Below are 144,179 nucleotides of genomic sequence, written 5' to 3' on the forward strand. Positions count from 1 at the left end.
ATTATTAGCTAGGAACATGAAGGTGCATGTGGAAAGTAAATTGCCCACAGACACACAATAAAGTAGTAGGAATTGAATTCATATCCAAATCTATCTCACACTAACACCCACATTTTTACAGATGTGAAAATTGATTCTTTATTCACAATTATCAATATTATTTTACTATCTATATCTATATGTATGTAGATTATTTTTCAGAGGTTGCATGCTAATATCTAATGAAGAACTATACTTTTTCAATTACTCACTCATCAGTTAATTCATTTAAAGCCTATTTTATGTCAGACATCACGTTTGGTGCTAAAGGTTTAATATATGCTTAGATGTAAATAAGTATTTGAATAATTATGAAGATTTTTCCTCCTAACATTTTATTAGCTTTTCTCAAGTTACATATTTATTAAAATAGATAAAATACTATTAATGCAATAATAAATTTTGAAAATATTTTTCTAAGCTGTTTGAGATATTTTCCCCCTTGGAATCCTTGCCAGTTCCTCATTTAAATTTTTTCCTCCAAAATCTCTGGAATAATGAGAATGCAGCTTTGCCTGACCTGTAAATGGACTCACTTTCCCAATTATATTGAACATATTTTCTTAGCTTTTTTGACTGTCCATAACATAATGGTTCATACTCATACAGTATTCATCTTTAAGCAACAAAATCTAGGACAGGATTTTGATAAGAAGGCTATCAAAAGCCTTTTGGAAGGCTTAGGAAGGATATCAAAAAGGATAGGAAGGCTTTTGATAGGAAGGCTCACCCTAATTGGAAATATGTCAGCATTTTTTCTAGGTTACATGTAATGATGGACTTGATTGCATAAGAGTAGGGACATACCTGACCTAGCAGCATGTAAAGCATTCGCATAACACAGATGATTTAACTCTATGAATATACAATACTCCCAACAAAAATCTTTTTTCTTCTCAAACTAAACCTGCCATTTTTAAAGTTTAAAACATGTATTAAAATCCAGATTTGACTTTAATAATCTAACAAGGATGAACTAAATGATATAAACCTGTTCCAAAATCTAATATGACTTCAATCTAATTTGGTGGAAGATAGAAGATCAAGAGCAACAGGCACCTTCTTGGACATACTTTAATTTGTACCTAAACTAGGAGATTTCAGAGAAATTCTTGGTTTTGGGAATGGTCTAGACCTATACAAGGGAATCCATATTGGCCTATGCACCTACTTCTATTTCAAGGACAAGATGATGTAAGGTATTATCTGAGACATGTGAGAGAAAGGGAGAATACAAAATCCTTATAAGGATAATTCTAACATACCTTGAAACACTAATGTCACCACTTTATTGTATGTATGGAAAAAGAAGAGTTGTTTCACCTCTATCCCTGGGTGACCCACTATATACTCATCCTCAGTGTCTCTAACTCTGTGGTAAGCTACTACCCATGTTCTTTCTTGTCATCTTCCAGAATTCTTTCAAAGAATGCTGCTCCTTCCTCTTAAGTGGCAAGAAAGGGGACTGGCCTTACTTGCATTTTCCTGCCCTGAACCTTTATCCTCCTGTGTATATGTCAATCATCACTGGAGGCTGGGAGAGATTAGAGACAAACATAGCCTGGACACAGGTCATTGCCAAAGATTAAGCCCATCTTCAAGTCTACCCTTCTCTAGGAGTGCCTATTTCTTCATAGTGCCGATTCTGTAACACTCATTATCCAACTCTGCCTGCCATGTTGGTCAAGCTGTACAATATATGTGTTCCCATATTTCCAAAGTGAAGTGGGACACAGATTCCCCAGGATTTTCCAAAGTCTGTTTAACACTGTGGGGAGACTACATCAGGATTGCCTAGGTTTTAACCTGAGATGGATCAGGCAAATTAGTTTATGCTTGTGGCTTCAGAAATAGGAAATAGGAAAAAAAAATTCAGAAAAAACTTGTATTTATATCTTTAAAAAGAAAAACATTGAAATATCCTAATTCAAAACTCAGAACTTTGTTAGAATTTCTTTCATTTATAGAAAATTTAGAATTTTGTTTCTTTTTAAAAATTATTATTACAAAAGAGTGTGGATTCCAAATGGTTTCAGTAGTTAGTGACTCTAAAAGTTTGAAACTAGCACTGGCTTTGGCATCTGAGTGACCATTGATATTTAGAAATGAATGTGAAATGAAAAGTAAAGTTTCTTTTATTTTTTCTAGGAGATATCTATTATGAAAGTCTGTCTCTCTGTCTCTCTCTCTCTCTATGTTATAGATATTATGCCTTGATTTCCAAATTTATAAGATTATAATTTAGTACTATAATGCATCCCTCATATATGCACATTTTCTGTTTCCCATCTTCCCCATATGGTTTTATTAATTAAATCCAAATTTACTGTTGTTAATATTATGTCTATGTAAACATTTTTCATTCTGAGCCAAGCATTATGACATTTTATTTCCTTTCTTAGACAAGAGTTTTTACTTTTCTAAAAGTTATTTATTTTTTTTATTTGCTTGGCATTCTTCAAATATCTACTTATGTCTTCCCAAACTTCCAACAACTCTCTAAAATGTTTTTCAATAAAATGATTCACGAGGTCAAACCCTTCAACTTTATTTTATTTTATTTTTCTAAAAAGACCTTTCTCAACAAATTCCACCAATGAACTAACCTCATATTTACTGGTTTCTCCATAGCCTGCTGGAGCCCTAATCTCCTGGGACTTTTTTTGTTATTATATTGAGAATTCACTTAGCCTCTCTTCTGTATAGGATTCTATTTCAGAAATCTTAATTTCCTCTTTCTGGGTTTAATTCCTCCTTTCTGTGAAAAAAGGTATATGGGAGTTAGATATTTTTAGGTTTTTGCATGTGATAAGTATCTATTCTCCCCCACAAATCATGGCTGATGGTATGGCTGGCTACAAAATTCTAAGTTGGAAATCATTTTCCTCAGGATTTTAAAGAATTTTTCTACTGTGCTCAAGCTTTCAGGGTTACTGTTAGTAAGTTTTCTAAAGTAGCTAACATTAATTTAGGAATTCCTATATACCATGTTCTATATTAGCCTATTTATTCCTCATAACAAAGTTATGAAAAAGTAATATTATCCATAATGATAGTTGAGGAAATTGAGGTCGAAAGAAATTGAAAAGCTTGTCTCAGGTTACTTAGCAAATAAATTTTACAGTCAAAATCTGAATCTACACTCTATTGACTCTCTTGTACTGGCAGTCTGGTGCTAATCTAATTTTGATCCACCATATGTAAACATAGTCGTTCTCCTTCTCTGGAAGTTTTTAGCATCACTTTTTCCCCTTTGATTTTCTGAAATATTACAATATGCATTGCTTTTAACATTTCCAATTTTAATCTGTATACTCATATCCTTGATCTCATAATTGCCTCTTTCCTGTTTTCCATATAGTCTCTTCAAAAAATCTTTATAATTTGATGTTTAAATTCTGGGAATAATCCTCTAATTTTTTAACCTATTCTATTTTATTTTTTGTCTCTTGCCATTTTCCTCTATTTTCTGGAAGGTTTCCTCAATTTTACATTTCAACTTTTCTATTGAATATTTATTGCAGTTAGCACATTTTATTTTCAGGAATCCAATTCATGTGTATAAATCTATTTCCATTCTTTTTTATGTGTCCTATAACATTCTAGAATTTTTATAGTATCAATTTCCACCTTTGTTAGGTTTATTCTTAGGTACCTTATAGTTTTGCTGTTGTTGTAAATTATGTTTTTTTTTTTTTTTTTTTTTTGCGGTACGCGGGCCTCTCACTGTTGTGGACTCTCCCATTGCCGAGCACAGGCTCCGGACGCGCAGGCTCAGCGGCCATGGCTCACGGGCTCAGCCGCTCTGCGGCATGTGGGATCTTCCCGGACCGGGGCACGAACCCGTGTCCCCTGCATCGGCAGGCGGACTCTCAACCACTGCGCCACAAGGGAAGCCCGTAAATTATGTTTTTTAAATTACTTTTTCTAATTATGTTTGGTTTTCAAGAATGCCATTGATTTTCTACTGCTGTTTTTTATTTATCTTCATTTTCTTCTTTTACAATTACTTAGCATGGGCCATATATAGTTTCCTTCTTGATTATTAATCATTTTATTATTAATAAGTCTCTTAATCCAACAAAAGTTTGTATGTCTATGCTGGGGTTTGGTGGCTGTGTGAATTGGGACAGCTTCATTTTGTGTATATTGTCTCAGAACATTTTTTCATCAATCCATCTGCTCTAAGATCATTTATTTTCTTTGTAGTACCTTTGTCTGTTTCTCAACGTCTTTTCAGAATGAGCAAAAAATCTATATGGCTCCTTATGAAACTTATTATGTTATAGATTTCCTTTATGGTATTAGAGAGTGTATTTTATTCCCCCAAGCTAACACTTAGAATTGGATTATCAAATCAGACAAAAGTGAATCAGAGATCCTATTCCAGCATCAAACTTTTATAATAATTTCAAGGATATAGTCAATTAAGATGTTCAGACAAAACAGAGAAAGGCCTGAGATATCAACAGCAGCTCCTCAGGTCCCAATTTCCTGCATTGGTCATTAGTATCTGGCTCAGAACAATAGATCAGGTTTCTAAATAAGGTTAATGGGGTTACCTCAGAAAACAAGAGCAGTTAAGGTATAAAACATTTCCATTTATGTCTCAGAGAATTGTATAACTTACAAGAAATACACCATACCGCATAGATTCTAGGTTATATTTATTATAGGTAAGCCTGAGCCAGGAACACTCTATAAAGGGCATTTCAGAGATAAAATTTGTTCCCCCAGCAAATATCAGTAGTCCCTTTTCCCAGAAGTCCAGCTGACAAGGAGATTAGACCAGGTAACCTACCTTCTATTCTTTCTCTCAGGGCATCTGATAGTAAACAGAGTGAATAGATTGCAGGTTAACTGCTTTAGTTACTTCTTTACACTCCCAAAAGGATTCTGTACAACTATCAAGCTGATCATCAAATATGTTCCTTGCTAATACTTGCAACTCTTACTAACTTCTTCCAGAAAGTATTGGTTTTCATTGTGACTTTTAGAGTTTGTGTATAGTTCCAAGGCTCACCACATCCTGGTAGCTCTCTGTTCAAAGATCTTTGATTAGATCTTTAAGGTCAGAGACCTCTGTATTTCTAAGAGGTTTGGCCATGCTCAAAGTCTGTTGGTATTATTTCCTCTCTAGAAGAGTCCAAATTCCACTCTGTTGAATTTTCATGCTGGTCCTTATTGTTTATTATTTGGGCTGACAATCTCACAGTTTTATTAGAGACGAAGGGGATTATTCCCTATAGTTTTTGTTCTTGTTATTTTCTCTTTTCATTAAGGAGGAGGTTGGAATGGAGATAACTTTGCTGTGTAATCTTCAAACATAAGAAAATGAAACTTTTTTTAAAGACCTTCTTCTGCTATAACTAAAATGTCTGTGATTTGAAGAAGTTTCCTAAAACAAGATTTACTTCAAACTCATGTGCTTGATTTTTTTGTGAAAGAATCAGTTTTATAAATTCTAGAATTAACGAGGATCCTATATAAACTTTAAAAATACACAAAAAGTTTTTGAAAAGCAAATGGTTAAATTTTGTGATAATTGCTTTTGGATTCTGAAAGTATATAATTGATACTGGTGAATATAAGAGTAAATAAAAGAAAAACAGAACTAAAATTTAGACTCACTTTCAACTACTTTAAATCAGTACCTAGAGTGTCAAATTTTATCTGCAGCAATAAAGAATTTAATTAATTTAAAGAATACATTGAAATTATACTCTATGGTGCTTCTTTTTCCTATATTTTGGATTAGCCTTTTATATTTTGAATTAATAAGAGAATCAGATGCAAAATTCCTGACAGTATAGGGAATTATTGACCAGTTTCCACTAAATGATAGGTCAAAAGAGTAAAGGCCACACCTTATCTTTTTACCTCTCATACTTTAGCATTTTATCTTGCTCATAATAGTTAGTTTTCAAGTGGGTGTGCCCTTTACTTCTATCAATAATGTGATGAAAATATTTAAACAATATTCTTTTATTGCCACTTTTCCAATTAATTAGTATATGTCAATAAAAATGTTGGCACTTTTTTCATAAGCACCATCTCATTTATTTCTAACATCTCTAAAGATTCTTTTCAATGAGTTAAAAGAGCACAAAATATTCTCTACTGGAAGGGGAATAGCAAATCTTCAGCAAAATAACACTTGTCAAAAAAAAAAGATATATCTCTCATCAAAAAATCTACAAACAATAAATGCTAGAGAGGGTGTGGAGAAAAGGGAACCCTCTTGCACTGTGGGTGGGAATGTAAATTGATACAGCCACTGTGGAGAACAGTACGGAGGTTCCTTAAAAAACTAAAATTTGAACTAACATATGAGCCAGCAATCCCACTACTGGGCATATACGCTGACAAAACCATCATTCAAAAAGAGTCATGTACCACAATGTTCATTTCAGCTCTGTTTACAATAGCCAGGACATGGAAGCAACCTAAGTGTCCATCAACAGATGAATGGATAAAGATGTGGCACATATATACAATGGAATATTACTCAGACATAAAAAGAAATGAAACTGAACTATTTGTAGTGAGGTGGATGGACCTAGAGTCTGTCATATAGAGTGAAGTAAGTCAGAAAGAGAAAAACAAATACCATATGCTAACACATATACATGGAATCTAAAAAAAAAAAAAAAGGTTCTGAAGAACCTAGGGGCAGGACAGGAATAAAGATGCAGATGTAGAGAATGGACTTGAGGACATGGGGAGGAGGAAGGGTAAACTGGGATGAAGTGAGAGAGTAGCATTGACATATATACACTACTAAATGTAAAACAGATAACTAGTAGGAAGCAGCTGCATAGCACAGGGAGATCAGCTCAGTGCTTTGTGACCACCTAGAGGGGTGGGATAGGGAGGTTGGGAGGGAGTCACAAGAGGGAGGGGATATGGGGATATATGTATACATGTGGCTGATTCACTTTGTTGTTCAGCGGAGACTGGAACAACATTGTGGGGCAATTATACTCCAATAAAGATGTTTAAAAAAAAAAGATATGTCTCAGTCAAATTAAATTACAGAGAGTATTGACATTGATAGAATAAAAATTCCTAAGATAGAACTGGGTAGAATTCCTAAAGTAACACCCAATTCTTACAAAATCTACCACTAGGAAACAGAGGTTTCATTTTATATCGCGTTGTAACTGCACCAAGGAATCTTCTTTAGCAAAGTCCCAACATCCCTCTTCAATTTCAGTATGACATTTTATTCTGAAGTTAATAGATAATAATATGTACAACCACAGAATATCAGCTAAATCAAGACACTAAATATAGACAGGGTAATACTGTAGCTTCTGTTCTATTAGGACATAAGAACAGGACCCAAATCTGACCAGGTATAAGATCTTTAGACTCATTCAGTCCAGTACTGCATGGCAGAGCATAGAGCAAGCCTCTCAGAGACAGTGTTGTACCAGAACAACCTTCCTGACTTAGTTTTCCTCCCTCTCAGAATCAATTTGGTTAAGAGAGGAAACCAAAGCCATACAACATCATCATGTGAAAGCCATTGGAAAGAGAATGAAAAAAAGAATATTTAGAATGTAGGAGAAGATTCCTGTGAGCTCCAGATAATTAATTATTATAGACTGCATAATTTGTTTCTTTTAGATTTTAACTTATTAAACATGAAAGGGCCTTTATATTGTGAAAAGCACCCAAGTGTTATGACTTTGTATGGGAATCATCATTAAATCAGCTACTCCTAACTGTTAGAAACACCCTATGTAAGAAATACATACATGTATTAGAGATACATAGCCGGGCAAGTGGTGTTAATGGCAACAAACATGTTTTTCAATATGCTTTTCTGAGTTCTTAGAAATGCCTTTGACAAAAAGGTTAATGAAAATCTTCTAAAACACAACAAAATGTTGATTGTAATGATATTATTATTAGTTAAGTATATGTGTTTTTTTATGCCTTTCTGAGTTTTTCAAGTTGATTACTTATAAGAGCTTTAACCAAAAATTAATGAATTATGAGAAGTTATAGATTACATATATATAAGAACAGAAACACCTTTTATTTCTCTGTGTGTATATATTTAATTCAAACTTTATAATTTAGATTCAGCATGAATCGCAATAAATGGATCTTCAGCAGAGTTACTAATAGAAAAGTTAGCATTGCCATCACCGGAAACATAGATTTTAATTCCTGTACAATAGTTACCAATTTTATCTCCAGAAATGACATCACAATATGTACCAGCAGGAAGACCAGTTTGCAAAGTTGAAGATAATGCCCTGTAAAATAAAATTTAAGATTTCACCACAATTAAAAGCAAGAATACAGACTATCTCTAAAACAAAGAGTTTAACTTTGTGCTGTAGAACTCTAAGCAGTCAAGGTCTCAATGAAAATAAAATCCAAATACAAAGGCCTCTCCAGTGGCTGTAAGTAGTTTTCTTAGGGCCAACAATATTCATATACAAGAGAAGACTTAGGCGTAACCTAGTCAAGAGTAAATATTATTAAAAAAATAATAATAAGGTTGAAGAGTATCAGTGAAGATTTGGTTGAATTGGCTCCTTTAGAGAAAATTGATTCCTGTGGTAAACACACCCATTTAAAATTTGTCTTCATCTGAACTTAAGAAAATACTGATTACTGTCAAGAATTTAAATATGATTATTTCTTCAAAAACCTCTTTTTTTTCAAGAGGGTCAAATAAATTTGGGCTGGAGATAAAAATAATCTCGCATTTCTATGAAGAAGTATATGGTTTTAAAATACAAATCTGTCCCATAAATTTATTTTGATTCTCCCATCTACAAAGGACAGAAATTAAAGGACTGGCAATGGAGTCTTGGGGAAGAAAGAGATACACTTGATTTATTTTTTGTCAGTAAAATATAATTTGTGCTAGAGTGAGCTAAGCATGAGTGGAAGTTAGCCTTTGGCAAAGGCATTTCAACTGCTTGCAAAGAGGTCTTCTCAGCTATAGTTCTCTGTGTGAGGGAATCAGTATACTTGAGACAGAGAATATAAGTGTCACAAATGAAAAGCCAGTAATGAGATGTTTCAGAACTAAAACTAAAAAATCTCCTGACGTCAATCAATGACCATAACATATATATTCTTCATATATATATATGCTTTAAAAAGTATTATTTGCCACAGAAAGACAGGACAGTGAAAAAAGAAGACCAAAGAACTAGATACCAGGGTAGGTGAAAAAAAAAGAGACAGAAAAAAAGATATTTCCGTCCTGAGGCAGTATTTTTCCATTATTTATTTTAAAAGTCCTAGAAGACAGTCTTCTAGGGATTTCACAACCTTTATATTATGTGAATTTTATGTGAGATGTATATGTTAGCATATATATGTGCATAGCTTCCCATGATATGCACAAGTATACAAAAAATAACTCTACTTAGAAGAGAAAGCCCTTATAAAGAGAGGAGATCAAAATAATAAGAGTCATAATCATTTTTCTGCTGATCACTAAGTTTTCTTAATCTGCTGACTAAAGGATTTTTCAGATATGAAAGAAGTAAATGAACAGGAAAAGAATAAATCAAGAACATGTTGGTACAAAATATTATTTCTAATTGATGTCTACTTACCAGTCATCATTGTTAAAGACAATGAATCCTCTGTTTCCTCTTCCAAAAGCTACTTGGTTGCTACCATTATCCCACCAGTTTGTAAAAGGTTGGCCATCAACTACATTGCGGAACACAACCATGTTCCTAAACACAAAATAGCATAGGAAATGCTGATGAATATGTCAACAGTTTAAAACAAAATGTTAAGAAACTGTATTATTAGAGGATATCTCTAAATAAGTATTCCTACCTTATTTGACGCCATCGATGTTCACAGACCCAGTCATTGCCACAAGTAGTATCTGGATTAATAGTAACTTCTTTAATGACTCCATTATTATTTGGTGGCCCAATCCAATTATTAACATCCTCAATTAACAAAAAAATATTAATACATTTTAAAAGCTCACATTATTAACATTACATGTGCCCTTATTCAGTCCACCAAACCCAATCTGTCCCTTATGTGTCTCTGTAGTGTCTTCATTGAGAATTCAACTTGTTCCGTATTTTTACTGAATTTATCTTCCCCCTAACTTCCCATTCTCTAGTGCCATATTTCAAACAAGGCTATGATTCTCTTACCCTCTCATTTTCTTTGCAAGGAATTGCAATGACGTCTTAATATCACTCTAGGTAGTGCAATGTCACTGAAATGGCAAGGCCTTTAGTGTCAGAAACAGCAGGACTAAAAGATAGGCTCTATTAGTACTAGCTACAAAAAACTTAGTTAATATACAAAACTTCGGTGCCTGATTTTCCTCTTCAGTAAAGTGAAGATATTACTTAGTGGCTATAAAAATTAAATGAGGTATGTAAAAATGCTTTCCACATGATAATTGATAAATAAATATTAGTTTCTTTCATTCTTCTTTGTTAAATAAATGTACTAATCAAAGCATCACAATATCCCTTAATAAATTGACCAAATTTTTAATATTGTGGTTTCTGATTGGTACTTTCAAAGATAATCATAGGATAAAACAGATTATGTCTAGGAAGTTTATCAAGGTCTGTCTTAAATCCTGTTGTATGATGAATAGTGGACAAAACTAAGAGTTGTTAGCATGCACAAGTCCTGGAGAAGTCTTGGAAATGTTATGGGAAAAGGGGAAATGGACATACACCATGACTCCAGCCATCAGAAATAAGACCAGTTAGTGGGAATTACAAGAAACTGACTCAATATAAAGGGACATCTTCTAAATATTAAGCCTATCTAACAATAGAATGAGTTGCTGTACAAAGTAGTGGACTTCTCAATTTGAAAATAATCTACTACAAACTAGATAAATATCTATCTGGTTTGCAGTGAAGAGAATTTTCTACTTCAGGTATGAAGTTGCTATATGATGTTGCATTTGAAATCTTCAGTTTGAAAACTGTCCACTAACTTTCTAAATATATTCTTTAATAATCTTATTTCTCAGTCTTTTTTAAATTATTACTCAGATTATTGTCTTTACCATACCACCCAAATATTTTTCATTTTTAACATTCCCAGCAGAGTCAGCAAATGTCTCTTCTTTAACACATATACTTTCCTTCCTGTTATACCATACTTTCCCTATTGAACCTAGGTCTAATTGGATCATCTCTTTGCTTTCCAAAAAACTTCTTTAAAAGTATTTAACAAATATCTATATTGCTCGTACTGTAGTGCATGTACTGTTTTAATTTTTTTGAAGTGTTAATTTGTAATCATATCAACTCTATGAAGTAGGTACTTATGAGAAGTACATATTTTACTCACTGTATCCTATTTTTAAGTGTGTTTTGTTTTCTTTGGTGAGGGGCTACCTTTGTCATATTTTGAAATAGCTTACATACTCTTTGTCCATAGAGATCATTATTTTTTTTAATATTCACTGCATTTTTAAAAGAGTTCTGCATCAGGTCTACACTTAATAAATATTTGATACAAAAAATACCAAATGTAATAGCATCATGTGAAATTAAAACAAAATTAACCTCTTTTTCTTGAGGAAAAGACATTTTGGAAAATACCAAAACTTACTTTTCCGTTTTCAAAATGTCTTGGCCAACGGTAGCTTGACATTACTCGTGTAAATCCATAGGGATGAGCGAGCATAAATCCAACTCCCATTTTGTACAGTCTATAATATTATAGAAGAAAATATTTTTTTTAATATCATTAAAATGTAGGTTTAAAAATAGGGAACTTGGGCTTCCCTGGTGGCACAGTGTTTGAGAGTCCGCCTGCCGATGCAGGGGACACAGGTTCGTGCCCCGGTCCAGGAAGATCCCACATGCAGCGGAGCGGCTGGGCCCGTGAGCCATGTCCGCTGAGCCTGCGCGTCTGGAGCCTGTGCTCCGCAACAGGAGAAGCCACAACAGTGAGAGGCCCGCGTACCACAAAAACAAAACAACAACAAAAAAAAATGGGGAACTTTGTTTCTTACCTAGGGTCCCAGAATGTAAGAATAGATGCTCCCCCAGCTCCACTCCCTCGCTGATTGTCATGGTTATCAACAAAGACAAGTGCTCTGTCAGAAGGCATGAAACCCCAGCCTTCTCCCCAGTTCCTATTTAAAAAGAAAAAAAAATCTTAAAAGCACCTATATGTATTCTTTTACAATAGCTTTAGAGTAACCTACATGTGTATTTCGTTCAGAATATAACCCTCTAATGAAATTCTCTCTCTAATTAAATGAGTATTCTGTAGGGCTTTCAAAATAGAAACTATATAGATATATTATCTACAAATTCATTTCATGCATGTATATATGTAGGAATTACTTGACTTACATTCATGTTACAGGTATAAGATTTTTGTTATAAAAGTTATTTTAGAAGTTTCACTAAATTATAATTTAGATGGACTGTAGAAGGTTCAACATTCTTATCATTTTATACACAATGGCAAACTGTTTTTAAATAAGGCTTCAATATTATATTGTTATAATATAAATATTTTAATATTTGAAATTAATTAATTGATTAATAATTCTACAGGACGACCACATTGTAGGGACTTCATAAAGTACAGAATCATTTTAACAATAACCTGGCCTGCACAAATTATGTGCAAACATTAGTCAAATCTAATAGAGACGTATAATACCAGGATTAAAATTTCTATGTGATGTTTTGGATCTCTAAAATTACTTCCTCATGATTGACGTTCTAAATAATGATGATCAATTGGTGTTTGGGGAACTCTGACACTTGCTATTAGTAAATGAATCCTTGGATGTTGTCTAAATAAAAAAGCTTAAAGAGGAAAATTCATGTTGGGTAATATCACAAATAAATCTGTGAAATACTTCAAAGGATCAATTGTATTTCACTTACTTTAAGTAAGACATCTTCTCTCCATTCCACTTGCGCAGAACTGTGCCTAGTTTTGCACCATATTTAAATTCTGTCACACGGCCATTTCCAAAGTACTCACTGCTTTTAATTGGCTCACCACCCAGATCAATTACCTAGTAGAAATCAAGAAGAAAATATCATTTTAAATAAGAGTTGAAAAGAATTTTAATTAACGAGTTACTATTATATAGAAAATAACTTTATGCTATTTATGTTATGTGAAATGACCCAAATCCTTTTGCTTATGTTAAGATTCTTATTTTCCTTTGTTAAAATCTATGCTACAATACTAAAAGTAACATGACAAAATAACCTGTTGTCCTGTGAGAATGCTGACCTCATTTACTCTTGCACATAAATGATAAGAATAGCTCACACTTATAGAGCACTTAATATCCAGCTGGCAATATTTCTAAGTGCTTGCTAAATATTACCTCTTTAGTTCTCCAAAGAAAACAAAGACATAACCATTATCATTATTCCTTTCGATAAACTTTGAAAAAATTGTTGCTCAGAGAGGTTAATCAATTTGCCTAAACAGACACAGCTAACAGCACTACAGCCAAGAATTTAAGTCACATAGCCTGGCTCAAGACAGCAACTATATTCTTATCTGTGTTCTATAATGGTCTCTGAGGAGATTATACATGACACAGAGACTTTTGGCAGCCTAAAAAATTCTCGGCACTTGCATAAAAAAGCTCCTGTGATAGAGTCAGACGTGCTGTCTCTGAATCAAAGGAGTTTAAGGAACATTCCTCCGTATACATGAGTCAGCCATTAACCTACAGAAATTGCACTTTTAATGAAATCTGCCATTTATTTTCTGATGAATCTTTGTTTTATCTGCACATATGTGTATTGATGTACCTCCTGGTAAATGAAAGGTTTACTTCCTGCAGGGAACCATCTTTTGTTTAGATTATGCAGTTTATCCAAAATTGCCTTCATGTCTCCAGGCCACATGTGCTTAGCGGCATCAATTCTGAACCCTGCTACACCAATGTCAATGAGATGGTTCAGATATTCAGCAATTGTGGAGCGCACATAATCTTTCTCCAGTGCAAGATCAAGAAGACCAACCAGACGACAATCTCGGACCTATTGAGGTAAAAAATGTTGTGATTGGTACATAAAGCATCCCCTTTGCCTGAGAATCCATTTGATTATTCATTCATTTATTCATTAATGGATATTTCTATAGTGTCTTCTTTGCATTGGTCTCTGGGGATACTGACGTTCTAGTATGGACATACCTTTGAAACATTTTCTAGTATAAAAATGGAGAATGTAGGAAATACAGTGGATGAGCTTTTTCATTGTGAAAACTTTAATTGGGAAAAATGTTTTAAATATCAATTTGAGATTCTTTGTTTGAACAGTCAGGCTTAGAATCCTGTTCTAAGGAATCTCAACTAATATTTAAAATGAGATCAATAAGCTACATGTGGATAATAAAAGACATAGACAGCTCTTTTTGCTAATTACCTGAGAGGCATCATTATAGCTCTCAATTTCTCCACTTCTAGTTTTACATTTACCATCATTAAAATCCCAACCAGAGTACGGGACTGCTGGAAAATCCTCAGTTCCGGGGTTGAAGTAACTCCCACAAGTACTGCTCGTTCCTGCAGCCACACCATTTCCACACATATGATTAATTATAGCATCCACATAAATACGGACCTGAAAGGCCAAATTTCTATTTCAATGAGACTTAGAGAGAGGTAGAAATTTATAATGGTATTAATTTGAGTTTACAGCACATTAATATCACTCCAAAATATCTCTTTGTTATTTTATAACTTACCTTCCTAGAAGAGCCAACAGTCAAATGTGAAAGGAAATAATTGGGAACTAAAGCCCTACATGCATTCTAGCCACTTGGTCGAATATTTACATATATGATAAATTAAGAGAACCCAAAACTACCATAACTGTGAAAAAATGCAAAGACCCTTTTTTTTTGGCGGGGAGGGGCAGGAGAAAAGAATCAGATGAGGCAGGAGAGATGATTGGTTTTTGTAATTTCCATGGGTCATCCTAAGAAATAAAAAGCCAGTCTCTACTATCTATTTAGGATCAGTAAGTATTGTCTCTTGTTATGCTCCTCATCAAAGAGAAAATAATTATTTACCATCAAAGAACCTATAGGAAGAAAGACCCGGGACTTATGGGTGGAGACACAAGTCACATAAAAGTAACAGCCAATACAGTAACTGGAATTTCCGATTCCTAACTGGAAAAGTGTTCCTCAGAAACGTATGCAGCCAGGAGGATTAAAAGGTGATATTTTGCTGTATGAGTAAGTTCGTGGCCTTAAACTTTTTCTTACATCTTCTTTAGTACATAAATAAATATTTACAAAAGCTGAACATAAGGCAACAATCACATTTTAATTTATGGCTAAAGCATGAAGTAAAATTTTAAAATATATGAAAATCGTTCTGCTTGAAAGGAACAGGAGGCAAGAGAGAGAAATCCTTTCTCTATATAATACTTTTAAAGGGAACTTTAATTCACTTACACCAACGTTGTTACATCTAGTCACCATGTCTTTGAATTCATTCTCATTTCCTGATCTTGTACATAACTTGTAGCTAACTGGTTGGTACCTTTCCCACCAAGGTCTTGAAGGATTATTAATTACCGCATTTTCATTGGGTGAGGAAACCTACAAATAAAACAACAGTAGTAAGTATCAAATTACAGCTTACTTTGTGTCACTGAATGTTCTAGAAATGACTCAAGAGTCTAAAATTGTTTCTGAATCTTTGTATTTGCAGCCACATTCCTTAACAACCATTAGAAAATATTAACTTCACATTGGAAATGTCCTGCTGAAAAAAATATTGTATTAGAAATAAAACATGAAGTTGCCAACAATTTCAAATTTTTTTCTTCCTCAGAAAACTGTACACAGAGCATAATACCATTTACTCTAAGCACAGCGAAGTCTGCAATTTATACTGTGAACAATACCCACCTGAACCCCTCCAAATCCTTTGGGAGCTAAGTATCGCTCACATTCAAGAGCAATATCAACCCAGCGCCACTCAAACAGATGGACAATAGATGTCCGTCCAGATTCGGTATTTGGGGTATACTGAGCCCAGCAGAATCCAATGGCTGAAAGCAATAGAAAGAGCTTCATTTTGCTTTCAAGCTGTCAGTGTTCTTTCCAGCAACTATTTATATTCCTGTAAGAAGCATATTTTACAATGTAAATGTTACCATGAATAAACAGAGCACAAGCCATTTATTCATAATCTGAAAAGAACTATCGATAATAATGTTAAACAGGTGAAGAACAGCCATAAAATCTCCCAGGAATAACACCTAAATGACCTTTTAGAACAATGTTTTCCTTTTTAAGGGAATATTAACCATTTTTAAACATCTGGCATTTTATATATCTCATTTATTGTGTTGTTCATCGTTGTTTGTTTCATCTTTAGTTCTTCTAGGTCCTTGTTAAATGTTTTTTGCATTTTGTCTATTCTATTTCCAAGATTTTGGATCATCTTTACTATCATTATTCTGAATTCTTTTTCAGGTAGACTGCCTATTTCCTCTTAATTTGTTAGGTCTGGTGGGTTTTTATCTTGCTCTTTCATCTGCTGTGTGTTTTTCTGACTTCTCATTTTCCTTATCTTACTGTGTTTGGGGTCTCCTTTTTGGAGGCTGCACGTTCGTAGTTCCTGTTGTTTTTGGTGTCTGTCCACAGTGGCTAAGGTTGGTTCAGTGGGTTGTGTAGGCTTCCTGGTGGAGGGGACTAGTGCCTGTGTTGTGGTGGATGAGGCTGGATCTTGTCTTTCTGGTGGGCAGGTCCACGTCTGTTGGTGTGTTTTGGGGTGTCTGTGGACTTATTATGATTTTAGGCAGCCTCTCTGCTAATGGGTGGGGTTGTGTTCCTGTCTTGCTAGTTGTTTGGCATAGGATGTCCAGCACTGTAGCTTGCTGGTCGTTGAGTGAAGCTGGGTGCTGGTGTTGAGATGGAGATCTCTGGGAGATTTTCGCCTTTTGATATTATGTGGAGCTGGGAGGTCTCTTGTTGACCAGTGTCCTGAAGTTGGCTCTCCCACCTCAGAGGCATAACACTGACTCCTGGCTGCAGCACCAAAAGCCTTTCATCCACACGGCTCAGAATAAAAGGGAGAAAAAGTAGAAAGAAAGAATTAGTAGAAGGAAAGAAAGAAGAAAAAAAGAAAGAAAGAAAAGAAAAGAAAAGAAAGAAAGAAAGGAGGGAGGGAAGGAGGGAGGAAGGAAGGAAGGAAGGAGGGAAGTAAGGAAAAAATGAAAGAAAAAAGATAAAGTAAAATAAAATAAAGATAAAATATAATAAAATTATTAAAATAAAAAAATAATTGAGAGAAAAAAAAAGGACGGATAGAACCCTAGGACAAATGGTGGAAGCAAAGCTATACAGACAAAATCTCACACAGAAGCATACAGATACACACTCACAAAAAGAGGAAAAGGGGAAAAAATCATAAATCTTGCTCTCAAAGTCCACCTCCTCAATTTGGGATGACTCGTTGTCTATTCATGTATTCCACAGATGCAGGGTACATCAAGTTGATTGTGGCGCTTTAATCCGCTCTTCTGAGGCTGCTGGGAGAGATTTCCCTTTCTCTTCTTTGTTCTCACAGCTCCCAGGGGCTCAGCTTTGGATTTGGCCCCGCCTCTGTGTGTAGGTCGCCGGAGGGCGTCTGTTCTTCGCTCAGACAGGACGGGGTTAAAGGAGCCGCTGATTCGGGGGCCTGGCTCACTCAGGCCGGGGGGAGGGAGGGGCACGGAGTGCAGGGCGAGCCTGCGGCGGCAGAGGCCGGCGTGACATTGCACCAGCCTGAAGCGCGCCGCGTGTTCTCCCGGGGGAGTTGTCCCTGGATCCCGGGACCCTGGCAGTGACGGGCTGCACAGGCTCCCCGGAATGGGGGTGTGGATAGTGACCTGTGCTTGCACACAGGCTTCTTGGTGGCGGCAGCAGCAACCTTAGCGTCTCATGCCTGTCTCTGGGGTCCGCGCTTTTAGCCGCAGCTCGCGCCCGTCTCTGGAGCTCCTTTAAGCAGCGTTCTTAATTCCCTCTCCTCGCGCACCAGGAAACAAAGAGGGAAGTAAAAGTCTCTTACCTCTTCGGCAGGTCCAGACTTTTACCCGGACTCCTTCCCAGCCAGCCGTGGCCCACTAACCCCCTGCAGGCTGTGTTCACGCCGCCAACACCAGTCCTCTCCCGGCGCTCCGAACGAAGCCCGAGCCTCAGCTCCCAGCCCCGCCCGCCCCGGCGGGGGAGCAGACAAGCCTCTGGGGCTGGTGAGTGCCGGTCGGCACCGATCCTCTGTGCGGGAATCTCTCCGCTTTGCCCCCCGCACCCCTGTTGCTGCGCTCTCCTCCGCGGCCCCGAAGCTTTCCCCCTCCGCCAGCCGCAGTCTCCGCCCGCGAAGGGGCTTCCTAGTGTGTGGAAACCTTTCCTCCTTCACAGCTCCCTCTCACTGGTGCAGGTCCCGTCCCTATCCTTTTGTCTCTGTTTATTCTTTTTTCTTTTGCCCTACCCAGGTACGTGGGGGGGGGGGGGCGTTTCTTGCCTTTTGGGAGGTCTGAGGTCTTCTGCCAGCGTTCAGTAGGTGTTCTGTAGGAGTTGTTCCACGTGTAGATGTATTTCTAGTGTATCTGTGAGGAGGAAGGTGATCTCCGCGTCTTACTCCTATATATCTTCCCGGAAGCTCCTATATATCTATATGTATATAAAACGTCTGTAATCATGTATTATTTAACTAGGATTCGATCATATTTCTTAAGTCCTTCACTAAACGAAGGAGATTAACAATTACGGCCAACTGAATTCACAGTGAAAATTTTGCCTGAACTATCTATTGCAAACATTTGTAATGTTTCAATTTCAAGAAGAAACAGAATATTCAATTCAGTTCTGGTTTCACCTTCAAAGAAAATTTGTAGTTATTTCAATTTCTGGATTAAGATTTAAGAAACTATTTGGAAGATGGATGCCCATGCATTGAGGCAACAGACCTTTCCCCTCCCCCCTCCCCCCTCCACCGAATCCTGTGCTTAATGCATTGGCTATAGCAGTCGAGTGTGGCTTTTTTTTTTCTCTCTCTCTCTCTCTTATTTCTTATAACCAAATATCTCTTCTACCTGATCAAACACTACATTAATAAATTTGCATCCATTTTCCTTCTTAATGTACACGAAATCCTGTACATTAATATAGAGAATATAGTACAGGCGGGAAGAAGTCCATTCATTCAACAAGCATTAACTGAGTGCCTGCTTTTTGCTAAGCACATGGATGATACTCAGGATACAATGATGTAGAAGATGGACAAGATTTTATTCTTGAGCAGCTTACATTCTAGTGGAAAAACAGAAAATACATGAGTTAATAATAATAATAAAACTTCAAGATGGCAATAAGAACTAATATGAAATAACAGTGTAATGAAATAGAAAATGACTTCACCATCAGGGTATTTTAGACTGAATAATCTGGGAAGGTATCTTCAAGAAAGTGATTTTCAACTAGAATTTGGAGGTCTAGAAGGAGCTAGTTATTCGAAGATCAGAGAAAGAGAAATCTAGATAGAACAAAGTGCAATAGTAAAAGCCCAAGGTAGGAAAAAGCTTAGAATACTCAAGTCTCTCTCTCTCTCTCTCTCTCTCTCTCTCTCTCTCTCACACACACACACACACACACAGTCAGCACAGCTAAAGAGTGTGTGATAAAAGGGAGAGTAAAGTAAAACTGTATTCCTGTAAGAAGCATATTTTACAAAGTAAATGTTAACATGAATACATACTTAGAGCACAAACTATTTATTTGTAATCTGAAAAGAATTATCAGTAAAAATGTTAAACAGGTGAAGAACATCCATAAAATCTCCCAGCAATACCATCTAAGTGACCTTTTATAACAATGTTTTCCTTATTGAGGGAATATTAACCTTTTTAAACATCTGGCATTATATATATCTACAAAGTCTGTAATCATATGTTATTTAACTAGGATTAGATCTTTTTTAAAAGTCCTTCACTAATAGAAGGAAAATAACAATTAGGGCCAACTGATTTCACAGTCAAAATATTGTCTTAACTATCTAGTGCAAGCATTTGTAATGTTTCGATTTCAAACAGAAACGGAATATTCAATTCAGTTCTGGTTTCAGTCCCAACCAAAGTTTTTAGTTAGTTAAGTTTCTGCCTTAAGAAATTTCAATATGAGGATTTCCCTGCTGGCACAGTGGTTAAGAATCCGCCTGCCAATGCAGAGGACACGGGTTCGAGCCCTGGTCTGGGAAGATCCCACATGCCGCGGAGCAACTAAGCCCATGAGCCACAACTACTGAGCCTGTGCTCTACAGCCCGTGAGCTACAACTACTGAGTCCACGTGCCACAACTGCTGAAGCCCGTGCGCCTAGACCCCGTGCTCTGCAAGCAGAGAAGCCAGTGCAATGAGAAGCCCATGCACATCAAGGAAGAGTAGCCCCTGCTCGCAACAACTAGAGAAAGCTCACGCACAGCAACAAAGACCCAATGCAGCCAAACACGAATAAATAAATAAATAAATAGATAGATAAATCAATAAAGAGTAGCTCCCGTTCGCCGTAACTAGAGAAAGCCCAGGTGCAGCAACGAAGACTCAATGCAGCCAAAAAAGAATAAATAAGTAAACAAACAAATAAATAAATAAAATTTTAAAATGAAAAAATAATAAAAGAAATTTCAGTATGACATTTTATTCTGAGGTGGATAGATATTAATAAAACGTACAACCATAAAATATTAGCTACATCAAGACATTAAGTTTAGAGAAGGTAATTCTGTGGCTTCTCTTCCATTAGGACATAATCACAGGACCCAAATCTGACCAGACATAAGATCTTTAGACTAATTCAGTCCACCACTGCACCACAGAACACCTGAGCAAACCCCTAGGTGATGGTGTTGTACCAGAACATCTTTCCTGATGTCCTGGATGTTTTGGAAACTGTGGGTTTTACCATCAAAAGCAGTGTCACTGTGAAAGACTTTGAGTTCAGATATGATACGGTAAGGTCTTAAGTGCTAATGATCACAGTACTGAGATCAGGCATATTTCAAAATATAAGCACTCATGCATTTAAGTTGTGTTGCTAATCTTGTAAATACATTAGGTTAACTAAGCAAAGCAACAAGTCTATTCTCAGTAGAATGATTTATAGATAGGTTGGGCAGGAGGTTTTCAGCAGGGTTAGGTGCCAAAGTGAGTCCAGAGTGACAATTCCAGATAATCAAAAAAGGAAACAAAGAATACATCTGATGATTGAAATAATTCTAACAGCGCTCTAATTTCTAACAGTGAATGATGGAACCATTGAGAATTCTAAAGTGTTTCTGCTTTTCTGCCTGGCTACAGGGTATGCTCCATTCTATTTAAGTGTTGAGGTTCTGTGATCTTAATTTACAGTGATATATTTGTTTGTTGTTTTTCTAAGGATAAGAGGAGATAATGGAGTGGTATCGTAGAAGGCAAACTGTAAATTTAATGTCCATAAAAATCCATGAGCGCAGTGTATCCAGTCAGAAATGTTTAGTGGAGGGATTCTCAACATGATCAGAAGCTGTAATAATGATACAATTCAACCAATAAAAAAGGACTGAGAGAGACAAGACCTCTCTCTTTCCCAAGAAATCAGGAAATCTTGAAGAAATAACTCATAAAGAAATAAAGGCAAAACCTGATCAAACGGTTAAGGGAAAGGAGGGAGGAGTCTGAGTCCTCTAATGCCTCTGTCTCTCAGATGGATTGTGGTCAAATTCCCACAGACTGATTGCTAAAGTCTGGAGAAGGAACAAACGCATATATACTGAAATTCTTTGTGATACATTTGAATTAAAAGGCAACACTGATCTGAGACTTATGCAACATAGTGTTGCAGGAAAGAGATTCTTCCCAAACAGAAAAAGACTTTGGCACTAAAGAGCTCTAATAGCGGCTTTGGCGTGGAAGTGTGGCCTCAACAGCATGGTCTCTGCACAAGGAGAAATTGCATCAGCAGGGAAGGGGCTGGTGGTCTATATTAGTCAAAAGACAGTTTCACATGGTAGCTTAGCAGGCATCAAGGAAGCCACAATATAAAGGAGGATGATGGCTGGTGCCACACGGTTCAGGAGAATACAATCACGTCTGAAATATGGCATCACATCTTCCAGATAGAGAATCTGGAAGACTTTGAGGGCAAGCTGTCAGTGCCACAGGAAATGAGTGGAGTCGGAGTTTGAGACATACAATGAAACATGTGAATCTTCAGACACATCTTCACTGAGACCAGAGAGTTGATATGAAACCTAACTGAGGAAACAAAGTTATTGGCTAAAGAACCCCTTTTATTTAGCAAATCTGCACTTTCAGGAGAAATAACAAATGAATTAAGTGTGAGTCCAGGATATAGTGAAACATTAAGATGACATGGAGTACATGACCCTTGAAATGAGGGGTCATGTGTGTGCTAGCAAAGTGATATGACAAGTGAGTCCAGAAAAAGAAAATTTTGGAGAGAGACCACAGAGCAAAAAGAAGCATAGGTTTTAGTATGAATGCTTTGGATTTCAAGTGGGAAAAACAATCAAGAACAATTTGTTAGCTTTGTCACTGGGAAGTTAAGGGATACAGATGGCTTCAGACTGGAATTAAAAGCTCAAAGAAACCTCAAGACATTTTCTGTCTCCATCTCTTGGCTCTGCTTTCCAGTGTCTTGGCTTCATTCTCAGGCAGCATTTTCCCACACCATGGCAAAACTGGTCAAACGCAGTGTCAAGCTTACTTCCAAGCAGACTGGCAAACTCAGAGAAAAAAGTAAGCACCTCTTTCCCAACAGTGTAAGCCAAAGACTCAAGACTGACTCTTAATTGGTCTGGCTCGGCATATAAACCCACCCCTGAATCAAACACTGCAACAAGGGAATGGAATGTCCTGATTGTTCCAGCATAGATCACATGCCTACCCCTGCAGGTGAGAAATAAGGCTAACTGTGCCTTAACAGAATGGGTGAAATATGGTCTCTGTGTGGCTTCTTACCAGGAAACTTATGTACTGTTACCACTAAAGGAGGTGGGGATGCTTGACAGGGATGAACAATAAATACTCATCACACGCACATGTTCGAATCTTCTGGCTCATGTGGATAATACCCTGGAAGGAATTATCACTAAAAGTTATTGCTAACTATAATAATTAACTATAAAAGGAAACTACATAATCTTAGAATTATGGTAGTGGAAAGTGTGCATGTACTTGTAAGTATGTTGTCTAATAAGTACATTGTGGATTTAGTATACCCTATTTGTCTTGAAGTGTCCATGATAAATGTTGAGTTTGGTTTTTGTCTGTACTTGCCTTTGATAATTTTGGTCTGGATTATTATTCCAAATTCTGTAGTTTGTCAATGCTAAAGAAATATACATGCAAATCTTTTGCCATATGGCTTTGCAATTCTTCCTATTAAAGTATACAGAGTATATCTGCTTACTCAAATGGCATTACTTCTTACTCAAAGCCACTAATAGAGCTCTTAGGCTTGTCCATGTGTCTTGCTTTAATCAATGGAATATTTTCACACTGAGGCAAGCAAAGGCTTTAAATGTTCTTTCATGACAAGACTTGGTCCCTGTATTTCTGTTTGCATCATGAAAAGAACATACCTTGAGCGGCCACTGACTGAAGAAAATGGATCAGACATGACTTTAACTCACAGCCTGAAGTCAAGCCCAGGTAAACGACATCATGAAGCCGAGCTGTCTCAAACAACCTGCAGACCTCAGAGCAGGAAAATTCAGCATTTGTTGTTTTAAGCTCCCAAGATTTTGAGTTTCTTGATTATGTAGCATTATTGCAGCTAAAAACTATTCAGCTTTTCACACTCCCTGTGAGTTACATTCCACTTATTTTCAACATAATATATTGTATAAAAATGCTGTTGTTAAAAATAGAACATTTTGACATATTACAGATTATTTCATAATATTCTTTCGAACACTGTAACTTTTAAAGGTCTCAAAAACATTTTCCACAGAAGGTATTGAATTTAAAAATCAAAAATATAGCATTTACAAAATTTCTTCCTGTACTTAAGTTTAAAAGCAACATATCATGCCCCTATAGATGCTTTCAAGTGTTCCTGGACAAGGAGGGAGGAGGTGAGGGCAGGGAATCCAGCTCCCAAATATCCCACCACAATTCCAAAGAGAGGAGCCTCGTTATTAGAGTTTTATACATTGATTTTCCACAGGAGGTTTTGATTTTAAAAGGGGCAGGGGGAGGGGATTGTCCTGATAAGTTAAAAAACACATTTGTAACCTATGTGACTACACAGTTATCCTACCTAGAAAATTACAAATTTTCTCCTTACTCCTAAAAGTAATTTGTTTCTGTATACCCAAATGACATCCACATATAAATAGCTAAAAAATAATCAATAATTATGCTAAATGATGCATCATAGAGGAAATATCCCTTTCCTCCACAACCTAAATAATCACATTATAAAAAGTAAGTGTTCTTCTTATCACTCCTTTAGCCATGCCTTTACCAGAATATGTCCCATGTTAAACGTCGCCAATTGAAAAGATCTTAGCTCCTTGTTAAGTGTACCCTTGAGAGAGAAAATGAAACATTCTCTCATTTGCACTCATGAGTACATCTGTGGAATACGTATGTTACTGCTAAATAGAAAACAAACATACTTCCACGCAGCTTTTCAGCTGATGTGTAAGTAGATTATGGCAGATTCTGACAGTCGGAGCATTCTTTACCCTCTAGTGGGAAGTGACGTGGTAGTCAGTGACTGACATTTGGCAGTTGGAAGACTGCTCAGAGTCTACCTACATATCCTCCCTGTTAGATATTCCTACCACTGCAGTCACACCTCTGAGTTAAGACATTATCTCCAGGAGATATTTTTAAAATAATCATTAAAATTTAATTCAGTTAATATAAACTATCAATATATTAAGCCATTAACACCTACTAAGATTTTGAGGCAGTAAGAAGGGATAAATTTTATTTTCTTTGAGGACTCATTTCCTCTTTTCTTTTGATAGGTTACTAAGAAGGTTGACTCCACAGGTCTGAGTGAGCTCAATGGAAGAACAGGGAATACCAGAGGCTAGACTCAGAAGCCATATTTTCTAACAAAGCTACTTATTGGCTGCTCCCTCCCATATTTATATTGCATTGGGGAAGTGGGGGTCTCTGTCTGCTGAGCACTTTCTGTGGTCACCCAGTCCAGATGTGCCAGCCAAAGCATCACTCTTTGTGGATTAATGAAACTGTGAAGCATTATATGTGTTGTGTTTGTAACATTCCCCAGTAAACCCTCTTTCACGTTTACTGTAATGAAGTTAGTATGTCCTTCGAGAGACAAACATGTTACTAGTTGAGATGAGTTAACAAAAAGAAAAAAAGTTTATTTATTTATTTGCGGTATGCGGGCCTTTCACTGTTGTGGCCTCTCCTGTTGCAGAGCACAGGCTCCGGACGCGCAGGCTCAGAGGCCATGGTTCACGAGCCTAGCCGCTCCGCGGCATGTGGGATCTTCCCGGACTGGGGCACGAACCCATGTCCCCTGCCTCGGCAGGTGGACTCTCAACCACTGCGCCACCAGGGAAGCCCCAACAAAAAGAAAAAAAAGTTTTAATGGAAGAACTTGTGAGAGTAAAATTGTAAAATTGTGGGATGCTATTCTTGTGAGTTTTCCATGACCAAATGTTGCATAAGGGTAGGAAGGCTCCAAATGGGGGAGAAAAATCAAAGACAATCATGGGGCATAGATAGGAATTCCAGAGCAAATGAACTGTTAGAGAGAGCTCTGAATATTTATTACTGAGTCACTAGCAAGGAACAGTGAAAATATATAGAAACTATAATTGAGGTTCTTTATTTTTTCATATTTTTTTTTCTTCTTTAAAACTACTGACTTTAACACAACACACTTATTGTACTTTCAAAACACCAAAACGTATGAAGGAGATTATTTTTCTCTATTCATCTTCTTCTTCTATTTTGAGGAATAGCTACATGTACCGAACACTCTGGCATCTCTCTGCCACTTCACTCGCTAGAGGAAGTGGGTAAAGTCTTTTTTGATGAGTTTGGAAGGAAATACTGCACACATGTAGCCCGGCTCCTTCTCTTTCTCTTGTCGGTTGATAAAGGTATTCTGCTTTTTTCTTCTAGAGAGGCTCTGCTCTGTCCAGGGGAGCCCTGCTCCAGTTCAGGCTCTTGAGTGTAAACGCTGATCTAATTCTTAGGTTCACAATTAAGAATGACGCTCGTCTGCTGATAAAAACTAGTCTCTTACATTATTAGCTTTTAAATAAAGGTAATCGTTTTGATTTGTATCTTCCTTACATTTTTGTTTGCTTTTTCAGTAAGTTTCACCCCAGGACCTGGGAAGATGGACTCTTATGTAGTGACACCTCTAAGCCTGCACACTGGAAATGTTTCCATATAGTACCTCTAAAATTAAACCTCTATAACATGAAACTGTATTTACACAAAATATTTTCTTTTACTCAGAAAAATTTCTGTGTAGATATTAGTCCTTTTTATTTTTCTTCCCTTTGTTGTTTTTTTTAACAACAACAAAAAATGGATACCAATTTCTTCTTTAATTTGGTATCATTAGACTATAAAGCAGAAAATCCTTTATACCAAATAATGCCTTTCCTTCTCAAATGAAAAAAAAATTAAGTTTATTCTCATTGGAGGAGGATTTTGCTGGATGTAAGTCTCTATTCTAATTTTTTTTAATGTATTAATACTCATTTTGGTACAGGAAAACATTTCGTAGCTAAACTTTCATCTTCTACAAAGCCAGCAATATTACTAAAACCATCCATTTCTGGCAGATTGAGGGGCTTTATAAAATGTTATAGTATGCTTGAGGTGTCACTGGACTGACAGTTAAATCAAGGGATAGTTCTGTTATTTCCATCCCCAGTGATATAAAAATAGTAAGCAGGAAGTAGGTTGTCATTCAAAATCAGTGATTTCAACACATGACAATAGTAGCCTGGAGTGAGGATTGACAGACGTAGGTTTACACAAATCTGAAAGGATTCAAAGATTGGCAGACCTATGTGCAAGTGGACTACAAGTGTTGAATTCAGTTTCATTTAAACTACACAGCTTGGGGCTAGTAGGAGGAGTGAAGCAGACCACAAAATTAATGTAACCTAAAACTTAATAAATTAACTCTGTATTACTATCAGTTTAAGGAATGATAGTTCCTAGAATTTCCCCACGGAAACATTTAAAGGTCTTGCATAGAAAGTGATCTTCTACATAGTCAGAAATGCCATTGCTGGTATTGATATACCAAATCTATTAGGAAAGCCTTGACAGGAAATGTGTTTTTCTGATATTAGTCTCTTTCTACCTATCCAACTTATTTTCCCCTCGTATCCCATAAATCTCCCTCTCCAGCCTCATTAATCAACTAATCTATTTAGTACCACCACACAGTCTCTTTCATTCCTCTGTGCCTCTGTCACTACCTTTCTTCTTGGAATACTCCTCCCTCTTTTCTCCTCCTTACAAATCCTCATCTATATATCAAGCCCTTCCTTTTCCACAAAGCTTTCTCAACCATTTCAGAACAGGCATCATTTTCCTCCTTTGAAGTCAAACAACCTACTACCTATACTTCATTATGCACAGTTACAATATTTTCCTCTATTTTTATTAATGTATCACATAGTTTTCTTTCGCTCTCACAACTAGACTCCTACTTAAACATGGGTTACATGTTTCAAAGTACCTAAAAGAGTCCTATGCACTTAATAAACATATGTTGGATTGATTGATATGTGCTTTCATTGTAAGCTACAGAATTTACTTAATCTTTACTTGCGGCCCTATAGCACATGGAAGATAATATACAAAGCTAAGCTGACGTTTCTGATAGAGGCATTCCTACAGATGCTATGACCTAGAACTGAATCAGAAGTACTAAACTCAAGACAGAGAGGTTTTCTGTCAACTGACTTTTACAGGTAAGCACTCACAGACTGACCCTGGCAAGAGTTCAAGTTAGAGTTGAATGTTACTTTCTGCTCCAGTTCCAATGTTCTGTGATTTTCTTTCTTCCTTGAGTTAGATTTTAGGCGAGTATTAGGCTGACAGACCTCAGCACTAAGAATAAGAAACAGGGCTTCCCTGGTGGTGCAGTGGTTGAGAATCTGCCTGCCAATGCAGGGGACACGGGTTCGAGCCCTGGTCTGGGAAGATCCCACATGCCGCGGAGCAACGGAGCCCGTGAGCCACAATTACTGAGCCTGCGCGTCTGGAGCCTGTGCTCCGCAGAGAACAAGAGAGGCAGCGATAGTGAGAGGCCCTCGCACCGCGATGAAGAGTGGCCCCCACTTGCCACAACTAGAGAAAGCCCTTGCACAGAAACGAAGATCCAACACAGCCATAAATAAATAAATTTTAAAATAAATATAATAAATAAATAAAGTTAAAAGATAAGAAACACATCTTTATTGAGGACATGAAGAAATATGCGTTTAGGCAGAAATAATGATTAGTATATTATATACAATTTCTCATTTGATACATCAGACTAAAACAGTAGATATTCCTTTCATTTTACAGGTGAGGAAACTGAGCTTCAAAGAAGTGTTTCCAAAATGTCCATTCATTGAACTGATGCACATATAATCATTTTATAACACATAAGACCTTGAAAAGTATCCCAAAATATCAGTTGTATTTTGCAGATTTGCTATCATAGGGAAATAATACATATTTTACCTTTTATTCTAGTGTAAATCGTGCTCTTTGTACCTAAACCCTTTCAAGACACCCATTTCTACCTAAAAACAAATTATGTGAGTGGCTCTTACCCACACTTTTTTTTCCCCAGAGTCTATGTTTAAGGACAAAAAGAGCAAACAGACTGCACATCTGCATCTGATCTGTTCAATTTCTTGTGAAAGACCTTTAAAGGTCTTTTAATCTATCACTTTCCATTCTGGTTTTTTTTTGGAAGTATTGTTTTTATTGGAGCCCTTGAATGATTTCTTCTAAAACTTTATAATTTTCTGCAACAAATTCTAAGCTACATCTGAGGGATCTAGATGTTTTTTCCTTTATCTCTAGACTTATTATTTTTTTTAAGAGGCTTGCAGTGGGAAACAAAAGAGAAGAAAAATTAAGTCAATTGAACTAGCCCTGAATAAAGACCCTGAACTTTTTCCATATTTTTCACACTTTCATATTGGAAGGAAGGAAACTGCTTTGACAGCCATAAGAACAAAATGCAAATGTTCTAAAAACTTTGGTTTAAATACGTGAAGACTTTTCTATCCTTTGCAAAAACCATCTGACTTATCTCTACATACCACAGAAAGTAATCTCTTTAGAGATTTGGTTTATTGAACATAAGTGCCTTTTTGGAAGCTTATATCACATATTGGTTCAGCATCTAGGGGCACTCTATTTGGAAGCTGAATGATAATAAAAAATGATTCTGATCATCATAATATTGAGATTACTCTGCAAAGGCATGAGCTAATATTCCAATCATTCTGTTATCCGTCATACTCTATGATGGTGTTTGTTGGCTCAGTTTTGAGTTACAAATGGAAGTCTAATCACAAATAATAATTCTTCAACACAAATAGGTACTTTCCCTTCCATGAGAAGAGAAATAACTCAGTATTCATAGGCAGAATTACTTCTGTAGATAAAATGAAACATCTAAAGGAAGAAACTGTTAACAAGTTATTACACATGAGAAAAGGATTAGAAAATACTGTGAACAAAGAAAAAACAGATTTCAAATGTATTATACCCAGACCATGTGGCATCATTTTGCCTGTTTGGGAGTACTTGGTTGACATAATAAGGGTATAGTGTACCAAAGAGTTGACAGCTCTTATGGTTTGAAAATCCTAGAAACGTGATGGGGTTTTGTCAAGGTATTTGACTTCCCCATGATTTTTTTCTAGTTTTATTGAAGAATAATTGACAAATAAAACTTTATATATTTAAAATGTACAATGTGATGATCAGATATAACATTAGCACTATGAAGTGATTGCCAAGAGCAATTTAATTCACACATCCATCACCTCACATAGTTAACTCCCTTTTTTAAAAAAAATTTTTGGTAAGCACTATTAAAATCTATTCTAAACGAATTTCAAGTGTACAATCCCATATTATCAACTATAGTGACCTCACTGTACAGTAGATCCTCATTCACCTTATAACTGAAGGTTTGTACCCTGTGGACTACATCTCTCCATTTGCCCCCCCACCCCACCCCCAGGCCCTGACAGCTACCATTTCTACTCTCTTTCTATGAGTTCAATTCTAATTTTTTAATGCACCACACATAAGTAATACAATACAAGATTTGTCTTTCTCTGCCTGGCTTATTTCACTCAGCACAATGCCCTTCAAGTTGACATATAACATTATCTTTATCCATTCACTGCTGATAGACATTTAGGTTTTCTCCATGTTTTGGTTATTGTGAGTAATACTGCACTGAACATGAGGGTGCATATATCAATTCGAGATATTGATTTCATTTATTTCGAATCTATATGCAGGAGTGGGATTGCTTGGTCATATGGTAGTACTACGTTTAATTTTTTGAGGAACTTCATACTGTTTTCCATAATAGTTGTATCAATTTACATTTCTACCAACAGTATACCTGGGTTACCTTTTTCCACATCTTTGCCAACACTTGGTATCTCTTGTCTTTTCGATAATAGACATCCTAACACGTGTGAGGTGATATCTTGTGGTTTTGATTTGCTAGTTCCCTGATGATGAGTGATGTTGAGCACCTTTTCATGTACCTCTGGCCAGTTGTATGTCTTCTTTGAAAAATGTCCACTCAGTCCTTTGCCTATTTTAAAATTGGGTTATTTGGGTTTTTTCTACTGAGTTGTAAGAGTTCCTTATCTATTTTGAATATTAACTCCTTAACAGATACACCGTGTGCAAATATTTTCTCCCATTCCATAGATTGCCTTGTTTATTTTACTGACTGTTTTCTTTGCTATGCAGATACTCTTTAGTTTGATCTTGTCCTCCTTGTTTATTTTTGGGGTTCCTTTGTCTGTGATTTTTGGTGTCATATACATGAAATCACTGCTGAGACCAATATCCTGAAGCGTTTTCCTGTTCTTTTCTAGGAGTTTTATGCTGTCAGGTTCTACATTTAATCTTTCATTTCAAATAAAATTGTTTCAGTGATGTAAGACAGGTGACCAGTTCCATTATTTTGAATGTGGATATCCAGATTTTCCAACACCATTTATTGAACAGACTATCTTTTCCCCATTGATGGGTATTGGCACCCCTGTCAAACATCTTTTGACCACATATGTGAGGGTTTATTTCTGGGCTCTGTTGCCTAGTTTTGGGCCAATACCATACTATTTTGATTATTGTAGTTTTGAAATTTAGTTTGAAATAAGGAGGTGTGATGCCTCCAGCTTTCTTTGTCATTCTCAAGATGACTTTGGATATTCAAGCTCTTCGGTGATTCCATATGGGAATTTTAAGATTGAATTTTATTTCTGTGAAAAATGCTATTGGAATATTGACAGGGATTGCACTGTTCATAATAGATCACTTTGGGTGGTATGGACATTTTAACAATATTAATTCTTCCAATCCAAGAACATAGGACATCTTTCCACTGGTTTACGTCTTCTTCAGTTTCTTTCCTCAATGTCTTACAGTTTTCAGCATACAGATCTTTCACTCCCTTGGTTAAATTATTCCTAAGTATTTTATTATTTTTGGTGCGGTTGTAAATGGGATTGCTTTTTTACATTCTCTGATAGCTTGTTGTTATTGTATTAATTTTTTCATGTTGATCTTGTCCTCTGTAAATTTACTGAATTTTTTGACTAATTCTAAAAGATTTTTGCTGGAGCCTTTAAGAGTTTTCATATATAAAATAATGTCATCTGCAAACAGAGACAAGTTTATTCTTCCTTTCTCATTTGTATGTCTTTTATGTCTTTGTCTTGCCCAATTGTTCTGGCTAGAAGTTCCCATACTATTTTGAATAGAAATGAGGAGAGGTGAGGTTCCTGATATTAAAGGAAAATTTTTCAGCTTTTCACCTTTCAGTATGATGTTGTCCATAGGCTTGTCCTGTACGACTTTTATTATGTTCAGGTACATTCCTTCTATACTTCATTTGTTGACAGAAGAATGTTGAATTTTTTTCAAATACAGGCATATCTTGTTCCTTGTTTTGTTGTGCTTTGCAGATATTGCACTTTTTACAAATTGAAGGTCTGTGGCAACCATGTACAGAGGAAGTTTAAAGCCATCATTTTCCAACAGCATCTGCTCACTTTGTTACTTTGTCATACATTTGGCAATTCTCGCAATATTTCAAACTTTCTCATTATGATTATATTTATTACAGTGATCTGTGATCAGTGATATTAGATGCTATTACTGTAAAACTATTGTGCCTCACTAAAGCCTCAGATGAGAGCCTCTTTTAGCAATAAAGTATTTTTTCAAACAGGCACGTACATTTTGAAAGATATAATGCTATTGTACACTTAACAGATTACACTATAAATATAACTTTCACATGCACTGGTGAAGCCAAAAAAATTCTGTGAATGGTTTTATTAAGATACTCACATTATTATGGTGATCTGGAACTGAACCTACGATATCTCTGAGGTATGTCTATACTTCTTCTGCTTCTATTGAGATCCCAGGACATTTATGACCTGAGAAATCAAGGTAATCAGGAATTGGTGAAATGTGGGAAGAATTAGACTGAGGATGAGGAGAATAACTCTATTCCAAGGCCTTATATTTACTAAGTTTCTACTTCTCAAAAATTGACATGTTTTTCTTTTCTTCTTCTCTTTCATTATGTCACTTTATCTTACAAATAATTATTGAGTTCTTAAATAATATCTGCCAGACCCTGTCCTGCGACTGAGGATTCAATAAAGACCAAAATAGACACTGTCCTATGGATTTATGGTGAGTGGTAAGAATGAAAGTACAGAAAGTCATGACAATAGTAGGGGAATTTGACCTAATCCTGGATAAATGACTTTATAGGAGTGGCCTTTGAACTAAGAATTGAATGATGAATAGCAGTTAATTAGGGAAAGAGGTGAGAAAAGATCCTTCCAAGAAGAAGAGGCAGAATCTCCCAGAGTTGAACTTGAAGAGATAAAAGGAGCTCAGTGAATCTGAGTAACTAAAAGATTAGTATGGCTATAGGAAAAAAAAAAAAAGTTGAAGAGGAGAGTTTGGGAGATGAGGCTTCAGATGCAGAAAAGTCTAATAGCCCTGCTAAGAATTTTGGCCTTTTATTCTAACGTAAGTGGTAATCCATTGACAGGGTTTGGGAAAGGTGTTGGTGTTGGTGGTGGTTTTCTGATTTGAGAAGACCATTCTGGATGCACAGTAGACAAAGGAATGATTAGAGGAAGGGCTAAGGTAGATGCTGATGCTGAAGCGAGCCCCGCCATAGTCAACAGAATGTGAAGTTCTATCAGTTTGATATGCTAATAGTAACAATTTCAATAGATGTCCTTGATGTTTTATTCTCCTGGACAAGCTCTTTAACCTCTATACACATATGCTCCCTGTACAAATACTGCTATCCCATCATAGAATCCCTTTCAAATATCCTTTTTGAAGTTTGCAGCCTTAAGTCCATAATGTTCATCTTCCCTTCCCGGATGTACATACCTGATTACCATGGTTACCCTACTCCCCTGCTAACGACCAGGAAATTCTTAAAAGGGTTCTCTGTGTACAATCTTACCTAAAAGAAAGCATGTAATTCTGATGTGTTACAAAACTGCTGTGAGGTGTTCCCAGGCCGTGGCTTGTGTTTGGACTCCCTGCATCCATCCTGCAATGCATTTGTTACAAACAATAAAGTCTGGTTTTAAATTGTGAGTCTGTGGTGTTTTCTTCGTAATAATGTTGGTAAAATAAGAGTTTTAGTCATTTAACAAAAACATGGCTAGATAGTGGCAGTGGAGAGAGAAAAGAACTCAGTCGAGAAATATTTAGAAGGGAAATTAGGAATGTGATTCTGAATGCATGATGGTCTGAGTGACATATGAGAAGAGGGTTTCAACGATGAGACCAGATTTCTTGCTTGCAGAACTGAATGACTGGTGATGCCAGTCACTGAGTTATGGGACCACTTATAAAGAACAGGAGCCAGCCATACTAAAACCTAGGTTAGGAGCATTCCAAAATAAGTGGGGGTAAACATCCCCAAAAATCTCCAAGGTGAAAAATAACATGGCCCATTCAAGTAAATGAAGAAAGGCCATCATGACTGAGGGTATGGGATTGCCAAGGGAAAGAGCAAAGCTGAGGTTCGAGGGCTGGGTTCATGCCAGATAATGTGTAGTATTGTAGGTTATCATGAGGAGTTGAGATTTTAGTCTAAATGCAATAAAAATGTAATAGTGTTAGGCATGTGAGTTTGTAATTTGACTTAAATACTATGAATATTATTTTGTGGTTTGTAGTAAAATCAATTGAGGAAGTAAAACAGTACAAACAGGAGAAAAGTTGTTTTGGAACACAGGCAAGACATAATGATGACCTGGATGAAGAGGTGGAAGAGGATACAAGAAAAAAAGTGCAAGGAATTAAGAGATAGTTTGAAGATAAAAATTCATAGATCATGCTAAGGTTTATATGAAGAAGTAGGGCAAGTTGTTAAGAGAAGGGGGAAAAAAATCAAGGAAATACCTCAGTTATCTTAGTAAGTGGTGAAACAGAGCAGTGGGGAATACCAAAAGGCTTCTTGAAGAAACAAATTAAAGGTCACATTTTGGATATGTTAAGTAGGAGATGTCTGTGAAACAGTGAAGTAGAGATGTGAAGCATCTCCTGTAAATGTGAGGCTGAAGTCCAAGATAAGATCTGCTTTCAAGATGCAGGCCTCCATGCCAAAGTTTGTGTTTTAAATCCGTGGAAATGATGGCAAACACTTCAAAGAGAGGATTGAAAAGAAAGAAAATTAGATCCAAATGAGTTCTTAGGTCAAAGGGAAAGTAAGACAATAAAAAAAATCTGAAAAAGAGCAATTAGTGAGAGAGAAGGAAAACAAGGAGAGAGTACAATCACAGAGGCCAAAGGAAGAGAGGAAGTGAGAGTGTCTTTCCATATTGAATCCTATTGTGAAGTAGAGCAAGATGAGGATAAAAAAGGTACACTGTATGAGTAACAAATATTTTATGTTGACAAGAGCAGATTAAATAAAGTGATGATGGAAACTGAACAGTAAGGAGAGGAAAAATAACTAGTGTTGAGGATGTTGAGACTGTGTGATGAAAACGCAGCAGTTTGACTAAGTAGGGAAAAACTGAGGGTCACGGATATTTTAGTTGAAAGATTCTAATGTGATATATGTAATCTGAGGGGACTAATCTGCCAGAAAAAGAAAGACTGTTAAATCAGAAGAGAAAGGATAATTTAAGAAATAAAGTCCTCACAAAGGTAAAAATGGAGGGAATGGACTTTGGTAAAATGAAGTGCACTTTGTTCATCAAAACAGGAGGATAGAAGAAAATGACAGGGGCAAATATAGATAGATTTGTGGGTAAAAAGAAGAGAGAGCTTCCAAGTTATGGCTTCTATTTTCTTATTCAATCATTAAAATAAAACAACTGAAAATTATAAGAAGACCTAGATGAAAGCGTTAATAAATTCCACATTTACAGTCAAGGTGAAGGAGAATAGCTAGAGGATCAGGAAGAAAACTCAGAGTAAATGGTGTCATGAGAGCCCTACATAAACATCCATTTGTATTAGGGGTTAAGAGAGGAAACCAAAGACATAAAACATCATCATGTGAAAGCCATTGGAAAGAGAATGAAAAAAAGAATATAGAGAATGTAGGAGAAGATTCCTGTGAGCTCCAGATAATTAATTATTATAGACTGCATAATTTGTGTCTTTTAGTTTTTAACTTATTAAACATGAAAGGGCATTTATATTGTAAAAAGCACCCAAGTGTTATGACTTTGTATGGGAATCATCATTAAATCAGCTACCCCTAACTAATTGTTAGAAACACCCTATGTAAGAAATACAGACATATATTAGAGATGCATAGCTGGGCAAATGGTGTTAATGGCAACAAACATGTTTTTCAATATGCTTTTCTGAGTTCTTAGAAATGCCTTTGACAAAAAGGTTAATGAGAATCTTCTAAAACATAAAAAAATGTTGATTGTAATGATATTATAATTATTTAAGTATACGTGTTTTTTTATGCCTTTCTGAGTTTTTCAAGTTGGTTACTTATTAGAGCTGATCTAAATGACATTTTATAACAATGTTTTCCTTATTGAGGGAATATTAACCTTTTTAAACATCTTGCATTATATATATATATACACACATCTATATATATACATATAAAAAGTCTGTAAGCAATTATTATTTAACAGGATTAGATCTTATTTCTAAAGTGCTACACTAATAGAAGGAAAATAACAATTAGAGCCAACTGAATTCACAGTCAAAATATTGCCTTAAGTACCTACTGCAAACATTTGCAATTGTTTCAATTTCAAAAAGAAACAGAATATTCAATTCAGTTCTGGTATCACAACCAATATTTTTAGTTACTGAACTTTCTACATTAAGATTTAAGAAACTATTTGGAAGATGAATGACCATGAATTGAGGAAACAGACCTTTCCCCCTGCACCCTCTATCAAATCCTTTGCTTAATTCATTGGCTATAGCAGTAGAGTGTGGCTTTTTTTTCCCCTCTTATCTCTTATAACCAAATATCTCTTATACCTGATAAAACACTAGATTAATACATTCACATCTATTTTCCTTCTTAATACATGAAATCCTACTAGAGAGAATATAGTACATGTGGGGAAAAAGATCCATTCATTCAACAAGCATTAACTGAGTGTCTGCCTTTTGCTAAAGCACAAGGATGATATTCAGGATACGATGATGAACAAGACAGACAAGATTTTCTCCTCGAGCAGCTTATATTTTAATGGAAAGGAAAGAAAATACATGAGTAAATAATGATAATAATAAAACAATTTAAGATGTCAGTAAGAACTAGTATGAAATAACAGTGTAATAAAATAGAAAATGACTTCACCATCAGGGTATTTTAGCCTGAATAGTCAGGGAAGGTATCTCGGAGAAAGTGATTTTTAGGTAGAATTTGAAGGATTAGAAGGAGCCCGTTATTTGAAGATAGGAGAAAGAGCAACCTAGATAGAAGAAAGTGCAATAGTAAAAGCCCAGGTAGAAAAAAGCTTAGAATACTCAGTGACACTAAAATAAAATAAAGGCAGTGCATCTAAAAAATGTGTGATCAAGGGGAGAGTAAAACAAGATTAGGTCAGAGAGGTAGGCCAGATCATGTAGCACCCTTTGGAACATAATGAAAGAGAAAGCCATTGGGGCTCAAAGAAGGCGAGCTAAGAGATTCTGATTTACTTTAAAAAAATCATTCTTCCTCTTCTGTGAAGAAACTGGATTACAGGAAGACAACAGTGGAGGCAAGGAGATCAGTTAGGCTTTTTCAGTGGTCTAGGAAAGTAGTAAGTGGCTTGGAGTGCTGCACTGACAGAATACATCTCAGAGGTAGAAAGGCAATAGGTTTATACATAGATTCAATCTGAAGAATGAGGGAAAGAGAAATATTAAAGAAATAGGTATTTGGTGATACCATTTATTAAGATGATGAAAAATGAGGAAGTACTAGCTTTTTGGAGAGGGTACCAAGAGCACTCTATGAATCCTAATGCTCTCCTTTGGTCCTTTCTAGGACCCAAAGTGGGTCCATATTCACCCACTTTATGAATATACTCTGTGTCCTACTTTATGAATATATTCTGTGCCCTATTTTCTTATTCAGTTCAAGCTGCTATAACAAGAATACCATAGACTGGATGGCTTATAATTAAATATTTATTTCTCACATTTCTGGAGTCTGGGAAACCCAAGACCAAAATATCAGAAGATCCAATGTCTGGTGAGAACCCCCTTCCACGTTCACAGATGGCCACCTTCTTCTTGTATCCTCACATGGTGTAGAGTAAAGAAAATCTCAGTCTCTTTCCCTTCTTACAAGAACACTAATCCCATCGGGGGGCTTCACTCTCATGACTTCACCTTAATGTATTTACTTCTCAAAGGCCCCATAGACTAATACCATTCCATTGGGAGTTGGGGTATCAACATTTGAATTTTTGGTGGGGTGGAACACAAACATGAAGTCCCTAACACCTATCCATTGCAAAACTAAAATTTCTTCATATTTTACAAGGAATTTTATTCCTCCATGACTTTCATGCACTTTATTTAATTTTCTATGGTTCCCTTCCATCACCCCTGAATATCTGGTAACTTTTCTTCCTTTCAGATGCAGTTAAAAAAGCATCTGTATGAAGCTTACCTTGATATTTCCAGAATAGTTAATGACTCCTCTGTAAGACAGCTTTTTAACTTATATGATATTATTAAGTGATATTTGATTTATATTGTAAAAAATAAGTATTTATATGGCCATCGTTCTGGGACCAATCTTCTTAAAGGTAGACTTCATATTTAATATTCCTTGCAAAAAAAATAGTATAATGGCTTATGTGATCAATAAATGGTTACAATATACAGACTCTAAAATCCAGGTATTTTGCAAGACATTGGTGTAGGTTGGGTCATGTCCACATTGGTTTTTTTTAAGTAAATGAACACCATGTCAGAAACTGTGTAATACAGTCAACTCTAATCCTTGCAAAAACTTTGTATACATAAAGGAACTAAGGCTAAGAGAGACTGAATAAATTGTTCAGGCTCATATAATAAGTAACAAGGCCAAAATCTGATAATCATCCTACCACGAGTCAACATTCTCTGTACTACACCAATGTTTCTCATAGAATTCTCAGGTTGTAATGTCCAATATGGTAGCCAAAAGCAACACTTTGCTATTGAACCCTTGAAATATGATTTATCTGGACAGAAATATGATATGTATGTAAAATACACTCCAGATTTTGAAGTTAGCATGAAAAACAATGTAAAAAATTAATTAGTATGTTGTTTACATGCTGAGATAATATTTTGTGATACATTAGGCTAGATAAAGTTTATTATTAACATTAAATTTCCTAGTTTCTTTTTATCTCTTTTAATATGGCTACTAAATTTTTTAAAATTACATATGTGGTTTTCATTATATTTCTATTGGACAACACTGTTGTAGCACCTTTCTCATACTAAGTCTGAGAAAGGACACGTCCATGCGCAAATACAAATAACAATAATAAAATGAAGGATATGATCACTATCTTAAGAGAGAGATGAGTAGAGTGCTTTAGGATTTCACTAATAGGAAAATCCTTTGTAACTGATGGGAATACGGGAAGGTAAAATTGACTTGAAGAATAGATTCGATTTTAATGAAAAGAGATAAGGTGAAATGGCTTTTAAGCAAGAAAAAATATAGCAATTGTAGGAATTAGGCAAGGACAATAGCAAGAAATTAATATAGTTTTGTAGAACATTGAGTTAGAAGTAGGGGAGCCATAGGACTTAGGAAAGTTATATTGGGGGCTCTCAAAGTTAGGGAGAAGAAAGCAGACTTTCTTCTGATAGCTAGGAGAAGTTATAGGTTTTTATTCATTTGTTTATTTTTAAAAAGGAAAGTAACATGACTGGAGCTTTTGGAGTATAGCAGATGGATTGGCAGGCAAAGAGAACTGAGATAGAAACAATCGAAACCTTGTGCAGTAGTAAAACAGAGTAGTGATGAAAATCTGAACTATGATTTCAGCAGTAAAAATGAAAATTAGGAGACTGTGGTAAACTGTAACAATAAGTGCCACCCAATGAATGACACTTGACAGTATCCATATTTTCGTGGAATCTCTTCCTACATAGATTATGGAATTGGTTTATAATTTGTTTTGTCCAGAGGGATGTCAGCAAACAAGCCACAAACAGAAGTTTGATTAGCATCTGCACATCTCTTGAAAATCTGAGACCACTGTGTTGTGATGATAACTGGGAAGGCCACATGGAGATATCTAATTGGCCCTAGCCATTCTAACCATGTGAGTTGACCTACCAGCTAACTGTTAGTTGAATGATTGTTCCAGAGCTAAATCAGCAGAAGAACTACTTAGTCAACCATAGACATATGAGACATAATAAATTATTGTTATTCAGCAATAATGAATTGATATAGAGAGGAGAGATGCAATAGATTTGGTGGAGATAATTCTACGGAAATGGTAGCTAATCAGATGTAGGGGAATAGAGAAAAGGAAGAATCAAAGAGAACTCTATGATTTAAAGTTTAGTTAGTGGAACAATGACAATGGCATTATCATGCATAGTGCAACCTAGAGGCAGATTGATTTAGGGAAACTGAAGAGCTAATATGGAATATACTGAGTTTGGGCTATAAAAAAATTAGATATGAAGAAAGAAGAAGAGAGACTTGGAAGCTTTCAACAAAGAAATGATAGCTTCAGAAATGGCACACAAAAGATTTAACAACTAATTTAGCACAGACACCAACCAGTCGGAACAGATACCATTCATAAGCAACTAGTATGTGTAGGCCATTTCACTCTGGTGGGATTATCAGGCCTAGAGAGCTGGACCCTTGAAAGTTGACAAGGTACCAATAGACATATTGAATCCAATGTTATAACTCTGCAGTCTATATGATAGGGCAGGTAGTAGGGAACATATAAAGAGTTACCTTCAACATAGGGAGAGGAGTTTAATTACCAAAGAAAGGTATTCAAAAACAAATAGGAAGGAAAATTTGCAAGGAGGACAAGAGACTAACTGAATGTACATGAATATTAGAAACAGAATAGGAGAGAAGACTGACTAAATAGTGGATGACATATGGCTGATGGTGATAAAGAGTTGAGAGTTAGAGAAGAGAACATTTGAACTTCATATTTGACCCAAGGTTCCAAATGTTAAAATGTAATGGTTAAGACTACGACCTTAGGAGTTAGACTAAGCATTGTTTAAATCCTGACCTTACCATTTATCTGCTGTGTGATCCTGGAAAGTAACCTCTCTAAATTTATCTGTAAACTAGAAAAAGTAGTATGTACCTCATAGAGCTGTTATGATGATTAAATGGATTAACACATATAAAGCTGTTATCCCAGTGCATGGATACAGTAAAAGCTCAATGTATTTGGTTGCTGTAATATTGTTATTATTTTATTGCTATTTTTACTTCTGGTACTATTCAAACTGCTAGAAACTCATGTTCTCTTCCCACTTTCACTTATCATTACTTGGACATTCTGTCTTTCCATTCCACTATTCCCAAATTCTAATAATACTTTCTACATCTCAGACATATTTTTATCCCCCAGAGGAACAGACAGTGATAAGAAAGAACCAGCAATGTTTTCTACCTGCAATTTTTTCCCCATTCTCTTCTCATTTTTAAAAACTCTTTAGAGCTTCTGGCAATCTACATGTTAGTTTTGAAACAACTTTTCCTCATTGCCTCATCAGTTATCTCTGAACTGTTCTTTAAGTAACAAGTAAGTGTTTTTCACAAAGCATTTAAAAATATTATTAAAATAAAGGATAACTTGCAAACACAATTTGGGGGACTTTATTAGCATCCTAGCATAGGTGGAGATATGCAAACATATAATAAGCTTCTACCAAGGATCAGCCATTGTCATATGTTTTCTCATTTAATCTTAATTTTCATCTCAGTCAATCTAAAGAGTTATAAACTTCACAGCAGAGTAATTAAAACAACTAAAGTATATTTATATCATGGGAAATAAACAATGCAAACAAATTCTTGGCATCTTTGGCATCAACAACAAAACAAAAAAATAAGAACTTGAAATAGTTATGTCTACTTCCCACTATAGTTTTCCTAAAATGGTTCTCCTCAGAGAAGCTATTCATAATTAGTGATACTGGTATCAATGCTCTGTTGCCCACACCTCATTTTTTCTGGATTGCTCTAAATAGAGGAAATTTCTTTTTATTTTAAAGCTCTTATGGTTACTATAATGTGCTAAATAAGATGTCTTGGGAATTCCTAAATATTAAATAGGATATTTGGTAATAGCTTAACAACAAAGCAGTACTTTTTAGGGAGTATTTATATTTGAAAATTTATATTTGAAGTTTCAATAAAACATATCCAATGTTAAGAAAAAAAAATTATTAGCTCAGACTTACCCATAAGGTTTATTCTCAGGATAATAAGTCACATGTGAAAGTTAGAGAAATGAAGGCAAAGATAATGAAGTTTGCATACCACATTTCTGAAATGAGAGAAACATTTTGAGCCAAGCCTCAGACGCATTTCAAACACAAACAGTATACGCTGCTGGAAACTGAAACTTGAGTTGTCAACAAACCTAAAACAGATTGTGAGACTCTGAACTATATCAAAGCATATGACAGAAACCACCTATTTCAAGAAAAAAGGGAGGGGGGAACTATATGATACACAAAAGCCATTAAAATAACTTACCACATTGACTTCCCTAAAGTCAGCAGTCTCTCAAATCCACAGTTTAGTCATTTCAATTATAAAACAACGAAGTCACACAGTTCTGGTTTTGCTTTCTCTTCAGTTAGGAAAAAAATGCTGAATTTAGGACTTTATAGATTTCCTATAATACTCTTCCTTTCAGTAGGTGGTCTTACAATCCTGCTCTAATTCTCCAAATCCAATTTGTACAAAAAGTCTAATCTGAGCTCCACAACGGCACCAGATTGGCCACTATCACTCCTGCTTCCCGAGCAAACCACTGACTTCCGTCCACCAGCTCAGTTGGCTGCCCTGCCACCTATTCTAATTACACTGTACCTTTTCAGTTGCTTGCTTTCTCTTTGTCTTCCTTTCTTATTCTCAATATCCTCTCCCAATCTCAGGCAGTTTTTTTTTCCTGAACCATTTATATCAATCCATAGGAAAAAAACAAACAACCTTTTGCTAAAATAACCTTAAAGACACAGATTAGAATATGATTGTGTCAAATTAGTTAAATAAGTGTGACTAGAATGTAAACAAAATCTCTAAACCAAAAATCTAATTTTGAATCCAAGCTTTGCCATCTACTGTGTGAACCTTAGAGAAACATTAAAGTCTATAGATTGCATTTAGGTTTTCATTTAGAAAATGGGAATCATAGTACTGTTGATAAATGATAAAAATACAAAAAATAATTAACAACTAGCAATATGCATTGAGTGTTACTATGTGCCATTTCCATGTGTTATCACTTTGACTCCTCACAGATATATAAATTCAGGATAGAATTACGATTATATTCAGTCCTAAAAGAAGGAAACTGAGGCACTGAGAAAGTAAGCAATGCAATTTGTCCATGAACATATTTTAGTAAATGTTGAGACTGAAATTCAAAACCAAACAATCTAACTCTGTAGTGAGACTTTAGCCACAATTCAGTCTTTTTAATCTCCCTCACTGGGTTGTTCTAAAAAATCAAAAAAAAAAAATATACGTGAAGATATTTTGATATCTGGAAATTTCTGTTTAGCTAATATTAATATGTTCAGAAGATTGGAGAAGTAGTAAGAGTTATTCTCAAATTTCCTGTTTTTCTAATTTTCATTTTAAATAAATTCATTTTTCTGTTAGTTTTTATTCCTAATATCATACTCACCCACAGAATATATTGTTGTTTATAAATATTCAGTGCTCCTCCCTGCAGGTGAAATATATATCCCTGTCCTATTGAATTCAGGAGTGCTCATGTGATTTGCTTTGGCAATGAGATGCAAACAGAAGTAATGCTTTACTTTGGGGCTTCTATATGGTAAAAAATGTGTCAATATGTTTCTGTGACAGAATGTAAAGTGACTGATACGAAGAATCCCTTGTTGATCTGAGATGAACAAGAGAAATAAACTTTGCTATTGTAAGGCACTGAGAATTTTTAGTTCTTTGTTACTGCAGCATAACTTATTCTACCCTGATTGATACAACCATTAAGTTCCCTTAAGATATTTGATTCATAAAACATTCTTATATGACATTTTCTTTCTCTTGGGATGTAGGAAGTCAAGGGAAGAATAAACCGTAAGATCAGAGAATGTTAACCTTGAGAGAGACTATTGGAATAAACTAGTCCAGTGGTTTCCAGATTTTAAATAATAACTAAAATTTCAAAACATTGTATAAAAACATATTTTAATATATAGTCATGAAATTGTAGATTTATAAAAAATATGCGATTAATTGTAATGTCCCTTTTTCTGGTAATTTGAAAACACATATCTAAATATAATCATCTTGTTTTATTGATATAGAAAATAAGACCAAAGAACAAGACAATTAGCATTTACATTAGAGAAATAACCACTCTAAAAAGTAACAAAACTAACATGACATCAGCATCATGGTGGTATGCATTGTTCCTTTTTTCTCTCCCCTTTGATTTACAACTAATTGGACAACCATAACCAAACAAAAGTCCTCTGCATTTTATACCAGGATACCTAGGAGATTTCTACCCACCTGTGCATTCAAAGTAGGTAGATAGGACCTCAGATGGGGCTGCAGTTCCAAGGAAGTAGATGAGTCTGCTTTACTCTCACTTGCTCCAATTGGGAGAAAGGGAACCTGGAGAACACACAACTGGGTGGATCCTCACAGGAGACAGAGAATTTGTGGAGGTCCAGCCAGCCTGATGGGGGAAACCAGCATGCCACTAGAGCAGGACTGAGACAAGTTTGGAGACAGAGGAGAGGCAGGAACCTGCTGAGGCAGCCCCCCTCTCCAAGGTGACCCTAAACAACACTGGACTTTTAGCAATGGAAGTAGCTACCTCTGTGTTAGAGGAGGAGGAAGGCAAAAGTGGTGAGTGACAAACTGCCCAGATGCAGGTGGGTTGCAGCTGGAGGGTCCCAATTCTCTCCAGCAGACCTGGAGTTCTGAGGAGGGAACCTCCATGACTGGGGGGTTGGGGAGGAAGAGGAAAGGAAAGAGGGCAGATAAGACTATCAAAGGGCATTGAAGGAACATGTTTCCTGCTATCTGCTTCAGGACTCTGGGAGACGCCACTCTAGGACCCCCCTACCAGGCCATGGCACCCCCAAAGTCTCAGTTCCTAAGCCCAAGCCTCCTCCCATTCTGATGCCAGCTCTTTTAAAACTCCCAAGCACAGCCCCAAGAGCCAGCTTCTACAGGAGAAACCTAAAACTTGAGCTACAGTGCCACCTTTTGGAAAACAAAAGAAAGTTTTCTAATTGCCAGCCTGATGAGCTGTAACAGCCAAAGCAAACAAATCCTTAACTAAGAAAAGTGCTTGCTACTTCAACTGCGAAAGTAGAGGCACATATCGTCAAACACTGTGAAAAATCAAGGGATATGGTATCACAAAAAGAAAATGATAACTCCCCAGGAACTCAAAGACACAGTATACTGAGATCTGATAAAGAATTCAAAGTAGATGTTATGAAGAAATTCAATAAACTATAAGAAAACTCAGAAAGGCAAGTCAATGAACTCAGGAACAAAATTAATGACCATAAAGGATTCTTTACAAAAGAAACTAATTTTTTAGGAACCAAACAGAAATTCTGAAGCTGAATAAATCAATGAATGAAATAAAGAACTCATCAGAGAGCAAAGGTAACAGAACAGATCAGATGGAAGAAAGAATAAGTGACTGGGAGGATAAGAATTTAGAAATGATTCAGTTAGGAGAAGAGAACTATTTTTTTAAAATGAAAAAGCCCTGTGAACCCTAAGGACTTGATCAGAAAAGCAAATATAAGAATAACTGGTGTACCAGATGGAGAAAAGAGGGAATAGGGGAGTTTATTTAAAAAATTATAGCTGAGAACTTTCCAAACCTGGGTAAGGAATTAGACATAAAAGTCCATGAAACTAATAGAACACGATGTTATCTCAATACAAAAAGTCTGTTTATAAGACACATTATAATGGAACTGTCAAAAAAAATCAATGACAAAGAAAGAATCCAAAAGGCAGCCAGGGAAAAAAAAATGAAAGTAATCTACAAAGGAATCCCCATTAGGCTATCAGTGGATTTCTCAGAAGAAGCTCTACAGGGCAGGAGAGAGTGACATGACATATTCAAAGTGTTGAAAGATTGAAAATTACCAGCCAAGAATACTTTACCTGGCGAAGTTATCCTTCAGACGTAAAGGAGATACAAACAAAAGGTGAAGGAGTTCACCACCACTAGACCTGACTTATAAGAAATGTTAAAAAAAAACTCTTCAAGCTGACATGGAAGGATGCTAATTAGTGACACAAAAACATATGAAAATACATAACAATTTAGTAAAGGTGAAAAATAGACAATCACAATTAGAAAACTGTAACTCTATATTAGAATGGTGTGTTAGCCATTTAATTATAGTACAAATGTTAAAGGAAAGAATAATTTAAAATAACTATAACCACTACAATTTTGTAATGAATTCACAGTACAACAATAGGAAAATTTGGCATCAAAAATATAAAAGAAGTAAAAGGATGGAAACTTTATAGATGAAAAAAGAGAAGTTGTTATCAGGATAAAAAGGACTATTTTGTTCCTATGAGATGTTATGTGTAAGCCTCATGGTAACCCAAAAGCAAAAATCTACCATAGGGACACAAAACATAAAAAGGGGGACTGAAAAAATCAATAGGGAAAACCACCAATTTACAAAGGTAGGCAGAAACAGAAGGAAAAAGAAACAATTGAGATGAAAAACAAGCAGAAGATGAATAATAAGATGACAGTAGTTAAGTCCTTATATACCAATAATCATTGTAAATGTAAACATACTGAATTCACCAATCAAAAGGCACAGAGAGGGCTGGGAAAACCAAGACCCAACTATATGCTGCCCACAGGAGACTTATTTCAGGTCAAAGTGACATACATAGGCTCAAAGGATAGAAGAAAATATTCCAAATAAGTGAAAACCAAAAGAAAGTGGGGTTAGCTATACTTATATCAGACAAAATAGACTTAAAGCCCAAAACAGTAACAAGAGACAAAGAAGGTTATTAGATAATGACAAAGGGGTCAATACTTCAAGAAGATATAACAATTGTAAATATACGTGCACCCAACATGAGAGCACTGAAATATATTAAGCAAATACTAAAAGATCTAAAGTGAGAAACAGACAACACTACAATAATAGGGGACTTCAATATGCTACTGTCAGCAATGGATAGGTCATCCAGACAGAAAACCAATAAGAAAACATTGGATTGAACCACACTTTAGAACAAATGGACCTAACAGACATTTATAAAACATTCCACCCAACAGCAGCAGAATACACATTCTTCTCAAGTGTACATGGACAGTCTCCAGGATAGATCATATAATAGGACATAAAACAAATCTTAGCAAATTTCAAAACACTGAAATCATACCAACTATCTTTTTTGACCACGATGGTATGAAACTAGAAATCAACAAGAGGAAAGCTGTAAATCTACAAATATGTGGAAACTAAACAACACATTTCTGAACAACCAGTGAGCTGAAGAAGAAATCAAAAGGGAAATAAAAAATTATCTTGAAACAAATGAAAATGAAAATACAACATATCCAAATGTATGGTATGCAGCAAAAGCAGTTCTGAGAGCAAAGTTCATTGTGATAAATGCAGATATTAAGAAATTAGAAAAATCACAAATAAAAAAATCTAACTTTAATATCTCAAGGAACTAGGAAAAAAGAACAAAGTAAGCCCAAAGTTAGCATAAGGAAGGAAATAATAAAGATCAGAGAGAAAATAAAGGAAACAGATAAAGATCAGAAAAACAGTAGACAGGATCACTGAAACTACGAGATGGGTCTTCAAAAAGATTCTTTTTAAATGACAAATCGTTAGCTGGACTAGCTAAGATGGAAATAAATGCAAATAAATAAAATTAGAAAGTAAAAAGGAGATGTTAAATATAATACTACAGAAATACATAGGCTCATAAGAGACTATTAAGAACAATCATGTGCCAACAAATTAGATAACCTAGAAGGAATGGAAATATTTCTAGAAACACACAACCTATCAACACTGAATCAGGAAGAAATAGAAAATCTGAACAGACCAATAACAAATAAAGAGATTGAATCAGGAATCAAACCCTTCCAACACAGAAAACCCCAGGACAAGAGAGTTTCACTGGCAAACTCTACTGAACATTTTCAGAAGAATTAACACCAATCCTTCCCAAACTCTTCCAGAAAATTAAGCAGAAGGGAATACTTCCAAACTCATTCCATGAGGTCAGCATTATCCTGACATCAAAGCCAGATAAGGACACACAAAAAAGAAAACTGTAGGCCAATATCCCTGGTGAATATAGACGTAAAAATTCTCAACAAAATATTAGCAAACTGAATTCAAGAACACATTAAAATGATTATACCTCATGACCAAGTGGGATTTATCCCTGGGATGCAAGAATGGTTCAACATATACAAATCAATAAATGTAACATATCACACTAATAAAATGAAAGATAAATATCACAGTCATCTCAATAGATGCAGAAAAAGCATTTGACAAAATACAACATCCTTTCACGATAAAAATACTCTACAGATTGGGCACAGAAGGAACATACCTCAACATAATAAAGGTCATATAGAAGAAACACACAACTAACATAATCAATGGAGAAAAATTGAAAGCTTTTCCTTTAAGATCAAGAACAAGACAAAGATGTCCACTCTTATCACTCTTATTCAAATAGTAGAAGTTCTAACTAGAGCAATTAGATAAGACAAAGAAATAAAAGACATAAAATCTGAAAAGAAAAAGCGAAACTGTAGCGATTAGCAAGTGATGTGAGCTTGTATATTGAAAATCCCAGAGACTCAGCCAAAAAAAAATTGGAACTAGTCAATTGCAGTAAAGTTGCAGGATACAAAATTAACATACAGAAATCAGCTGTATTTCTATACACTAATGATGAACCATCTAACAAAGAAAGAAATCTATCCCATTCAAAATAGCATGAAAAACAACAAAATATTTAGGAGTTAATTTTAACCAAGACAGTGAAAGATCTGTACAACAAAAACTATAAGAATTTGCTGAAAGAAACTGAAGAAGACACAACAAATGGAAAAATATCCTGTGTTCATGGATCAAAAGAATTAATATTGTTAAAATATCCATACTACCCAAAGCCATCTATAGATTCAACACAATTCCCATCAAATACCAATGGCATTCTTCACAGAAATAGAAAAAAAATCCTAAAATTTGTGTGGAACCACAAAAGACCCTAAATAGCAAAAACAATACTGAGGAAATAGAACAAAGCTAGAGATATCACACATCCTGATTTTAAACTATACTATAAAGCTATAGTAATAAAAACAGTATGGGACTGGAACAAAAATAGACACTTGGACCAATGGAACAGAATAGAAAGCCCAGAATTAAAACCCCTGAATATACAGTCAACTACTATTCCAGAGGAGAGCAAAGAACACCCAGGGGGAAAGGAGAGTCTCTTCAATAACTGGTGTTGGGAAAACTGGATAAACACATTCAGAACAATAAAATTATACCCCTATGTTACACCCCATGGGAGCTCAATAAAGACTTATTGAATTTTTAAAAAGATTACAATATGCAATATTTCTATCACATCTCAGAATCTCTTTGTAGTCAATTCATCTACCCAGACCTGGTCCCTTGGGGCTCATTCATCAGGTAGTTGTCTTACAGTTTTGTTTTTATATTACTTTATAAATATGTAGTCACAAAGTATGTGACTTTCTGAGTCTGGCTTCTTTTACTGAACATGATACATCTGAGATAAAGCCATACTGTTCCATGTATCAGTCATCACTATTTTGTATACAGGTACTACAAAAGTTGAAGAACATTCGAGTTGTTTCCATTCTGGAGGATGATGAATAAAGCCACTGTAAATGTTTACATGCAGGTTTTTTTGTTCAAATTTTTGTACTGTTACACATACATCAAAATCTACCATCTTAATTTTCTAAGCATACAGTTCACTTGTATTAAATACAAACATAATATTGTACAACCATCATCACCATTGATCTCCATAGCTCTTTTTGTCTTGCAAAAGTGAAATTCTGTTCCAGTTAAACTCCCCATTCCTCCCTCCACTCAGTCCCTGGCAATCACTGTTCTATTTTATGTCTCTATGATTTTTATTACTACAGGTACCTCATGTAAATGGAATCATATGGCACTTGCCTTTTTGTGACTGGCTTGTTTCATTTAGCATAATGTTTACCCTGCAAGGTTTATCTCTGTTGTAGTATATCACAGAATTTCCTCTCTTTTTAAGGCTGAATAATATTCCATTGTATGTATATACCATATGATTCTTATTCATTCATCTGTCAATTGACACTTGTGTTTCTGCCACCTTTTTTTTTTTTTTTTTTTTTTTGTGGTATGCGGGCCTCTCACTGTTGTGGCCTCTCCCGTTGAGGAGCACAGGCTCTGGACACGCAGGCTCAGCGGCCATAACTCACAGACCCAGCCACTCTGCGGCATGTGGGATCCTCCCAGACCGGGGCACGAACCCGTGTCCCCTGCATCGGCAGGCGGACTCTCAACCACTGCACCACCAGGGAAGCCCTCTTCCACCTTTTGGCTGTTGTGAATATTGCTGCTATGAACATGGGTGTACAAATATCACTTTGAGATCCTGCTTTCAATTTTTTGGATATTCACCCAGAAATGGAATTGCTGGATGGTATGATAATTCTACTTATAATTTTTTTAGGAACTGCCATACTGTTTTCCACAATGGCTATACCATTTTAGATTCCCACCAGCAGAGCACAAGGTTCAATTTCTTCACATCCTTATCGACACTTGCTGTTTTCTGTTTTTTTGATAGTAGCCATCTTAGTGTGAGGTGGTATCTCATTCTTGTTTTGATTTGCATTTTCCTAATGATTAGTGATGTTAAGCATCATTTCACATGCATAAATTATGGGCTGTCTTCTTTGGAGAAAAGTCTATTTAATCCTTTACCCATCTTTCAATTGGGTTGCTGTTTGTTGTTGAGTTTTAGTAGTTCTCTATGTACTTTGGATATTAATCCTTTATTAGATACATGACTTGCAAATATTTTCTCCCATTATGTAGATGGATTTTTCCTCTATTGATAGTATCTTTTGATGTACAAATTTCAAACATTTTCATGAAGTCCAATTTGCCTGTTTTTTGTTACCTGTGTCTTTGGTGTCACATCTAAGAAATCATTGCCAAAAAAAACATTGTGAAGTTTTTTTTTTGTTTTTTTTGTTTTTTTTTTTGTACATGGGCCTCTCACCGCTGTGGCCTCTCCCGTTGCAGAGCAGGCTCAGCAGCCATGGCCCACGGGCCCAGCAGCTCCATGGCACGTGGGATCTTACCGGACCGGGGCACGGACCATGTCCCCTGCATCAGCAGGCAGACTCATCAACCACTGCACCATCAGGAGAGCCCCCATTGTGAAGTTTTTGTCCTATATTTTCTTCTAAGGTTTCATTGTTTTAGCTCTTAAATTTAGGTCTTTGATCCATTTGGAGATAATTTTTGTATATAGTGTTAGGTAGGTGTCCAAATTCATTCTTTTATGTGTGGCTATCCAGTTTTTCCAGCACCATTTGTTAAAAAGAATCTTTGCCCATTGAATGGTCTTGGCAACCTTGTCAAAAACTATTTAACCATATATGTAACATGTTCATTTCTGGGCTCCCTATTTTATTTCATTGGTTTATATGTCTGTTTGTATGACATTATCACACTGTTTTGATTACTGTAGGTTTGTAGTAGGTTTTGAAATCAGGAAGTGTGGGTACTCCAGTTTTGTTCTTCTTTCAAAAGATTGTTTTGGCTATTTGAGACCCCTTAAGATTCCATATGAATTTTAGGATGGGTTTTTCTATTTCTCAAAAAAAGTCATTGGGATTTTGATAGGAATTGCATTGAGTCTGTAGATCACTTTCCATAGAATTTACATTTCAACACCATTAAATCTTCCAATCCATGAACATGTGATGTGTTTCAATTTATTTGTCTTCTTTAATTTCTTTCAGCAATGTTTTGTAGTTATCATTGTACAAGTCTCTCATCTCCTTTGTTAATTCCTAAGTATTTTATTCTTTTCATGCTACTGTAAATTAAATTGTTTTCATAATTTCCTTTTCAGATTGTTCGTTATTAGTGTATAGAAATGCAACTGAGCTGGTTCACTTTGTTGTACAGCAGAAACTAACACAACATTGTAAAGCAATTATTCTCCAATAAAGATGTAAAAAAAAATGCCACTGATTTTTGTATGTTGATTATTTTATCCTGCTACTTTGCTAAATTTATTACTTCTGACAGTTTTGTGTGTGTGTGTGTGTGTGTGTGTGTGTGAAATCTTTAGGGTTTTCTAAGTAAGATCATATCTACAACTTAATAGAAAAAAAAACAAATAACCCAATTTCAAAATAGGCAAAGGACCTGAAGAGACATTTTTTCAAAGAAGACATACAAATGGGCAACAGGTACATGAAAAGGTGCTCAATATCACTAATCACCAGAAAAATGCAAATCAAAACCACAATGAGATCACCCACTTTACACCTGTTAGAATGGCTATCATTAAAAAGACAAGAGATAATAAATGCTAGCAAGAATGTGAAGAAAAGAGAAGGCTCATACACTGTAGGTAGAAATGTAAACTGGTAGTCACTATGAAGAACAGTATGAAAGTTCCTCAAAAGATTAAATACATCTACTATATGGTCTACTAATCCCACTTCTGGCTATGTATTCAAAGTAAACAAAACCATTATCTAGAAGAGGTATCTGTACTCCTATGTTGATTGCAGTAGAACCAAAATGGCCATTAAAAAATCAATGGATCAAGAAAATGTGATATATGTATATATGTGCATAAACACCCACACACATACATACACATACATAATATTCCATGGTGTGTGAATGAGCTTGGGGGTATTAAAGAAACCAGACAGAAAAAGACCAAATACTGCATTGTATCACTGTATCATTTCTATATCAAACAAAAAAAAGTTGAACTCATATGCAGAAAGTAGGAAAAGTGGTTGCAGGGGCTGGATGGAGGGGGGGAAATAGAGAAGCACTGGTAAAAAAAAGTACAGACTTTCAGTTATAAAATGAATAAGGACTGAGGACATAATGTATAACATGATGACTATAGTTGGCAACACTGTATTGTATAATTGAAATTTGTTGAGAGTAGTATGTAAATGTTCTCACCAAAACAAGATAAAACAAAAAAATGTGATATGATGGATGTTAATTAAATCAATGTGGAAATTCCCTTCACAGTGTATACATATATCAAATCACCATGTTGTATACATTATCTTAGAATTTTGTCAATTATATCTCAATAAAGCTGAAAAAAAATCATATTATCTGTGAACAGAGATACTTTTACTTCTTCTTTTTCAATTTGAATGCTTTTTATTTTTTTATTGCCTGATTGCTCTGGTTAGAACTTCCAGCACTGTGTTGAACAGAAGTGGCAAAAGTGGACATCCTTGAGTTGTTTCTGATCTTAGAGGAAATGCTTTCAGCCTTTCAGTATGGAGTATGATGTTCACTATGAGTTTTTCATATAAGGATATTATTATATTGAGCTAGTTTCCTTCTGTTCCCAGTTTGTTGAATGTTTTTATCATGAAAAGATGTTGAATTATGTCAAATGCTTTTCTGTGTCAATTAAGATGATTGTGTAGTCTTTGTCCTTCATTTAGATTCGATAGATTTTCATATGTCGAACCATCGTTGCATTCCCATATAGATCTCTCATAGTCATGATGTATAATCCTTTTAATATGCTCCTGAATTTGATTTGCTAGTGTTTTGTTGAGGAGTTTTGTATCAGTGTTGAACATAAGGGATATTGGCTTGTAGTCTTCTTTTCTTGCAGTGTTTTTGTCTGGCTTTGATATCAGGGTAATATTGGCCCCAAGAAATCAGTCAGGAAGTTTTCCTTCCTCTTCAACTTCTGTGAAAAGTTTAAGAAAAACTGGTTTTAATTCTTCCTTAAATGTTTGCTAGAAATCAATAGTGAAGCTATCGGGTTCAGGACTTGTCTTTATTCTGATCACTGATTCAATCTCCCTACTAGTTACAGGTCTATTCAGAATGTCTATTTCTTTGTAGTTTAGTTTTTAGTAGGTTTGTATTTCTAGGAATTTGTCCATTTTATCTCGTTATACAATTTGTTAATGGAGAACTGTTATAGTACTCTTATAATCCTTTTTATTTCTGTAAAGTCTGTAGTTTGTCCCCACCTTCATTTCTGATTTTAGTAATTTAAGTCTTTTTCTTAGTCCCTGGAGTTATAGGTTTGTCAGTTTTGTTGGTCTTTCTGAGCAATCAACTTTTGATTTTATTGATTTTCTCTATTTTTTTATTCTCTGTTTCATTTATCTCTAATCTTCTTCCTCTGCTACCTTTGGGTTTAGTTTGCTCTTCTTCTTTGAGTCCTTTAAAAGTTGTAAACCTAGCTTGCTGATTTGAAATCTTTGTTAATGTTAGTGATTGTAACTATAAATCCTCCTCTTAGACCACATTTGATGCATCCCATAGTTTTGGTATGTTGTGTTTTTGTTTTTATTTTTATTTTTTTTAAGTATTTTTTTTCTAATTTCCCATGTAACTTCTTTGACCCACCGGTTGTTCAAGCGTGTGTCATTTAATTTTAACAATAGTGTGAATTTTCCACTTTTCCTTCTGTTATTCATTTCTAACAATCCCATTGTGGTTGGAGAAGATACTTTGTATATCTCTTTTCACTGAAACTTAATTTGTGGCCTGACATAGGGTCCATTCTGGAAAATGTTTCTCGTGCACTTGAGATAAATATGTATGCCATTGTTGGCTACAGTGTTCTGTATATGTCTGTTAGACAGTTATTAAGTCCTCTATTTCCTTACTTCTGTTTGACTGAACTATCCATTATCATTATTAGGGTCCTGAAGTTTCCAACTATTATTGTAGAATTGTCTATTTCTCCCTTGAACTCTGTCAGTTTTTGCTTCATATATTTTGATGATGTGTCATTAGGTTTGTAAATGTTTATAACTATTATATCATTTTGCTGTATTGAAACTTTCATTAATATGTTTTGCTTTGTCTCTTTTAACCTTTTTTTGATTTAGTGTATTATTTTATCTGATATTAGTATAGCCACCCCTGCTCTCTTTTGGTTATTATTTGCACTGAATATCTTTTTCAACACTTTCAATCTATTTGGTCTTTGGATCCAAAGTGACTCTTGCAGATAGCATACAGTTGGATCAAGTGTTTTAATCCATTTTCTCAATCTTGGTGTTTGGCCTGGAGGTTTAATTCATCTATACTCAAAGTAATTACTGAAAAGGAGGACTTACTTCTGTCATTTTGCTTGTTTTTTATATGCCTTATAGGTTTTTGTTTTTGTTTATTTTTGGTCTCTCATTTCCACCTTAACTGTCTTTTATGTTTAGTTGATTCTTTTGGTAGTAAAATGTTTAAAATACTTTCTCACTTTCTTTTGTGTATATTCTGTAGCTCTTTTCCTTGTGGTTACCATGGGGTTTACATTTACCATCCTAAAGTTATAACATTCTAATTTGAATTCATACTAGCTTAACTTCAGTAACATACAAGAAGTGCCTTTACAGTTCTGTCTTCAGTCCTTTCTCCCCCAAATTACATCTTTATACATTGTATGCCCCTAAACATAACTATTTTTAAATGTATTAGTCCCTTAAATTATGTTGAAAACATGTAGAATTAGACCACAGTTACAATAATATCAATACTAGCTTATAGGCTAACAATTGTCTATTCAATGTATTAGTCTGTTAAATCATGTAGATAACAAGTGTAGTAACAAACCACTGTTACAATAATACTAGCTTTTATAATTGTTCATGTATTTCCCTTTGTTAAGATCCGTATTTCTCCATATGGCTTTGAGTTATGGTCTAGTGTCCTTTCATTTGATTCTTGAAAGAGTCCCTTGAGCATTTCTCACAGGCAGGTCTAGTGGTAACAAACTCTACTGCTTTATTTAGGAATGTCAATTTCTCCCTCATTGTTGAAAAATGGTTTTGCCAGATATAGGATTCCTGGTTGAATTTTTCTTCCTTTAGCACTTTGTATATGTCAGTCCACTCCTTCTGGCCTCCAAAGATTCTAATGAAAAATCTGCTGATAATCTTATTGAGAATCCCTTGTATGTGAAAATTCACTTCTCTGTCTTTGTTTTTATAAGTTTTATTATGTCTTGATGTGGATCTTTGAGTCAATCTTACTTGGAATTTGTTGAACTTCTTGGATATTTATATTCATGACTTTCATCAGACATGGGAAGTTGTCAGCTATTATTTCTTCAAATATTCTGTCTCTTTCCTCCTCTCTTCTGGTACTCCCACAGGGTGCATGTTGGTCTGCTTGATGGTTTCCCATAGGACTCTTATGCTATGTTCATTTTTGTTCAATCTTTTGTCTGTTCCTCAAACTTGATAATTTCCATTGTCCTATTTTCATTGTCCTATGTTCACTGATTCCTTCTGCATACTCAAATCTTCCTTGGAGCTCCTCTAGTGTATTTCTCATTTCAGTTATTGTACTTTCCCAGCTCCAGAAATTTTTGGTTTTATTTTAGATTTCCTATCAATTGATATTTCCATTTTATTCATAAGTTGTTTTGCTTTTACTTTCTCCACATCTTCTATTAGTCCCTCGAGCATCTTTAGAACAGTTATTTTAGTCTTTGTCTAAGTATAGCTGCCATCAGGTCTTCTTCAGGGATAGTTTCTGTCCATTTAGTTACTTCTCTTTGAACCACCCATATTTTCCTGTTCCTTTGTATGTCTTGTAAGTTTTTTCTTTGAAAACTAGACTTTTTTTTTTTTTTTTTTTTTTTGGGATGCGGGCCTCTCACTGTTGTGGCCTCTCCCGTTGCGGAGCACAGGCTCCGGAGCGCAGGCTCAGCGGCCATGGCTCATGGGCCCAGCCGCTCTGTGGCATGTGGGATCCTCTTGGACCGGGGCACGAATCTGTGTCCCCTGCATCGGCAGGCAGACTCTCAACCACTGCGCCACCAGGAAAGCCTGAAAACTAGACATTTGAATTTAACATTACGGTAACTGAAATCCATATTCTCCCTCTTCCACATGGTTTGCTCTTTTTTTTATTGTTTTTGGTTTTTTGATTATTGTATGGTGTATCTGTGTTAAGGACCAGCCTGATGTGTAAAACCCAAGGTCTTCTCAGACTTTTGAGCCTTTCCCTGGGATTAGTGGGCAATTTCTAATTTTCCCCGTATGTGCAGTTGTTTTTGAATATCCTAGTTTTTAAGCATGTCTGGCTCCCCAAAGGGGAAAAGGAAAAATAAAGAGGGAGGGGAAAAGGGGGTGCCTGCTTTACTATTCCCCTGTAAGCCACTTCAATGGGGCAGCAGATAGAAGGGACAACTTACAAAAATGGGAGGAGGTACAACAACCATGGCTGCCAACCTCTTTGTACCTCTGTGATCAAAAGCAGCAATTAACAATTAGAGCATAGATTCCCCAGTATTTAGAGTTCAGGGTCCTTTTGCCCACCCTGACTCCTACCAGCTGCATGCAAGGTGTTCCAGGATACATACATGGCTGCCTGCCACATGGTTGGGGTTGGGGGATTGGTAGCTGCTACTATGAGCTGAAATTAACCTAAATTAACTGCAATTTATTGTCCAAGGCTTCCCCTGGAAGTTGCAAGCTTTTAATAGACTCCAGAGTTCCAAAATAGTGACATCAGGCAGATTCTGCTGGTGCAGCTGTCTACGTGGGGAGATGGAATCCTGGTACTTCCTACTCCACCATCTTCCCAGAAACCTCTTAGGTATAGATTTTCATGTGAACATAGTTTTTTTTTTTTTGTTCTTCTTGGGTAAATACTTAGAAGTGTTGTGGATAGGTCACATGTAAGTGTATGTTAACTTTATTACAAACTTCCCCAAACTGTTTTGCAAAGCAGGTGTACCATTTTATACTTCCACCAGCAATGTATGCGAGCTGTAGTTGCTTCACATTCTTGACTACTCTTAGTACTATCAGAATTTATCTTAAGCCTTTCTAATAGGTGTGTGGTCCCATCTTATTATGGTTGTATTTTGCATTTGTCTAATGGCTAATCATGTTTAGCATCATTTCATGTGCTTGCCATCTGCAAATCTTTGGTGAAGTGTCTTCAAATTTATTGTTCATTTTTGTTTTTGTTTTGTTCTTACTGAGCTTTTAAAGTTCTTTATATATTCTGGATACACTCCTTTGTCAAATATGTTTCCCAAAGACTTTTCCTAGTCTGTGCCTGCCTTTTCATTCTTCATAGTGTCTTCTAAACAAACAAGATTTTTATTGGACAAAGTCCTATTTAGTTTTTTAATGGATCAAACTTCTGGTGTTGTATTTAAGAACTCCTTGTGTAAGCAAAGTCACACAGATGATTTTGCTAGAAGTTTTATAGTTTTACATTTTGGTCTATGATTTATTTTGAATAAATTTTTGTGTGAAAGAAATTAAGGTTCATCTTTTTTCGGGGTGGGGGCACATACAGGTGTCCAATTATTCTAGCATCTTATATTTAAATGACTACCTTTCTCCACTGAATTGTCTTCTCATTTTTGTCTAAAATTAATTTACTATACATGTGGGTCTATTTCTGGACTTTTCTGTTCCAGTGATCTAGGTGTCTATCCTTCTGCCAAATACTATGTTACTTATTCTAGCTTTATAATAAGTCTTAGAAGTATGTAATCTAAGTCATACAACTGTTTTTCAAAATTGTGCTGGCTATTCTAGTTGTTGCTTTTCCAAAGAAATTTGAAAGTCAGCTTAGCAATATCAACACAAATATCCTGCTAGAATTTTCAATCTGAAATGAATCTATGTATCTGAGAAGAGGTGACAAAATAATCATGAGTCTTACAAAACATGTACACAGTGTATCTCTCCGTTTATTTAGGTCTTCTTTATTTTTTTATCAAAATTTGGTGGAGGGTCTTCAACATACAGGTCTAGTACACATTTTGGTAGATTTATACCTAATTATTTCATTCTGAAACTACTGCAAATGGTAATTGTAGAAAAAAATTTCAATGTCTAACTACTCATTGCTAATGTACAGAAGTATAACTGATTTCTACATATTTACTTTTAATCTTACAATCTTGTTTAACTTGACTACAGGAGCTTTTTGATTCTTTGGGATTTTCTACATAAACAATCATATCATCTCTGTATAGGAATAGTTTAATTTCCAATCTGCTTAGCTCTTCTCTTTCTCATTTTAAGCACTGGCTGCCAGTGAGATTTTGAATAGGAGTAGTGAGGGTGCCCTTCCTTGCCTTGCTTGCCCTTTCCTTAGGGAAAAAACATTTAGCCTTTAACCATGGAGTATCAGGATAGCTGGAGGCTGTGCAAACACTTTTCAGCTTAAGGAAGCTCTTTTCCTAGTTTACTGAGTTTTTATTAAGAATGGATATTTAATTTTGTCAAATGCTTTTCTTTCACTTATTAAGATGATCATATGCTTTTTCTTCTTTAGTCTATTGATAGGATAAATTATATTTACTGATTTCCAAAGATTCAATAGCCTGCATTTTCTAAGATAAACTTCTCTTGGTCATGATTTAAATCCTTTTAATGTATATCTTGATTCAACTTGCTCATATTTTGTTGAGGACTTGTGCATCTATATGAGAAATAGGAATATGTAGTTTTCCTGTAACTTTTTTTTACCACCAGGATAATGCAGGCCTCTTAATATGAATTTGGAAGTGTTCTGTTGTATAGTATTGTTGTTTTTTTCATTTAACGTTTGGCAGAATTCACCAGTGAAGCTATTCAGCCCTCCAGGGAGATTTTTAACTACAAAGTAAATTTATTAGATATAGAATTGTTCAGGCTACCTACTTAAAAAAGGTTTGGTAGTTTAACACTTTCATTGGCCCATTTCATCAAAGTTGTCAAATTTATGGAAATAAATTTGCTAAAAATACTCCAATATCATCTTCTTACAATTTGAGGGGGAGGAGGGGTTGTTTTCCTTGGCAGCAATGCTAGAACTTTTTCCACTTTATTCATCTTCTCAGGAACTAGTTCTGTTTCCAATGATATTTTCAACGGTTTTCTGTCTATAAGTTCATTGATTTATGATTACTTTTATTATTTCCTTGCTCTGCATGCTATGTGCTTAATTTACTTTTTTCTAGTTCCTTAAGGTAGAAGGTTAAACCTATTATTTTTCTTCTTTTCTAATATATCTAATATAGCCAAATTCTCTTTAAACCCTCCTCTTAGCTGTATCCCCCAAATTCTGATGTTGTATTTTCATTTACATTCAAATATTTCCTAATTTTTCTTATAAAAAAGTCTGCTTTGATCCATATATAATTTAGAAATGTTATTTAATATCTAGGAACTTGAACATTTTTTCAGATATTTCTTTTACCAATATCTGGTTTTAATCAGCTAAAATCAGAGAATGTACATTGTATGATTTAAAGTTCTGAACTTACTAATGTTTAATGTTTTGTGATACTGAATCATTTGTCTTCTAAAGTATTCACTGTTGTTTAGTTCTTGGGGTTGGGTAGGAAGAAAAATCTTACTCTTTTTAAACAAAAGGATGGATACACACAGTTCAAAAAGAGACATAACATCATATTGTGGTATTACAATTTCATAAATGATGATTAGGAAAAAAAAAAAGTCTAAAAATCCTCCTGGATGGGGGGTGGGGGCAAAAAATGGCTAAGAAACACTAGATTAGAGGTGTTTGACTATTTTATTTTTCATTTAAGATGTGATATATTTGTCATACAGAAAAGTGTAAAAAAAATATAACAGACCCCATATCCCAAGCCCCAGATTTAACAGATGTTAACATTTAGACAAAATAGTCTTCAGATATCTTTTTTAAAGAAAAATCCAATATATACAGAACTACCCAAACTTCAATCTCTTTCCCTTCCACCTTTTTCTTCCATAGCAAGATAGTCAGTCTTCATAAATAATATATAATATTTTGTGTACCTTATTAAGCTCTGAAAAGGTTTAAACAATAAAGAAATTAATCAGTTGCTCAGATTTTCTTCTGGAATTCTTAGATTTTCAAAGATCCTGGTATATAAGTAGTATAAAAGTGGTATATTGATACTATACCATAACTTAAAAAAATAAAATTTCCTGTGTAGTCAAATACCTTTTACTCATTTCTGATATGTATAAATATACACATATATTTTTAAAAGAATATAATCCCTTTAAATCTTTGTATATTAAATCATAGATACCTCATTTGATCTCCCAGTTTTTCCCCATGGCATTAAAGCTTATGCTTACTATGTAAAGGATCTCTCTTTCCTGGTACTTTTTCCATATTCGGTGAGTCTTTGTTGTTTATTTTAGATTCCCTATACTGGCCTTTGTGTGACTGCTGTATCTCTACTACAGTTTGCTTTCAGGAAATGCCAGAGTAGAATATATAGTAGTTTAAGTTCTTGGGGTGGGAATTCTATTTCTGAGAATCATCAGTTCTATCTTTTACGTGCCTAACACATGTAGTTAGCTCTCATCTACTGAACAGTCCTACTGAAGTCTCTATTTTTCATTTTACATGCATTAGTAAAGGAAATTAAATGTAACAAAGTATCTTACTAATTTTATTAAACTTCTCCATTACTCACAAAGGCAAGTGTTCTCTTCTTACAGGGTGGTAAAGATCAAATTACTATACCTAAGCACTCAGTACTATGCTTTTTGAATTTTGGATACTTAATAGGTATTGATTCCTTTCCTTTACTTCCTTTCAAAAACTTAATCTCTCTCAACATTGATTTTTGAAGGAGTCTCATTTGAACAGAAAATACCTTCCAAATCCTCTAAAACAGCAACTTGTATGCTACTACTTTTTATTTGGTGATTTACCTAATCAGGATTATGCTGATGCTGTTCATGACTAGGGTGAAGTTACTCTGAGAGCATATGCCTCCTTAAATTTTACACCCTAGGAGCCTCCCTCCCTATACACTAGTCCCTGCCCTTGTAAAAGGCATAAATGGAAAACAACCACACGGCAGTAAGAGTTTTATATACTGGATATTGTAGTAAAACATTTGCTTTTGCCTGCCTAATACCTAAGTTTCTCTTTTGATTTCACAGTGCTTTGCTTTTCCTTTAGAGAACAAGTCCATTCCCAACTCTCCTTTCATGTGGTTTATATGAAACTTCACTTCTCACCTCAGAGGTGACATATTTGACCCACACTTGACCAGTGTGCCAAATCCCTCCAGCAAAAAGAAAAAGGTACTTACTGTTTAAAGTAACTGAAAAATTCAATGACAGACTAGCTATTAGGGCTTTTGCTGTGGGATCAAATTATAAGTAATTCTCCAATTCCATGACAACTTTTTAAAAAACTCATGGGTTGGGGGCAGTTTCTGTACAAGTCCTAGAAATCTTTCTAATTTTACTTACTTGAGGCACATGCTCAGTTTATGAAGTAGTCATGGGGTTGGAATGTGCGTTATCCATAAAAAGGTTAATTCATAGACACCAAAGATCCTAAACTTATCAAAATAGTCTCATGCTCCCTAAGTGTGGCAAGGAAGAATCTGGGCATCTCAGTGATGATCATGGTGGAAAGATGACTAAAGTTTTATCTAAGACCTCGGAATTTTTACATCACCTTCAGGACCAGGTGAGTTGAGAACCACCACAACCACCACCAATGACAGCTAATGTTTATTGAAAGCTTGGTTACATATATAATATATAAATACCAGATTTTATATATATATTATATGAAATATAAATACCAGATTTTATATATATATATACATATATATACATATATATACATATATATACATACATACATACATATATATATATATATATATATATATATATATATATATATATATATATACACACACACCAGGTTTAAGTATTTTATATTCATCTGATCATCTTTACAACCCTGAGGTAGGTATTTTTACTATCCCCATGGAAACGGAAAAAAAGGTACAGAACTTGCCCAACGCCATAAAGCAATTAAGCTATACACACAAGATTTGAATTTAGAACCTATACCTGTAAAACCACTTTAATACACTATTTCTCAGTAAACTAGTTAGGCTGAAATTCCTGTCACTGTGGAAGGATAGGGACTCCAGAGTTTTATTTAGGTTGATTTTTAAAAATATTAGTTTTTGGCATACCTAACAGATCTAAATGTTCTAAGGAATAATTTTTTTAGCTTTTGATTCACTACTCCTGTCGTAATTTTTGATAATTTCAAAATCCACTTAGATGATCCTTTCAATACCTGAGTTTCTCAATTTCTTCAATTCATCTCTTTCCATGACCCCACTTGCATTCAACTACCATGTTCACGTTCTAGAATGTGAACTTAGTCACTAATTACTGCACTCTAATACTGTCAATTTCAGTCCCTTTCTCTTATTTCAACCTCCCAAATTTCCTACCTCTAGAAATTAACTACAACACATCCTCAACTACACTGCAATCTCAATGGATCATACCATTTCTCCACTGTGCCTCAAACTTCTTCCTTTTATTAATTTGCTCATTATTAATTTGCTCATCCTCAACCACACTGCAATCTCAATGGATCATACCATTTCTCCACTGTGCCTCAAACTCCTTCCTTTTATTAATTTGCTCATTACCAGATTACTTTCCATGTCCCTCCTTCATCATCATTCTCTTGATTATAGCAACACCCTTCCCTTTCTCCCTTTTTGTTGTATTCACCTGGGAAAATTCCAACTTTAATCATTTGACTCTGTGTCTACTCAATGATAGGACCAAGGCTAAACTTAACTGGAGAAAAACACAAAACCATGTTGACTGATCTCACTTAAATTAATAACCATGGACTTCAAGTATGCATTTTAAGTAACGTCTAGCAATTCTTCTAAGAGTCTATTCATTCTCTCACTTTCCTAAACATCTATTTTACATCTTCTTTTCTTTCCTCAATCCATTTTTCCCCAACACTTCTTCCCTCTACTTCATGACCTTGCTTCCTATTTCACTGACAAAATGTAACAAAACTTTTATATGCTCCCACTATATGTACTAAACTGCAAATACCTAGACATACATAATCTGTCCTTCCTTCCACTGCTATTAATGAGCTGTTTACACACCCATCTTTAAAACTAACCCTTCTATTTGTACACCATATCTATGGCTCCAGTAATATTCCTCTCCTTCTTCCATCATGTTCTCTACTAGCTTAGTCCTATTAACACATAAATCTGCTATATCTTCAATCTTTATAAAATAAAATAAAAACAAAAACCTTGATACCATACCCCCCTATAATAACAGACCCTTTCTCTACTTCCCTAGAGAGTAAGACTTAATAGAGTTGTCTTCAGAACTCATCTTTCTTGCATCATTAACAGACCTGACATGTTTAATCATTCCTTCCTAGTTGAGATTTTTTTCTTCATTTGGCTCTACCTATTCCTAGTCATTCTTCTTTGATGTTTTCTTACCACTTGACATCTAAATGTTAATATGTTCCAGGGTTCACATTCTCATTCTTCTAATTCCTATCTTTAAGTTTCTCATTTGCCTTATTTCACAAAGCTATGAGTAAAAGGGAAGAAGCTATGATTCACAACATCATTCCAACAAAGACGTGACTCTAAGGTAAAACTGTTATTACATACTCACAGGAGAGTATCAATCAGAGCAAATTAAATAAAACATATCAAAGTGTCATACTTAACAGAGAGCTGAAATTAATTTCACTAAGGGAACAGAATAATTTTATATGAGAAACATTTACACCACTGAGTGACATTCTGATAGATTGGGGGACACAAAACTGGAAGACTAAGTTAGGGCAAGGATACAAATTCCCTAAACTGTGAAAAATCCCCCACTACTAAAAAAACACAAAAACAAAATCGACAACAAAAAGAATCATCAAAACTCACAGCCAATCAAAACCACTCCTAGAATAATTACAAGAAATAAGATTACTATAAAAAAAAATGTTAAGTGCATCAGTATCCAGGTAAGAATGAAAAAAGGGCAATATTTGTAATCATAAAAGAAAATTTATATTTAATATAAAGCCACTTAATAAAAAAATTTATGTAATTATCAAATTATACTTTCTTTGATGTATAAAACAAAGAAAAATTAAGATTATTTTATTGGAAAGAAAATAATTTATTATATATGAGGAAGATGATGAAAATACATGTGATATATCTCTAATAAACTGATTTAAATGCATATAGTTTTAATTTTTAAATACACTTTAAAAGCTGTTACGCACAGTTCCATAGTCCAGGTGGTCAATTTCGTCTCCACAAAGTTGGAAAGCACTTGAGATATATGAAAAATTCAAGTGGAACCTAAAATACCATAGAAATTCATTAAAAGTAATCATGATTATAAAACAGTTCACTAGTTTTAAAATAACTAAAAGCTAAAACATTTATATTTAGAAAATTAGTGAATCATGTCAGTACAAAATTTTAATTGTCTAAATAAACAGCTTACACAGAAACTGATTTATAACATTAAAAAATAAAACATTTTAACTGTGCCAATAGAAAAAAGTAACAGCAATTTCAGTATCTCTTAACTTTTTGTACTCAGAGTGACAATGATTAACAGAATTTTTCATTGGTTTCATAGTACTATTTATAGCAGGATTTGCAAGAAAGAAATATAAAGCCTCCAGTGCTTTATTTTCCTACTTATAAAAGTTTAGATGGTTAGGTTGGTGTCTCGGATCCACCTTGACATTTTAATCTAACAAGTAGAATCCAAACTGGTCAGTCCTTAGAACTACTAAGGGACCTTTTTAAATTAGATTCTTGGTCCCAATTCCAGAGATTCTGATTTATTAGCTCTAGGGCAGAGTCCAGGAATCTTTATGTGTAAAAATCCATCCTCAGTAGTTCTCAACCTTAGTTGCACATTAGAACCAATACTTTGGGAAATCTGAAAATCCTAATATGTATGCTGCAATCCAGACCACTGAATCAAAACTCTGGGGGAGAAACCCAGGCATCTGTATATTTTTTAGTTTATTATTATAGTTTTCTTTAGTCAGTATTTTTTGAAAAAGTTCCACAAGTCATTCCAGTATGCAGCTAAAACTGAGAACCACTGTTTGGGTGGTTCTGGTTATCAACTAGTCTCCTCTTACATACCTACCAGAATTTTTCTTTCCACTTATTGAGCTACCCTGAGTCAACATTATGTATTCTCCTCTCTGTTACTCTTTTCTTATTCCTTTTGTTTTACTTTGCTTAGAAAAAGAAAGAGGAAAAAAGATACTTCTACTTGCTATCTCAATAATAAAACCTCAGATGTAAGGTCTGCTACTCTTATTTGGAATTTACATTGAAATCTAGTTATTTAAATTTTTAACAAATGTACTTTTTAATAGGAAAAAAAAAACTCAATCAAATTTTACAACACATTATATATATAGAACACCTAAACCAGATACATCATGAAAAAGAAAACATATATGTTACTGAATTAGGTTTAGAAAATACAAAATAGAAGAAACAAGAATAAAATTTGTGTTAAAGCAAATGTATACATTGTCCAAGTAAAAAGCTGACCTGATTCACTAACTTTCCCTGGAAAAACTACATAACCTAAAGGATAGCACAGAAAATTAAGCAACAAATCTAAAAACCACATAAAAGATTTGTTCAATCAACACAGGTAATTTTTAAAATACTTCATTTCAATACATTGTAAAAAAATTACTGCTTAAACTGGATCAATGGGTTGGGGAGAGACAAAACATTTGCAGGAAAATCAAAAAAACACTGCCCCAAAAAGGATACGACAAGAAAGGATACACTTTGTATGACAGTATTACAGCAGTATTTACGCAGGAATGCTTCTAAAGAAGAACAGCAGAATGCAATTTAATTTTTTCTTATTTTTCATGTTAGATTTACAAATAAAATGATTTTTTTAAACATACACTGAAAATGGTTAATTTTTATCTTTTCTTCTACGGTATTTGTAAGACTTCTGGCTATACTAGTATAGACACTTTACAACAAAATTCAAATATTCAAGGTGCCTCCCAAAAGGAATAAACATTAGGCAAAATTTTCTTTATATAATTTTTTCAGCTTAACCCTCAGTAATTCTGGCTCACTTACTTCATGTTCTTCCAGTATACTAAGGCAGAAAGATTTAAAATAATAAAAAACAAAAGGAATATATTTCTACTCATCTTTCTTAAATCAATGTAATATAAAATGCTTAATTCTACCATTTTTAATCATTAAATTACTTAAGTATGAATTAAAATTACTTATTTGAAAGATGAAATACTTCATTCCAAAAAAATATGTACATATTTCTGTGAGGTGTACAATTAGTAATTAGCAATGCAAATTGTCAGGTCCCACCAAGGGTAACCAACTTGTCCTGGCGTGGCAGACACTTTCCCAGTGTTAGCATTAAAAAGTCCAGTATCCTGGAAAACCCCTTACTCACAGGAAAACTAGGGATGATTGACTGCCCAAGGCCCAACCCCCTTGCAGACCGACTGAATCAGAAACTCTGGGTGGGGGTGAAGGGAAACCCAGTAATCTGTGTTTTATCAGACCCTCTAGGTGATTATAATACATGTTAAAATTTAAGAACTACTGCTTTACTCTATGAAGAAAAAGTAAATAAAGACTAATAAAGATACACTACCCTTATGAAATTCATTCCCCAATTTTAATTTTTACATACAAATAGGTTTTATTCCATAGTTTTAATTGTGAAGTTTAATGGAAATTAACTGCATAGACAGAAAGAATCAGAGGGAGGATCCTTTAAAAACGTTAGAAGGTACACAAATTACTATTCTCTCAGGCTTTTATCCTTCCTTAATTTTAATCTCAAGAAAGTCTTGTCCTTTTATTACGTTATCTCCACACTTACCTTTACTAATTTTTAACACTTTCTTTTTCCTTCTTTAGAATCTTGTTTTGGTCTAGCAGATCGAGCAAACTGCTAATATTTAAAAATTAAGGTTTTGTTCACAAACATGAAAGTAATCTTTTCTAAAGAATTTTCAAGAACTTCCTAATGTAGGGTAGGAGTACAGTTTTTAATTTATCTCTATATTTGTCTTCCTACTCAGTCATTCATCAAATATTTGTTGACTGCCTCCTAGCTGTCCATGATCTGGGGAAGAAGTAAATAATTTATCTTTTCTTTTAGTCATTTTTTACACCTAGACCTTTGCTCCTTCATTTATCCCACTGATTTCTAGTTTGAAACTGCATTAACTACTGAAAGTAGGATGGTAAGTCAATGATATATTTTGTTATTAAAATTCTCAAACATAAATATGAATTATAATACAATAAAATATAAGATAATAAAACTACAACAAATCATATCTTTAACAATTCCAAATGTACTTCTGGATACCATAGTATCTTAGGCTTAGCATGAGTATGTATATTTTAAGCTGTATTAAGTAAAATGTTTAGACTTGGCTGGATTTTAATAACCTCATGATGCTTATTTTCCAATAAAAATTTAAATAACATTGTCATTTGACTCAACTAAGTATATTTATAACTGAGTATTATCAAGCTAGAATGCCAGCTGTTGAGATGAAGGATAATATAAAAACTGGTTTCAATTATACCCTTACTCCTAAAAACTATTGATCCATAAGTCTTGGAACAGACAGATTTGAAGGATACAACCACCATAGGTTTTCCAAAAAGAATGTATCCATTTGCTTCCTTTAATGCTTTTGCTGCTGCTTTTTCATTTGGAAGTCCAATGAAAGCTTGTCCTTTCATGCGACCTTCTTTCATCAAGCGTATATCAAACCTAGAAGTCATGGAAGAAAAAATGGTTTTGACTCAAAGAATTGTCAAAGAATTCTGATGAAGTCAATGGGAATGCATTGAACAATTTAAAAATTTGCTATTTCAGAATAAAAATGACTATACTATCTGATAGCACATTACTCAGGCTTTCTAAAATTATATTTTATATTCTGTTCTAAAATTGATTCTGTAAGTAGGTAATACTTACAGAATTATTTTGATGATGTGCTTATCTTTTTTTAGCTGTTATAAATATATGGAATTTAAAAATCATATTACTAGCAACTATAAAAGCAAAGTTTTTCTTTCATATCTCTATTTTTAAACAGTTTTATTCAGCCAACTTAATACTACTGATATTTACTCAATTAAAAAAAACAACTATACGACCAAGAATAAAAGGGCTGACAGGAACTATGGAAAAGTAACCCGGAATTTCAGAGTAGGAAGGGACTTCACTGATCATGTAGTCAAAAACCCCATTTTACAGATGATGTGTAGAGACGGAGTGACTTCTTCAAGGTCACACCGATCGCTAAAGTTAAAGCCAAAAACACAAACCAGAATTTGTATTCCAAGTGTAGTCTTCTATTCTCCTACTGTATTCATTTTTCAACATTTTGGGGGAGGAAACTAACTCAAAACTACTTAAAAAAACAGACTAACTTATAACTAAAGTACTGCCTACCATTTAGTCTATGAGACTAGCAAAAGCATATAAAGAATGTTTAAAGTATCAAAAAATGCAGGTAAATTCCTTTTTAACAAATTCACATGACTAGTCCCACAGGAGACAATTATCAATTTATCATTTTGATGTGTACAGCTTTCTCAATATAGAATTTTCTCTTCCCTTCAAATTCTAATGGCAGGCAATACTGGAAATAGAAATATTTGACTCATAGAAATAGAAAGTATATACATGATATATGAAATAGAAAATATAGAAATAGAAAGTATATACATGATATATATATATGTGTGCGCGTATATATATATACACAGACACAATACATATATATATCTATGTGACACATACATATATTTATATATATACACACACACACACACATTATCTATTTTTAAATTTTTTCCCCTTACAATCATGATTCAAAGGCGGCAACGAGAAAAAGGGCCAGTATTTTGCATGGCCAGCAACACAAACTTTTGGTATCCTGATAAGATATATCTGTCACTAATGAATATAATATGGACATGGTTGTTAAGACATGGTGCTCACTGTGCATGCCTATATAAAAAGGTACATAGCCCAGATAAGACTTTAAAAATATTAGTTTCGGGCTTCCCTGGTGGTGCAGTGGTTGGGAGTCCGCCTGCTGATGCAGGGGACATGGGTTCGTGCCCCGGTCCGGGAGGATCCCACATGCGGTGGAGCGGCTGGGCCCGTGAGCCATGGACACTGGGTCTGCGCGTCCGGAGCCTGTGCTCCACGACGGGAGAGGCCACGACAGTGAGGGGCCCGCGTACCGCCAAGAAAAAAAAAAATTTAGTTTCACATGAAAATTAAAGCAAAATTAACTACAGTCATTTCTCTAATTTACCTCCATTCAAAAGTCTCTCTCCTTACCTTTTCTAATTTTCTTTACTTCTAATTTATATGGCCAAGGTCTTACATACTTTAGAGTTAACCAATTATAAAATTTTAAAGAATGAAATTCTAACTCCAAACATTAGCTTTTATATCATTTACAAATCATATCCTCTCTTTTGCACTCATAAAACTGGAAGCCTTCCCAACTGAACGAAGAGAAGTTACTGCCATGGTAAGAATCTAAAAAACTCTGCCTGACTGCTATATATTCCTGGATGAGTCATTAAAATGCTAGTTTTCAAAATGTAATCTTTGGACCAGCAGCTTAGTCATCATCCATACACATTTTAGAAACACAAATTCATGGGCCCTATCTCAACCTGGAATATCAGTCTAGGGATAGATCAAGGACATGGTTTTAATAAGCTCTTACACAGGTTAAAGTTTGAGAACCACTGCTTTAGAGCTAGGGATTGAGGCCTGTTTCTATAAATAATGCTTTACTGGAACACAGCCATTAATATTCATTTATGTATTGTTTACAGCTGCTTTAATGCCACAAAGACAAAACTGAGTAGTTGCAACAGACACCATAATATTTTAGTATAAAAATATTAAATTTTTACTGTCAATTTAAAAAGATGTTTGCTGACTCTTGCTCTAGATGTCTAAAAGATAAGAGCAATTTCTTCATATAATTTTAATCTCTAAAGGGAAAATGTTTAAAAAGGGCTAATTTCTAACAGAGTAAAAACAAAACACAATTTGAGAATATACATGACACTTACATTATGCGTTGTGTTTCTGACGAAAAGTCAACGTATCTTCCAAAAATAAATTTAAGGTCCTAGAATTTCAACAAGGAAAAGACTAATAAGGAAAGCCAGGGGAAAAACATGTAAAATAATAAAACCAATTTATAAATTTCAACTTACCTTTTCTTGAACTTGTTTAGCTAAATTCTTTACATAAATTCTACAGTTTGGTTCACCAGGTTCATAACTTCTAAAAACTGAAAGTGTTTCCATTTCTTACATAAAAACAAAACAAGGATATAAAATTAAGACAGTTTCATCAATTTTTCAAAGAAAAAGTATAGTGGCATTCAAATATTTCTGTTAAATAGACAAAATAAGCATTAAGAAAATGTTAAAACCATACAAATTAATGGCAATGTTACTAATGGGATAAAAATACCCATTAAAAATCTAAAGTAGTAATATGAAAAAAAGTTTAAAACTTTCAGGCATCTAGAATAACTAAAATTTATCCAATAAAATATTTCTGTTAATACCCTGTAAAGCTTAACTTTAAGATCAGTTACTTTATTAAAAAGACTAAAGCAAATAAAGATGCTACCAAATATTTGTGTAATTATTTTGCTTAAAGTCAATCTCCCAAACTACCAGCACCAATATATTCAAATGTAAAAATAAAGTACTCATATGTAATAATCAAGTATTTCAGGCAAACTGTGGCTTATAAATCTCTATACAGCTACTCCTATTTAGTGACAATAACCATCTTTCCTGACAACTAGATGTTCTAGGCAAAAATATGTCAGTTGGAACTCTGTTTCCATTATGGGAAAAATTATAATGTGTTACATGTCAATCTAAAACCCCTAAATATTCTCCTAAAATATACTAAAACAAGAAAACTCCATTAAGAAGTAAAAAACTATCACATTAGGATATAAAATTCATAAACACAGGCTTTTAATCACCAAATAGTTAAAACTATTTTTTTTTTTGACAAATAATTGCTCTGCATACATCTCAGATACAGTACTGTGTTGGTCTATCAACTGTATCCAGAATACAGAATTCCAGACTGTGGGCCACACTGATTTAACATGTCATATAAGTTTCAGGAATGAAAACATTCTTCCAAATAAATATAGACTGGAAACATTATACTGAGAGATACTTTTCCTCCGTATAAAGTATGAGTACTAAAAACCAAAAGTGGTGATTAAAAACATTAACTGGAGGGTGTTCTGAAGATGGCGGAAGAGTAAGACACGGTGATCATCTTCCTCCCCACAGATATACCAGAAATACATCTACACGTGGAACAACTCCTACAGAACACCTACTGAATGCTGGCAGAAGACCTCAGACCTCCCAAAAGGCAAGAAACTCCCCACGTACCTGGGTAGGGCAAAAGAAAAAAAGAAAAAACAGAGACAAAAGAATAGGGACGGCACCTGCACCAGTGGGAGGGAGCTGTGAAGGAGGAAAGGTTTCCACACACTAGGAAGCCCCTTCGCGGGCGGAAACTGTGGATGGCGGAGGGGGGAACTTCGGAGCCGCGGAGGACAGCACAGCAACAGAGGTGCGGAGGGCAAAGCGGGGAGATTCCCGCACAGAGGATCGGTGCCGACCGGCACTCACCAGCCCGAGAGGCTTGTCTGCTCACCCGCCGGGACGGGCAGGGCTGCGAGCTGAGGCTCGGGCTTTGGTCAGAGCACCGGGAGAGGACTGGGGTTGGCTGCGTGAACACAGCTTGAAGGGGTTAGTGCACCACGGCTAGCCGGGAGGGAGTCCAGGAAAAGGTCTGGAGCTGCCAAAGAGGCAAGATACTTTTTCTTCCCTCTTTGTTTCCTGGTGCGTGAGGAGAGGGGATTAAGAACGCTGCTTAAAGGAACGCCAGAGAGCCACGGCTAAATGCGCGGACCCCAGAGACGGGTGCGAGCTGCGGCTAAAAGCGCGGACCCCAGAGACGGGCATGAGACGCTAAGGCAGCTGCTGCCGCCACTAAGGGGCCTGTGTGCAAGCACAGGTCACTATCCACGCCCCTCTTCCGGGGAGCCTGTGCAGCCCGCCACAGCCAGGTTCCCAGGATCCAGGGACAACTTCCCCATAAGAACGCACGGTGGGCCTCAGGCTGGTGCAACATCATGCTGGCCTCTGCTGCCGCAGGCTCGCCCCGCAATCTGCACCCCTCCTTCCCCCCGGCCAGAGTGAGCCAGAGCCCCCGAATCAGCGGCTCCTTTAACCCCGTCGTGTCTGCGCGAAGAATAGACGCCCTCCGGCGACCTACACACAGAGGCAGGGCCAAATCCAAAGCTGAGCCCCTGGGAGCTGTGAGAACAAAGAAGAGAAAGGGAAATCTCTCCCAGCAGCCTCAGAAGCAGCAGATTAAAGCTCCACAATCAACTTGATGTACACTGCATCTGTGGGATACATGAATAGACAACGAATCATCCCAAATTGAGGAGGTGGACTTTGAGAGCAAGATTTATGATTTTTTCCCCTTTTCCTCTTTTTGTGAGTGTGTATCTGTATAGCTTTGCTTCCACCGTTTGTCCTAGGGTTCTATCCATCCGTTGTTTTTTTTTAAATTTTTTTTCTTAATAATGAATTTTAATAACTTTATTTTAGTTTACTTTAACCTTTCTTTTCTTTTCCTTCCTTCCTTCCCTCCCTCTCTACCTCCATCCCTCCCTACCTCCCTCCCTCCTTTAGACAACGAATCATCCCAAATTGAGGAGGTGGACTTTGAGAGCAAGATTTATGATTCTTTCCTTTTCCTCTTTCTGTGAGTGTGTATGTGTATGCTTCTGTGTGAGATTTTGTCTGTATAGCTTTGCTTCCACCATTTGTCCTAAGGTTCTAGCCATCCATTTTTTGTTTTTTTTCTTAATAATTATTTTTTAATTTAATAACTTTATTATATTTTACTTTAATTTTACTTTATCTTTTTTCCTTCCTTCCCTCCTTCCTCCCTTCCTCCCACCGTCCCTCCCTCCCTCCCTCCTTTCTTTCTTTCCCTCCTTTTCTTTCCTTCCTCCCTCCCTCCCTTCCCTCCTCCCTCCCTCCCTCTCTCTCTCACTCTCTCTCTCTCTCTCTTTCTTTCTTCCTAATTCTACTAATTCTTACTCTCTACTTTTTCTCCCTTTTATTTGGAGCCGTGCAGATGAAAGACTCTTGGTGCTGCAGCCAGGAGTCAGTGCTGTGCCTCTGAGGTGGGAGAGACAACTTCAGGACGCTGGTCAACAAGAGACCCCAGCTCCACATAGTACCAAAAGGCGGAAATCTCCCAGAGATCTCCATCTCAACACCAGCGCCCAGCTTCACTCAACGACCAGCAAGCTACAGTGCTGGACACCCTATGTCAAACAACTAGCAAGACAGGAACACAACTCCACCCATTAGCAGAGAGGCTGCCTAAAATCATAATAAGGCCACAGACACCCCAAAACACACCAACAGACGTGGACCTGCCCACCAGAGAGACAAGATCCAGCCTCATCCACCAGAACACAGGCACTAGTCCCCTCCACCAGGAAGCCTACACAACCCACTGAACCAACCTTAGCCACTGGGGACAGACATCAAAAACAACGGGAACTACGAACATGCAGCCTCCAAAAAGGAGACCCCAAACACAGTAAGATAAGCAAAATGAGAAGTCAGAAAAACACACAGCAGATGAAGGAGCAAGATAAAAATGCACCAGACGTAACAAATGAAAAGGAAATAGGCAGTCTACCTGAAAAAGAATTCAGAATAATGATAGTAAAGATGATCCAAAATCTTGGAAATAGAATAGACAAAATGCAAGAAACATTTAACAAGGACCTAGAAGAACTAAAGATGAAACAAACAATGATGAACAACACAATAAATGAAATGAAAAATACTCTAGATGGGATCAATAGCAGAATAACTGAGGCAGAAGAAAGGATAAGTGACCTGGAAGATAAAATAGTGGAAATAACTAATGCAGAGCAGAATAAAGAAAAAAGAATGAAAAGAACTGAGGACAGACTCAGAGACTTCTGGGACAATATTAAATGCACCAACATTCGAATTATAGGGGTTCCAGAAGAAGAGAAAAAGAAAGGGACTGAGAAAATATTTGAAGAGATTATAGTTGAAAACTTCCCTAATATAGGAAAGGAAATAGTTAATCAAGTCCAGGAAGCACAGAGAGTCCCATACAGGATAAATCCAAGGAGAAATACACCAAGACACATATTAATCAAACTGTCAAAAATTAAATAGAAAGCATATTAAAAGCAGCAAGGGAAAACCAACAAATAACACACAAGGGAATCCCCATAAGGTTAACAGCTGGTATCTCAGCAGAAACTCTGCAAGCCAGAAGGGAGTGGCAGGACATACGGAAAGTGACGAAGGAGAAAAACTTGCAACCAAGATTACTCTACCCAGCAAGGATCTCATTCAGATTTGATGGAGAAATTAAAACCTTTACAGACAAGCAAAAGCTGAGAGAGTTCCGCACCACCAAACCAGCTTTACAACAAACGCTAAAGGAACTTCTGTAGACAAGAAACACAAGAGAAGGAAAAGACCTACAATAACGAACCCAAAACAATTTAGAAAATGGGAATAGAAACAAACATATCGATAATTACCTTAAATGTAAATGGACTAAATGCTCCCACCAAAAAACACAGATTGGCTGAATGGATACAAAAACAAGACCCATATATATGCTGTCTACAAGAGACCCACTTCAGACCTAGAGACACATACAGATTGAAAGTAAGGGGATGGAAAAAGATATTCCATGCAAATGGAAACCAAAAGAAAGCTGGAGTAGCAATTCTCATATCAGACAAAATAGACTTTAAAATAAAGACTATTAGAAGAAACAAAGATAATGATCATAATGATCAAGGGATCGATCCAAAAAGAAGATATAACAATTGTAAATATTTATGCACCCAACATAGGAGCACCTCAATACATAAGGCAAATACTAACAGCCATAAAAGGGAAAATCGACAGTAACACATTCACAGTAGGGGATTTTAACACCCCACTTTCACCAATGGACAGATCATCCAAAATGAAAATAAATAAGGAAACACAAGCTTTAAATGATACATTAAACAAGATCGACTTAATTGATATTTATAGGACACTCCATCCAAAAACAACAGAATACACATTTTTTTCAAGTGCTCATGGAACATTCTCCAGGATAGATCATATCTTGGGTCACAAATCAAGCCTTGGCAAATTTAAGAAAATTGAAATTGTATCAAGTATCTTTTCCAACCACAACGCCATAAGACTAGATATCAATTACAGGAAAAGATCTGTAAAAAATACAAACACATGGAGGCTAAACAATACACTACTTAATAATGAAGTGATCACTGAAGAAATCAAAGAGGAAATAAAAGTACCTAGGAACAAATGACAATGGAGACACGACGAACCAAAACCTACGGGATGCAGCAAAAGCAGTTCTAAGAGGGAAGTTTATAGCAATACAAGCCCACCTTAAGAAACAGGAAACATCTCGAATAAACAACCTAGCCTTGCACCTAAAGCAATTAGACAAAGAACAAAAAAACCCCAAAGTTAGCAGAAGGAAAGAAATCATAAAAGTCAGATCAGAAATAAATGAAAAAGAAATGAAGGAAACAATAGCAAAGATCAATAAAACTAAAAGCTGGTTCTTTGAGAAGATAAACAAAATAGATAAATCATTAGCCAGACTCATCAAGAAAAAAGGGAGAAGACTCAAATCAATAGAATTAGAATGAAAAAGGAGAAGTAACAACTGACACTGCAGAAATACAGAAGATCATGAGAGATTACTACAAGCAACTCCATGCCAATAAAATGGACAACCTGGAAGAAATGGACAAATTCTTAGAAATGCACAACCTGACAAGACTGATCAGGAAGAAATAGAAAATATGAACAGATCAATCACAAGCACTGAAATTGAAACTGTGATTAAAACTCTTCCAACGAACAAAAGCCCAGGACCAGATGGCTTCACAGGTGAATTCTATCAAACATTTAGAGAACAGTTAACACCTATTCTTCTCAAACTCTTCCAAAATATAGCAGAGGGAGGGACACTCCCAAATTCATTCTATGAGGCCACCATCACCTTGATACCAAAACCAGACAAGGATGTCATAAAGAAAGAAAACTACAGGCCAATATCACTGATGAACATAGATGCAAAAATCCTCAACAAAATACTAGCAAACAGAATCCAACAGCACATTAAAAGGATCATACACCATGATCAAGTGGGGTTTATTCCAGGAATGCAAGGATTCTTCAATATACGCAAATCAATCAATGTGATAAACCATATTAACAAATTGAAGGAGAAAAAACATATGATCATCTCAATAGATGCAGAGAAAGCTTTTGACAAAATTCAACACCCATTTATGATAAAAACCCTGCAGAAAGTAGGCATAGAGGGAACTTTCCTCAACATAATAAAGGCCATATATGACAAACCCACAGCCAACATCATCCTCAATGGTGAAAAACTGAAAGCATTTCCACTAAGATCAGGAACAAGACAATGTTGCCCACTTTCACCACTCTTACTCAATATAGTTTTGGAAGTTTTAGCCACAGCAATCAGAGAAGAAAAGGAAATAAAAGGAATCCAAATCGGAAAAGAAGAAGTAAAGCTGTTTGCAGATGACATGATACTATACATAAAGAATCCTAAAGATGCTATCAGAAAACTACTAGACCTAATCAATGAATTTGGTAAAGTTGCAGGATACAAAATTAATGCAGAGAAACCTCTTGCGTTCCTATACACTAATGATGAAAAATCTGAAAGTGAAATCAAGAAAACATTCCCATTTACCACTGCAACAAAAAGAATAAAATATCTAGGAATAAACCTACCTAAGGAGACAAAAGACCTGTATGCAGAAAATTATATGACACTGATGAAAGAAATTAAAGATGATATAAATAGATGGAGAGATATACCATGTTCTTGGATTGGAAGAATCAACATTGTGAAAATGACTCTACTACACAAAGCAATCTACAGATTCAATGCAATCCCTATCAAACTACCACTGGCATTTTCCACAGAACTAGAACAAAAAATTTCACAATTTGTATGGAAACACAGAAGACCCCGAATAGCCAAAGGAATCTTGAGAACGAAAAACGGAGCTGGAGGAATCAGGGTCCCTGACTTCAGACTATACTACAAAGCTACAGTAATCAAGACAGTATGGTCCTGGCACAAAAACAGAAAGATAGATCAATGGAACAGGATAGAAAGCCCAGAGATGAATCCACGCACATAAGGTCACCTTATCTTTGATAAAGGAGGCAGGAATGTACAATGGAGAAAGGACAGCCTCTTTAATAAGTGGTGCTGGGAAAACTGGACAGCTTCATGTAAAAGTATGAGATTAGATCACTCCCTAACACCATACACAAAAATTAGCTCAAAATGGATTAAAGACCTAAATGTAAGGCCAGAAACTATCAAACTCTTAGAGGAAAACATAGGCAGAACACTCTATGACATAAATCACAGCAAGATCCTTTCTGACCCACCTCCTAGAGTAATGGAAATAAAAACAAAAATAAATGGGACCTAATGAAACTTCAAAGCTTTTGCACAGCAAAGGAAACCATCAACAAGACCAAAAGACAACCCTCAGAATGGGAGAAAATATTTGCAAATGAAGCAACTGACAAAGGATTAATTTCCAAAATTTACAAGCAGCTCATGCAGCTCAATAACAAAAAAACAAACAACCCAATCCAAAAATGGGCAGAAGACCTAAATAGACATTTCTCCAAAGAAGATATACAGACTGCCAGCAAACACATGAAAGAATGCTCAACATCATTAATCACTAGGGAAATGCAAATCAAAACTACAATGAGATATCATCTCACACCAGTCAGAATGGCCATCATCAAAAAATCTAGAAACAATAAATGCTGGAGAGGGTGTGGAGAAAAGGGAACACTCCTGCACTGCTGGTGGGAATGTGAATTGGTACAGCCACTATGGAGAACAATATGGAGGTTCCTTAAAAAACTACAAATAGAACTACCATATGACCCAGCAATCCCACTACTGGGCATATACCCTGAGAAAACCATAATTCAAAAAGAGTCATGTACCAAAATGTTCATTGCAGCTCTATTTACAATAGCCCGGAGATGGAAACAACCTAAGTGCCCATCATCGGATGAATGGATAAAGAAGATGTGGCACATATATACAATGGAATATTACTTAGCCATATAAAGAAATGAAATTGAGCTATTTGTAATGAGGTGGATAGACCTAGAGTCTGTCATACAGAATGAAGTCAGTCAGAATGAGAAAGACAAATACTGTATGCTAACACATATATATGGAATTTAAGAGAAAAAAAAATGTCATGAAGAACCTAGGGGTAAGACAGGAATAAAGACACAAATCTACTGGAGAACGGACTTGTGGATATGGGGAGGGGGAAGGGTGAGCTGTGACAAAGCGAGAGAGAGGCATGGACATATATACACTACAAAACGTAAGGTAGATAGCTAGTGGGAAGCAGCCACATAGCACAGTGATATCAGCTCGATGCTTTGTGACCGCCTGGAGGGGTGGGATAGGGAGGGTGGGAGGGAGGAAGATGCAAGAGGGAAGAGATATGGGAACATATGTATATGTATAACTCATTCACTTTGTTATAAAGCAGAAACTTACACACCACTGTAAAGCAATTATACCCCAATAAAGATGTTAAAAAATAAATAAAAAAATAAAAAATACATGTATAGACAAAAAACAAACAAACAAACAAAAACATTAACTGGAGAGATGTTTTGAAGCATGTGCTTTGAATAAAGTAAACAACATGAAGAGATTTGGTTTGCTTCTGAAGGGCCAAATAAATGTAAAATGGAATAAATGCTCATTTATTTCATGAAAATTACCTTCTCTAGAAATTCTGCCCTTTTCCAACTCCCTTCTAGAAATACATTCTGATGGCATTTCATCAGAGTCTTCTTTAATCTCCTCTGCGATGCTCAAATTTGGTTTTGGGAAGATTTTTCCAAATCCTATATTGGATGCATCAACTTCAGAAGCAGGTAAGTCTAAGAGTTAACATTGACATCAGCCATTAAAAATCCCTCCCTTCAAAACAGTTTTTCTTTTCCATTTTTAATTTTTAAGATATATTCTAGCACTAAAACTCTTTGGTGTTTTTCTCAATACTCTGAAACAAGGATAAGCAAACTTTTTCTATAAAGGTTCAAACAGTAAATACTTTAGGCTTTGCAGGCCATATGGTTTCTATCATGACTACTCAACTCTGCCACTAGAACATGAAAATCATAAAAGAAGACATTTCCATTTGAGGGTACTAAAAAAACATCCATTATACTTCCCACCAGGGAAAAAAAAAGGAGCCAATCCTAATCAAAGTCAGGAAAAAGAAGTATTTGCACACTTAATTATTCAATTAGGAAAATTAAAAACCATTATAAATTTTAAATTTACAACATAGCAACATAATGGATTGCATTCAGAAAACATGAATCTTAGCTTCAGCAAAAATTAAACTGACTTGGGGGAGAGGGTTGGGAAGGACAGGATTAAACATTCAGTAGAAAAATTCCAGTTATACTACCTAAAAAAACAAACAAAACCCTAAAAAAGCTCTGAAAATGATGCAAATAACATGCCATATTTAGGATTATAAAAGTCTCCTCATAACATAGAAAAGCCATCGTACCAACAGACCTCCTGTGGTCTGAAGGCATCAGTAAGAAAAAACACTTTTAAAACTGTTTTTACTGTTAATTCAGCATTACTCTACGTTGATGCAGAATGGGACAATTGTCCCCACCTCACAAAGGTCTAAGTCCTTGAGTAAATTAAACTTAAAAAAATAAAAATTTGTGTAAAGGGGTGACTAGTCATGAGATAAGAAAGAAAACCATACAAAAATATAAATACTGAAACAAACAAAAAAGGAGCTATCTGAAAAGGCAATGCATTCTCACTAACCATCAGAGAGACAGGAATTAAAACCAGTTACAGTTTATCACTCAGTACATTTGCAATACTTATTAGAACTCTATCCTATATTCACACAAGTGCTCAAAGATATATGTACAAAAATGTAAATTCCAGAATTTGCTGTAATAATAAAGAAAATGGAAACAACCTCAACTTCTATAATAGAGTATAATTAAATAAAGATTGTTATAACTATACTATGGAGTGCTATGCAGCCATAAAAAAATAACCCATGATGGCTACTTAAAAAAAGAAGTAAGGGAAAAAAAATGTTTATACACAAGTGTAGGATAAGATCTGGAAGGACTATTTTCATACCGAATTATTAACAATGGTTATCTCTAAGTATTGGGATAGGGAACAGTGGGGTTTGAGGTGTTAACATTTTAAAACTTTATATGCTCCTGTTTTGATTATATTTTCTATAAGCTGGTATTATTTCTGAAATTTAAAAATTAAAGAACAAGGAAATGCCACTGTAGTATAACATCAAATTAATGTTTAAAATAAGCATAAAAAATCTGTAATTTCAATACATTATCTTCAAACTTAACGAATAGTATCTTGTAAATAAGCTTCCATGTCTTTTGGATTAAAAACAAAAAGTTTACATGAAATCTACGAGTCAAAAAATAATCACACTGCTTGTTTTCCTAACCAATAATACAACTGTACTAATAAAACCAGAGCATCACATATAATAAGCAATGAAAAAACAGATCAATACAAGAAACTCTTTTATCATATTTTTAGTGTAAACATCAGCAAAAATGAGAGTAAGGCTCACCCTAGAGTTCATTACTAGCAAAAGGTAACTGTGACAATCTTACCACTAAGCTCCAATTTTAGTTATATAAAAAAGTTTAAAATGGATAGTATTCTAAGACACTAACAAAGACCTAATTGCATATTTTAAATATATTCACAAATACTAAAAAAACAGAAACATACAAAATTTAATTTTAATACAAAAAAAAACTGAGAAGAATTTTTACATAGCATGTTAAACAACTAGAATACACTTACCAAAATTTTGTTCTTCACAATTTTGTTCTTTTTCTAAATCTTTCTTAAATGCAGCTGACATGTCGGTAGATATATGGAATTCAATTTTTTTATTACCTACAGGTTGTGGTTGGTCAAATACATCCGAAGGTAACAACACTGGATGTAAACTGCTGTTTACAAACAATCACAGCATTACTTTGTAATTACAAATAAAATTTTGAGTAAAACATTTCATATTTACTTTAAATTTAAAAAGCTAACACTGATAAAACACACTATAGGCATTGAACAAAGTAACTTACATTTAACTTCAATAAATCCTAACAAATATTCTCATATAGGTATTATTAAATTCCTAGTTTAGACAGATAAGGAGTTTGAGGCTAAAGGGTGTTAAGAAATTGCATAAAGTCACTCAGTAAATGACAGAGATAGGACTTTAGGACTATTGATTCTAAACTTCAGGGTATTTACCAATAAGCAAAAAAGTTCATTCTATGTTTAATGTAAGCATTTTATGCACTGTATTCTATATACTATATATAATAAACCTATGCAGGTCAATGCAGTAGCCACAAGCCACATGTGGCTAATAAGCATCTGAAATGTTGCTGTACTTATGCTCTAAGTACAAAATATACGCCAGAGTTTAACAACTTTGTGTGAAAAAAGAAATATAAAACGTTTTAATAACGTTTTATATTAATTATATGTTAAAATAACATTTCAGATATAATCAGTTGGATAAAATATATTATTAAAATTAATTTTATCTTTTAATGTGGCTATTGGAAAATTTAATTGGTTCACATTACAGCTGACCCTTGAACAACTTAGGGGTTAAGGGCCCCAACCCTGCAGCAGTTGAAAAGCTGTATATAACTTCATCAGCCTTCCATATCCATGGTTCCTCTATATCTGTGGATCCATATCTAGGGATTCAACCAACCTCAAATCATGTAGTACTGTAGTATTTATTGAGAAAAAGTCTGCATATAAGTGGACCCACACAGTTCAAACCCGTGCTGTTGAAGGGTCAACTGTATTAATTTTTAATTGTTTGGTGCTGCTACAGATCAAAAGCATGGGACTGTGGTGTCAAAACATACATAGGTGGGAAATATGCATCATATTATGTATACTTAACATGAAATAATAATTTTAAAAAACCCAAAGACCCATTCCTTTAAAAATGTAAAAAGATCATTTTAACAAACTTCTTCCTCTATTTATAAAGTTACTTACAAGTTCAAGGGAAATTTACATTGTAGAAAAGCTGAATAAAATTAAAATTGCAATTAATGGCAATTTTCATCTGATTAAGATATTAAAATATATAGAATTGCATGGCAAAAAGGCAAGTAAAATTTCTGCCATAATTTCAAAGAAAATTTGTTAAGCAAAATGTCAGATAATCGGTGAAAAAGGAAAAAAAGGACAATATATTTCAAACTAAATACACAGTAATAAGTACTATTTCATTGGCAATTTCTCTACTCTAACTGAAAGTTTAAGACATAGTCAGAAGTTAATTTATACCTAATAAAATTCTTTCGTACCCATAGCCCTGACCATCACCCAACATCTACATAATTTTCCTGGAAAGTTTATTACAAGGTGACAAAGTCTGAAAGAAATTCTTAATTGTTTTTAATATCAGTGGCATTACAATGGCTCCCTCAATGTATTCAAACACCATAACTTAACATTTAAGGCAGATCTCTCCACATCCTTCCAGCTTTCCCTTTCAACATTTCTATTCCTACGCACCAAATTTTCCTACCTCTGGAAACTCACTTTTTCATTCACACTGGATATCTCTTCCCTGCCTAAGTTTTGCCTCTCATCCTTCAAGCCCAGCTCAAATGTCTCCTCTCTCTTAAAGTCTTTCCAGATTTCCTGACTGGCTGTGACATTTCCTTCCTCACAATACTTCATTCTTAATTACATCTTCTTCTTATGTCATTTATTATAATTGCTAATGCAACAGTCATCTGTGCATATGGCTTACTTACCCATAAGACTATTAACTCACTGTTTGAAAAGATAGCATTGAGCTTTGGAAGAGTGATCCAAACCCCATAATATTTAGCAGAGAACGTATCACATAATTGATAAATATTTAAAGGTGGGTCCTGTGTGCTAAGCCATGTGAACTTTTACCAGGTAGGGTACTTCAAAGTAAAAAAATGTTTGATATCAGGTAGTGGAGTTAGGAGAAATTAACAAAATTTCATATAAACACATTGGTGATGGATGCCATCATCAAAACTGTGAGTGCAGGAGGAGAAAGAGATAATGAAAGTAAATGAATTTTGTTTTGGATAATATCTTAAGTGCCTACAAGACACTCTGAGTATGCAAATAGGAAGCTGGAAATGAAGATTTTAGATCTCAGGAGGTTAAATCTAGAGATGGAGATTTGGAATCTATTAGCTGCAACAGGTGAACCATAAAAAAATTAATGATGTTAATAAGGAGTATAAATATATGAACAGAAAATGACAATGGACAGGAGTATATGGAATCCAGTATTTAAAAAAAAAGCAAGTGAGTAAGAGAAAGTCACAAAAGAAAAAAGTAGGAAGGAAGAGAGGAAGTAAGATGAGAAATAAAAAAAGAGAATGTAAAATTAAGGGTGGACAATTTTGAAACCTGGGGTAGTCAATAGTATCAAATGCTGGTCAACTTTGAGAATTAAGGATACTTGTGAATTTGGCAAATAAGCAGTCACTGGTAAACCAGTGGACTGATGAAATAAAAGTCAGAGTGAGGTATGATTTGAGTTAAGCAATCAGACAAAGTACATACAAAACGCTTATCCAAAACAAAACAATCCAAAACAAAATTACCCGTGTGAAGCAGATGATGGTATATTCAACATATCCTTTATTTTTCTCTTTTTTCTCACGTGGTGCTGCTTTATTGTTTTTGGTCTTTTGGGCTGAAGATTTGCTAGTTCCATTAGTTTCGTCATTCTACATTGGAGGAAAGAAAAGTAGAAAAGATTTCTTTGTGTAGAAGCGTAGCTATCTACAACTGCTTTTGTTAAACAAATTTGTATTGAGCTTATAAATTATAAAATGATTTACATGGCATAAGTATAATTTCTAAGCCATCAAATAAGATATAATCAATCTGACAAAAGCTCAAGTTACAAATCTCCTTGCTCAACTTTCATCTTTGTTTGAAGGAATTTGGAATTTCCTTAATTGCAATTTTTAAAGATATGTTTTACTAAAAAAATTATTAGTTGCCCAAATGACTGAACTTTGATGCCAAAAAGTTAAAGAAAATACACTAAATATAATCTCTGTAACTTTATTGCTCTTTTCTTGACTAATATTCAAAAGACCTTACGAACGTAGTAAAATTATTTTGATTCATATTCTAATTATTAAAGAGAACTGGACTTAAGTACTTTTACTTAAAAATATTTTGTACATAATTGTTGGAAAGCATCATTATATAAAAAAGATACTTGAGAACAGTTTTCAAATACTATACTCTGAAGTAGCTTAATCAATCAAGGGGTGACAATTGATACCTTATACATAGCTTATCTCCATTATGGTTATGAATAATATTTAGAATAGATCTTGTCTAGGCTTTCTTGGATCTTCCACAGGATCAGATATAGTGCTTCCACAGAGCAAGTTCAAAAACCACTAGTCACAGCTCTACTTCTCCAGAGTTAAGTTTGCGAAATTTGAAAGCAAAACAAGCACAGTAAAATGTAGTGAAGAAGAATTTGGTTAAAATAAGTTTTAAACCTTTTTTCCTTAAGCGAGGAAAAATGAAAACATGTTATAAATTTTTAAAGCCTCTTAACAATCACAGTTTACCAAAAATTTTATGAATAAATCCAGTTATACAAAATATATATCTATATTCATAGATTGCTCACCCAAAGTATACTAAGGCTCTACACAGTGCAAGGCATATGTTAAGTAAGTAATCAATAGATATCTGCTGACAAATACATAGTGGCATATTTTATAATATTTCCAGAAGATAACAGAGAAGCATGAAACCAGAGGTTAGTTCATGCAAAGGCTTTGTTCTCATGACTCAAGATGAATTAGCATAATTCCTCACTACATCCCTAAATGGAAACTTAAATAAACAAAAATGGTTTTAGCTAGCCTATTAAAGCATTTCTCATTACTATCATTATTTTTATAAAGAAAATAAAATTTACAGGTTAAGTAATTAGCCCATTGCAATGTTCTACATTCTTTATTTAACAAGTTAGTCTATTAAGAACTGCCAGCCTTCCTTATTGTCTCTATTCAAGACAGATACTCTATTCACTCCTATTTTAGTAGTTCCAACATAACTCCTTCCTTAAGAAAGAGAAAATATATGGAGCCACTACTCAAGTGGATGTTGCCTCAGTAATAGTCAAATTGCTGCTGATTACTTGTATATGTTGCTTAGATTCTCTGCTTGGATTTTGACTCCTGTCAACCACTCCTTCTGTATCTGGTTGCTTCTGTGCATATCTGCCTAAGATTCCCATCATTGGCCTACACAGGTATTTTAGCCTAGGGGTTGACAAATTACAGCCAAAGGACCAAATCTAGTCAGTGTCTGTTTTTCTTAAATAAAAAGTTTTATTGGAAGATAGCAACATCCAATTATTTAGGTATCATCTATGGCTGCTTTCCACTACAACAGAATTCTTTGGCTCTATACAGAAAATGTTTAGCAATTCCTGTTTTAGGCTATGCTGTGGATTATATACCTGAATATTATTAACAATTTACTGCTCTTTGCGAGAATCTTTAAACAAAATATATGTAGATCATCAAGAAAAACTAATAAAAGAATAATTCCTTTGCAGTAATTTCTGTGAATGTTTTTGTATAAAATCCTATAGAATTGCTCTAGAAATTATTCTGAGGTGAATAAAATCCAGGGGAATAAGCTGACAAAAACAGAAATACAACTTAATTTTGTTCTGTAAAGTCTCCACAAACACTGAATTAGTAAATAATGGATCACTGCCCCTAGGGCACTGATGTTCCTGCAAGCATGTGCTCACATCAGTTGATCAATACATACCTAGTTTTATGCGTGTTTCTGTTTAAGAACACCTTATTTAATATATATAGTTGATTCATTAACATTGAACTCACAGTCAATAGTGCTATAACTCAGGCCTGAACAAAGTTTATCTAACACACAGCATTTTCTCCATAAAGCACACCACAACCTTCTTGATCTTGGATACACTAGACAGCACTTCAACACTATGCTTGGAGACCATTTTAAACAGCAAAATCAACAACAAACAGCACAAAAATGTGCAAAACATGGTACAAATAGACAGTGAAAAAGACACTTGTTTACGGTATGAGAGCTGAAGCAAGAAGGCAGAATGTCACCTTGTTCTACCTCATCTAGGAATGTGCATGTCAAGAGACTCAAATTTTTCACCATTCTGCACATGCTGTCTTCAGAAGACCATAAAAGCACTGTAATTATTGATGCTGAAGTCATAAATAAATAAAGGATCAACTGTATACCATAATCATCAATCCAAAAAATTACTCAGAATACAAAAATGTTCCCGTAAGTCTTGATATCTAGTTTTAGGTCTTAATCTATAGCATGATGGGGAGTTGGGGATGGACAAATTCTAAAGACCCCGAATTAAGAAGAAGTGTATGCAAAACTTAAGAAGAGCAAGAGAATCTCTCTCCCATATTCTATGTTTCTTAGAATCTAAACAAATATTATTTGACATTGCAAACCTTTGACTGTCTTCATCATCACTGCTTTCATATTCTGATTCTTTACTAGATAATTCCTCATCCTCATCTGGCAAAGGAGGTTCCTCCGGTGGCTGAGGAGATGCAGGTGGAAGAGGAGCATGTAGTGGCATATAGTCCTCATACTAATTAAAAGAACAAAGCAAAAATACTATGGTAATCTATGATGTTTAGAAAACCATTTCCATTCAGATACATGATTCTTACATCTCTCTACCTCATGATTTTCTTCTACACATTCAACATATATTGATGAAATACTTGTCTTAGCAGCCTTTAGCTGATCACAAAACTTGTTTCTTCTTTCTTGGCACTTAGCTGGACTAAATTTCCAAACCTCCTTTTCAGTTAGATTTCCCCTGAATTTTAGTCAATGAAATGTTAGCATAAAAAACTCCCACACATATAATTCTCTCTTTCTTCTTGATCTGCAGGCTGCATGGTGATGTCCTCACCAACTTGGGAATGCAAATAATGAAGATAACTTATATTTTAAGTGACTCAGTAAAGGAGAACACCATTCTGCCCTACTTTTGGAATGAACTTGGCACGAGCAAAAAATAACTTGTATTGTGTTAAATTACTAAGATTTGAGTTTTATTTGTTAATAGCAGCTAGCATAATCTTTGCAATGTGCCAGGAATTGAGGTGTTGGGGTTATAAAGAAAAATTATGCAGCTAATAGTATACACATTAGAAAAGCAACCAATACACAATACAAAAGCAAATTTTCTATTTAAATGTTAGCTCTCGGGCTTCCCTGGTCGCGCAGTGGTTGAGAGTCTGCCTGTAGATGCAGGGGACGTGGGTTCCTGCCCCAGTCCAAGAAGATCCCACATGCTGCGAAGCGGCTAGGCCCGTGAGCCATGGCTGCTGAGCCTGCACGTCCGGAGCCTGTGCTCCGCAACAGGAGAGGCCACAGCAGTGAGAGGCCTGCGTACCACAAAAAAAAAAAAAAAAAAAAAAAAAAAGTACTAAGGGTACATATATATAATGGAATATTACTCAGCCATTAAAAAAGAACGATGTAATGCCATTTGCAGCAACATGGATGGACCCAGAGACTGTCATACTGAGTGAAGGTAAGTCAGAGAAAGATAAATATCATATGGTATCACTTATAAGTGGAATCTAAAAAAATGGTAGAAATGAATTTATTTACAAAACAGAAAGAGTCACAGATGTAGAAAACAAATTTATCACCAACAGGGGGGAAGTGATAAATTGGGAGATTGGGGTTGACATATACACACTACTATATATAAAATTGATAACTAATAAGAACCTATTGTATAGCACAGGAAACTCAATACTCTGTAATGGCCTATATGGGAAAAGAATCTAAAGAAGAGTGGATATATGCATATGTATAACTGATTCACTTTGTTGTATACACCTGAAACTAACACAACATTGTAAATCAACTATACTCCAATTAATAAAAAATAAATAAATAAAAAAATACTAAGAGTACTATAGCAAAATATTAGGTTGGCCAAAAGGTTCGTTCGTTTTTTTCCGTAAGATGGCTCTATTAGCGGTTAGCTGTCTTTAACTTCATTTGAAACCATTTTGTTTGTGACAGCTTGTCATATCAACGTACATTTAAAAAAAAAAATTATCAAAACTGGTGAATTTTTGTGTGGCCATTTTAATATCGATGGAAGAAAAAAAGCAACATTTTCAGCATATTATATTTTATTATTTCAACAAAGGTAAAAACGCAACTGAAATGCAAAAAAAGATTTGTGCAATGTACGGAGAAGGTGCTGTGACTGGTCAAATGTGTCAAAAGTGGTTCGCAAAGTTTTGCTGGACGATGCTCCATAGTCGGATAGACCAGTTGACGTTGACAGCAATCAAATCGAGACATTAATTGAGAACAATCAATGTCATAGCACGCGGGAAGTAGCCGACATACCCCAAATATCGAAATCGGGCAATGAAAATCATCTGCACCAGCTTGGTTATGTTAATCGCATTGATGTTTGGGTTCCACCTAAGTTCAGTGAAAAAAATCCTTCTTGATCATATCTCCGCATGCGATTCTCTACTTAAACGTAATGAAATCGTTCCGTTTTAAAAACAAATTGTGATGGGCAATGAAAAGTGGATACTGTACCATAATGTGGAACGAAAGAGATCGTGGGGCAAGCAAAATGAACCACCACCAACTATACCAAAGGCCGGTTTTCATCCAAAGAAGGTGATGCTGTATATATGGTGGGATTGGAAAGGAGTCCTCTATCATGAGCTCCTTCCAGAAAACCAAATGATTAATTCCAACAAGTACTGCTCCCAGTTAGACCAACTGAAAGCAGCACTTGACGAAAAGCACCCGAAATTAGTCAACAGAAAATGCATAACCTTCTATCAGGATAACGCAAGACCACATGTTTCTTTGATGACCAGGCAAAAACTATTACAGCTTGGCTGGGAAGTTCTGATTCATCTACCGTATTCACCAGACATTGCACCTTCAATTTCCATTTATTTTGGTCTTTACAAAATTCTCTTAATGGAAAAAATTTCAATTCCCTGGAAGACTGTAAAAGGCATCTGGAACAAACAGTTCTCTGCTCAAAAAGATAAAAAGTTTTGGGAAGATGGAATTATGAAGTTGCCTGAAATATGGCAGAAGGTAGTGGAACAAAACGGTAAATACACTGTTCAATAAAGTTCTTGGTGAAAATGAAAAATGTGTCTTTTATTTTACTTAAAAATTGAAGGCACTTTTTGGCCAACCCAATAATAACTAAAATTATTCAAGAGCAGACATAGCCTACCATTGAAATTATTGATAGATCTGCACAGTAAATTCTAATAAAAAATCATCAACCTTTTAAATAAAACCAGAAAGATAGAAATTTTAGACAATTCAGTATGTTAAATGTAACTGTCCTATAGGATAGCACAACATCCTAGGTCAAAGGCCTGAACAACAACACTGGCAGAAATGATGCATAAATTAAAGCATCTCTTTAATGTTCTGGCTTTCTCCCACTTTCAATTCTCCACTGGACTATTATTATGTTAACTTTACACTTGTTCATTTTCAATACACATTAGAGGTCACTGACACAACATTTGTAAAATTTAGCCTCAATAATTTCACCTCAAGAAGAGAAATTTTGAATCTTGAAAATTCTAAGAGCTTTCTTACCATGGGAGGCCTTGCAGTAATTGGTCCAAAAGGTGTGGGCAAATTCATTTTATTCATAAGATGAAGCACCTTAATAAAAGTGGTAAAACATTTAAAATAAAATAGAAAAATGATGATTCAACTCATATCTGATATTTTATGTACTTAAAAACTTTGCAGTAACACTATTCATTACTTTAGTGCAAAGGAAAGACCACCTCTTGCCTTTATAATCCCAGGACAGGGCTAAACTAGTATATCTCAGGCACTGGTGTATCTCAGAAGATTAGCCTTCCTAAAATATTTGTCAATTCTACAAATACAATTATTCTCATTATTAAAAATGTCATGTTCTTACAACATAAAAATTTACTGAACTGTTTTTTTCCCTTGATTATTGTGAAATTATGAAACACAGAGAAGTACAACAAAGAAGATAAGTATCATCTATATTTTGTACTTAAAAGTACGTTTTATTGTCAGTACTTTCAAGCATTTGCTGAGGGGTCCTCTATGTCCTTTCCTTTAAGAAAGGAAAAGGTGTATACTAAAGTAACAAAGAATTACCAGAAATTATATTTCCCAAATTAGCTTATGTTTATTAGTATTATTAATACTAAACATGTTAGTATTTTTAAGCTATAGTTTATAAAAGCCTTTACTTGAATGTAGTAATTTTTTATTACCTTTTGCAATGGACTGAATGTTTGTGTCCCCCTCCAAAACTCTTATGTTGAATCCTAATCCACAATGGGATGGCATTAGGACATAAGGCCTTTGGGAAGTAATTAGGTCATAAGGGTAGAACCCCCATAAATGGGATTAGCGTCCCTTATAAAAAGCACAAGAGAGAGCTCTCTCACCCTCTTTCAGCTACATGAGGATACAAAGAGAAAACGGCCATCTGTAACCCAGAAGAGGGCCCTCACCAGAACCTAACCGTGCTGGCACACTGATCTCCAACTTCTAGCCTCTAGACTGTGAAAAATAATTTTTTATTATTTAAAAGCCACCCAGGCTATGGTACTTAGTTATAGCAGCACAAACTAAGACACCTTTAAAATACTGAAACATCATTGTCCCTACAGGAATTAGTGTAATACTATTATTAAAAAAAGTTTGAGAATTAGCATGAAAAGTAACATATAAGGTTGTACAAGTATTTACTTTGAGGAACGTTTTATTCTACTTACCTGTACGTAGAACTTAGGCACACTTGCCAAAGCATTTACTATGTTTGCTAGAATTGTGCTTGAAGGTGGTGGGTACATATACTTGAGGCATGAATTTAGAGGAAAAGTCAGCCTAAAAAAAATATTTAAAAATGCTTATTGTGTTTTAATAAGTTTCATATCAATAACTCATTTTAGGTAACCTAATAACATACAAATTGCTCAAATGATTCAGTAAGAGTACTCTGTTCCTAAAAGATCCAATTGATTACATTTAAAAAGAAACTTGCCTTCTGATTGCATTATAGAAGAATACGGCATTTCTTATCAGAGAATATCTTACAACTGTGAACATTTTAATGGAACCAAATTCAGTGACAAACTCTTAGAGCTCAGTATGTTTAATCAACACATTAAAAATATGCACGATATATAATAAAATGTTCTTTAAAAAATTATCTTATTTGCAATACACACACATCCCCCACATATACCACCTATCCAAAACAAAACCAAAAGAATAATGAAATACAAACAAAAAATGCTAACCCATGGTTTGGTGCAATTCCATTTTCTATGGTTAAACAATCAAGTTCTTTCTTTTCTTTATCATCTTCCACAGTATCATCAGACCTAAGAAATACAGAATCAAAGTTGATCTTACCTTTAGAAATAGAATGAAAAATTGCATACAAAAATGACATATTATCTTTTTAAACAGGGCATTATGAAAACAGTTCCATAAGTAAAACTTTCAACTATTTCTTAAGTAAACACCAATAAAAAAGAGTATCTATTCCAGATATTATAGAAGGCATGGCACATTTTCATTTACTCTTCACAGCAACCCTATGAAGATGGTATGATAAATCTCACTGACACCCCCACCCCACCAAAACTGAAGTTCACATGGTATAAATCAGTGGCACACAAATTTCCTCAATGTACATCAATGAGGGTCTGTTAAAACTCAGACTGCTGGGGCCTATCCTCCTCCCCACCCCCAATACCCCAAATTTCTGATTCAGTAGGACGAGGTTAAGGCCTAAGAATCTTTCTTTCAGTCAAGATCCTAGACGATGTAGCTGGTACAGGGATTATACTTTGAGAGCCACTGGTGTAAAGCAAATTTATAAAGGTTGTGTAACTACAAAGAATTAACAGCTGGGACCCAAATACCAGGCCACGCCTATTCACGACACCTTGCTATATCTAACACAAGGACTTTATACTAGGTACCTTCCCTCCACTTAAAGTTGAATGCTTTTCCCCCTACTCTTTTCCCACTTCACATTGATTAATTCCTAATATTAAATCAATACTCAGGTTCCTAATGCACAATTAGGAATGAACAAATACATTGCTTTAATGTACTAGATTCAGTAGGGAGATATAACCATTTACTGTTTCAAATTATTTACCTGCTAGTCTGAAAACAATCCAAGAGCAATACAACGGATTTAAAAAAACACTTTTAAAATGTACGAAAACCTATCTACATACCTTTTCTTTTTTTCAGTGCTTGAAGAAGGACATGGTGAATGAACCTGATCTTGCTCTTTTGCAAATTCAACAACTAAAGTATGACCTAAAAGCTTCAGTTGATGAAGTCTTGTCAATGCCTTCAGTTGGAAGAGTAAAAAAAAAAAAATTAATAACTGTACCAAAATTATTTGTTAGAGACCATATATAAATAATTTATACATGTTTTTTGTTAACGCTCGTAACATTTCCTTGGCTATTTCTTACCCATTTCTCATCTCAGGCTGCCAAGACTTCATTACTTATTAAGCAACTGCTTCCAATCACTTAGGAAAACTAAGATCTGGTTAAATACAATGCTGCCTATACCCAGGCAGCTGAAAATGGTTAGAAAAACCAACATAATGAATTGGGCTAGTCTCACTTTAAATTCATAACCACAAATCTGAGGATGACCCTTAAGGAAGCCACAGTCAAATATATTAGTTCATTTTTTCTACCAATCTCTAAGACAATATTTTGTACTATTTCCTTCTTCCTCAACCTCACAATACTCCTGTCACATTATTTTAGCCTAGGATACTGCTTCCTACTTTGAGAAAACTGAAGCAACAAGATGAGAACTTCAGATTTCCCACCATAAGTTTCCATCTACCAGCTTCTGCATCCACATATTCTATCTTCTATCTGTTATCACATGTTAACAATCCATGTTTTTATTTAAATCTAGTTGTTTTACTTGTATACTAAATCCCAGCCTCTCTTCTGCTCTCTGGAACTGTACAGGGTGTGTTCCTACCTACATTGCTAATTTTCTGTCCTCTATTGGATCATCGACATCAGCATACAAACATAGTCTGATTTCTCCCATCCTAAAAAATATTTTTTCTTCATCTGTTGATCCAACTTATCACTCTCGCCCACCCGCCCCCACCCTCACTCCGCTTTAAATTACTCTTGCAATAAAACTCAAGAATTATCTATGCCCTCTATCTAAAATTCCTCCCTGCCCATCCAGTCTCACACTCACTCCAATCAGGTTCATGCCTTAATCAGTCCACTGACACTGCTTGTCATAAACAACAAATTCTGTACTGCCACAACAATGGTCAATTCTCAATCTTCATTTTACTGCATTTAACACAATCACTCCACTCCCTCCTTCATACATGTTCTTCACTTGGTGTCTAGACACTATAATTTCCTACAGGTTTCTTCCCAGCTCATTTGTTTCTACTCCTCAATCACGGTGGCTTATGCCATCTCAAACTCTTAATGCTGTCATGCTCCAGAGGTCTATTATTGGTCCTCTCTATCTAATCCAGCACCCTAATTTAAAAAACCATCTCTATGCTGATGATTTCCCAATTTATAATTTCAGCCCAAACCTCTGTCCTTAAATCCAGGAACATATATCCAAACTACTGGAAAGCTTCTCTTAATTTTAAATATTTTACAATTAAGACTTCAGGAATTGAATCTTCTCTCCCCATTCCCCCTCAAATGGTCTCCATCGGGAACCTTCCGATGGTAACCCCCTTCTTTCATTTACTCATGTCAAAAATCGTGGAACCATCCTTAACACCTCTTTCCCACATTGCATATCCAAGCCACTGAGAAATTCTGTTTGCTTCTACCTACAAAATATATCCAGAATCTGACTATTTCCTACCATCTCCATTGCTACCATCATGGTCCAAGCGACCATCATCTCTGGACCGAATTAACAGTATAACCTTTTAAGAGATTTCCCTGTTTCTACTCTTCCCTGCCTTCTATCTACTCTCAACACAAAGTGATACTTTTAAATATAAGGTGAATTATGTTACTGCTTTGCTCACAATACTACAATGGCTCCCAATTTTACTCAGAGTAACATCTATGGTCCTTACAGTACCTACATGATATGGCCCTCTTACTTCTCTGACCTCAAATTCAATATCTCCCCTCATTTTTTTTGCTTTAGCCACAAGCTAGTGCATGCCAGCTATTCCTCTTACTAGAATGCACTTCCCCAAAATTCCCTTAGCTAACTTCCTTCACTTCCTTTAAAGTGTTGCTCAAATATGACCATAACTACCTTAACTGTAGCTTAATCCTCCCAACCCAGCACTCCTGATCCTATCGTTCTTTTTTTATAGTATTTATCATTTTCTAAAATATTAAACTCATTAAGTTTATTATTTATGGTCTGTCTCCCCTTTGAGAATGTGAGCTCCGATGAGGGCATAAATCTGTGTTTTATTCATTGATATATCCCAAGACCTAAAGCACTATCTAGCACATAGCAGGCACTCAATATTTTTTGAACAAATGGAACGTTAGGCCTTAACAGGGACTATAATTTTTGTTTTGCGGTACGCAGGCCTTTCACTGTTGTGGCTTCTCCAGTTGCGGAGCACAGGCTCCGGACGCACAGGCTCAGCAGCCATGGCTCACAGGCCTAGCCACTCCCCGGCATGTGGGATCTTCCCGGACCGGGGCACAAACCCGTGTCCCCTGCATCGGCAGGCGGACTCTCAACCACTGCTCCACCAGGGAAGCCCAACAGGGACTATAATTTTATTCTACCATCTTTATGCATCCTTATTCGACTCCATTTTACAAAGCAAGTTTCTATACGTTTCAATAATTTTCAAGTCCTTAAATCAGCCTAGACCTCTTACTATCAGTGAGCCTTTGATTATCTGAAATACAGCTGAATTGCTTTAAGTTTCTTCCTCTCAAAATCTATGTCACACATTCTTTTCAAAGTTATGGCTTTTAAGTTTTAATGTTAGACAATGACTGGTTCCATGCCCTCTCCTCCAAGTTAATCTTGACTCTAAAACAAGGTGGTTTTCATTACCATATTTTACTAAACACTTTTTATGCTATATTTCAAAAGGTCTTTTCTGAAAAAAAATTTTTCCTATACTTTAATACATATAATGTGAAAGTCCTCTGTAATCCCATCCTTGGAGAAAGACATTTATTATTAGTCCTCTGTAATCCCATCCTTGGAGAAAGACATTTATTATTCAATTTGGTGTATAGCTCTGCTACATTTTGTTCTATGCATAAACTAACATACACAGTATTGATACTAGTTTTCCAAAATTCCAAGGTTACATATTATATGTTTTGCAACTTTATTCATGTACTCTATCTGGGCTACATTCCTTATTAATACATATTCATTTGAGCTCATTCTCTGAGGGTTGTAGTCCAGTGTATGGATATACTACAATTTAAAGTATCCTTCCCTCTTATTGATAAGAATTTGGGTCATTTCTATAGTTTCACAATAAAAATACTTTACTAATAGACTGTGTTCGTTCTTCACCTTGTGTCATCACAGGATCTTATCTTCTTAAAACTCTCTTCTCCTTGCATCCATGAAAATTTATTTTCTAGTTCTACTTCCTTTTTATCTTCTCCCTCCCAGTCTTCTTTGCTGGCTCTTCTCCCTTTGGGCAACCATATCCATTTACCTTGTTGAGGAAACTATTTTTAACCCTGCCTCAGCTCTAGGTCCATATTTTTAATTGTTTTTAAAATATTTCCACAGAAGTAGCCCACAGACTCCACAAAATTAATAGATAATATGTGAATTCATTACCTACCTTTGCAAACATCCTCTGAATCCTGCCCCTGTCAACTAATGTAATAACCCAATAACTCAGTCCAAAAATTTCCAAGTATTCCCTCTCTCTCAACCACTACATCTACGGGGATCACAGGACCAAAAAACACAATCTCTACCAAATTTGTATCTACTTCTTCCTTTGTCTTCTTACTGCCTTATTCAGATCCTTTCTCTTGCCTTAGCCATTATAACATTTCTCTTGTCTTTGCTTTCCATTTGGTCTTTCTAACTCTAATCTTTTTCCATATCCAATCCATTACATGAACTCTACCAGATGTCTTTCACAGATTTGACCATATTACTGGTCAGCTCAAATATATCAAGTGCCTTAAGAATAACTACTAAACAAAATTCAATCCCTCCCTCCCTTCCACCCAAATTTAGACTCAACCTATCTTCCAAGTCCTATTTCAATTTCAACCCTTAGTTTTTGCTCCACTTAGGACTTTCCATGCCCCACAGCTTTATTTAGTGTTCTCTAAACCTGGAAGGTCCAACTCCCTTTGTTTTCTTCTCAAAATCTAACTAATCATTAAAGGTCTACCTCAAAGGTCACCTCCTTTGCAAATGATCCCCTAGGATTTTTTTAAATATATATATTTTCCATATAATGCTTAAAACATCTTGTCTTGCAACAGTTACAGAGATAGTTATCAATGTTTGCATCCTTTAGAATTTGTCACTTTTAATTACATATGAGATTACAATTCAATTTTAATTCATGTTCCAGTTAATCTACAAGTCTTATGTCCAAACATTGGGCAAAATCTGCCAAATGACAAACCAAATGTAGCCTATGGAGCAAACTCTGAAAATACAAACCCTTTTGCTTTTAAAAACTATAGTTTAAAATTATGCTCCATTTTTTAAAACTGGATAACAGAAAATTGTTAATAATAGAAAAGAAAAAGTCATACCTTTATAGCTGCTTTTTCATTAGGGAAAGTAGCAAAAGCTGTATGTTTCTGAAAAAGAAGATACAAATTATTTCAAATATAATTTCTCATAAGGAAGTCTGATACTTTACCAGCTGACAGTGATTTGACACATTAATAAAATCACAGAAAAGGACAGAAAATCCAGATCATTTAACTGATTACTAAATTCAGTACACTGCTTTTGAATCAGTTTAGGATCAAACTTCTTTGAGATGAAAGATTTTCTCATATAAAGGGGCACACACACACAGCATGTTTTACATATATTTTCAAGTAGTTCGACAGTCCATAAGTTTAAAAACCCCTACTATACACAGAGGACCACCCTTAAACCATCCAAAAATATAAAATATCTTCCATGTATAACGCATCTACGATCTAAACTTTCCTTTATATAGCCAAATGCAAAGTTTAAATTGGTCTTTCTCCTAACTCAGTAATTCTCAACCCTGGCTGCATTATTAGAAACACGTGGGGAGACTTCAACCACTGATGTTTTGCCCCATCACAGGCCATCTGGCAGAAACTTAACATCACCACTGCTATTTTAATGGAGAGAACTCATCTAAAACATCTTCAGGTATAAAGGAGAATAAAGTAATTGTGTACATCCCAGTGTTGGACTTTGAACAGTCTTAAAATATTGCTCCCTGAAGGATTCCGTTGGAAATTTTTTATGAATAACATCCTCGTCAAAAACTTAGTAGAAATCTTGTAACTAGTTTACTCAAGTTACCGACTACTGTAGCTTCTCCTCTATTTAGATGAATGTCTTAACGCTGGCTTATAAGTACCAAGATTTTTAAACAGTCCTTCGTTACATATTTCTGAGAGTACTCTTGAGCCTAAGAGAAATACCTCCAAATTCAGAGGAGTTTCGAGATTCCCAGGATGGGAAAATGGAACATAACTAAGATTCTCTTTTCATTTTTTCTTCTTTGCCTTTCTCACTTGCCCTTTTCCGCAGCGCGGCGACTAACCTAGGCTCGAGCCAATTAAAACCTGACTTGGGACTATTTTGATATGGAGGAAAGACTGGGAAGCCCCCACTACACAAGCACATTTCCCTCACTCTTTTCTGTCTTCTTCCTTCTGTCAGAACTCCCCCTCCCCAGGTCAACAGCCAAGGGCCTTCCCCGGAGGCTCGGGACTGGCGCGCCCTTACCAGTCGCCCCTTATCGGACAGGATGCGCACGGACTGCGCCCCGAAATACTTCAGTAAGTCCTCTTTCTCCTCAGCAGTCAGCTCGGCTGGCAGGTGCCTCACTAGAAGGGTTCGGTCGCCCCGCGGCGGAGAAAGCGAAGCAGAGCTCTGACATCCTCTCGACAACGGCAGCGGCTGTTCCGAAGCCGCCATTTGTCACGGAGAACCAACAGGGAAGCCACTGAAGAAACCGCAGTGATCATAAAAAGCTGAGCTAAGTAAGTGTTTTCCCACTTCGCGCTAAGGATTCTGGAAACAAGGAAGTAACGCGAGAGATGTCGCCTTCTCGCGAGACCTGCACCACGGACGGGTGCCAACTCTTCGGAGACACGTACCTCAGAGTGAAGGGCAAGGTTCCACGGTGATGGGAAAGCAAAACGATTCAAATTTCAGGTAGTTGATGACGGCATTAAAAACAAAAATTCCCTCGAGATAGGTGTAAGGATTTTAAAAAACTGTCAACGCGTGAGAGACTTAAGCCGCGTTCACGAAAGAGGAAGTAACCCCAAGGCCGGATGGAGTCACTGCTGCGCATGTGCTAGCTGGGAGCGGGTCTGGGCGTGGCGCCAGGGAGGTCTGGAGTTGCGATAGCCGGGTTTCTAATCCTGGGAGATTGCAAAGTGCGTCTGATTGGCTGGCTGGGATTTGGTGTGGGAATACTGGTTCTGTGTCTACATTCGGGATGATAATGCCTAAAGATTGCACATTCTTTCTTTGGCTCAGTAGCCTTCACGTAGGCAGGCGAACTCAGTTTTAAGGAACAAAAAGTTGAGACAGACACTTGTTTTCTTGAATCATCGGACACGTAGCAGCAGCCTGATACGGTCTGGCCGTGGTTCCTTCTCACGGAATTAGCGGCCTCTAGGAAGAGATGCCCTAATATAAACCCCATCAACAACTCTAAGGTGTAGGTACTCCTCCCCATTTTACAGTTGAGCACTCTGATGTACAATACAGGGAGGTGTAAGTCACACAGCTATTAAATGACCGAACTGGGATTTGACCCTGCTAGTGTGACTGGCCTTTACAGTATTCTAACCCGTTTCAGAATGGAGCGAGGCAGAGAAGTCTTCCTTATTCCATACAAAGAGGGCATTGAGGATTCTGGATAGAGGTATTATTTTAGGTGCAGCTACTACAGTCTGGAGGCCCAAGATGCCTCTTAACTGCTCTTTTTATTTGCTACTTGATTAGATGGTAACTGTATCGCAGTAAACAACATATCAAAGTTTGGCTCCCATGGAAGACGGGTTGGGGAACAAGGGAGGAACAGACATTAATAAAAACTTGAAAAACTATGGAGAACCCCTCCACAAAATGTCATGTATATAGAGCCAGACCATGAGGGCTCTGTGGGTTACTTTGAAGTCTTGATTAAACAAAGAGCAATTGGAAACTGACAGAATTTTTAGTAGAGGTCTGTGTGTATGTGTATATGTATGTAATGATTAAATTTTAGGTATGAAAATTTCTCTGGTTGCAGTGTGGAAAATGGAGTAGAAGCAGGAAGACCAGTTGGGCTATTGCAGTAGCCCAGGCAAGACACTGCTAGAAATAGTTAGGTAACAGTAGACATGGAGAAAAGGAACAGGAATTGAGATGTATTTTGGAAGTGGAATTGAGATGTATTTTGGAAGTGGAATTGAGATGTATTTTGGAAGTAGAATTGATAGACTTGCAGATGAAGAAGAGTAATTAAGGATAAATTTTGAGGTTTTGGCTTGAACCCCAACTGTCCACCATCTAGGTGGATGATGATGCTATTTACTGAGCATGAGAAGAGTTAACTAAAGTGTAGCTAGATTAGAGACTGTAGGGGAGGAAGGAACACATTAAATTTAAAGTATCTATTCAGTATCCAATGTTTCAAGTAAGCAGTTGGATGTGTAATTATGGCATTTTGGAGAAACATCAACACTAGATACATATGTAACATCAACACATATAATATTTATATCCAAGGTACAAGAGTGTAGGTAGAGAGAAAGGGGACCAGTATTGATCCATGGGGCATGCCAGTGTTGAGAAATTGAGAGGAGGAAGAACAAGGTAATACTTTTTCTCTTGGCACTTACACTGTAGTAATAAAGACAGACTAAAACATGTAGATAAGTAAGTAAATGAGTTCCTATTGGAGAGTAAATAAGTGCTTTGAGGGGAAAAAAAGACAAAAATAGACCCAGGGTAGAGGGATAAACTGATTGGAGAGGGCATGCTACTTTAAACACTCCTTTACAGGCTTTTCCCTGCATCTCTTATAGTTATTATTATGTATGATTAGCATATAGTAGACATATATAAATATTTGTTCAATGAATGAATACATGAATGGATTAACTTTAATATTACCACTGCCACCTATGGTCAAGAATTGCTACATGGGTCATCAAGGTAAGTTTAGTGGTCTTTACTATAATTGAGATATCACAGCTCAGTGAAATAGGAACATGAGAGAATTTTATTTTCTCTTAATTACTTTTAGTTGTACTCAATTAAATCTGCCTTATCCTTCCCTTGACAATAGCTCAGGCAGATTTCATAATGTCTTGGTCATTTTCAGTTACTAACAGTCCAAGTCGATTTGAAATGTCAACTTCAAACTCTAATAAGGTCATGCTTTTTACCCTCCCCTCATATAAGACTTGACCTGAGGGATAGGAAGATGTAATTTGCTTTCATCTCTGCCATGTTTAAGTGGAAGTGGGTGTGGTCTGCTTTGAGTTGCATTTTTCTCATTTCCTTTTCTTGGTATAGCCCAGAGGTTCCCAAACTTTCTCAGCTCCTGGTGCCCTTATTGTCTCAGTAATTTTTTTCACAGCATCCCTAGGTGCCACCTTGTTTCCTGTTACCCCTTGATTTTTAAGAGGCACTGCCACCTGGGCTGACTCAGTAAGGTTCAGCAATTATTCCATATATTCCTCTACTTTTTCCAACTCCCATGTGAGGTGCAACCGTGCGATTCATTCTGGTCAGTGGGCTGTTATGAAGGCAACATGTGTCAATTCCAGACTATAGTACAGAAGAGTGGGTGTGAAAGCAGTGATCCTGGAGGCCACATATTGAGGTCAAAGAGCTGTGAGGTAAACACTGCATAGAATACCTGGTCACCACATCAATGACAACTTCCCTACAAAAGTGCTTGACCCCCTCCAAACCTTGCATAAGTAAGAAATAACTTTTATTAACTTTTATTATGTAAATACACTGATAGTTTAGGGTTAATTCTTTTTATTTTTTCAATTTTATTTTTTTACCATAGCAAAGCCCATTCTTTCACCAGTAAAAATACACTCTGATGGTTCATTTTATGTGACAATTTGACTGGCCACAAGGTACCCAGATTAAACATTATTTCTGAGTGTGTCTCTGAGAGTGTTTCTGGATGAGATTAGCATTTGAACTGTTGAACTCAGTAAAGTAAATTGAACTCAGTAAAGTAAATTGCCCTTTCCTATGTGGGTGGGCATCATATATCCATTGAGGGCCAGAATACTACAAAAGGTAGAGAAAGGAAGAATCACCCTTCTTTTCCTGCCTCACTGATTAGGCTGAGACATCTCATCTCATCTTCCACAATCAGACTGGGTTCTACACCATGAATTCCCCTTGGTTCTCAGGCTTTCAAACTGAGGCTGAATTACACAACCAGCTTTCCTGGATCTCCAGCTTGCAGATGGCAGATCATGGGACTTTTCAGGCTCCATAATCACATGAGCCAATTCCTCATGATAAATACCCTTTTATTTATATATATATATATATATTTATACTTTAAAAGTATATAAATAAATATATACATGTATAAATAAATACATGATATTTTAACATAAGTATATAATATTTTATATTTTGTTTTTATAAAATATAATAGATATTAAATATACTTTTATTTTAATTTATTCATGTATAAAAATTATATACATAAATTAAAATGTTATTTATTTTTATTTATAAATTTTTAGTTTATTATACATGTGTAATACTATATATAATATATTCTTCAATATGTTTTTATTATCACAGCCAGAGTGATTCTATTATGCCCTCAGAACTCTCCAGTGGCTTTTCCTCTCACTTAGACTAAAAGCTAAAATTCTTCCTTTGATTTCTAAGAGCTTATATGATCTGGCTCCGCCAGTGTATTACTTTTTTGGCTTCATTTATTCTTTCCTCCTCCTTCACACTTCACTATAGACATACTAATCTAGCTGTTCTTGAACTCTTCAGACACATGACTCAGATCTTTGTAGTACTTGCTAAAACTTTGAAAAAATGCTTTTCCCACAGATATCTGCATTCTGGCTCCCTTTCTTCAGGTGCTCAAATGTTACCTTTTAACTAAATTGTTCGTTGTCAGTCAACACCATCTCTGCCTCTTCTGTTCTGTTCTCTGTGTTGCAGCAGCTGAAACACAGGAAACTAGATTTTTCATTATTTTTGTTGTCTATTGCTGTGTAATCACCCCAAAACTTTGTAGTTTAATACAACCACTATCAAAGACTTTTCCTTTTCTCAAGGCAGAATTTATGTCTTCGTTACATTTATTTTTATACTAGAAATCATCATATGTAAATTTGAGTGTGTATATAGTTTCCTCATTACTGGTAAGCTCTGTGAAGATAGGAATTGCTGTATTCATCTCTGTATCCTCCAAGGATTAACATAGTGCCTTAGAAGTAGATTAGTAGTCACTGAATGTTAAAACATGTAAATTAATATTACTCACAAAATACTAAAATATATCCTGCTGGCAACTAGCGATTGCATACTCATTGATTTGCATGATGACTTTAAGAAACCAGGCTAAAGAGTTCACTGAAAAATTATCATACTGGTCAAAGACAAAATGTCAGTATTATTCTGTGTTACTTATTGAGTGATGATTATGTGTGGATCTCACGGATAGTCATTTGTACATTTACTCCCTGTGTAAAATAAACAATTTACATAGCCATGAAATCTTATGTTGGTGTGCATATGAGGGCAAATTTTTGTCATCAGCTTTCAGAAAAATAATCCTTAATATTTGTTTAGGGCTTCCCTGGTGACGCAGTGATTGAGAGTCCACCTGCCGATGCAGGGGACACGGGTTCGTGCCCCGGTCCGGGAAAATCCCACATGACGCAGAGCGGCTTGGTCCGTGAGCCATGGCCGCTGAGCCTGCGCGTCGGTAGCCTGTGCTCCGCAACGGGAGAGGCCACAACAGTGAGAGGTCCGCGTACCGTAAAAAAAAAAAAAAAATATATATATATATATATATATATATATATTTGTTTAAATAACATGTAAACCTGCCTTTTAACCCAGCAATTCAATTTTCAGAATCTATGTGAGACAGCTGGTGCTGCCATAACAAATACCATAAACTGAGTGGGTTACACAATAGAAATTTATTTTCTCATAGTTCTAGAGGCTCAAAGTCCAAGATCAGAGTGTCAGCATTGTCAGGTTCTTGTGATAGCTCTCTTCCTGGCTTGCCTTGCTGCTGTGTCCTCACATGGTAGAGAGAGAGAGAGAGAGAGAGAGAGAGGGAGAATGTTCTGGAGTAACTGTTATAAGGGCATTAATTCCATCATGAGGGCCCCACCCACATGATCTCATCTAAACCTAATTACCTCCCAAAGGCCCCATCTACAAATACCACCACGTTGGGTGTTAGATCTTTAACATATGAAATTTGAGGGAGCATAATTTAGTCCATAGCAGAATCTACCTTATAGAAATAAAAACATTTGTATGTAAACAGCTGGCTCATTGGTTTAACTTACTCAAATCTCATGGAGCTACCAAATATATTTTTTTTCTTTTTTTTTTTGATTTTTAATTAATTTGATTTTTTTCCCTAAGACCCAAATCAAGCTTTCCTTTGAGACCTAACAACTTATACCTGTCACTCTACAGCTGAGTTGACTCGGTGGTAAGTAAGCTAGCTTTCTGCACATGAACCTTATGCATACATAATTCTACCAGTCCCTTTATGGATTTAATATTTCTCTTTTAGGATAAATGAGTTCAAGTCTCTGGAAGTAATGTGGAATAAAACTGTCACTTAAAAATATATTCATGAGGGCTTCCCTGGTGGCGCAGTGGTTGAGAGTCCGCCTGCCGATGCAGGGGACACGGGTTCATGCCCCGGTCCGGGAAGATCCCACATGCTGCGGAGCAGCTGGGCCCGTGAGCCATGGCCGCTGAGCCTGCGCGTCCCGAGCCTGTGCTCCACAATGGGAGAGGCCACAACAGTGAGAGGCCCGCGTACCGCAAAAAAAAACAAAAAAACAAAAAAACCATGATCTATTTTTGCAAAACCTTTGGCTGATATAATCATCTATCTTTGTATTATGAATATGTGGGTACTGACATCTGCTCATAACATGTAAATCTACCGTAATCCCAGTTCAGTGACATAACACAGTTCTAAATAAATTTTACCTTCAATTTCTTCAAAATATAAATCACAGCAACAAGTATATGTATATTTTACAGCTTCAAACATGTTTTATTGGATCTCCCTTCCCTGACCTGTTCCTTAACTTTCCTACTCATTTTGATTTTAAAAACAAACCATTATTTATCATCATTCAGTCCAATTAAAATACTAATCTCACTTCTAAGCTTATACCCTTCTCTAAGGAAATCTGTAGTGGACTCACTACAGATTTCCTCAGAGAGGACTTTGCCACTGCTCTGGAAATAGCATGCCTCTTCACCTACCCATCACTAATCACTTACTTGCCTTACTAATTTCTTGGCATATAACAGCCTAGAAATTATATATTAATTCTTATGTGTGTTTGTGTGTGCACGCCTGTATGTGTTTATAATATAAGCTTCATGACATTAGAGTGTCTATCTCGTCTTTGTTTTATTTGCTTCTTTATCTACAGGCCAAACATAGTATCTGGTACATTGTAGGAGTTTGGTAGATATTTGTTGAATGATTGAATGTCGTCCAGTCCTAATATTATCTTGCTTGCATATATCACAGTTTCAGTTTTACATTCAGAGGCAATTAAAAGCACAGATTTGGGAGTGAAACAGTCTTGAGTTTTATAATCCTGCTCTACTCTCACACCTAGGGGAAGTTACTTAACCTCTCTTCTTCAGTTTTCTGATATGTAAAATGAAGATAATGTCTTTATCATAGAATTGTTATAAGTATTAAATGAATTATTCTGCACAGAGTCGGTGCTATAGAAGTGGTTATATTTGTTATTTTTATATTTAATTGGTGATTATTTGAATAATTTCTATCTTTCCCGCTACAGTTTTAGGAACCACATTAATTTTTTCCAATCATTGTATCTCCACATCCCAGCTCATAATAGGAACTGTATAAATGTTTATTGGGGGAAAAAAAAAGAATGGTTGAAGTTTTGAGGCAATGCATGCATGTTTGTGTGCACTAAGTGCGTTCCCATATTCTGTAGTTACAAGTTCATTGTCACTAGATGGCAAGCTTGTCCTAGGCAAGGCAAGTGTTTGCGTTAAACCATCAAACTGAAGAATGAGGGTGCAAGGTAGGGGGAAATGTCACATATGTGTTTCTTAGGTTGGTGAGATGATATAGGAAGATGAAAGTTTAAGCATAAAATAAAAATTGCCTGTTTTTATTCTGCTTCATTTCTACCCTTCTGACAAGCTCATCTTTTGCATAATAATGCATTTTAGCATTTCTGTCATTCCACTGACCTCTTATTATATTCATAATTTCTGTTAAAAACAATGTTTAAAAAGGTTTCTTATACTATTCATTATTAACAAGAGTTCCCTAATTTTTTCAACCTCAAACCCTTTACCTGCTGTTTTCAAAATCTTATGATTTTGGCTGGGACATAAGTTTCTCTATATCTTATATCCTCTAGTCCTCATTCTTGAACAAGTCTTTCATTTATTTATTTTTTTTTCTGATTATTGGTCACTCAACATTCATGGGAAGCACATGTCTTTTTTAAGTATATACATTTATTATTTTTTTCTCTGAGTTTTATTAAGATATAATTGACATACAGTTCTGTATAAGTTTAAGGTATACAACATAATGAATTGAATTACATACTTCATGAAATCATTACCACAATAAGTTTAGTGACCATCCATCATCTCATATAGGTACAAAATAAAAGAAAAAGAAAAAAGAACTTTTTTTCTTTTGATAAAAACTCTTAGAATTTACTCTCTTAGCAACTTTCATATATAACATACATCAGTGTTAATTATATTCATCATGTTGAACGTTACATCCCTAGTACACTTATTTATCTTATAACTGGAAGTTTGTATCTTTTGACCACCTTCATTCAATTCCCCCTTCCTCAACCCCCGGCTGTTGGTAACCGAAAATCTGATCATTTTTCTATGAGTTTGTTCTTTTGTTGAAGTATAATTGACATCCGACACCATGTTAGTTCCTGGTGCACAGCACAGTGATTCGATATTTCTATACATTACGAAATGATCACCACAATAAGTCTAGTTGCCATCTGTCACCATACAAAGATGTTATATTATTATGACTATATTCCCCACAATGTTACTTTTCATCCCTGTGACTCATTTATTTTGTAACTGGAACTTTATGCCTCTTAATTTTCCTCACCTATTTCATTCATCTCACCACCCCTCTCCCCTCTGGCACCCACCTATTTGTTCTCTGTATCTATGACTCTGTTTCTGTTTTGTTATGTTTGTTCATTTGTTTTGCTTTTTAGAATCCACGATAAGTAAAATTATACAGTGTTTGTCTTTCTCTGTCTGGCTTATTTCACTTAGCATAATGCCCTCTAGGTACATCCGTGTGTTGCAAATGGCAAGATTTCATTCTTTTATGACTCAGTAATATTCCATTGTGTGTGTGTGTGTGTGTGTGTGTGTGTGTGTGTGTGTGTGTGTGTATCACAGCTTCTTTATTCCTTCATCTGTTGATGGGACTTAGGTTGCTGCCATATATTGGCTATTGTGAATAATTATGCAGTAAACGTAGGCTTGCATATATCTTTTTGCATTAGTGTTTTCTTTTTCTTTGGGTAAATACCCAGAAGTAGAATTGCTGGATCGTATAATAGTTCTATTTTTAATTTTCTGAGGAAACTTCATACTGTTTTCCATAGTGCCTGCACCAATTTGCATTCCCACCATCAATTTCAAGGATTCCATTTTCTCCACATTCTGGCCAACACTTGTTATTGGTAATAACCATTTTGACACGTGCGAGGTGATATCTCATTGTGACTTTGATTTGCATTTCCCTGATGATTAGTGATGTTGAACATTTTTTCATATGTCTTTTGGTCATCTACATGTCTTCTCAGGTCCTCTGCCCATTTTTTAATTGGGTTGTTTCTTTTTTTTGATGTTAAGTTTTTTTTTATGTCTTGTATATTAACCTCTTATCAGATATATTGTTTGCAAATATCTTCTCCCATTCAGTAGGTTACCTTTTCATTTTGTTGATAGTTTCCTTCGCTGTGCAAAAGATTTTTAGTTTGATGTAGTTCCATTGTTTATTTTTGCTTGTGTTGCCCTTGCCTGAGAAGACATATCCAAAAAATATTGCTAAAACATGTCAAAGAACATACTGTCTATGTTTTCTTCTAAGAGTTTTATGATTTATGGTCTTACATTTAAGTCTTTAATCTATTTTGAGTTTCTTTTTATACATGGTGCAAGAAAGTAGTCCAGTTTGATTCTTTTGCATGTAGCTGTCTAGTTTTCCCAATACCATTTTTGATCTCTTCCAGTTAGTGTCCCATCTTGGGGAAAGAACAAGTTAGGTTCAATGCTATTATGCTTGTCTAACTTTACCTTTGTTTAGCAAAATTATCAATAAGGACCTGGTAGAAAAGAAAGTATTGAAAGCCTACAAATTAGATAGTCAACTTCTGAACGATCAATTTTGGGGGGAATTCTGGAAATTAATTTTATAAATATCAATTAATTAAATTGATTAAATGTATGCATATTCTTTGGTAAATTAAATTTACCAAAATAAATGAAAAATGTGGACATGTAAAAATGAATAATAGTACTTTGAGACAGTAGAAAAAGTTTTCATTATAGTAATATTTAGACAGTATAATTATTTTCTTGTTTATTTTTTGAAAAAATTACTGAAAGAAGTTGACTTTTGTAAAAACTTATAAATAATAATTATAAATAATAATTTATTTCTTTATAATCTTTTCCCTTTGTGCCTTTATGTGACATATTATTGGCCAAAAGACAGAAAATTTGTTAATTTTCTTTCAACTGCTAAAGGAAAGATTTTTTCCTTCCTTCTCTCTACTTAGTAAGAAAGGTAATTATTGCTTAATTCTCTACTTGACTAGAATGACTTAAAATGAAAAGAATATAAATTATTTAATTGTTAACATTTTTTTCCAAGTTAACCCAGATCTTCATTAGCAACAATTAGCAATGTTGGTAGAGGTTCAGATATACTGATAGTCTTTCTCAGGTTAAATGGTTCAAAGTGGAAAAAAACATTCAGTGATGGTGATTTCCTATACCTTGGGAAGACTTAACAGTATAAATTCCAAGTCTTGCATTGACTTAGACCTCCTCTCTATTCCCTCTACCCCATTCCCAACTTCTCTTGCAAACCAGACTCATAAAACTGTTTTACATTCAACTTAAGAGAGGATTTATGAGTTGACCTATTTTAGTGAGAAGGCATCCTCCAAGTAAATTTTCCAAATATATTATTGTCTTATAAATATCTTAGATTTAGTCAATCTAAGAACTTACATTTTTAAAAACAACTATAACTTAGTTCAGATTAATATATTACTATTTTCCAAAGGTAGTATATATTTATTGTTGAAATTCTATACTGATTTGCAAATGAAAGAAAGAAAAAGTGTAACCCCACCAACTATTAATAATTTATGTTAGCATTTTTGTATAATTCCCTCTACTCCTTTATCTACCTATATTATACACATGTATTTGTAAAACTTGAATATTATGATTCATATGAGTTTGTAATTTTTAGTAATGTATTGCAGACTTATTTTTGTGTGATTATACATTGTTCTTCAAATCATGTTTTATAGGATCCCAATGCATTGATTTTACCAATTTCTTTATTATTTGCCTTTATTGTATCTTAAAATACAGTATTAGATGGTTATGAAAGAATATATGTGACATAAATGTTTTACAGCCTAATAATAATAAAATGAACACCCATGAACCTAACGCCTCACTCCCAAACTAAAACATTGTCTGACAATGATCATTCTACATTGTTAAGTTTCCCAGTGTGGAATAATAACATGTGAGGAAGTTACAGGTGAACTATCCAGGTTGGACTGCAGAACTCTTGGTCCTGCCCCATGTGCTTGAGGTCAATTTTTTCCTTCTTGCCTTTATCTAGTGTCTTGGTTTTATCTATCCCTTATGAGTAACTGTTTGAATAAGGATAGGCAGACACATGGATATCACATCTTCCCCAAATAGTTTTCAGAGAAACATTGTCTTAATCCAAGTTTACCAAAGATCCATTTTCATGAAGGAAACAATAAACATTAATACAGCACCTCTTTTTAAACTTTTCATTCCAGAATAAAACCTTTGCTTTACATTTTTATAATCAAAAGTCCAGGTAATTTTTCTCCACTTACAGAAAAAAGGAAAGGCTAACTTAAAGATTTCTTCTGCTTCTATCCTATTAAGTTTTAAAAAGATTTATTTATTTTTATCAGTAGATACTTTTAGATAGTTTTATCTAGATTGTTTATTACAGTTTATTAAGTCAGAGAAAATATATATTTTTTAAGATCAAAACCAATATCTTATTCTCTTCTGGGTAATTTTGTGGTATACCTAACTAATAGAAGTCTGGCATTTAGTCAACATTTGCTAAATGAATGATTGTGGTCAGTAGAATTATTCAATAATACCTCAACTGAAGCAAATTGGCAACCTATTCTATGTAAAATAAAGCTTAGCCACCCCTCAAAAAATATTTGCAAAAGTCTCTTAACACTCATATGGGGAACTTGCATTTCTCAGCCATGAGGTTTCAGTTGAGTTACCCCTCTCTGTTTCAGGGCTAAACTCATTGGCTTGAAGCAATCCTGATCTAGTCACTGAGCTAATTTCAGGGGTGAGCAGAAGTACTGGTCCAATTAAAGTATACTTCAAGACTTTTGCTGTGAATGCCAGAGCAGATCCTCTCTTCAACACTAGTTATGATTATGAGTGGCTTGGAAATAGCGAAGTATTTTTGTTAATTGGAGGGGCATGGCATAAGATCAGGGCCTCCAAAGGGAGTAAAGCCTGAGAATTGATCCTGGTGCAGTTTTGTTTCTGACCTGAAGATAGATCTAACACTGTATGTTTTTTCTGTATGTTAGCCAGTATCCCCTCCTTTTTTGCGGCTTCCTACTTTATTGCATTTCCTGTCACAATCAAAATAATTCTAACTGATTGATTTAGTTTATTTATAGGTGATTTATTTAGTTCTTATTTCAGATACATATCTTTAGTTTATGAACAATTTGAAAAATCTCCATTTTGTGGTTTTCAGGCAAATAGTGGAGAAAACAAAAGTTGAAGGGGAAAGATGGGCAGGCCCACTGTCATTAGTCAGCCATTCAGTCAGTGCATGTTTGTTAAACCTTTTAGACTAAAAGATTCATGAGGGTAATGGACTATATCATCCTTTTAATGTCTTTGTCCCCAATTCCTATGGTAATTTCTTGTACATTGTAACTGTTCAATTAACATCTAATGAATAAATGAATAAAATAATTAAGGGCATTATAATTTAGTAGGAAAAAAATCTGGATTATTGTTGCCAGAAATATTTGATAATTAAAGAAAAGCAGATTTATGTTTAAGATATTAAACTACAGATAGGCATAAATGGGTAAGGAAAAACTTTTATTATTAGTTTTGTGATCATGAGGAACTTCACTTCTCTGAACCTCATCTGTAAAATAATTGTAATATCAAGCTCAAGAATTTCTGTGAGCATTTAATGAATTAATGTATATAAAGTGCCTGTAAGAGCTCAATGCATGCTAGCTGTTAATGGTCATTGTACTTCACTTTAATAAAGACAATTTACAAAATTGAGCCCTAGGTTACTATGTTTAACAAAATTAAAAAAAAAAACACTATGAAAATTTGTCCTGAGAATTTAATAAATTTTTTTTTTTTCGCGGTATGCGGGCCTCTCTCCGTTGTGGCCTCTCCCGCACAGGCTCCGGACGCGCAGGCCCAGCGGCCATGGCTCACGGGCCCAGCTGCTCTGCGGCATGTGGGATCTTCCCGGACCGGGGCACGAACCCGTGTCCCCTGCATCGGCAGGCGGACTCTCAACAACTGCGCCACCTGGGAAGCCCTAATAAAAGTTTTAATTGATGTATCTATATATTTATCTTACAAATTAATTCTGTGAAAATATAGAAAAATGATATAAAAATTATAACTAAATATTAAATTAATGTTGTCATTATGGACCATGGAATCAATGAGAATTCCCAATGCTGTAGGAATTAGTGTGGTGCATATTAATAATAAATATTTGTTAATGTCCAAACATATAGTGCCTATCACATCATATGGACTAAATCACATGATATGGACTAAATACCTATTTTTATGTATTTATGTCTTTTATATATTTATTTTTTTTATTTATTGTAAGATAGCTAGCTAGCTAGGTCAGTATTTATAGGAAATTGGGTTTGGGGTGAGTTTTTTACTTGTCTGGTAGGTTGAATTATTTGCTTCAATTCTTTCCCCCCTCCCTGTAATCATTTGCCCTGCAACCTCTCAATTTCTACCAGCACACACAAAAAAGGAGTACACTTCCTTCCCTACCCCTCGATGTTGAACTCACTCATGTGACTTGTTTTCGACAATGGAATTTTAGAAGGTGGAACACCATGTGTTTATGCTGTCTCTCTAGCTCTTTGCCATCACCATGAGAAGAATATACCCTGGCTAGCTGCTGGCTCCAAACGGAGAATGGAGAATACGTAAGCAGAACCACCCCAGCAAACCCAAAGACGTGAGTAAAATTCCTCTAAGAGTTTTCTGGGAAGTTTTAATACATCAAAAGATAACTGATAGAATTTAATTCCCTTGTTTTCCACAGGGCTTTTTAAAACATCTCTTCCAGGAAATCTTCTCAATACTCTTCCCTTTTCTCTAGGCTGAAAGAGATGCCTCTCCTCATGTTTGTGTATTATCTTCTCCATATCTTTATCACTGAACTTACCACATTATGCTATAATTCTGTTGATTTTGTTATAATATTTCACCAGACTGATTTTCTATAAAGCACGAGATGTATCTTCAATTGTTTTTGAAAAAAGTCTGTGCCTCATATATAATAGCAGTCAAGTAAGGATTTAATAAACGAATTAGTTTATAGAAATAAGTCTAATACACAAAGTGAAATTACATCCACTTTGGAATGGTACAGAATAACATCTTATGGTAGATTGATTGAGTGGTCCCAATTTTTGCCTCCTATTAATAGTAATATATATCCACACCCTTGCCATGTCTCAAGGTGGGCAGAATGTATTTCATCAGCCCTTAATTTTGGTCATGACCATTTGACTAGCAATGCCAATGAACTGTTAAGCACACATGACACAGTGAGGCCTAAAAAAATAACGCAGCAGTTGAGTTTGCCCTCTTGTGCTTCTTTTATTGTCACATGAAGAACATGTCCCAGGTAGCCCACTAGTCCCACTGATCCAAGAAAGACATATGGAGCAGACTTGGACCTAACTTATAGCTTGGAGCCAAGTTCAGTTTAAGTCAGCCAACTTCCAGCCAGCACACAGATGTGTGAGCAAGAATAAATGATTGTTATTTTGTAGATCAGGGTTGTGGGATGGTTTGTTACAAGCCCAATTGTGGCAATGGTTGGTACTTATTTATGAAGAGATTTTTTCATGTGAATAGTTAATGAATAAACCTCACAGTTTATTTTATACCCACAGAGAAATTTTCTAGTGCTTATAAATTTTCAAAATCAATCAAAATGAATCTAGTATGCCTCATGACATAAAGCAAATTCTTATTGACAGAGTTATGTTATATCACCATAATAGCAGATGAGTATTTATAATTTTAATTAATTTCAAGCTATGAATCATACTATTTTTTCCTCTAGATATGTATATATGTATACATGCACAAATACACACATGCATATATATATATATATTTTTTACATGTATCTTTTTTTTTTGCGATACGCGGGCCTCTCACTGTTGTGGCCTCTCCCGTTGCGGAGCACAGGCTCCGGACGCGCAGGCTCAGCGGCCATGGCTCACGGGCCCGGCCACTCCGCGACATGTGGGATCTTCCCGGACCGGGGCACGAACCCATGTCCCCTGCATCGGCAGGCGGACTCTCAACCACTGCGCCACCAGGGAAGCCCTACTTGATCTTTTGACCACTGTGAAAAGGATAATTAGGCTAAAGCAAAGCTCCTAATTATATATATATATATATAAAATTTATATTATATATTTATATATCGTTTACATATATTTATATATAATATAAAATATATAATTATATATGTTATATATAAATAATATAATTATATATAAATAATATAAATAACATATATATAATTATATATATATATATACACATATGTATATAATTAAGCTAATGTTTAGATATGTGGTCAACACTGCTGGTTATTTACGCCCTATTATCCATTTTCCTTCTTCTTATAGTACCGATAAGGTCATCTAGACTAAAGATTCCCAGTCTCCCTTCAAGCAAGGTATGTTTGTGTACTAGGCAATGGCATGTAAACAGACATAATCTCTGCCTCCTGTAAGTAATACCCTTAAAGAAAAGGGAAATATCTTTCCTTCCCTCTTTCCTCTTTACTCTTGTATAGGTGGTAGTGAGTCATCTAGGAACCTATATGTGGGCAAACCACAAGATAGAAGGAAGCTGACCCTGTGATTAATTTGTATAGTACAACTGCCATACCAGCATGGGCCTTTAACTTGTGTGAGAATAAATTTCTGTCTTGTTTGTGCCATTGGTAATAGTGTATTTGACATGTGTATCATGAATATGCATATCCTGTTCATCTGAGTTATTGCAATTAGATGGCCTACATTTTTACATATTTTTAAAAATTACAAAATATATGTACGTTAATGCACTTGTGCATTGAGTAAGAAATCAGAAATTTTACCCTCTGCACTCTCCTGTCTAGGAATGACCATCTTAAGAGTTTGGTGCTATTATTGCCCTTGCCTGACTGGGCTAGTTGTCATGTCTGCATTCCTTTCTGTGTAAGGTATTAGATGTCAAACACATCTCTCCAGAGCCAGTGAACCCAAGTCTCTGGGCTTAGAGGCTGCCAAAGAGAAGAGGGGAGAGGAGGGAAGCAGAGGAAAGGAGACGGGGAGTGAGAGGAGGGGAGAAACAGAACAGGCTACTTACTGCCTCCTTGCATTTTGAATAAGCCTGATGTAAGACTAACATTGGTGGCCCTTCCAGTAGGTGTAGGGGTTGGGAAGCAGGGGTGGAGATCAGAGACAGTCAATTTATTGTGGACAATTTATTTATCTGGAATAGCAGAAGTGATTGAGGTGAGTATGGGCATCTGACAGCTTTCTCCCTGGTAGTGATTTATTACACTCAACTCTATTTCTGACAGGTATGTATCCTTCTAGCTCAATTTTAAAAGTTGCATTAAACTTGACTACAATTAAGAATGGGCAAAGTGACTAATTTTATGTGTCAATTTGGCTGGGCTATGGTGCCTAAATATGTGGTCAAATATTATTTTAGATGTTTCTGTGAGGGTGTTTTTAGATGAGATTAATATTTAAATTGGCGAACTTTGAGTAAAACAGATTACCCTTCATAATGTGGATGGGTCTCATCCAGTCAGCTGAAGGCTTGAAAAGAACAAAAGACAGACCTCCCCCAAGTAAGAGGGAATTCTGCCTTCGACTTGAACTGCAGCATTGACTCTTCCCTGAGTCTCCAGCCTCCTAGCCCACCCTGCATATTTTGGACTTGTTAACCTCCATAATTAGGTAAGCCGATTTCTTAAAACAAATCTCTTCATATATTCAGGGAAAACCCTGGCCAATACAAAGGCATAACCAAAATAGTTACTAAATATGAATTATGTTCATATTCATTGTCTAGGAGAAACTTCAGCTCCACATGAAAGTAAGATGATGGTGATGATAATTGCAATATAGCTATACAAATGATATTATCATTCACTTTATTTAAAACGTCACAGTGTTATATTGTCCTTAACATATTACCAGCCATCTGTCTTGGCCCCTATATTTTATGTATTAATTTATCAAACAAAACTATTGTGTATAGCAAACTAGTTCAACCATAAATCAAATAATTTACCATGACAAGTAAACAGGAATGTTTACCTAGTAAAGCTTTACCTTAGGTTTGGTCTGTAGCTAGTGGAAAATGCTCCCTTGTACTAATGAATAGATTCAGTGAAGCTAGCCAAAGCACCTGCCAAAAATACCTTAAAAACATTCCTTTTACAGAACACCCAAAATTAAGTGTTCAAAATGTTAATTCAGCGTACTAAGGGAACAAGCACGTACCTTGTGTTAACCAGTGTGTATATGAAGTGGGAATTCAAATTACTGAGGCTTAATTGTATAAAGATATCTGGGACCTAGCAATAATTTTTGGGTAAGGTGTTTATATAAGGCACTACTCAAGTAAGTCAATATATTTCTCTCAATTTTTTTATTCAATAAAATACCTTTCTAAATTTCCCTTTTTTTGTGGGGGAAGGGATGCTTTTATAATACACCAAGGAAATTATTATTTTTGTTATTGTTTTCAAACTTGTGGGGTCAAAAATGAATATTCTCCAAGCTTCAGGTGGAAGCCCACTCATGCTGGGACACACCAAAAAAATATTTTCCTAGATTTGGTTTCTCCATATTGATACCTATCCTTACATTTTGTGTCACAGGAAAGATCACTGAGATAAATGCCTTTCCCATGCTTTAGAGCCCATCCAGTCCCATTTCTTCAAAAAAATTGTTTTACAAATTAATCATCAGTTCTTTTTTCATAGCTTCATCTTACCACTCTTCACTATTTCCTTCTCTTCTGAAAATAAATATATATACTTAATTTCTCCTATCTTGAAACACTCTCCCTTAGCTCTGTGTACCTTGATCACAATCACTCCTTTATTTCATAGCCAGACTTCCTGCAAGGGTTGTTACAGGCTTGCTCTCTCCACCTCTTTATTCAGTAATTCAGAAATATTTCTAAGCCAAAGCTTAGAGCTTGAACTTTGCGCATGTTATCAAATTCTTAATTAACTGTCTGAGGAAATATATGTAGATATCCCTATTTTCAATTTATAGATGAGGAAACTGAGATTAAAAGAGGCCAAAGGATTTACTGAAGGTAACCTATATCCAAAACATGTCCACCATGATATAGGTATTGTCATCCTTCCCTAAAATTGTTAACTGGTGTTCACTAATGGAGTGCTTACTCTGTTAATATGTTTAAGGCACTGGTCAAGCTCTTTACCCACTTTTTCTTGTTTATTGCTTATGACATCTCTGGGAAGTGGATGCTCCCATTCATTCCTCAACCTCCATTCATCTTCCAAATTCAAATGAAATGTTTTTTTTACTTAAAAAATTTTTTTTTCTTCCTTTTTTTATTTTTAATTTTTATTGAAGTATAGTTGATTTACAATGTTGTATTAGTTTCAGGTGATTCAGCAAAGTGAATCAGTTATACATATATGTATACAACCAATCTTTTTTAGATTTTTTTCCCATATAGGCCATTACAAAGTATTGAGTAGAGTTCCCTGTGCTATACAGGAGGTCCTTATTAGTTATCTATTTTATATATAGTAGTGTGTATATGTCAATCCCAATCTTGCAATTTGTCCTTCCTCTCCCATACCCCCTGGTAGCCATAAGATTGTTTTCTACATCTGTAGCTCTATTTCTCTTTTGTAGATAAGTTCATTTGTACCCGTTTTTTAGATTCCACATATAAGCAATATCATATGATATTTATCGTTCTGACTTAACTCAGTGTGACAATCTCTAGGTCCATCCATGTTGCTGCAAATGGCATTATTTCATTTTTTTTATGGCTAATGTTCCATTGTATATATGTACCACATCTTCTTTATCCATTCCTCTGTTGATAAATGAAATGGTTTTTAAATTGTGAAAAATCTATTAATAGCCAGATCAAGTGAACACTTCTTTTTCCTTTTTATTTATTTCTCTGTGGAATTTTAGTATTTCTGAGCATTCTTTGTAGAGGAAGGTACCTTCATTAATGTTAAAATGAAAAAAAAGAAAACCCTTGGCTTACACATATTTTTAATAGGAAAATTAGAAAATGTTAATAAAAAGGAAAAAAAATCAATAGTAATTCTATTATTCAAAGATGATTACCATTACCATTTCACTGTATATACTTATAGATTTTTTTTCTGATACACACACACATTAATATACACAAACAATTTTCTGGCCCCTCCATCATTATCAGTTTGCTTGAATCACTCTTTTCTGGTTCTCTGCCTATTTCCTCAAACACTACTTGTCAATCTCCTTTACTGATAGCCTCTTTTTCTCCGAATCCCTTAAGTGTTTCTGTTTCCCAGGGATCTAACTATGCTCTTCTCACTGTCCATACTCTTACTGTAATATATTATCAGGCACCTGATTTCTACTTATAGCTTCCTGTTGCAGTTTCATCACCATATATTCAGCCTTTACTAACAATTTACTCTCTACTTTTCAAGGCTCCACCCTTCACCCAGTCTCCAAGTCAATGCCATTTGCTTTGACTTTTAATACAGCAGTACTTATTTCTATATCAATTATTTACTACCTAACAAATCATCCGAAAATTTGGTGGGTTAAAACATCAAACACTTGTGTGGATCAGCAATTGAGCTAGGCTCAGCTGTGATTCGTATGTGTCTGTAGTCATCTGAATGCTCAACTGGGTACAGATGATCTAAGATAGTATATTAGTTTTCTATTGCTACCATAATAAATTACTACAGACTTAGAGGCTTAAAATACACAAATTTATTATCGCACAATTCCATAGGTCAGAAGTCTAAATTTATTCAGCTCATTTCTCTGCTCTGGATTTCATAAGGAACAAAATCAATGTGCTGGGTAGCTGAGTTCTTATGAGAAGGCTCTAGGGAGAATCCACTTCCAAGCTCATTCAGGCTGTTGGCAGAGTCTAATTCCTTATGGTTGCAGGGCAGAGGTCCTCATTTCCTGTCAGCTGGGGGTTGACATTAGCTATTAGGTACAGGAATTTTTTCTTCTACATATCAGAACCAGCATCAGTGTTTTGAATACTTCTCATGCTTAGAATCTCTTGGACTTCCCCTTCTGTCAGTCTCTCTGACTCATTTTTCTGCTTTTAAATGAAACTTCAACTAGTCATATAAAAGGAAACATGTTAACTCTGCAACGCAAAATACAATTGAATTTTGTATTCACAGGGACACAATTGAAACTTGTAGTTTTCCAGTTGATACTCCCATTCCATTTTTTCATAAGAAGGGAAGTATATTAAGATGTTCTGCTACATTTTCTTTCATTTATTCTGTCAAATTCTTTTGGTTTCAAGGTACAGAAACCAACTTAAACTAGGTCAAGTAAAAAGTTGTTTATTATAAATCCACAGATGTCTCAGGATTCCAAAGAATGAAAATAATTAATGTTGGGCTTCATGGAATTTGGATTTGGGATGTCGGGAACTGAGACCACTCTGTTATTTTCAGAAGCCCTGTGAACTCTAAAATCTGCTTTCTACCTTTCTATCTGCTGTTGTGCTACTCGGTTTCTCTTTATCTCTTACCACCTTCTTACTCTTATTGTTCAATGCCCATTAGAACCACCAGCGACAACTCTAAATTATGACTGCTCAGCATCTATTCTTATTAGTAATTGATTTTGATCTCTCTGTCTCAGTTCATTTCATGAAATATTTAGCGTTGGGCTGCCAGTGTGCCTTGACTGGCTTTGGGATAGATGATTATCCATGGTTGGACATGAGGAGGTGAGTGAAAAGGTTGTAAGGTCTGCCTTTCAAGGGTCTATGGTTACAGTAGATTCTAGAAAATGAGTGTCTAGGAAAGTAAGTGACAGACATGTCTACTATACTTGTCAAAAATTTGGAAAGTTAAGAAGAGTTTTAAGGAATATTTAAATAATATATCATTACTATTCTTAAATATTCATGAAGAAGATTATACTATATTTCTCTCCAGTCTCTGTATATGCATGTATATAGTTGTGATCTTATGTGTGTGTGTAGACTTTTTTGTTTTTTTGTTTTGTTATTCTGAATATAGCATAAAGATTTCCTTACATCATTAAAAACATTAAAAGATAAATTATAAATGGCTGCATTTTATTAAATTATTTGGGTATGTGATTCACTTAGCTATATTCCTCTGATATTGCAAATGTAGTATGTTTCCAACATTATAAATATTTTGATGAAATTCTTTGTTCACAATTTTTTTCTGCATTTTAGATTTTAATCTTTTTTTTTCTTTTCCTTTTTTTTGGTAGATTTTTGGTATGTAGTAAGGAAGCTGGGTATGAAAACTTAATGCTTTTGAATTTTGCCAAGTTATTGTCAAGTTTCTGAAAGGATTTTATCATTTTACAACACTGCTTCTGTTAATCCTTTGTACTCATGATCTAGTGATGCACTAAAGAAATATAATAGTCCTGAGAATATGAGTCTTGTTAAAACTTAATTCCAACTGCAAAGAGAGAGATATAGTTTTGTACTTTATCCAACTAAAAAACATATGTTCTATGAAATAGTGGCAGAGTCATGAAAAGTACTAGCCATCTTTTTTTGTGTGAAATATCTGTTATAATTACATTTGTTTGCATCAGTTATCTTCACATCTTTGCCTCAACATAGCCTGAGCATAATGTGATGAATTGTTTCAGGTTGGTCACTCTATAGATAATGTTCTTGTGCTTTTTATAGCAGAAAACTATTTATGACCTTTCTCAATCTTTATACTAGTATTAAATTGTATTATCTAGCCTAAAATAATGACCTCATCAGTGATTGGCATCATATTCTCTGTGTCCTCATACTGGATGGCCACTCTGATGTCTCATAATCTTAAACCCTATGACTGATGATCTTTCTAGAGGAAACTCCTCAGAAAATAAAGTGACAGCATAAAGATTGAGGGCTGGCTCTGAAGTCACACAGACATGGTTTCATACCACATATCTGTTTCTGTTACATATTAGCCTGGATGACCTAAGGTAAATTATGCAACTTGTCTAATTCTTTTTCCTCATCTGTAAAATAGGAATAATGCTAGAACTCATCTCATGTCGTTGTTGCGAGGAGTAAATGAATTAATGCATGTCTGTTACTTTGCCCATAGTAAGCACTCAGAATGTTAGTTAATATTATCAATTTAATAAGCTAATAAATGTTAGCCATTAACTATTTCTATCCTATTTGCTCTTTATTATTTTTACTTTATGTAAACCTTTATTCTCTGAAGTAAACAAAAACAATCCATTTCCTACTTCAGCTTTATTTTCTCCATATTCACTTTCAAATCTTTTTGGATTATTAGTTTTAATGATAAAATTTCCCCTACGTAAATCCATAATGTAAATTGGAAGTCCATCCAATATTATTAAAATGGATTTTTTAAAAGATCACATCATTAGTTATAATAAAAACTTAAACTTAGCAAAATTAATATTGAGTCACTCCACCCATATTGCTTATTAAGCAGCACATTTGTGTCCACACATGATGACAAGTGGCCAAAAGTTGCAATCTTCTAGTTATAAGATAAATAAGTACTAGGGATGTAATGTACAATATACATGATTAGTATAATTAACACAGCTGTATATTACATATAAAACTTGTTAAGAGAGTAAATCCTGAGTTCTTATCACAAGGAAAAATTTTTTTCTTTTATATCTATATGAGATGATGGATATTCATTAAACATCATGGGAATCATTTCATGATGTATGGAAGTCAAATCATCATGCTGTACACCTTAAACTTACACAGTGCTGAATGTCAATTATACCTCAGTAAAACTGGAAGAAAATCATTTTAAAAATACACATGATGGTATAGTACAGAATTGAGTAAAAACAAAGCCACCACGTACATTTTTAGTTAAAATCAACTAATTGTCGAAGAAGAGAAAAAAATCAGCTAATTGTCTTTATGAATGAATGATGACAAAGAGAAAAGCCTCCCCTGACATTTGGGAGTTGGCCTGATACTATCAACCAGGCTTTAGTGTTCCTATTAACTGCCCTGACATTCCTAGCTAAATGATGGTGTTCTCTTTTTGCACATAGAATAATTTCATAGAATGCCAACATCAGAGAGGGCCACTCTGTGACCATGATAGAGCAAGACAAAAACAAGCCCACTTAATAATCATGTCTGAATACAAACAAAACATCAATAATTGTGGAAGCCACAGATAGCAAACACTTCCCTCTTCTAGCTAATATGAGTGACTGTTTCTTCTTTACCAATTATAGCTTTAGCCTCACTCTAGTGTACCTTTCTTGTAAATAACATTTATTGAGATACCCAATTGTAAAATTGTCCCATTTTCTGACAGAACCAAGTTCAGGGCCTCACCGCTTGTACCCTCCCCCAACTTATCCAACTATAGCCCAGCTCTTATAAGTGATTTCTAACATCCCCTTACTGAAAACTTCCACAGTTCTCCATAGTATACATTCTCTCTCATAGCACCAAGCAGTAAAACATAACTTGTTCAACTATAGGTATGTTCCTTGTGGTCTTTTTCTAGAGGGTATGACAGAACATAAAAGTTGACAACATGCCCAGATTTTTTTTACTTTTACCCAACATTAATTGTTATCCATTTTGTTGAATAGTAAGGCCACTTTTAAAGTGTCATAGTTGGTTCTTTAACATTAAAGTTTGAAAATTTTGTACAGTTTTTATAGCTTCAAAAAATTCAGTTCTGCCAATTGGTGGTTGCCAGAGGCAAGGGGTGAGGGTGGGAGAAATGGGTGAAGGTGGTCAAAAGGTAAAAACTTCCAGCTATAAAACGTAAGTCTTGGGGATATAATGTAGAGCGTGGTCACTATAGATAAAAATACTATATTGTATATTTGAAAGTTGCTAAGAGAGTAGATCTTTAAAGTTCTCATCACACACACCAAAAAAAACTTTGTAAGGTGATAGATGTTAAATTAGTCTTATCGTGGTGACCATTTTGCAACATATACATATATTGCATTATTATCTTGTATACCTGAAAATGTTATATATCACGTCTCAATACAATTTTTTTTAAAAAATTCCATTCTGTTTCTTCATTTAGTGATTGCCATGCATGTTCTCTTATATTTAATGATATCCCTCAAATGCTGTGCTTACCAAACAAATACTCTTGGATAGCATTCAGTTTCTTTAAAGTAAGTTCATTTAAGAGCTAATTAGAGCCACATTCTGAATTAGAATACACTATTTAGTAGCATGCTGAGACAATGGTTGTGATTGCAGAGTACAATGTGAAAACTTTATAATGCTGTATTTTTAGTAGAATAAAATAAGATATAGTTACACTAATTTTTATATTGAACTACTGCCTAGAAGAATTGTTTAATCACTAGTTCCAAGGACAATAATATTTAACAAGATAAACATTTAAGTAAATGGAGATTTTTAATACTCTGCTATCAATTGCAAATTCAATTTAATAGGGAAAACTTTCTCATGAATTCTTTTTTCACTATCTCATCTAACCCACTTAAGCTAGTTTGGGCATTTTTTCCCCCTAATTCTTACAAAATGTCAGGGAGTGGAAAATGAAATAATATTTCTGTTTGTACTCCTTACAAATGCAATGTTTTATCTATCAAAGATTATGTTTAACTCCTACTTTGTCATAAAATGTGTATGTTATAGCAATATGAGATAATCTTTTTTTTATATTTATAGTAATTAACCATCTAGCTGGACAATAATATGTTCAATGGAATTGCAGAAATTTCAAACAAAGCTAAATTTGTATTTAGGTCAACTAGATCTTTTAAATTAACCACTATAGATCAGCAGTACTAGACCCTATTCAGGGGAGGCATAAGCAAATAGGATAAATACTATTTTCTTTAAGAGTCTTTTAGTATGACTTAGTTATTCTGAGTTAAAGGACAAGAATTTGTATGTGGGAAAAGAATTGAAAATAATAATAATAGACATTTATTGAGGACTTACCATGAATCTCTGATATGTAAAATACTCAGAAGAGTATTAATTCCAGAGATAAAATCACTAAAAAAAATTGTACTTAAAAATGTAATTAGAGACCATATTCCTGTAGAATATTTTTCCCCTTTAGTTTATTAAGAACAGAGATGACTTAGTTTGTTAAGGAAGATTGTTAAAGATTTCAATTTGAGATTCAAGTATTAATCAGAATGTTCTTTTTGTTCTTTAATCTCTAGCCTCTATTATCTGTAAGTTGTTTAGCTACTTTAAAAAATTGTATTGACTTTTGGTTCTTTCTCTGTGGTTTATTCAGAGAATAAATAGTATTAAAGTAGAACTTTAAAAATTGGAGCAAAAAAATTAAAGTACAGATTTTAAAAGGATAAATGTCAAGATCTTAATGGTCTCTCCCCCCAAAAGTATAGTTAATTACTTTTACACTGGAGATACAAGGGTCCAGTTAAGATCTAATTCTAAACTTTGCCCAAGTCTTTTCAGCAGCTTTTACAGAAAAGAGCAAAGGGTTGATGATGAAATGATCACAGCTTTTGAAATTTGTAAAATATTCCTGAACCTCTGCTTTGAGTCTAACTTGCCATACAGATCTGGATAGAACTGGGGGCATTCTTGTAGTACATTATAGTTCTTCAAAATGTAGGATAATTAACTTTGGTGCGGGATGTAGGTTGGTTTTTGCAGACTAGTTATTAGACTCTTTCTGTTGGTAAGCCTGTGCCTGGAGGATTGCTATCTCTATTCTAAACTATGAAGTTTAGGGGAAGTTAAAAATGTTCCTGTTGGGTAAGCAAAGAAAGGAAGGATGAGAAAGCTATGGATAGTGAAGTTAGTGACAGTGAGAGTGTGATAGATGTTTATGTGATCAGATGAGCAATGTAGCAAATTAAGTTATCACATTTCATCCAACTGAAGATGCATTTTTTTTTTCAAATACTAGCATGTCTAAAATTAGAACGCATCTTACAATGGCTGTCAACTAAGTGTCAGTTGTGGTATACTAGTTAATGCCTGCACATGTGCAAACTAGGCATAGCTATTTATATTTTATTCACCTAACTGAGTTATGTGTGTTTTTGGAAATATATCTATTGTTACTACACTTTAAACTATGCAACCGAAGCAGGAGAGATTACCAAGTCTGTTGAAATAGATAAAACAAATTGTAAAGACAGGCTAGAATGACCAAATTCATGCATGACACAAGATATAAAGTATTGAAACATCAATTTGTTTAAAAACTCCCTGTTGTTTTTTAACAGAAGCTGTTTGATTTCCAGCAAAATGTAATTCAACTGAGAAAAAAATAAAACTATGAGCTTTCAAATAGAAAAGCATCAGCATCACAACTTTCAGAATGAATATCAGAAACTTGAAAGACAAATCTTGGAGACAACAAAACAGGAGTCTTTTAAGAAATGCTGCATCACCAACAAAATTTGATGAAACAGAGAATAATATTGTGTTGAAAGTCATGGAAAACAATGACTCCAAATTAAAAACAAAATATAGTAGAGTTAGATTTTATGAAGAAGTTTTTAGGAATAAACAAGCCAATTTCCTTAACTAACATTTTCCTCGTGTGATATATGTTAAATATCTATACCTAAATAGATATGTTTTCAATAAAAATTAGAAGTGAAAGAGCATTTATAACTAGTGTTAGTGCAAGTTCACGTGCCCGAAGCACAGTGAGGCCAAACAAATTGGAACATCAGGAGTTTGGAGTAGAGAAAGGTTTATTGCAGGGCCATGCAAGGAGATGGGTGGCTCATATCCTAAAAAGCCCTGAGCTCCCCAAAGGGTTTTGGCAAAGCATTTTTAAAAGCCAGGTTGCGGGCCTGGGGTGGGTGTGGGTGTGTCACAGGGTACGTGATCTGCTCATGCATGTTCTGTCTGGCTGATGTTGAGGGAACAGGGTGGTGTCACAAGGTTAACATTATCAGTCCTTAGGCTCCAGGAGGCTCATGGTCATCAAGTAGTTAACATCTTCCATTCGGTCAGGGGTTTTCACATCTGTAAAACAATTCAGGAAATGTGCATCAAATACTGTTATCTAGATACTTCAGAGAGGAGCTAAAGCAAAGGATATGGGGGAAGGCCTCATAGGGTCCTGCTTGGTTACATTAGAAGCATTTGCTAATACTGTATCATAAAAGATAGTGGGACATCTTCTAATACAATAATTTATTATAACTTCCATGATCTAATAGTATAGTATTTTAAAGCACTTTTTAAAAATGTCTTAAGCCCAAATTTAAGGATATGTAATATTTAAATATTAAAATGCCCATGTATTGGTTGATCCCTTTTGCCCATCTGGTATTACAGAAGTATTAGGCTATCCCTTGTTGAATCTTCCTCACCTGTTTGTCTAATAACAGAGGAAAAGGAAGAGTGACTACATTATCATAATCATGGCTTACAGTGATTGAATACCTCCATTTATTGAGCTGAGTGTTCTTTGTGGGCTACCTCATATAATCCTGACAAACATCTGAACACGACATAATTCTATACACCATTCCAGTATGCAAATGAGGAAACTGAAGCTGAGAGAAATTATGCTCAACGTCACATACTTAGTACGCAGTGGAGTCTGTATTTAAATTCAGGCAATCTGGCTCCAGAGTCTGTGCTCTTCCCCTCTGTTCTATGCAGGGAGGTTATATTGCATAGTGATTAAAGCATAGACACAGAAGACTGATTGGTTGGGTTAAAATTCCACTCTGTCACTAACCAGTTGTGTGACTTTAGAAAAATGACTTGACCGCTCTGTCTCAATTTTCTCTTCTGCAAAATGGTTATGAAAATAGTAATAATAGTATCTTCCTCATTAGGATGTTTTAAGGATAAATAAGTTAATATATGTAAAGCATTTAGAACAATGTCTGGTATATGACTTGCATTATCTAAATGTTAACTAATATTATACAATCTCCTTTATATTATGATTGGCCGGAAGGGGGATTATCTGCCCTGAAAGAAACAACCTGATGATCTCAGAAAAATCTATCTGTACACACTCATTGTCAGCAGAATACCAAGTGAGATGGCTCTTTTCCAGTTGTTCTATTTAATTGAAAAATTAGGATTAAAGGTCAGCATTTTTTTTAATGAGTTTTCCTATAGCCACATTAACCCTACTCTTTAAATTGGTGCTCAGTGGATCTTTGTATTTTCTCATTGATGTTAGCAAATACAAATTTAAAGTCATTGTTATATTCCCCTCTTTCGGAACTAGATATGAGTACTCTAAAGTTTGCTTCATGTTGTTAAATGCTTTTTTTTCCCCCAATGTGAGAATGCTAAGAAAGTTTAAAAGGACACCTGAAAAATCACAATAACAGGTCATATAGGTATAGAGATTATTATTGAAATATAATTAATGTTGTATTCTTTTTCCAAGAATTGTGTTGTCATAAATCCTTCTTGATAGAACCGAGTATTTGTTTTGGCCCTGAAAGTTACCCATGCTTTAGGGGATCATATTATAACATAGAGGGTAGATTACACAGTGACACAGATCTGGATTTTAATCCTTGTTCTGTTAATTACTAGTTGTATGACTTTGAGGAAATTGTTTAACTTTTATGAGTTTCTGTTTCTTAGTAAGCATTGAATAAATATCTATTTTATAGGCCAGTTGTGAGGATTAAAAAAGTAAATTAATATAAAATATCTAATACAGAGACTCGAAAACAATTGTTTACTGTTCTCCTGTTTCCTTACACCCATCCTCTGCCCCAAGCTTTTTCAAAAAGTAGGGCCACTGCTAGGATGTATGGGACACCAAGAAAATACTTCTGATGTGTCTCACTGTAGAAATAAGTAAATTGACTTTAAAAACTACAGAATTCATGGGCCCTTAGGACGCATAGTGATATATTAATGAAGATTTAGAATAGCGGCTAGAGAAGAGGCACATACATATTTATTTATTGCCAATCAGTGCAAATAAAGATTCTTCATAGTATTCAGACACTATCCCCTCCTGTTTAAGTTTAGGAACCATTTCTTTTCGTTCTTTATTGTCAAAGGTGTGATTCCTGTCTAACATCATAGCTCCCACCACAAGAATAAGATATCAATGCTTATTTTTCACAAGGCCATGGCTCTTTAAAACATATTTTTGTTGGAACAATACTGGTCTTTTTGCCTCTGCATTTCCAATACTATTTATTTAATGCTGGTGTTAAAAAACAAACAAACAAAAAAACCTCCAAAATTCAACTGAGTAAAGATCTAATTGGCTTTATTCAACAATTCAAGTATCAGGCAGCATCCCATCTAGAAAATAGAGAGGAGCTCTGAAGAGCTGTACAAAATGAAACTCTTTATAGGCATAAGGGGTGGGAAAAGGAAGCTCTAGCAAGGAGTGGATTGTTTCAGGCAAGGTCACCAGCAGTATGTGCAGTTAGGTCCCCATTTCATTTCTAATCCTTTTTATTTGGGCCTTTCCTCTTTTCACCTGATCAATTTTATATATTTTATTGACTATTAATATTTTTGAAAAATGATTTTTTCTGTATTTGTTCTCTATTTTGTTGTTCCATAGTTTTTTTTATCTTTATTACTTCTTTCCTTCTACTTTTGTATCTAATTTGCTGTTTTATTTTTCTAAATTATTATGATTATTGATTTCTCATTTTTACTATATGCATTTAAGGCTGTAACTATTCTTCTATATATGACTTTGACTATAGCATCCAAGTTTTAATATAGTAATTTTAATCAGTTCAAAAATATTTTCTGATTATAATTAGTATTTCTACCTTGGCCCATGAAGCAATGTGAAGTTTTTCTTGATTTGCAAACGTATAATGATTTTTTAGTTATTTGTGGGTTAGTTATTTATTCAGCTTAATTTCACTGTGATCAGGTAGTGTGGTATGTATCATATTAATATTTCAGAACTTTTAAGACTAGCGTTAAGGCTCAGTATATGCTTGTATTTCATCAATGTGTGATAAAATTTGTCACTATGATGATAAATTTGATATTTTATGTAGTTCTATTAAAAGTACTTTTATATATATTTGGATCTATAAAAGTTTAGAAGTGTTGTGTAATCTTGATAAATTAAAACATCGTTTATGGACCTTCTTTAGCTCTAGGGAGATATCTATATCTGTATCTATATTCTTAAATGCAATTTTTAGTTTATAATTATTATAGTTATGTGAGCATTACTTTGTTTAGCATTTGCTTGATTTTTTTCCAAATTGGTTTTCAACCTTTCAGCATCTCCTGCTGATTTTCATCATATTTAGTATAATTAACAAACTAAATATTTTGACTCTGTGCTTTACCATTTTTCCTTTAATGGGCAAAAGAAAATGAAAGGTATCTCTAAAGGGAAAAACAGAATTTCTGTGATAATTAAATGTATTTTAATTTTAGTATTTTAAAATTAATTTTATTTTGTTTAATTTTTAGTATTTTATTTAATTTTAGTATTTTCAAAACTATTATATAATAGATATATATGAAGAATGTATGTGAAGATATATGAAATAGATATATGTGAAGATATATTATTAGTCATTCATAATTCAAAGTATGCAAATTTAACTTAGATAAAAAATAAAAGGTTATGCTCATTGAAGGCCCTGTTGTACCTATCCCACCAAAGACTATCCGATGAAATTATTGAAGGAATTTCTATAGTATTAAACACATAACAGTTTGTGAGAACAATTCAATATCAAAAAATTTTAACTACACTAGATGTTGTAAGATTTTTAGTAATCTACCATCTTAGAAATGACTTATAAAAACACTACACACAGCATATGCAATTTTTTTTCTGGCCCTGGATAAAGAGTTTGAGAATTTCCATCCCATGATTCATAATCCACATCACATGAAATAGAAGAAAAACTGAGGTTTGAGACCATTATCACAGTGTTAGGAAAGATATGCTTAATTTGTCTATAGTCCATATAACTGCTTTCCCACATTCATTCCTAACCTCCACGCCACACATCTATGTCCTTAACTTCGTTCTACAGAGAAAGAAAACCAGTGTCAACTCTGGGATATTTTAAAGGTTATCATTATACATCTTCCCCCAATATCTGGAAGTGTACATATGGATACAAGAAGGAAATGTTGTATTTCCAGGAGCACAATAACTGACACTGAATTCAGCCAATATCTACAAGTAGGGGATGGATAAAGATTTACAGATTTTTTTTTTATGATGGCATTCTTCTAGCCTTTTTTGAAATTGTATTGTTCAATTGATAGTTTGATCCTGCAGTATTCCTAAGCAGATTGTATGGTTGTTAATATTATAAAATAGCGTATTTAAATAAGTATCCTGGGACTTCCCTGGTGGTCCAGTGGTAAAGAATCCGCATTCCAATGCAGGGGATGCAGGTTCGATCCCTAATCGGGGAACTGAGATCCCACATGCTGCGGGGCAACTAAGCCTGCATGCCACAACTACTGAGCTCGCGTGCCTCAACAAGAGAGCCCGCATGCTGCAAACTACAGAGCCCACGTGCTCTGGAACCTGCGTGCCACAACTAGAGAGAAGCCAGCGGGCCACAACAAAGAACCGTGCTGCAATGAAAGATCCCGCATGCCTCAATGAAGATCCTGCATGCCTCAATGAAGATCCTGCATGCCTCAATGAAGATCCCGCATGCCTCAACTAAGACCCAATGCAGCCAAAAAATAAATAAAATAGAGAAATATTAAATAAATAAGTAAATAAATATCCTGAGAATTTTAGAAGGCCCCTTAAAATGAGGGGGACCCTTTACAAACGTGATTTTAAGACTAATTTTCCTGACCCTTAGTTTTGAATAGTATTATTATTTTTTTTAATGGGAAAAACATTTATTTTATAAGTCAGGTGCTGGAGTTTAACCTTTGATTTCAATACCCTGGTAACCTTGAATACATTACTTAAAGTTGATGAACATCATTTCTCTTTCCGACATAATGTGGCTAATAATACATACATGTGTTCTCTATACCTATTTGCTTTTGAAGTACTATCTTCAAGTCTTTACTGTTTTTTTATTTGCCTTTGTTGACAGAAGGCTTACAACTTTTCACCAGTGGGTATGTTAGCTGTGGGTTTGTCATACATGACCTTTATTATGTGGAGATATGCTCCCTCTGTACCCACTTTCATGAGAGTTTTTATCATGAATGGGTGTTGAATTTTGTCAAATGTTTTTTCAGTGTCAATTGAGATGATCATGTGATTTGTATTCTTCCCTTTTAAATTTAACTTTTATTTTATATTGCAGCATAGTTGATGTACAATGTTATGTTGGTTTTAGGTGTATAGCAAACATATACATATATCCATTATTTTTCAGATTCTTTTCCCATATAGGTTATTACAGAATATTGAGTTCCCTGTGCTATATAGTAGGTCCTTGCTGATCATCTATTTTATATATAGTAGTATGTAAATGTTAATCCCAATCTTCTAATTTATCCCTCCATCTCCCCCACAGGTTTCCCCTTTGGTAACCATAAGTTTGTTTTCAAGGTCTATGAATCTCTTTCTGTTTTGTAAATAAGTTCATTTGTATCATTTTTTTTTAGATTCCACATATAAGTGATATCATATGATATTTGTCTTTCTCTGTCTGACTTACTTCACTTCATATGATAAACTCTAAGTCCATCCATGTTGTTGCAAATGGCATTATTTCATTATTTTTTAAGGCTAAGTAATATTCCATTGTATATATGTACTACATCTTTTTTATCCATTCCTCTGTTAATGGACATTTAGGTTGCTTCCATGTCGTGGTTATTGTAAATGAAATGAACATTGGGGGTGCATGTATCTTTTCAAATTATGGTTTTCTCCAGATATATGCCCAGGAGTGGATTTCTGGCTCATATGGTAGTTCCATTTTTAGTTTTTTAAGGAACCTCCATACTTTTCTCCATAGTGGTTGTACCAATTTACATTCCCACTAGTAGTGTAGGAGGGTTCTCTTTTCTCCACCCCCTCCCTCTTCAGTATTTATTGTTTGTAGACTTTTTGATGATGGCCATTCTGACCAGTGTGAGGTGATACCTCATTATGGTTTTGATTTGCATTTCTCTAATAATTAGTGATGTTGAGCATCTTTTCATGTGCTTTTGGCCATCTGTATGTCTTCTTTAGAGAAATGTCTATTTAGATCTTCTGCCCATTTTTTGATTGGGTTGTTTTTTTTGGTATAGAGTTGCATGAGCTATTATCCTTTCCTTTGTTAATGTGGTGTTACACATTGATTTGCAAATATTGAGCCATCCTTGCATCCCTGGAATAAATCCAAATTGATGATGGTGTATGATTCTTTTTATATATTGTTGGATTTGGCTTGCTAATATTCATAGAAACATTGGCCTGTAATTTTCTTTTTGTGTTGTGTCTTTATCTGTTTTTAGTATCAGGGTAATGGTGGTCTCACAGGATGTATTTGGGAGTATTTCATCTTCTTCAATTTTTTGGGATAGTTTGAGAGGGATAGGTGTTAAACCTTTTTGAATGTCCTATTTATTTTTGCTTTTGTTGCATTTTTTTTTGTGGGGGTGGGGGGTCAGATCCAAAAAAATCATTGCCAAGACCCATGTCAAGGAACTTATCTCTTATGTTTTATTCTGGTAGTTTTATGGTTTCAGGTCTTGCATTTAAGTCTTTAATCCATTTTGAGTTAATTTTTGTGCATGGTGTAGACAGTGGTGTAGTTTCATTATTTTTTTCATGTGACCATCCAGTTTTCTCAACACAATTTATTGAAGAGACTGTCCTTTTCCACTGTATATTCTTGGCTCCTTTGTCATAACTTAATTGAGCATATATGCATAGGTTTATTTCTGGGCTTTCTATTTGGTTCCATTGAGCTATGTGTCTGATTTTTTGCCAATACCATACTGTTTTGATTACTATAGCTTTGTAATACAGTTTGTAATCAGGACCTGTGATACCTCCAGCTATGTTCTTCTTTCTCCATATTGCTTTGGCTCTTTGGGGTCTGTTTTAGTTTCATACAAATTTCAGGGGGGTTTTTATTTTGTTCTATTTCTGTGAATAATACCACTGGAATTTTGATAGGGATTGCACTGAATTTGTGGATTGCTTTGGGTACTATGGGCATTTTAACACTATTAATTCTTCTAATCCATGAGACATGGAATGTCTTTTCATTTATTTGTATCTTCTTCAATTTCTTTCATCAATGTCTTATAGTTTTCAGTGTATATGTTTTTCATATCCTTGGTTAAATTCATTCCTAGGCATTTATTCTTTTGATGACATTGTACCTGGAATTGTGTTCTTAATTTCTCTTTCTGATAGTACATTATTAGGGTATATAAATGCAGCTGATTTTTGTATATTGATTTTGTATTCTGCAGCTTTACTGAACTTATTAGTTCTAATAGGTTTTTTTTGGTGGAGTCTTTAGGGTTTTCTGCATATGATATCATGTCATCTGCAAATAGTGACAGTTTTACTTCTTCCTTTCCAATTTGGAAACCTTGCCTTTATTTTATTGCCTGATATCTCCAGCTAGGACAAAAAGTCTACTTTTTTATAATTCTTTTTTATCCTAGATTTCAGAAGCTTATTTTTCAAAGGAATAGTTCTTTGTCAACAAACCGTATCTTATTATTTTCAAGAGATTTTGCCTAGTTTTATTGGGGACTATTTACAGATCATAAACATATTCTTAAATTGTGAAGTTGCTTGAGAGAAGGCCTACAGAAGGCAGACAGGTAGGTGTCATTCATACACAGGGTTAGTGTATGTTAGCCTTGAAATGGCATAGAGCAATGAGTGTAGGATGTTGGTAAGAGAGTGTTTGAAGTGTTGGGATGTAGGTAGGGAAAATAAACAGATGTCTTTAAAGTTGAGGGCCCAGCGAAGTAAGAGATAGTGAGATAGTAGAAGTAGATGGAAGGTAAGAGGTTGGAGTCAGAAAGTTGCAATATATTAATTTATAGTTTTCAGGTGTTCACTAGAACATCTAATTCTTTTATTTATTTATTTATTTATTGGCTATGCAGCGTGGCTTGTGGGATTTTAGTTCCCTGACCAGGGAACAAACCTTTGCCCCGTACAGTGGAAGCACAGAGTCCTAACCACTGGACTGCCAGGGAATTCCTTAGAACAACTAGTTTAACTAGAGAAAAATAACTAAAACTAAGAAGTTTGGATTGATTACAGTTTTGGCTGACTTGAGTCAGAGTTTTTCCTTGAAAGTTCAAAATGGTAAATGTAAATTAAGCAATATTAAAATATTTCCCTGTTTATTTGTATAGAATTCCCAAATTTGAAACTGCAAACAGGGATATTCTCTGTTTTATGGACTTAGAGTATAGTGTCATGTAAAAACCAATAAATTAATAACATGTTAATAAAATAAAAATATACAATCTATTTCTGAAAATAAGAAAGTTTCAAAAGTGCTCATTTGCACTATTGGTTTAAAAAAAAAGTCCATGGTGAATGAGGAAAAACATAATGTCAACGTTCTGAGGTAAGATGGATTTATTCTTTTATAACACCTTTCATGTTCACACACTTTTAGAGAAAAGAGCCATAATGTAATGCTTTCTTCTTAATTTTTCATAACAAGAAGATTGACATTAACATACATTTTAAGTTTTTCTGCTTCTAAGCAAAGTTTATTTTTCTTTGAATAATTAGCTAAGACTTTGTCAGTGTTACTTTGTTTTTAATTAGAGTCCACAGATATTTATGAGACTAGTTGATTTTTGTGGGATTGAAAGATTTAAAATATAAATTGGCATTGAGGGTCTAAGATATATTAAATTTATTATTGCAATTATACCACTGTTCTTCATTGAATAAACCTTGGACTCCAGAGCAGCTACCTTGGGATGTTATGTTGTTGCTATGGTTGACCTGTAGAGGTCACTATTAACAGACAAATGAAAAGCCTTTTAGAATTACAGGTTAATATAGTTAAAACTTAAAATCTGTTTGTCCCAATCACTAGAAAGACCATGGTACTACCTCATATTAAGACATTATATAAATACAACACAACTTTAAAATCAGAATATTTTTACATAATTATATAGTAAAAGTAGATACTACTACTTGGATGGGTTAGCCAAATCTCATGATTTAAAACTTCCCATCCCTGCAATTACTTACACAAATTGAAAACAAAAAGGGACACCACTAAACTGAGTCCTAATGATTTCCTATTATTTAATTATTTTCTATAATATTTAATATAAGAATATGTGGCAAAGAGACAGATGAAAACTGGATTTTGTTTGGATTCACTAAACATGAGCCGTATCTTAGAAAGTGTAAATTTTACCCCATTAAAAAAAAAAGATCTGAGGAGATAATTCTAATAAAAAGTTATATAAAGTAACCATTTTTAATGTTTATTTAGTTGGATGGTAATCAAGTGGATATATGTAAGGAAAGATAGCAGGACTAGTCAATAGAGAAACCACCCTTACCATGTGAATGCCAGTAAAACCCCCTTAAAATGAAGGGAATCTGTCATTTTGTGTAAATTCTCTTCTGCTTCCATAAACACAGCCGTAATCAATTAAAGACCCACTTGTGAAGGAGCCATTGTTTGCAGTTCCATTCAGACATTGCTGAGTTGTCTTTTAGACTGTCCATGCGGAAACACTGGTAAGGTGATGAGAAAGTTCAAAGTACCTAACTTTTCAATGTGGATTTTGTTATTGTATCTTTTTTATTCATTTTAAACATTGGAGTGTAATATGTGTTGATTGTTGATTCTAGGAAAGGGAGGGGGCTTAAGAATGTACCATAGAATGAAAATGATCTAATGACACAATTCCGTATGACTTTCAGATTACAATGCCTCATAGATTAGTTCAAGAGGAATCAGTGTTGAAAATGTTTGCTAAGATAAATAATATTACTTTCTCATAAGTCTTTTAGTAGAAAGTAAGAGTGCTCTCTCCAACACTAATAAATCATTCATTAATTTTTGTCATGGTCAGCATTTTATTTTTGTTCTCGACTTCTCTCTTACTTACACTTTTAGTTTAAGCTAGATAGTATTATTGACAGTAAATCAATATCCAATTTTGGTTGCTGGATTTAGGAGACTGGTGGAACTTCACTAAAGAGGCAGATGTAAAAATATTTCAGAGAGAATTTGGCATAAATGATTTAAAGAATTAAGAAGATAAAAAAATGACTCAATATTAATTATTTCATGCTATTGATATGTACTAAACTGAAGGGAGTGAACAAATTATCCTTCTCAGATTTAGGAGTACAAGTTACTTAGTACATGAAAGTAAATCCTCATACAGCAAGCCTAGGGGCTAAGAAAAAATGCCATAAAGTTAGTTTCAGGACCTCACCTTGTCAGAGTAGGAATCTAACCTCTGGGTCACCTTTGATTCTTTGCTTTCTGGGCAGAAATGGGCCAAATTTCTTATCTGACTGCCTAAAGAATACTCTGGCATAGGTCTAGAGAAAGTCACGTTCAACGCCAGTTAGCTGGATATTTAAGCCAAATGTAAAAGATTTTGGAATGGATATTAAGGAGTGGAGAGATCTAACAAGAATATGTTTCCTTTCCTAAGACCCCTTTGCTTTTCTAGATCAGATAGAGGGAACAACTTTCCTTGGGACTACAATTTAGTAAAACTACCAAGTCTGTCACTGTTATGCAAGCACATAGCCTCTCTCTTTTCCTTGAGTGATATATCTGGGGAGGTTACAAGGAAGAGCCTCAGTGTCCAGACCAGCCACTCTGCAGATGACTCAGGACACCATCACTAAATCCATTCATTACCATGGATGGCCCTAGTGGGAGTTACAAGTGAGGCCTGCAAATTAGACGTTGGTAATGTGGACTCTACTTTAGGGAATTGGGCAAGACTGCCAGAATTCATTCCTGAACTTTAGCAGCCACAAAAGAGTATTTTTCTGTCGTCTGTAACTGATTCAAAACCAGATCTCAAAAGGACAAGCTTCCTTTTGTGCACCATCTTTCCTAAAGTCCAACGACTAATAATGTTACAACATCAGGTTTTTCACAAGATCACAGGAAACATCTGATGAAGGAGAAGCAAAGAAAAAAATGTCATCTTTTGACTTGATTAGCCTCTGTTTCACTGTTTTCTAATTTTAGAACTAGCTCTTTGGGAAATTATTATGTGGTTATTCACCACAAATTAATGGTACTTTATTGTTAGATGAAAGATTAAATCTGTGATGTATCAAAAATCATAAACGTTTCCAAAGTTTTTAGATGTTGAGTAAAGCAATTGATGTCAGTGTCAGTTCATATTCAAAACTGCTTGTACTTGCCTTGAAAACATATTTCCAAAATCCTATCCTGAATCTGTATTGGCATCACTATTTCCTTCTCTGCTAATAATCACACAAAGCTGAATGCTTTGCTTTCAAGTTCATTGACATTATTATTATTTATTTATTTTTTACTTTTTAGTCAATTTGAATGCTTGGGGGATCTTTTGAAATTTTTTGAGAAGCAAAGGTAGATTTTCTTAATAAAGATTCTGTGAACTTAAATATCTTATTTGTAGAATAAACAAATCTTAGAAAATTTCCAGGTCATTTTGTAGAAAATATCAAAGAGCTCTAAACAGTAGGAACATTAGATAGTAAAGCTCATATAGTTAGTCCCTGTAGACTCTAACAAGAAAGATTTGACTCTGTACCTTTGTATCAACTATTTTTTTTTTATCTTTAAATGTACTCTTTTGGCTTCTAGTCCTAATTTTACTTCAGAAATTATTTTTAATGTGCTTCAGACAGCGGCCTTCTGTCTAGGTCTTGAATGCAAGTACTGTATCTTTGTTTTGTATTCTTGTACAAATATATTTTATTGGGAACCTATTTCAAAATGCTTGTTAAACATATGAGCTTATTCACATGAATGCACTCAAGTGCTGTAAATGTAGGTGCAGAAGTTGAAACAGAGGAACCTATGTCTCATACTCATGGCTGCAGCTCACTGAAGCAAGGGGTTTCCTTCATCAGCTCACTGACGGTGTACATGCTGCACTATGTACATACTTCTTTCTGCTGTGACTCACACACACACACGTGTCCCTATGATTTAAGGAAAAAAACACATTAGTCATAAAGCTCAGGAGTTGAAAGTAAGAGAGTAAGGCTGGGATAGTAACCGTTCAGAACTTGAATGAATTGCCAGTTTTCACCAAGTAACTGGCTGGCCTTCTCAGGCAGGCTCCAAATTCCTGTTGAAATGAAGACTTTCTTTCCTGGACTAGGCCTGGCATTCCTGGGAAACAATGGCGCTTTTCAAATAGGCTCTGAAATTTCACAGGTGAAGGGAGAGGGGCAGTCATTTGATCCCACCCACAAGAAGCCTGTTAGTATTTTAAAAAGTGAAGACAGAGCCTATCATGGAAATGCAGGCAAAGCTGGCTAGTGGCTAAGAGCTGCAATCTAGACCCACGGTGCTGCAGATCTCTGTGAAATATGAATCAATTTCAACTTTCTGTCTTTGTCTCCAATTACAACTCTTTTTCTAGATTTTCTTAAGAGCACACTACAGAACCACCAAAACAGGGTTTTATTTTGTGTCTTGTGTTATGGAAGGGCAGTATTCAAGCTTTTCTTTAATTAGAAATTGACATTAGAACTATAAAATAAAGGATTCAGTTGCTGATGTGTGTGTGTATGTGTGCGTGCGTGATTTTGGAATAGATACAAAGTAAAAATATTCCACAGGTATATAAACATACACATATATAATTACATATATATGTATATTACATATATACACATACATATATATGTAATAATTTTACCTTGCATTATTTCCAAAATGATTTTAAATTGGATATAGTTATATTATAATTCAATAATTTAAAAAATTCAAAAATGTTCAGATAAGTCATTTATGAAAGTATAGACTATACCCAATTTAAAAGAATTTAAGCATGTTGATCATCATACTTACATGTACAGTTAATGTCAGGTCCATTTCATAGATTTTATGAAAATTCTTATTTGAGTGGATCTTTCAATAATTGAATGAGATAAACTGAGGGTTTTAGAGAAACAAAAGAGTAGAGATGGATAAGGTGTTCAAGATATAGCACTAAGGTAGCCTCATAGAATCTCTTGCTCCATTAATATAGTAGCCTAGAGAGCAGCAGAATGTTTTTCCAATGAGCACAGATATGGTGCAGAAAACCTACAGACTGGAGGAGGGGCTATGTTGAGGAGGAGGAGGCTGCAACTGACATGTGCATAAGCCAATGATGGAGACCGGGAGAAAATACGTACATCACAATGGAAGTTAGTGTGAAGTGACCGTTAAGAACCATATAATTATTAATTGGGTGATACTCTCTAAGTTCCTTAGAGCTTAGAAACAACTTCAGTGAGGGGTTTGTAGGGAGAAGGGTGAGTAACTGCAATGATCAAGATTACTCTAAATTGACCAAGATTATTTTTACTGCCTAGCAAAATGGACGTGGGGAGAGCACAGAATAGAAATTGTTTATTTACAGAAAAATAAAGTTAGTAATTTTGCACACTTGAATTTTGGGGACTAGACGTCAGACCCTTTACACCTATTATAAAGAACAGGATTCAAAGGAAAAGATCTAAGTTCCCTACCAGTTTACCTAAGCTAGTTTTATTGCGTCATTTATCCCTGCTGTCCTACAACCTCATTTGAACTCACACTGAAATGTCCAGTCATCTAGTGGTGCCCAAGCCTTAGCAGTTTTTTGGTTTGCTGCAAGCTGCTAACTTGATTCTACTTGCTTTAGTTGCTTAAAACAGCGTATATCAGAGTTTGTTGTGAATTTAGCCACTTAAGACACTTGTCTTTGAGTTGTCTTCTATAATTAGAGTCTTATCTATCCATACCTGAATCCCAGGTATTCTTAGCAGTGGTGTTGTTAGGGTATATATCATTCAGTTCTGACCCAGCATGAATCAGTAGAAAAAAAGAAAAAGAAAAAGAAACAGATATTCTAAGTACTTTGCAGGTACTTCTTATCAGTAAAACCATATCTTAGAATAAGCCCATTATACTTCTACTTCTACTCATCCCTTTTGTACTTCTTATCCCTCCATTGCTATGAATATAATTAATTTTGATCCTTAACTTTCTCTTCTGATCAGTAAGCCATCTATAATTTAATGAGCTCTACTAACTTCAAATATCAGTTTCAAGGCTATTTCTCAAAGAGTATTCCCTTTCAAGAAGAGGGAATCTCTAGCTTTATTATTATTATCTTTTGCAACTTCTACTACATATTTATATGCAATTTTCTGATGCAAACTGACTTAACCCAATCTGTTTATATGCAAATATTAGGTTATTTGTGGTGAATATATATGCCTACCAATTGTTAGAGGCAGGGAAGGGATATAGTCCATCTACAATCTTGCTACCAGGTCACCAAAAAAATACATATTCTGCTCTATATAGATGTCTATGCACAAACAGACACAAAACAATCCCAATCCCGTTCTACGGGTCATGAAGTCCCAACTCTCTGTCCCATGTGCCTTTATGCAAGAGCATAAAGGTTTACTGGAAGCAAATGAGCAGTATTTTTAACTCTTTAGTCAGTCAGATGATCCACAATCTTCCAGAATCACTGGCTAAATACAGGTGCATTTAAGAACAAAGCCTAGAACATCATTTATAAGGGCTAAATGGTGCAAGATTTGCGGATTGTTATAACTGGGTCATACAATGGTGGGAAGGGAATGTTTACATATTTTAGTTAATCCGCTTATCTAATGTCATCAGTGGAAATTCAATTTAAATTAAACTCATTAACAAGTATCTGATGTTGATTAGAAGTAAATATAGATGAATCCTCTCTAGAGAGTGGCTTTTGAATTAAGTGATCAGAAACCACCCTGGAGGACATAAGCCAACTAACTGTCCTGAAGTATACCATATTTAAAGCAACACACATGTTATCACATTTTCCATGATTAATAATGTTAAAAGAAAGTATAAGCCACATAACTTTTTCCTTCATACAGGTAGTTTACTATTATTTTCAACCTGAAGGAATATAATGAAATCATTTAAAAATATATTGCTCCTTAGTATTCTTCATGTAATTCCTTCTTTTCTTTCTTTCTCTTTCATTTCTTTCCTTTTCCCCTTCCTTTCTTCCTTCCTTCCTTCCTCCCTCCCTTACGCCCCCTCCCTCCCTCTCTTCCTTCCTTCCATCTTTCCTTCTTTCTTTCCTTCCTTATCATTAATATATAAAGAGTGGCTATAAAGTAACTAGCCTCATAATTCAGATAATGAAAGTAAAATTGTTTTTTAATAACTAAGTTGCCCAGGTAGTTGCTGAGGTATTTGTTTTATTTAATCATGAACCTATTTATGAAACAAATATTAGCCTATTTCTGTTTTGGGTCAGATTCATTATGTTTCTGAAATATGAGTAATAATGAATTTAATATTAATAACCAAAATTTCTAAGATTTTTATGTAGTTTTTCACTTATTTCTCACTGAAACCTTGTGAGGGAAGCTTTATTATCTACACTTTGCACATAAAGAATCCAACACTTAGAAAATATAATCCACAGGTCCAAGGTTATACAACTAGCTGGTAAATGGTAGAGTGTGAATTTAATTCCATGTCTGATTCTTTTTTCATGTTTTTATTATTTTTATTTCTTTCAGCTTAACTTAGGTGTGATTGACAAATAAAAATTATATATTTTTAGGCTATATAACATGATATCTGATTCTTAATTGCTTAACTCTTACACTCTGCATATTTCATCAGACCCCAAGCATTAGCCTTTGGCCAGCTTTCCCTGTTGATCTGTGTGAAGATTCAACTCAACAGTTAATTACTGGACAGATCTATATGTCATGAATATTATGTAGATAAGTAAATCACAGTATCTGCTTTTAAGAAGAATACAACTTACATTTAGTAGGGTACATAAGACTATAATATTTATACAAATATGTATAATACAAAGCAGAATGTAATATATGCAGAACAGATTGTTGAAATGAGAATATTTTTACCTAATTTTGACTGAAGTAATTATACAAGAGCTATGAAATGAATAGAGACCTTACACTTTGCCCATTTGCTGAACATAAAAAAGAAAATCCAGAAACTCAGTTTTCTGATTTCTGAAACCTTCAGGTGGTTCAAGGACATAAAAACCTATCAGAGTATAGAGAAGTGTCAATGCTTTGAAGTGGATTTCTTTGAAGAAAATGATGCAGTAAACCTCACCTACTCTTTTCAGAAGTATAATGTGGCTCTTCACGTTGGAAAGAGTAGGCTTCAACAAGACCATTCAGAGAGCTTTATATGTGTTTCCTGACGATAGGGGGCCTTGCAACCTGGAGACAGATGATTACCTACTCTATCTAGAGGATGACAAAAAGACTGATGAGGTGCTTGGTGTAGAGCCAGGAGAGTATTGCTGTTGCCTTGAGACTAGCCTGTTCTCCTCGAACTTGGGACAAAGGATGTGTGAGTAGACCAGATATGGGCCATGGCGGGCAACAAAGCTTTGTGGAAGCCATTTAAAGACTGCCCAAGAGGATTAATGGGGATTGTGGAAGGTACTTCAGTAGTTTGAGATTATGTGAGGGAAGCCTCCAGGGAAGTTAGAGGCTGAATGGGTCAGCTAGGAAAATGAAACACCACAGCTATGAAAACCTCCAAAATCCACAAAATCATCCCGTAAAAGAGTAAGCTTTGGCCATATATCAGGCACAGAGAATATGGCACAATCAGTCAAGGAAAAATAATTTTATTCTCTTACTTTTCCTGCTTACTTTGACCCTGGAGGAATATGAGAAAGCTGCTAACCAGTTAGTGAGGAGGGAGACATGTGAGGAAAAAGAGCAAGGGCCAACCAATTGTTCTCATAGGCTTTGGGAAGAATAGAAGTCTTAATCTGAATGCCTATTGAAACATTAATCAATAACCTGGAATCTATATATTATAATTATTGAACTGACACCATGCTTTGGGACTTAAGGGGTTATAGAACTGCTTATTACCTAAGAGTAAGCTGGAAAGTAATGGGACCCAGCCAATTTCCTATCCAAGGGCAGGAAAGGTTACCCATATTGAATAAATCTTAAAAGGGCATTGAAGATAAAACAGAATTGTGATTTTTAACTTATCCTACAAGTCTTGTATTCGATATACTAACTGTATATCTTATAAAATATGCACAAAATTCTGTGTAGTCACATA

The 144,179-nt window shown here is 35.0% G+C and overlaps 2 protein-coding genes across 9 annotated transcripts; both read right to left on the minus strand.

Annotated features, from left to right (window-relative positions):
- Positions 1-8,119: 8,119 nt before the first annotated feature.
- LOC309957425 (pancreatic alpha-amylase) lies at positions 8,120-16,140 on the minus strand (the record flags this gene model as incomplete). Of its 3 annotated transcripts, none has more annotated exons than XM_082832640.1 (10): positions 8,120-8,309; positions 9,633-9,758; positions 9,865-9,983; positions 11,632-11,731; positions 12,038-12,160; positions 12,930-13,063; positions 13,821-14,051; positions 14,439-14,636; positions 15,478-15,624; positions 15,937-16,140. In XM_082832640.1, the coding sequence occupies 10 exons, from the start codon at positions 16,102-16,104 to the stop codon at positions 8,120-8,122; spliced, it is 1,536 nt and encodes a 511-aa protein (XP_082688766.1). The 3 variants fall into 3 exon arrangements, with proteins under 3 accessions (XP_082688766.1, XP_082688764.1, XP_082688765.1); XM_082832638.1 differs by having other exon boundaries at positions 13,986-14,051; positions 15,937-16,104; XM_082832639.1 differs by lacking the exon at positions 13,821-14,051 and having other exon boundaries at positions 15,937-16,104.
- Positions 16,141-42,300: 26,160 nt separating this feature from the next.
- On the minus strand, positions 42,301-99,867 carry RNPC3 (RNA binding region (RNP1, RRM) containing 3). 6 transcript variants are annotated; one of them, XR_014326015.1, is made up of 16 exons: positions 99,610-99,867; positions 98,424-98,471; positions 93,900-94,018; positions 92,946-93,029; positions 92,418-92,529; positions 91,246-91,314; positions 88,065-88,207; positions 85,158-85,283; positions 82,324-82,475; positions 80,208-80,369; positions 71,433-71,527; positions 71,286-71,344; positions 68,814-68,946; positions 68,038-68,109; positions 65,399-65,477; positions 42,301-42,315 (listed from the first exon to the last, which is right to left on the minus strand). XR_014326015.1 is itself a non-coding variant. In XM_082834034.1 (15 exons), exons 1-14 carry the CDS (start codon positions 99,799-99,801, stop codon positions 68,050-68,052), a joined length of 1,503 nt encoding a protein of 500 aa, XP_082690160.1. In that variant the 5' UTR covers positions 99,802-99,867; the 3' UTR covers positions 65,353-66,994; positions 68,038-68,049. The 6 variants fall into 6 exon arrangements, 5 of the variants coding, with proteins under 5 accessions (XP_082690160.1, XP_082690159.1, XP_082690158.1 ...); XM_082834034.1 differs by lacking the exon at positions 42,301-42,315 and having other exon boundaries at positions 65,353-66,994; positions 88,065-88,156; XM_082834033.1 differs by lacking the exon at positions 42,301-42,315 and having other exon boundaries at positions 65,353-66,994; positions 82,324-82,472.
- Positions 99,868-144,179: the final 44,312 nt, after the last annotated feature.

This window comes from Leucopleurus acutus (genome assembly GCF_964270905.1).
Source record: "Leucopleurus acutus genome assembly, chromosome: 2".
NCBI lineage: Eukaryota > Metazoa > Chordata > Mammalia > Artiodactyla > Delphinidae > Leucopleurus > Leucopleurus acutus.

Excerpts from the sequence above, each read along its gene's own strand:
- RNPC3 (XM_082834032.1), bottom strand. The coding sequence starts at position 99,801 with ATGGCGGCTTCGGAACAGCCGCTGCCGTTGTCGAGAGGATGTCAGAGC. Across the intron at positions 93,030-93,899 it reads AGCACTGAAAAAAAGAAAAG|GTCTGATGATACTGTGGAAG; the intron begins GTATGTAGATAG and ends TGTATTTCTTAG. Across the intron at positions 68,110-68,813 it reads TTGGAAAACCTATGGTGGTT|CAGTTTGCTCGATCTGCTAG; the intron begins GTATCCTTCAAA and ends TTTAAATATTAG.